The sequence below is a fragment of the Ascaphus truei genome, chromosome 7 (assembly GCF_040206685.1).
Source record: "Ascaphus truei isolate aAscTru1 chromosome 7, aAscTru1.hap1, whole genome shotgun sequence".
In the NCBI taxonomy this organism is placed as follows: domain Eukaryota; kingdom Metazoa; phylum Chordata; class Amphibia; order Anura; family Ascaphidae; genus Ascaphus; species Ascaphus truei.
In genome coordinates, this window is record NC_134489.1 from 89,997,904 (window position 1) to 90,142,082 (window position 144,179).

At 42.9% G+C, this 144,179-nt stretch overlaps 1 protein-coding gene across 3 annotated transcripts; it reads right to left on the reverse strand.

Annotated features, from left to right (window-relative positions):
* Nucleotides 1-275: 275 nt before the first annotated feature.
* ACVR2A (activin A receptor type 2A) lies at nucleotides 276-74,998 on the reverse strand. 3 transcript variants are annotated; one of them, XM_075609437.1, is made up of 12 exons: nucleotides 73,803-74,998; nucleotides 37,477-37,684; nucleotides 34,878-34,987; nucleotides 30,314-30,468; nucleotides 16,912-16,935; nucleotides 14,719-14,862; nucleotides 14,135-14,278; nucleotides 13,385-13,530; nucleotides 12,947-13,061; nucleotides 6,347-6,485; nucleotides 5,439-5,569; nucleotides 276-5,196 (listed from the first exon to the last, which is right to left on the reverse strand). In XM_075609437.1, the coding sequence occupies exons 1-12, from the start codon at nucleotides 73,855-73,857 to the stop codon at nucleotides 5,002-5,004; spliced, it is 1,566 nt and encodes a 521-aa protein (XP_075465552.1). In that variant the 5' UTR covers nucleotides 73,858-74,998; the 3' UTR covers nucleotides 276-5,001. The 3 variants fall into 3 exon arrangements, with proteins under 3 accessions (XP_075465552.1, XP_075465550.1, XP_075465551.1); XM_075609435.1 differs by lacking the exon at nucleotides 73,803-74,998 and adding an exon at nucleotides 69,307-69,430; XM_075609436.1 differs by lacking the exons at nucleotides 16,912-16,935; nucleotides 73,803-74,998 and adding an exon at nucleotides 69,307-69,424.
* Between the last annotated feature and the right edge of the window lie 69,181 nt (nucleotides 74,999-144,179).

Below are 144,179 nucleotides of genomic sequence, written 5' to 3' on the forward strand. Positions count from 1 at the left end.
GTTATTCACTTGATACAACTGTATGTGATATGCAAGTAACATGTTCCCCTTTTTGTGTTTTGTATCCCACTCCCCATTTTTCTTAACAAAACAAAAAAACAAATAAAGAATAAGTTGAAAAAAAAAAAAAACACAATAACACTTCCCAGAAAATATAAGTTTTGTAAAATGAATGTCGCATAAAAAAATGGTTTTATTAAATCAAATAAGTAGGATAGCCCTAAATGTTAGAATGTATTCTCCAAAGGAAATAAAAGGTTCAATGATGCACTTAATCATATGTTCACTTTTTTTATTTCTGTTTTTTTGGTGGGGATAGCATACATGTTTATTTGTACAATATTTAACAATCACTTTATCCAGGGCGTTTTTATAGGTACTTGCAGAAAAATCGCAAGTAGAAATAGACAGTAGTACAACAACCTGTGCCCAACACCGACAGAAATACAGAGTAAAGCTAAAATAATTGCTTACCAATATTTTGAGAGGTAACGTATATTATATGGACTGAGACTGCATAAAAACGTACTTGCTGGTTGAATATCTGAGGTAAATGATGTTCAATCAAAAGATGCTTCTTGCATCACTTTGCCAATAAACCATAAATAACTTTCTGCATATTTATACCAAATGCTTATAATAAAAAATTCATAAAAAGTTTTCAGAGATTGGAAAACATTGGTAATTGAAAAAATCCGTTAGCAAACTAAAATTGGCAGTTTATATTTTTGAGTTATTGTCACAGATACATGTGAAGAAAATACCTTTATTACATTCAGTACATGTCCCAAGGCATTTAAAAAATGAGGCTGCATACATTTCACTTTTTGTTTTAACAGTGTGACTAGTGATTTGTATTTTAAAAACACCAATGTATTAAATAGGCCAAAAGTAATGGGGCACAGTGTCTGCTCTGAAAAATACCTGTAAGGAAGTATTGGTTTTATAAAGATTGTATTTACCAAGATACTGCTTTGAATCTAACTAAAATGATATTTATATTGTCAGTAATACAGCAAATATTTACCCAGCCTAGGTAAAAGCCAGAACGTTTAAAGTCAAAAATGAGTCACATCTGAGCTTTACTTCTACGAGCCAAATAAGTCAAGCACTTGGAACAGACTATGTATATGTAAGAAATAAAATAGCTTGTCATAAACACTGCCAAGAATTAATGCCAGTATAATCTCACTCATTTGGCTCTGTTTACTTATCCTTATTCACAGGTAATGAACTAAATCAGGCTTCAACTATTCATAGTTTCTACCCAGCCTATATATTTATTTAAGATGTACAACAGTGTACTTCAGGGGTGGGCAACTCCAGTCCAGAAGGCATTTTCAGGATATCTCTGCTTTAGCGCAGGTGACCCACCTGTGCTGAAGCAGAGATATCCTGAACACCTGACCTGTTGGTGGCTCTTGAGCACTAGCATTGCCCACCCCTGGTGTACTAGCAGAAATGCACTAACAAAATAACTGCATATATCAGTGCAGCAGGACAGAGCGATAGATTTTCTTTTAATTCATTTCCTTTGTTGGAGACTAGTAACTGACAAAACAAAAAGGAAATGTATTTGTTATAAATAATCAGAATTAATTTAGTGTGATAATCAAACAGTAAGGTGTTTGAGAAAAGTATTTTGTTTCTGTCTTCATCCGTTTACAAACTGGTATGTGATGCCACAATATTAATGGTATCCACATTTTATCTTTGTAATACGATAACCCAAAGTATGTCAAATACATTAGTGTTTATACACAAGGCAGATAATTCACCAAGTACACAGGGTATACACTAGAATACAGGTTCTTACTTAAAGGAGCAATCCAAGCAATATCCTACATGATTGCTTCTTCAATAAATCAGTTCTGTAGTATTAGATATAGATAATACTACTTATTTTTTATTCAACTCTTAATTTCATTTTTAATGCGTTAATATACTGATAATCCTTTGACTTCTATAGCAAGTTTTCGCTCAGTTCCCAGTAGTACAAGATCTTTGTACCACTTTCCTGTTTGTGATCATTTGTTGCCAATATTCCCAGCAGTTTGAGCTGTAAACTTTAACAATAGATTGTAGCTGCTGAGTCACACGAACAAAAGGCAGCCATTTAGTGAATCCTGGGAAGCAGGATTTTGCTGATCGATCACGGGAGAACCTATTGATCTGCAGCTCAGGTAATTAGTTTGCAATAAAGGTAATCAAAGACTTCCATATATTAAAACAACAAAATATATACATATATTTTTAAGATGCTTGGATTGCCACTTTAAATGGGTAGTCTCATTAAATGCAAATTTCAAATCTGACACAGGTCTTCGAGGATTTCTAATACTTGGTACAATATATGAAAAGCAATCTCTTACTCCAATCTTCTCCAGTGCTGGAAGTGGCAACAACAATGCAGCGCAATGGGCTACGTCCTACAGCACGGAATAAATGAAACTGCTTCCTGGGTCCCTATGTGCAGGGATAATGTTTGCATTCTGCCGTTTACAGCGGCTTTGTAAAAACAGTTGCTATTTTTCATTAATCATAATTGCTTCCATTCTTAAATGTGAATTCCACAGTAAGCAGCAATTACATTGTAGCTGTGTGGACTGCAGAGAGTATCGCTGCCTATCATGGTTACTTACATTGTTACTTTTGTTTTGGGAAGATTAAAGACTTTGTTTAAAGAAAACAAAAAGGCCTTTAAATACTTCTCAAAGTAATTTCAGTAAAATATATACAAGATATCCAAATTGTTCGAACAACAAAATAAAGCAAATTGCACTCATGAGTACCAGTTAACCATTAATAGGGATTGCTATAGCTACTGTGAAACCTTAGGAAATAAGAGGGAAATTCAGGCAGAACTATTCTAAATGTTTTGCATGTTAATGTTAAAATTGCTGTTACCCTTTTACCCTCCCTGCTTAGAGTCTGTTGAATTATGAATTGTATTGTTCCCAGAGAATAAGTGCATATTGTATGTAAAACATGGTGCCATGTGGTTCTGACAACTGGAACATCGCACACTCACAGTGACCTCGTGATTGATAGATTATAAACGTCCTTAAAGTTTTTTCCTGCATCGAAGCTGAAAAATGCAATATAATACTGGCTAATGTAGGTTCAGCACTGTAAAGAAGTCAAGAGAAACATTTTACTTTTTACTTTGGCATGTACAAATTAATTAATTATTTTTCCATTTTGGAGATAGACGTTGGCACCTATTTCTACTTTCAACCAATTAAATAGCAGAAACTAACAGCAAAGTCATGTTTCAGTCAATTTTTAAAAGCAATTTTAAATGTTTGATTTATTCATTTTTATTTTTGTTTGGCTGTGCCAACAATGTCAGTATTGGTACCCCTCTAAATAGTAATTGCATATTTGAAGGTAATACATAACTAATTATCCCTGATTTGATTTTTTTGAAACCGCAACATCTGTAGTCTGTGGTGAAACTCAAGATAAAAATTTATGAGAAACATGGATACCTCACAGATATCAAATGTTACACTGACATGGTGGCACCGTGGTTGTGTGCTTTGCAGTTGACATTTTCAAAGCAGAGTGAGGAATTCTGGGTAATGAAGCTTCCTGAGGTGATCCTGAAACGGTTATGCAGATCGTTCTGCATTCTGTTTAGTGAAACAGAACATACAACTAAGAAGAACATACATAAATAGAGAAGTCATCTTTAACAAGAATCCATAAGAACTGAGTGTTCCAGTGTTCGAGCTCACAAAGAAATATTAAAAAAAAAAAAAAAACATGCTTTATGTTTTCAATTATTCCTCAGACACAGCAAACCTATATAGTACTTTAGTAAAAATAATTGTATGCAATAATTTGGGAATTGGATGTAAGAAAGCTTTAAACTAAAGAGGGAAAATAGAACTGAAGATGTTTCTTTGCGTGTTTAATAAACAGCACATTTTCTTTACACAACAAGCCATCACATAAAAAAGGTTAAAACACTGCTTTAGGAATGGCTATTTATTGTTGCCATTAACCCTTTCAGTGATGGAGCCAGAAGGCATTTTTCTTCAAGCACTAGTGCAGGAGTGGTCAACTCCAGTCTTCAAGGGCCACCAACAGGTCAGTTGTTAAGGATATCGCTGCTTCAGCACAGACTGTCAATGACTGAGCCACCTGTGCTGAAGCAGGGATATCATAAAAACCTGACCTGTTGGTGGCCTTTGAAGACTGGAGTTGCCCAGCCCTGGCGCTGGTGGCTCCGCCAATACTGAAAAGGTAGTATAGCTTACTTTTTTTTTTTTTTTTTTTAAATAACCATGAATTTTAAATACATCGTTAAAAAACATGGAACCCTTTATTATTCAAATTCCTTAGTGTTTTCCACTCCAATTTCTTAGTGTTATCTTCTGTATAATTTAATTTAGAGAATGTGGAACTGAGGTATACCTTGTTGAGGGAGGTTAAAGTATGCTTGGAAGCCTCTTTAATATGTCCCACTTTGATTATTTAAGTTTATATACATACAACAGCAGCACACTAAACATTCACAAGCTGTGTCATATTGGCATTACAATAGTCATTTATATAAACACAACAGCAAATGCAATAAAAACAGTTACCCTTTTTAGATCTGAAATGAAATGCTTTGATTTAAAAAAAAATAGCAGTAGTTCACTTAAGGTATTAGTCTTTTCTGACATGTTTACAAAAAAATAAAAACAAAAAAAATAAACTGGTGTCAGTTTATTAGCCAGAGAGAGGTCCATATTTCTTCATTTTTTTCATTCCTTAATCAACTTGTCACAAAACCATTATGTCACAGGTACTTCCATCATTTGCATGGAATGCAATACGCCTGGTGAATCCATGTTGAAGAGACTATCAACTCCAAACTGACATTCCAATAAAGACCTACCATTCCTTGTTGCACATGAAAAATTCAATATTTAAAAGAAAACCGTTCCTTTAGCTTAGCAGCTCCATGTTAGAGTCCAGTTGGTCAGTACACACATCCAAGTGCAACCATCATAGACTTGATTCCTTGGGAGGAAAGTCCACATTTGTCACCATGGTGACTACTGTTACAATGTCCTCGGTTGTAATAATGTTTGTAAGTCTTTGCATCTGAATAATTCGTTCCTCTACGCAGCCTGCTGACAACCTGGCTTCTGCGTCATGATCCCAGCATTCCTCTATAGTTTCACAGAGCATCGCCATTCCCTACAGGAGGGGAAAAAAAAATGTTAGAGATGATCGTGTTAAAGCACAAATAGAAATACACACGAAAAAAATAAGTAAATCAAACATGTTTTAGACCAGGGGTGGCCAACTCCACTACTCAAGAGCAACCAACAGGTCAGGTTTTTTGAGGCTATCCCTGCTTCAACACAATTGGTCAATCAGTGGCTGTCGTTGAGGCCTGGTGTTGGCCACCCCTGTTATAGACAAATGACGGTACTTACTGCGTGTTTCTGCCAGCATTCCCTTAAAATAGGTCTTTTCTTTTTGTGCACTACGACTTCCTGCATGTCTTCCAGTGATGGATGCTGGCCAATTTCTTCTTCAAAAGGTAACATATACTCATCCACCGGACCTGTGTAGATGTATTTTAAAAGGTTGTGCAAATATTGCCAGCTGGTATTTCAATAATAGAAAGATTTACTGGAAAGCCATACCCTTGCTTGGCAGTCATTAGCCTCTGTTTGAGTAGTGATAAATAAACTAAACTCCAGCTCAAAACATTGGGGGAAAGTGCATGTATTTGTGTCCAGATCAGACACATTGCGACATGTAAAGCTTTTATTTAGGTTTCTTCGTGCATAAAGATATAAATTCTACCACAAGGCGTTTTAAAAAGAAAATATTTAAAGATAAGTTTCTGAAACAGGTTTTACATTTTGTAATATACTGTGTGCTATGAATACAGGTTATCAATAAGGATTTGAAAGTGAAGTATAATGTAAAGTTGAGGCAATGTCCAAAATAAAGGTTTATTTTCGGAAGCACTGAAATGACTTGGCCTTCACAGAACCACTAGCACCAAAACTAAAATGAAGCCCCCCCCAATACTTTGTTTCTTTTTCTCTCTAAGAAATGTTTTTGAGAGTGCTTTGATTTAAGTTTTGCTGGCAGTGGTTCTGTGAAGGAGAAGTCACTTACAGTTATAGCACATTTCTCTGTGCTATTATGTTAATAACTTAGAAGTTGTTTATTTCAGCAAGAAAAAATATGACCAAAATCTTTAGTTTTCAATTAAGTAAAACAATATGTTCAACCATTTCATAAATACAGAGTGCTCATTATGCGTGGGATATTGTACAATGGCACTTCCCAGAAGTTTCTAAAAACAGAAAACCTGTAAGTTACTTACCATCTGAGGCAGTGCACCTTGATGCAAGTTCCCAAAGGACCAATCCAAATGCATACATATCTATCCTCAAAAATGCATCTCTTTGGAAATTGATAGCACCTTCTAACACTTCTGGAGCCATGTAGCGTCGGGTACCAACCTTAAATACAAAGATTGAAACATTTTACAAACTGAAGAATAAAAACATCTAAAATGTTTGATAGGATTTATATTTGACAATCAATGTTTGTATAGAGATCAATGAGAAGTCTTAAGCACCCAGTCTTCCTACGTTAAATACCAAAATATTATGGGTATTTAAGAAAACTCGCCCACTTTACATGCACTAACATTGTATTATACAAGGGCTTTTTTGTTTAGTTTGTCATTTTGCTTCAAGGATATTTACTTAACATGGTTATATTCCATAAGATACCAATTTTTTTTTTAAACTGCTTAATAGTCACTTACAAGGCTCTCACACACAGATATTATTTTCTTGGCAGTTCTGCCAAGGATACCAAGGATTATATAAACATAAGGCAAACCTAAACGAAACATGACTAAACGGTATATTCACAGCATCAAAATCAGCCATATAGTGGAAATTCAGTAACATCATATTTACACTTCAAGTCCATGTCATTGCATTACGGTAGAAATAGAACACACCCTGGTATCTATGTACAGGTCTTAAACAGTGGCAACACAATGGTGATACTGCATGAATTGAATATCTGGGTTGTGCCCCTTTTCCTGGTTACAGGAAGCACAATATACCTGATAGAAATATTAGTGTTTACAATTGCCAATGGAAAATGTTTCTTTGAAATCTACATACTGGCAGTATTGTTTTGCACACAGGTAAGGAGGACCCCCAGCTGGGGGGAAAAACGCCATGCACTGCTATCATGGGAACGCCGAGAATAAGCCGATGCTGCTGGGTCACTAAAAAATGTTTATTCAATCATCGACATTATTGGCAAGACCAATAACCAAAAACCTCAGCTGATATGACATGGATCTAATTGCATTCTCTTCACAGGTATGTTCCTGATGTTGAAACCCTCTGTATAAGACTGAATCTGGCCTTGTTGAATTGATATATAAGTTAGTATATTTGAATGTAAAAAGTTTTTTTTTTCCCCCCCTCTTAACTCTGTGCTGTTAATTGACCAAATGGAACAAGCTGACTGATTGGGGAGGGGGGGGGGTCATGTGATTTTTTTTTGTGTATAATACTAACACCTCTGCTGCATTGGGCAGGAACTGCATTAGGCAGTGAGGCATTTAAAGTGAGGTTTTTAAGTGATACAGTTAGACTACAGTTTGACTAGAGGTGACTGCATCTACTGCAAACTCTTTTTACTCTATACAACAAACGGTAAGCTATTCAGATCGCACTATGATCCCATGCTTGTTAGCCTGCATAGTTTAACCCCCCACCCCTTTACAACTTCTCTCACTGCAGCCTCTCCCAAAACTGACTGCACAAAACACTGAAACCCTGAATTGACCCTAGCATTGCAATGCAGCAAAACACTTGAAAAGGTACAGGCCCACCCCTGCTGTTTTGTCTGCACACACTCACTCTGCTCACAACAGCTCCTTGCAGCACTGCCTACCTCTGGCATCATGAACCTGCTATGTCTTCTAACTTTTTTCTTTCTCCTGGCCTCATGGAGATGTTACTCCCTCTATCCACTACAAACTCCTCCATCCTGGCCCACACCCAACATCACCATACACCCTGGACTATTGAAAAGCCTTGCACTATCTACTGAATGTTGGTGGAGAACTCTAAAAACCAGCACACCAACCACTGCTCACTCTAATGGAAAACACCACAAATTTACAACTTGCAAACAACTAACCAAATTTCTACTCATACTATTACTCTCTCTAGCAGGTGATGTTGAAACTAACCCAGGTCCTCCCATTTCTGCTCTGTCCCATGCCCCTGAGAATTCCACCTTTAAATTCCAAAAAGGGCTATCTGTCGCCCATATAAACATCCGGAGCCTGCTGCCCAAACTGGATGAACTAAGGGCATGGTGCCTTATGCATAAACCCAAAGCCATCGTTCTTACAGAAACATGGCTATCCTCTAAAACCCCTGATGCAAATATCGCCATTCAGGGAAACTCCATTTTTCGGAGAGATAGGTCAAAGAGAGGAGGAGGGGTGTTATTTTATATTGCAGACACCTTACAATTTACACTGTTACATGGCCCACCAAGTCCACCCTCTTTTGAAACTCTAGTTGGCAAAATCTGCCTCCCCTTTTCTAAGCCCATCTTGCTTGCTGGCATCTACCGCCCCCCTAAAGCCCCACTACAATCCTTGACTGATATCACCCAATTTCTTGGCTCCATTTCCTCTCTGAATGAGAAGAGCGAGCTGCTAGTTCTTGGGGATTTCAACTTAAATTGGCTTGACCCTAAAAACCACAAAATCCAGATACAACTCAAGTCACTTAACCTATCACAACTCATTTCCCAACCCACACGGATAAACTTGAAGTCGCATAACCATTCCTTGCTAGACTGGATTCTCTCCTCAAACCCCAGCAGAATCCAATCCCCTGGCATCCTTCCTGATATTTTCAGTGACCATGCAATAGTGTACTGTGTAAGGAAAATTAAACCGCCCCATTCAAGCCCTAAAGTTCTCCTCACTATAACATTTAAAAACTTTAACCCACAACAGTTTCTGGATGACCTTACCAACTGCCCATGGCACAGAATCGATTTAATTCCCGACCCTGATTCTGCGCTCGACTATTTCCAATCCGAGTTCTTAAAACTCTGCGATACCCATGCTCCACTACGCAAAATAAGGGTACGGGGGGCCCACCTTCCATGGGTTACACCTGACCTTATAGCACTCTACCAGTTCAGGGATGCCTTGTTGAAAAGCTACAAAGTAACTGGCACTACCAAGGATCTCAATCACTACAGATGCCTGCGGAACGTGTGCACAAGGCAAACAAGGTATGCAAAAGCACAATATTACTCTGACAATCTCCACCAAAATACATCAAACCCAGCTAACTTCTGGAAGGTTATCAACAATATATTCCAGCCTCCTAACCATCAACAACCAAGTAATATCACTAAGGGGGATATTACTCTGACAAACCCCACTGACATTGCAAATGCATTCAATGATTACTTTGTGGGGTGTGACACTAACTTATTAGCGAATCTCATCCTGGGAGTACCCCTATAGTCCCACCCCCTCCCAACACTGCCCACAATTTTCAATTTAGCCCAGTATCTGAAGAGGAGATTACACAAGCGCTCCTCAAACTAAAACTAAGCAGCCAATGTGGACCCGACTTACTACAATCTAGGTTCCTACGACTTGGTGCCCCAGCCATTGCCAAACCAATTGCGTCCATAGTCAACTCTATCCTGTCTGCAGGCCATATCCCTAAGACCTGGAAAACTGCCAGAGTTGTCCCAATCTTCAAAAGTGGGGACAAAAACACTGTCTCAAACTACAGGCCAATCTCACTTCTCCCAATTCTATCCAAAGTTATGGAAAAATGTGTCCACTCCCAATTAAGCGATTTCTACACCAAGACAAATTTCCCTAGCCAATTCCAGTCTGGGTTTCGTCCCAAACACTCCACCGTAACTACCCTGCTAAAAGTTTGCAATAAAATCCAGTGTGGAATGGAACGGGGACAACTCACTGGTGCAGTATTCCTAGATTTTGCAAAGGCTTTTGACACAGTTGATCATGTTATCCTGCTTAAACTCCAGAGCTCTGGAATAGGGAAACATGCTTTAAACTGGTTTCAGTCCTACCTATCAGGAAGATCCCAACATATGTCCATCTCAGGCTCTAACTCCAACCCCCTGGATATCACCTGTGGTGTCCCGCAAGGCTCTGTTCTGGGGCCCCTACTCTTCTCAGTGTTCATTAATGATCTTCCCACAGCTTGTAAGGAAGCCTCAATACACATGTATGCAGATGACACAATCCTGTATGCACACAGCCATAGCCTCTCTGACCTTCAACACATACGTCAGTCTGACTTTTTGAGACTCGAAAACTGGATTTCCCAAAACAAACTGTTTTTAAACACTGACAAGACTGTAACAATGGTATTTGGGACCAAGACTAAATTTGTAAAGCTTCCAGTGACTGAGCTCCTGATTAGAACCAACGCTAACACCACCCTAACACCTGTCACTAGTTTTAAATACCTGGGCTTATGGTTTGACTCCCACTTAACATTCGGGATGCACATTGATACCCTGACAACCAAGACCTATGCCAAACTAGGGGTACTTTACAGGAACAAATCCTCCCTAAGTCTCCTGGTCAGAAAGCGTATTGCACAGCAGATGCTAATGCCAATTATTGACTATGGAGACATAGTATATGGCTCGGCTCCTCAAACCCACCTTAGTAAACTTGACACCCTCTACAATTCAATTTGTCGTTTTGTTCTCCAATGCAACTACAACACACATCACTGCGAAATGCTCAAAGAACTAGATTGGTCATCACTAGAGTCTAGGCGCAAAGTTCACCTTTCCTGTCTCACCCTCAAATACTTTCTGGGCACATGCAGTACCTATCACCTGAGATCAGACTCCAAAAGACTATTCATGGTCCCAAGACTCAACAAAGTATCCGGACGTTCCTCCTTCTCCTTCCGTGCACCCCAAAACTGGAACAACCTACCAGAGACTCTCATATCCACCACCAGCTTAAGTTCTTTCAAATCTAAGGCTGTCTCACACTTTAATCTGGTCTGTAACTGTTTCATACGCTCATAATATATATTTTCTTTAACTGTGCATGCAATGTCTTGTATATAATGTATACCTTGTTCATTTATGTAACTGTATTTGTAACCATGTATTATTTTGTTTTACTCTGTGCCCAGGACATACTTGAAAACGAGAGGTAACTCTCAATGTATTACTTCCTGGTAAAATATTTTATAAATAAATAAATAAATCGGAGCATACAAAAATAGCAAGTCCCTCGCGGAGGAACACTGACGCGTTTCGTGCCCTTGAGGCACTTTGTCTAAGAGTAATATCCTCCCTGAAAGTGCCGGCATATATAGTTGCTGTAGTCTGGTACTCCGCCCCCGTGCGTCACCTGGTAACAGTCTCGCGATACAAGATTGTGAGGCACTCTCAGTATTGTGACAAGGTGGGAAACAAGGCTACCAAAGCATCTAAAACAATGACGGAACAGTTATAATCACAATACTTCAAAGCACAAACAGACGAAAATGTGAACTACTTCACCCTAAAAGTGAAATATGAATGTTTAAACCCAACATGAATTATAGAATCTAAACGGAAACCAATAAAAGCAAAATAAAGAAAAAATGGTGCGGGACAAGATGTATATATGTGTATAAAGATTACACATGTATATAATGTGCATTTGATTAAAACTTATTTAAAAACAAATAAGTACCTCCATATTTGTTTTTAAATAAGTTTTAATCAAATGCTTGTAATCTTTATACACATATATACATCTTGTCCTGCACCTTTGTTTCTTTATTTGCAAGACCTCTTCAATCAAGTTTCAGCGAGTACTATGGTTTATCCGTTATCTACTTTCATTGGGAGCCAGCTCCAGGGTTGGGGGTCGGGTTGATCTATATCACGGTCGTCCCTGGCTTACCCCATTTATATTTTTGGACAACACCCTTTATAGGAGATAACATAGGATCACATTCTGGATGGAATACTGTGGATTTGATACTCATACAGTTAAGTACTGACTGCCGTTTCTTTTTTCACTTTTCCGGAGCTCTACTACAGGAGGATCTCTTCCTTTGTCCTTTCTTTGTTTTGCACACAGGTTACCTTTCTGTTGTGATAACTTCTAATGGACGAGCAAGAGATCTTTATAGAAGTTCTGAGCAGTGTGCTATCATCTACAAACTGTGTACTGTTCTTGATGTGCGAGAACTTTAAAACAATGGTTTATCTACATAGTATTGCTAGTAGCTAGTAAAAAGAAATGAATAAAAAAACATGCAACATGGTAGTTTTTGACTTATTGGTTTTAACAATAATAGGATTCCCTACCAAATACAAAGTATGTGACACTTCTATCTCTAAAAGAAAAATGGGGCAGATGAGACAGCAACATATCTACTGCCATTCCCGAATAAAACATGCTGGGAACATGATCTAAACTTGTACAGATAGGAGTGTGTTTTCAATATCAAAATGGCTAGGGGCATTATGAATACACAACATTATCTTTCCATCCTCAAAAGAAAATCTATCCAAAATAAAAAACAATACTTTTCTATTTTTTTTTTTTAAATGAACGCATTACTTTCCAAAATATGCAGCCAATTAACACCTACAAATAATAAAGCACCGTGTTTTTTTTTTTAGGAATACCAGGAAAAATATGCTTTTTTGGCATATATAGAGTAGAATTGGTGTAAATTATTACAGCTGAAATTTATGAACAGCAGATGTGATTATAATAAATGTATACACCAAGTACCTGGAAGCAGTACTGGGATTTTCTGTTTAAATGCTATACAGCGTGCTTAGCAATATTTAACCCAACTACTGGTAGGACTGTAATTGAGCTCATAAGGATCAGAGCACTTACCTGGCCATGAGTGTCACCTGCAGACTTTCCAGCTTCAAACTTTAAAGCTAGACCAAAGTCAGCTATACAAGCAGTGATGTTGTTTTTCAGTAGCACATTCTTGCTTTTGATATCCCTTTATAATGAAAAGAAAGGTTATTATACCACTGCAGTTAGTTCTGTCCCGAAGTATCAGATGGTTGGTGAGGGAGACTGTTTTAGGACTGGTCATGATTTTATTTATATATCTACACACACAAATTGAGTCTCAACAGCACTTGGTTCTATGATCACGTGCTCGGTATTTTCCATTATTCTATTTTATTGGCTAAATCAAAAGATGAAAGTTTACATTGTGTGTGCAGCTTCATTAACACGTCGCAAAACAAAAACACAGACCATGAAAAACTCGAAAGTGCTGCAGAAACACTCCTTTTGAACCAGTTAAGGAAAACATACCTATGGGCGACAGCAGGTTTATGTCCATCTTTCAGACCTGGAATATCTTCATGAAGGTAGGCCAAGCCTCTGGCCATCGTTTCAGCAATATGACAAAGCTCATTCCAAGACACAACATTTGCCTTCAGAAAATCTGTGAGTGAGCCCTGTGGATGAAATGAAATTCACTCGTTCACAACAGTTGCTATTTGAAAAAAAAAAAAGGAAACATTTTTTTTTTATATAACGACTTGTTTTAACTGCTGAAACAGTTTATATTTATTTCACAGAACTGAGAAAATGTTTCTTTTTGATGGCCACAAAAACAGCTTAGAAGTCAAGCAAGAAATTATATTATTAAACTAAACTACAAAATACATCTACAGAATAGACCAGAAGGGGACATCAACAATAAAACGGACATATACTAGATCAAACATACATTTTATGTAGGTTTTTTTCCCTTATATATCTTGTAAACAGTTCACCAGGGGTGGGCAACTCCAGTCGTCAGGGGTCCACCAACAAGTCAGATTTTCAGGATATCCCTGCTTCAGCACAGGGGGCTCAATCAGCGGCTCAGTCGAAGATTGAGCCACCCGTGCTGAAGCAAGGATATCCTGAAAACCTGACCTGTTGGTGGACTCTTGAGGACTGGAGTTGCCCACCCTTAAGTTAGACACAAAACAAAAATGTTTGTAAAGTAGGCCTTGCATGAAATATCATGAAAAAGTTAAGTGAGGCAACATTGTTATTATCAAAGGCCCTCACCTTTTCATGGAAAGCAGTTATTAACCACAGGTCCGTGTCAAGATTAGTTCCTCGTTTTTCCGCACCAATGAACTGCAAGATATTTTCATGCTTCATCCCAGGCAGGTTGTAGACTTCATACTCATTTTGCCATGATAGCTTGTCCTTAATTATGGATATATGAACATTAGTCAGAACACACTGGCACATGAAACACATTCCATACACAGTTAAAAATGCACAGCTTCCAAATGGGAACCCCGATCTCTTCGGTAACACCCATTTCCCTTTGGTATACTGCCACAATAATATTGTTTCTTTACAACCCCATCACTGAAAAGTCCACTGCTTGGGGTTTTTCATTCAGTCGAAATGTAATTAGGATCTACTGCAGCCCCTTCCCAGAGATTTTCACAGTTACATAAAATACTTAAACTGCAAACTCATATTTGGTTTAACCAACCATAGTCTGCAGTGACTGCTGACTCTAAAGAAACCTCTCTCCACTGCTAGTTTTCAAATATGTACCTTGAATGAAGATAACATGTCTCTACAATTAGAAGAAAGTATTTGAAGGGTTATGTTTAAACATGCCAAAACAATACCTGTATTGGGAATATTTTAACAGCTACATTTTCATTTAATAACTGTGCTTTCCACACACAGCCGAATCTCCCTCTAGCTTTGACCTCCAATAACTGCAATGGCTTTAACCCCAGCAAAGGAGAAGGTGGTGGCGGGCCTGGGTCCTAAAAGAAACGTTGGGACAAACATATGTAAATTCATCTTCATTTTTAAATCTAGTAACAATTACCACAATAAGTTGTACATTTGCAATTAAATGATCTATTGGTGTTCTACAGAATACATTTGTTCAACACATTAATTTACACTAGATGTTTATGGTGCAACAAAATTAAAATTGAATAATGTAAAATGTGCCCGGAAAAAATTATTTGGGGAAGATCACAACCCCGTGTTTTTTTTTTTTTTTAAACACAATTCTTATAACAAATTTAGTCAAAGCCAAGAGACAACAAACCGACTGTTTTATATACAAAAAAGCGTATTTTATTCCAGGATGGATAAAAACTGGTAAGAGCATAAAACAAAAAGCTGGAAAGACTTGTGCAGTAACCCCTTTCTGTCTTATGTTTTTTACTAGCTGAGAGACCCGGCGTTGCCCGGGAGTACAATTTCCCACTCCCCCCTCCCCCTGTCTGTTTCTCCGCTCCCCCCTCTCTGTTTGTGTTACCCCTCCCCTGCGCAGCTCCTTTCCCCCCCCCCTACAGTGACACACACACACACACACACACACACACACACACACACACACACTGCCCCCCCCCCACACACTGTTCCCCCCCCCCCACACACTGCCCCCCCCACACACACACTGCCCCCCCCACACACACACACTGCCCCCCCCCACACACACACTGCCCCCCCCCACACACACACACACACACACACACACTGCCCCCCCACACACTGCCCCCCCCCCCCACACACACACACACAGTGAAACACACACAGTGACACACACACACACACACAGTGACACACACACACAGTGACACACACACACACACACACAGTGACACACACACACACACAGTGACACACACACACACACAGTGACACACACACACAGTGACACACACACACAGTGACACACACAGTGACACACACAGTGACACACACAGTGACACACACACAAAGCCCCCTCCCGTGTTACAGGACTCACAGCACCGCTCCTCTCTCCCGCGCGCCTAGCCCTTCTCTACTGTACCTCCTCCCGTCCGGGGAGTGCTGCGCACGCGCCCCCTCTCTGCACCTGTGAGCGCGAGCCACCGGGAAACGTGCAGCAGGGAAGGTGCGGGGCCTGTCCGGCTGAGAGGGGAGAGTGACGGCCACCGGGAGGGGGGAAGGTGCGGGGCCTGTCCGGCTGACGGGGAGAGTGACGGCCACCGGGAGGGGGGAAGGTGCGGGGCCTGTCCGGCTGAGGGGGGAGAGTGACGGCCACCGGGAGGGGGGAAGGTGCGGGGCCTGTCCGGCTGAGGGGGGAGAGTGACGGCCACCGGGAGGGGGGAAGGTGCGGGGCCTGTCCGGCTGACGGGGAGAGTGACGGCCACCGGGAGGGGGGAAGGTGCGGGGCCTGTCCGGTTGACGGGGAGAGTGACGGCCACCGGGAGGGGGGAAGGTGAGCTGCGTGCGTGCGCGTGTGTGTGTGGTGTTGGTCAGAGGCGCACGTGGTCACGGTGTGAGGAGAGTGTGCGTGTGTGTCTCTCCTCCCTGCCTGGCCAGCAGGCCAATGAGCTGTCCAGCAGACATACACACACAAACATTATTTGAGACTTATATATATATATATAGATTTAAATCTTAAAAACAAATGCAGCATGTTTTGTAATTGGATGAACACATGTAAATCATCTGTAAATAGCATACAAAAGTTATACTGTCGTCATTCTCTAACCAGGCTACTACAGATTATTGCTTTAAAATAAGCAAAGCATTTTATTAGAAGTTTGCATAACACTGAATGGGATAATGAAAAAGGTTAGCCGATAGGATATTGTCTCTACAGTATAGTGCAATCCTTATGGTATACAGCAACGTACATGTCATTTTAAAGCGTACACGCAGACTGCCATGTATTTGCATGTTACAGATTGTAAAAAATAAAATAAGTACCATGCAGAATACGAAGTAAAAAAAAATAAATCAATTCACGATGCATAAGATTACACAGGTACTGAAACAGTGTACAGGCGGCAGGCAACAGGGTATCTTACCTCTATCATAATGTGAAAGGCGTGCTTGTGAAGAAAAACATAGGCAAAAGTCATTACTATAGGTACCCACACGGAAGTGAAAATCATTCCTATAATAATTTAATGTGCTGCGGACACTGCCAGAACTACAAGAATTGCGGTACGGTGAACAAGCAATATTTACCCTTTAACGGATCTCTGATAAATCTGGTAATGCCAAAACTCTGGTAATGCCAAAGCAGTTTTGTAAACCAATTCCAAGGTTTTCTATTAATGTTTTGGGAACAACTAATAAAATTTCTTGGGAAAATTAAAAAAAAAACAAAAAAAAACATTGATTCATATTTAACATTTGTGTGTAAACAAAATAAAGATCTAAATGGCAGAATTTTTACAAGTCACGGTTACTAAAACTGTAATAGAATACATTTATCTTCAAGTTCAAATACTCCAATGTACATTTTTCTTTAGCACTTTGACACTAGATGTCACTGTTGTAATAAAATCAACAACACAGATATCTATGCACTGTACATACTGATTAAACCACTGTACATACTGGTTAATCATTTTAAATATAAATTGGGTGCTTTTTTTCTTAAAACAAATATACAAATTGAAATATCGTATCGAAGTATCGTTTTGTCCGTTAAAATCAAATGTAACTGGCTAACATGAGAACAACAGTAAAACCATAACCTACCAAAGCTGGAGTAGCAGTGTCTTTTGGTATGCTGCACCAATAATTTTGTTTTTACAACCCAAACGGACACACTGGCTGGCAGCAGCCTTATCCTCTTTGTTGCCGAAGGAGCACAATGGTGCCCAAATCACCAGGGGTATGAAAACAGGAAAAAGCTATGGCCACTGTGTGCATCAGGGGAGAAGTGCTAATGGAAATGAGATGCACATCTGCTCTGCAGCTTGTAGCTACAGTACTGGCATGTTACCAGTGACAAACTTAGCTTCCAAAACACCTATCTACACAATAAAATACCCATCTCGCCACTAACACCAGGGTTTAGTATTCTAGATGACAGCACTCCCCAGCTCTCGTTCGTGCCTCACACAGACGGGTTCATAACTGAAATAACACTGAAAATATATGGTTTGCGCCATTATTACTGATGGTGTTTTACAAATTGCATTTTCTCTTTGTAACTGTAAACAAAACTAATTTGAAAATGCCTCAAACAAATATAGGATAGGATGGGTTAAAAAATTTTTTAAAAGCGACAAAAACCTTCCCATGTACAAGGGAAATAAATAACAAGCCATGAGTGCATCTGCATGTCAACCAATAGCCTGCATTATCACGTCCTACAGTGGTTTAAGTCCAGACACGGACTATTGACAGGTCCTTTGCATGTCAGTTTAAGCTTTCTTCCTATATTAAACATGAATTCGCCACAACTTTCATCTGCTGTATTAAAACGCTTGTAAAGCAAGCACAAGGAAATACAGAACAAGAGAAACCAGCTGCTTCATCTGTTTGGACTCACAGTCAGACCATGTTTACTTATTCTTCATTGTGAAGCTGGCTGTGGTTGTAAATCAGACAATTAAGGACATGGTGAATAAAAGTGTGACAAAAACTCTCCACTACACAAAGTAAAAGAAAAGATAAATCACAAGTACATCTGCGATAGTTATAGAAGCAAACAATATAGGCAATATTTCCTAAGCTATTTACTATGCTATTCACAAGACAACTTTCAGAGCAGGAAGATCCCTTCCTCTTCACTTGAGGGGTCTTATGTAATACCACTGTTTAGTAAATATGGGCGTCAATCCCATGGAGGTAAAATGTTTACTTATTTGCTGCTTCTGGAAAAATTAGTCTATTTTTGGGGAGACGTGGGTTCTGCTTAATTAGAATGTTATTTGCCAATTATTGTTCTTTTCAGTCTCTAAACTAATTAAGCTGCCACCATTATTCAAACAATTTAAAGAGAAATACACCGTCTAGATGAACAATATCCCATCACATAGAACAATTTACAGTTAGTCGCAAAATAAGTTAGGTTATGGTTGTAAAAAAAATTAAAAATATAGGTGTTGAGGCATTAAAAAGGTGCAATCTCACCGGAACGCAAAAACAAACTTTGGCAATATAATGCAACAGGTATTGGCTTCTTCAAACAGATCGAACAATGCCAAGTTATGAGAAGGCCGCTTTTAGATTTTAATTTTATAATTATTTACCAATAGAATTTCTTATGTGCTTCCGATTATGGGAGTTTGTGTCATTCAAGTGTTTTCTGACCCTTTATGCCACCTGGTCCTCACAGCCCAAATTATTCTAGCTGTTGCACTGTGTAATAAACCCCCTCTCACATAAATAAAAAGGCAATTAAGATTGAATCCCTTAAATACAGGATATCTATTAGTACAGGAGGCTAGACTAGGACGCGTGACCATGACGTCACAAGGGTAGGCCTCACTGTGATTGGCTCACAGTGTCACGTAACATGGCAGTTGCTCGAAAATACACATTTCTTTGTATTTCCACCAAGCTGCCGCACCAACGCCGTCTGTGCGTTGGCAGTGGATACGCTGTCGTAGGAAGACAGGTAATTTTCATTGCCATGCACGCGCTTAGTATAATACAAGCCTAGCTCGTACTCCCTTTCTTTGAGAGACAGGAAGACGGGTGGTGTTGCAGGGAACAGGTTTCTTTCTATTAAAGTTTTAAATGACACCACAAACTCTGATTTGTGAAGCTATAAAATGTAAACAGTGCCTAGCAGAAAATGTCTTTATTAGGTATACAGAAATCTATTCATGCAAAGTATTAAATTATTGATAAAGCCTATAATGCGCTTTTAAAAGGTGTTGTCGCACTTGGTCAGGGTGGTGAGCTAAAATGGACACAAATGTGTATATATGCACACCAACGGCCAGAATAATTTAGTCTGCAGTGTACACTGTGTAAAAGTTACAGCCCCACATAGCAAAACATTCATGTGCAACAAAAATCAACGCATTCTGTCATGTTAAAACCTTCTTTGAAACATCTTTCATTCGTAAAAGGTACAGTGGCAAGAAAAAGTTTGCGAACTCTAATAATTACAGATAGTTTTTCCATAATAACCTTGAATCAAAAGCAGTCTTTTCTTAAATACATTAAATATTAACCAATTCCATGTCTTTTGAAACAAAATGATCTATGAATTTGACAAAGAGCAAGTCAGGGTATGTGAAAAAGTAAATGAAACATCTAAATTAAAAGGGATAATTAGAATCAGGTGTTTAAATAATTAGGGGGATCTTCAGGTGTGAGTTTGGGAGGCCCCACCCTAAAGATCAAAAACTTTGCGAGTTTTGTCTTCACACGTGTATGGAAACACGTCATGCCATGATCAAAAGAAATCTCTGAGGACCTCAGAAAAGCAGTTATTGAGGCTCATCAACCTAGAAAGGGTTACAAAACCATTTCTAATGATATGGGGCTCCATAATCCACTGTCAGACAAATGGAGAAAGTGTTCAAGACCACAGCCACTACCCAGGTTAAAGACCACAGTCACTCTATCCAGAAGTGGTCGTCCTACCAAAATCTCCAAGAATAAACCGTCAAATCATCCAGGAAGTCACAAAGAACCCCAGAGTAACATCTAAAGATCTGCAGACCATTCGCGTAAACTATCAGATAAAGACTGACCAAGAATGGTTAAGGATAGCCAGGAGTAAACCACTGCTCTCTAAAAACAACATTGCTACCGTTTGAAGTTCGCCCAAGAGCACATTGATGATTCACAAAACTTTTGGAACAATGTTCTCTGGACAGACAAGTCAAAGGTAGAATGTTTTGGCCTCAATGAGAAATATTATGTTTGCTGAAAACTAAAACTGCATTCGAACAGAAGAACCTCATCCCAGCTGTCAAGTATGGGGGACTGTGATGGTTTGGGGCTGCGTTGCTGCCTCAGGACATGGACGGCTTGCCATCATTCACACAACGATTAATTCTGCATTGTATCAGAAGATTTTAGAAGAGAATGTCAGGCCACCCGTCCGTGAGCTGAAGCGAATGCATTCAGCACGACAATGATCCTAAACATACAAGCAGATGTATAAAAGAAAAAAAATTCTGCGATTCAGAATGGCCTAGTCAAAGTCTGGATCTACATCCCATCGAAATGTGACAGATGCTGAAGCGAGCTGCCCATGCAAGGAAGCCCTCAAATGTCAACGAGTTGAAGCAGTTCTGTATGGAGGAATGGGCCAAAATTCCGCAAACCCGATGTGAGATACCGCCCAGCAGTTACAGGAAACGCTTAGTTGAAGTTATTTCTGCTCAAGGGGGTAATGAATCTAAAGGTTCACATACTTTTTCACACATGGATATTGAATGTTTAATCATTTGTGGATAAATAAATGTTGGAAAAGTGTCATTTGTTCAATCAGGTTATCTTTATCTATTAGGACTCCGATTAATATCCAACAACATTTTAGGTTTGAAATGTGACAATCCTCAAACTTTCTCACCACTGTATCTGTAATAATTTATTTTGGATGAAAATGTCAAAACCTATTCCTTATGCTCAGAGTTTTTCCCTCCGCACGATTGTCTTCAGTGATGCAAACTATTTTAAACTCTCTAATTTACGGTCAAGATAGCTGTACACGGGAAAGGTAAAATTCACACAAGGTAGCCCACTCGGCCAAAATAAAACTTTAGTAATAAAGAGGGGTAAACAGCGGACTACAAAATATACAATGAGTATGGTTACTTCAAAATCGAATTAAAAATCGGGAATATCGCAGATTTCACTAAAAACATCACAACATACCATGGAATATATTATACATCAATGAACACTTATGAATATAGAATGCTTCAGTAATATTTTGCATACAAATCTTTCTATAAAAATAGAGAAACAGGCAAAACTTTTTTTTTTGCAATTTATAGTGAAGGATGAAGTGAAACTATACTGCACTTGTTTAACCAGCTGGAACAGACTGAAATGGCTGTGTCTGTTAGCAATGTGTATAAACTCTGAATTCTTTGAACCTGTTCTTTGAATCTTTCATGTAATGGAAGGACCAACAAAAAGGCATATGAAGTGTAGCCGTACTTAAAGCAGCAATCCCTCCTGGTTCCAGAGATATTTACCAGTGAAGTTACTAGTGCAAAGGTAGCCAACTCCCAGTCCACAAGGGCTACCATGTTGTCAGGATGTCCCTGCTTCAGCACAGGTGGCTCAATCAACGTCTCAGTCTTTGACAGCCACCTGCGCTAAAGCAGGGATATCATGAAAACCTGACCTGTTGGTAACACTTGAGGACCGAGTTGGCCACTGCTGTACTAGGGCCTCTCCCATTCAAGGGAAACAAGATGATGTTCAAATCTCGTGGGACATTTAAACCCCCTGGAGAAACCAGGAAGTAATGTGAATAAATCGTTTGGAGTTGCTGCTTCATGCTATACTTAAAGTGTTAGCTATCCGACCGGCTACACGACCGTGATGTCAGCTGTTGCCATTGCGATTCCTGCACTCCGGTGCAGACCACCAAGGGAAGGCAACAGGGGACGTGGCGGAGGCGTGGCTGTGAGCGGTTCGCCCTCATTGGCTGAACCGCTGAGGTCACGCGGCGATCTCCAAGAAAGTAAAAATCCTTTGATTACCGGCGTTCGTGACCGCTCCAACGCTCTGCAGCGCAGTCGCGGTCACAACCACTATGGGCACACGTGACAGACTGCATGTACTTGCTACGACGCGTTGTGATGTCGCAGTCGCCAGCAGCCCTATAAGCGCAGCCTTACTAATCGTGTAGTTCCATGGCTTGTAGTCAACATGCTTTTGTGAATAAACAGAAATCCTGCAGATCTCAACCGGAACTAGGGAATGTGGTGTACTGCAGGTTAGATACGCAAATCACCTTCTCCTAAAGAAGTCCTAAAACAGACCAAAGTGAACTCATGGCAGCGGCATTTAAAAGTGGTCATCGGGCAACTTAAAACATATTTTTTGGCCTTTTAAATGTACGACAACTGAAAATTGTGGAATGTTTTTTCAAGTTGTTTCCATTGTTCTTAAAAGTTATATGTAATCATTGGAAGGGAAAAAAAATAATTAATGACCATAAACTATGTGATGTGCATTGTCCTGGAACAGGATTCTCTATTTCTGTTCCACCTGTTCCCTTCTTCCCCCCCCCCGTCTCTCCCCCTGCAGCTCTGCCTGCTAGCCCTTTATTTGGATGTAAGTTTTCACTGCAGCTTCACTCCTACTGCAGATGGGAATGGATACATTTGGATACTTCTCTATTCTCCAACCTGCTAGAATTGGTTGCCGTGACAACCCCTTTAATTCCCCTAGTCAAATGGACTTTTCCCATACTCCCCTGTCTGGAAGCGAGGTTGAAAAAAGACGTACGTCCATCAAGTTCAACCTATGCTAAATTTAGACAACAGATACTTTATCCTATATCTATACTTACTTATTGATCAAGAGGAAGGCAAAGAAAAAACCCCATTAAGGGGAAAAATAAATTCCTTCCTGACTCCAAGAATTGGCAATCAGATTAATCCCTGGATCAACATTCTTCCCATGTTTACTTAATTGGTATATCCCTGAATAACTTTCCTTTCTAAAAAGATGCCCAATCCTTTTTTTGAAAAAAATTATTGTATCTGCCCTCACAGTCTCCATGGGTAAAGAATTCCACATTTTAACTGCCCTTACTGTAAAGAACCCTTTTTTTTGTTGCTGTGAAATTTCCTTTCCTCCAACCTAAAGGGATGGCCCCGAATCCTTTGTACTGTCCTTGGGATGAATAGTTCAAAATAAGTAAAATGGTTACTTTAGGGGAATTAAATCTTTCCGATGAACTAAACTATATATTATATAATTGTTTGCATCTTTAAGAAATTTTTATTTTATGAAACATGTCTACTAATACTTTCTACAATTCTATAGTGCGGGGAAACAGCCTCCAGCGAGGAGAATCCAGCTTGTGCAGCCAACACAACAGACAAACAATTTCTTCAAAGTGCAGGTCTCCTCAAAGACAGAGATACAAAGTAAAGCTCTACTAACAAGTTCATAATGAAGATCGCCATTAAATGTGACAGCCAAGAACAGTGAAACCACAACATTATGGGCCCCATATGGACCTTTCATTAGGGGGAATCAAAATCTTTCCGATGAATTAAACTATAAATTATATCAATGTTTGCATCTTTAAGAAATGTTTCATAAAATAAAAATCTGTCTATTAATACTGTACTTTCTAAAATTCTGAATTCTATTTAAAAAGTGCTGAATTTTTACACAACGCCTATGTTATCTTGAAAACACACAGTAAAGCCAGGCTGGCAGTAAAATGATTTTTTATTTTTCTTTAAACCAGCCGCATTGTTCTCATTCTTCGAGCTAGCCCACTGACGGAAGCAGTTACCACACAGCCTTATCAACAGGAGTTACAGTGAACATAATTCCCACGCAAAAGCAGAGTGTGTTGAGTAAATGTATTGGCCAAGTACAAACCCTGAGAAAAGTAACATTATCTGCACTTTCCACTCCATGTTATTGTTGCGGATAGATTTACCTTGAACAAAGTTATGCAGCAATATTAAAAATATTTTTGATGTAGATAAATGTATTGTATTAAATTGAGATTCCCTACTGGTCGAGTACATTTTCTTTTATTAAATACCATTTACAAAAATAAATCCTCATGGCAATAATTCATCTTAGTGATACACTCCTCTGTGTTTTAGAGCAGCGGTGCGCAAAGTGGGGGGCGCGACCCCAAGGGAGGGCACGAGACTGACAGCGGAAGGGGCAGGGTTTACAGAGGCCTTGCACGCTTCCCTAAGGCACTTAAATTAAATGCCAGGGGAGCTGTAGGGCCTCTGTAAACCTGACTTACCTTGGACGCGTCGCCATGGCAACGTGATGTCATGCCGCCGGAACTGAGGTAAGCAGGGCGGGGGAGGGGGGGGGGAGCGGAGAGAGGGGAACCGCCTGCAGGGGGGCACAAAGAAAAAAAGTTTGCGCTCCCGTTTTAGAGGTTTGGGGCATAAATTAAATGTTTGTTTTTCAGTCCTGGTCGGTGACTACATACCACATTAAATATATATAGCGTATGACTATTTATTGTAAAAATGGGGTGTAGTTAAAGTTAGAGGTTCAATTCATTCCATGCCCATGACTGCAACACAACTGGTCTTTAAGAGGTACAATGATGAAACGACCCAGGTGGCCAAAACAACCGTATAGCAAAAAACACTTCCTCCACCCCCCCCCCCAATTTTATATTTGTGTGCACGCATGTATGTGTAGATGTGTAGAGATATATATCTATATACATGTGCCTCAATTTATCTAGCCAAAGTTGTACAACAATAAAAATATGTTTGCTTCTTCCAAGATTCCATTTTGGCAGCAAGTGCTTACACAAAACACCTTCCTGGATAAACAGTGTTTCATAAAACGTTATGTATGTTTATATGTTAAGCGCTTTATTTCTACTTTTAAGGCACCATCCCCCCCCCCCAAGCTTTGCAGTAGGAAGACAGATTAGTAAACCCCAATGTATTTAAGAAACTAACCCTTTAAGTAATGGTGTGGTGCAATTTTCCAAAAAATAGGTTTGCTTTCTGAAACAAGGGGTTTAAAGTGTGTGTATATATGTGTGTGTGTGTGTGTATGTGTATATATGTGTGTGTAAACTACACCATATCTTTGTGCATATGCACGCTAGAATCTACAAAAAAACAAAACAAAAAAAAAGGATACGAACTTGCACTCACCCTTGCATCCAATCAATATCTATCCATACATATATATATTGAATCAGTACTCCAAAAAAGTATCAAGAAAATTTTAAATTCACGTTTTCCTTTTGGTCTCACTGTGCCAATTTATGATATATTAAAGAAGAAACTTGGTGAGACCAAAAAGAAAATGCGAATTCGTAATTTTCTTATTGATATTTTTGAGTGCTGATCTAATATGTTTTGAAGTGAAACTTCTTTGCTGGCACTGGCACTGGCACTGGCACTGGCACTGGCACTGGCACCCACAAAAATCTGATAGGGGAAAAAAAACCTCAGAATGGTCACGAAAATAATGACGGAAGTGAGCGACTGCGCAGAACCAGAAGTGACGTCATTTTATTTTGGATGTCAAGCATCCAAAGGAAGTCAGAAGGGAAGGCCCCAGAGACTACAAGTCCCAGCAACCCGTGCTAACCCCCACCACACAGGTGACTGACACACACACACACACACACACACACACACACACACACACACACACACACACACACACACTAAGTCCTAATAATAGATATAAACATATCCTACACAAAATATGATACTTTTTCAACATTTATCAACAAATGATTCAACATTCAATATCCATGTGTGAAAAAGTATGTGAGCCTTTAGATTCAGTAGCTCTTGAGCAGCAATGGCTTCAACCAAGCGTTTCCTGTAGCTGCTGGCCATTCTCTCAACGGTTTTGAGGAACTTTGGTCCATTCCTTCTTAGAGAACTGCTACAACTCAGTAACATTTGAGGGCTTCCTTGCATGGACAGCTCACTTCAGGTCCTGTCACAACATTTCGATGGGGTTTAGATCGATACTTTTACTAGGCCATTCTAAAACGCAGAATTTCAACTTCTGCAATCATTCTCTTGTATATCTGCTTGTATGTTTATGATTGTCTTGCTGCATGACCCACTTTGGCTTCAGCTCACGGACGGATGGCCTGACATTCTCCTCTAAAATCTTCTGATACAATGCATAATTCATGGTTGTGTCAATGATGGTAAGACGTCCAGGTCCTGAGGCAGCAAAGCAGCCCCAAACCATCACACACCCACCACCATGCTTGACGGTTGGGATGAGCTTCTCCTGTTCGAACAGTGTTTGGTTTTTGCCAAACAACGTTTCTCATTGAGGCCAAAAAGTTCTACCTTTGACTCATCTGTCCAGAGAACATTATTCCAGTAGTCTTGTGGATGATCAATGTGCTCTTTGGCGGACTTCAGATGGGCAGCAATGTTCTTTTTAGAGAGCAGTGCTTTACTCCTAGCTATGCTTCCATGAATACAATTCTTGTTAAGTCTTTTTCTGATCAGTAGATCAGTCTTTTTCTGATCGTTTAGTCATGCACACTCACATTAGCCCATGCGAGAGTGGCCTGCAGATCTTTAGATGTTACTCTGGGGTGTTTTTGACTTCCCGTATGATTTGCCAGTTTATTCTTAGAGATTTTGGTAGGACGACCACTTCTGGATAGAGTGACTGTGGTCTTTAACTTTCTCCATTTGTAAATTGACAGTGAATTAGTGGAGCCCCAAATCTTGAGAAATTGTTTTGTAACACTATCTAGATTGATGAGCCTCACTAACTGCTTTTCTGTGGTCCTCAGATTTCTTTTGATCGTGGCATGACATGTTTCTATACAACCTGTATGGTGATGACCAAACTCACAAAGTTTGTAGTCTTTATACAGGGTGGGGCCTCCCAAACTCACACCTGAATATCTACCTAATAATTTAAACACCCGATTCTAATTATCCCCATGAATTTAGCTGATAAAAACAGGGTTTCACTTACCTTTTCACATACTCCGACTCTTAATTACTCATTGCTGTCTGTCTAATTCACAGATCATTTTGTTCCAAAAGACATGGAATTGGTTAATATAAACCCTAAGCATATTTTTTTTTTGAAAAGAAAGAAAAAAAACTCCTTTTGATTCAAGAAGGTTATCATGGAAAAACTATTTCCATAATTATCATTGGTGTTCACAAACGTTCTCACCACTGTATATTAGGCTATGACAAACACAAATATGGTAGAACAGACATGGCAGCAGTAACTATGTGTAATGTACCAAGAGAAAATGGACAAAATGTTTAAAAGATGGCGGCCGTCGAGCAGTCAGGCTTAAGTTGGCGCAGGTAAAGAGAAAGTGGGGGTGGGGCTTAGCTAAACCGCTAGCTTAGAAGACCTCACCCATATGGGCTGCTCCCACTTTAAGTGCCCCAGGGGCCACGGCCTCTGTTACATAGCAATTATGTGCCCGCTCGTCGAGAGTGATCACACGATCAGGACATCACTGAAAATGCAAACAGAAGAGGAATGGTGGCGAGATGCCCATGCCATCTACTCTAGCAAAAAGTCCATGACGTCGCCAGTATGTCATTATGCCTATGGCGTGACAGACCTCATGGTGATGTAGCCAAGTCATGGTGCACACAAAGGGTTAAAGCAGGGGTATATGGGAACGAAGAAAAAAAGGGGGAGCAAAGGATTAGAAGAAAACACACCTATAACAACAGTGCTGAGATGACCTAATAAAATACTGATCAATATCCTAAATAGAAGTGTGGTATATGAATTAACAATTGTTGGTAGTCAAATACTCACACGGCCCTGTGTGAGCAAATGTATATAGGGGTATCTTGCAGCTAGAACTTCTTCTTGTCCCAAGTGGTTGGTTAGATTCGGATGGGAATGGGGGGAGAGGTTAAAATGGTAACAACCATATATTACTTACACGGCCATGTGTAAGCTCAATCCCTTGAGAGGTTACTGTGGTGTGCCTCTGATAGACCCGTCCGCGGTGATGCCAGTGGTACCGTGTACTCAGCTGCTAGCAGGCAGGATGTTGAATGGGGGTTCCCCTTCACTCATTCACACGTTCTAATCCTCCTTCCCTCCCGGTTCAGCAAACGGGGATGGGTGAGGTAAGATGATAGCAGGGGGTCAGTGGTATTCTTTGTATCTGATTAATTCAATGATCACATTTGAAAGTAAAGTCGCAGTACAAATTGATAAACCAATTATTATAAGGAATTCATATTTTCGGATGCAGTCTCAGTAATAGAAAGAGTAATGTCCCAGTCTTCCGGAAAGCCAAAGGAGAGCAAGTAGAAGTCCCAGTGGAAATCCAGGCAGGACACAGCATGCGATGACAGGAACAGGAGGCATAGAGTACTGGAGTAGTACTTTGCAAGACACAGGGCAGATAGCAACTGCCTGCTAGCAGCTGGAGTACACGGTACCACTGGCATCACCGCGGACGGGTCTATCAGAGGCACACCACAGTAACCTCTCAAGGGATTGAGCTTACACATGGCCGTGTAAGTAATATATGGTTGTTACCATTTTAACCTCTCCCCCATTCCCATCCGAATCTAACCAACCACTTGGGAAAAGAAGAAGTTCTAGCTGCAAGATACCCCTATATACATTTGCTCACACAGGGCCGTGTGAGTATTTGACTAACAATTGTTAATTCATATACCACACTTCTATTTAGGATATTGATCAGTTTTTTATTAGGTCATCTCAGCACTGTTGTTATAGGTGTGTTTTCTTCTAATCCTTTGCTCCCCCTTTTTTTCTTCGTTCCCATATACTCTGAGGGTGTGGATACCCCTTCCTGGGTTTGAGCAGAGGAACTTACTGCAACTCACGGATTCCACTGTGAAAGCCCACATGTAATGGTTTGGAATAAGTATTATACTGTACCCTCCACCCTGTACTAACACCCTAAGGTAAGCGCCCGGTTTTTTGTTTGCACTTTAAAGCAGGGCTAGCCAACTGCAGTCCTGCAGAGCTAGTAACAGGTCAGGTTTTCACATCATCCCTGCTTCAGCACAGGTGGCTTAATCAGTGGCTCAGTCAAAGACAGGGCCACCTGTGCTGAAGTAGGGATATCCTGAAAACCTGACCTGTTAATAGCTCGAGCACTGGAGCTGGCAGCCCCTGGGTTAAAGGCTATCCGGCAGTTTGTCTGGATTTAGTTTTAATAAAGAAAACACGCATCCAAAACGTTTAAAGCTGGGCCAGATTTCAAAACAAACATTGTTGTTGATTAATTGAAAAGATACATCCGCCACAATTAATTGGGGGAAAGACCGGGCAATCAAATCTTTAGAGAAAACAATAAAACATGATGGTATTTAAACCTTTATCACATTTATTTTGCACCATAACAGAAGTAAGTAGTTTAAAGATCTGATGGAGAAATACTCACACATCTGCAAATCAGAGAATAAAGTTCTAAATGTCAAGTTAACGCATCTTGAAGAATATGTAATTATATATGTGCAATGTTATCTTTACGTGAGTAATGCCTTGTCTATTTGCATATATTGATCTGTAAATAGGACAGAACCATTTTTAAACAAAGAAGAACTCTTAAAATAAGACATTTAAATAGCTCATTGGCATGCCATCTCTCTCAGGTAGAGTAAATAAGGTATAAGGAGGCAATTAAGTTGCTTGTCACATTGTAAAAAAAAAAATATATATATCTTTAGATATTTATGACATTAAAGATATGCAACTTTAAATCTTAAACACGCACACACCTTTCCATTCAAGTATAAATAATCAAATTGCCAAACACAAACATTTTCATAAAACTGATCATTGAAAACATACCTGTGTTGGGACCAATACTGGTGGATATGCCAGCTTGTGATGTCTGTACATCCAAAACGAGAATAGCACTATCACTGCGAACCCCATTATAGGCACCAGCGAGTAAAGCAAAGTATTGAATAAAGGCGGCTTAGGCGTGACAGGATTTGAGGTGGCTGTTTAAAGACAAAAAAAATATATGAGCAATTAATAGAAATTCTCTGTACACGTCTGTTCGCATAGGTAACATACTCACAACAGCCATTCTATTCTGATCACAAATACCTCCACTTACATATAATACTGCCTTAATCTCGTCTTAGGAAAGTGAGAAAAAACAACTCTCCAATGAATCTTCACTGACTAGGTATGTGATCTCTATTTTACAATATGGAATTGTTGTGGGAGATATACTGTAAATACGCCACAACCATTTTCCTTCTCACAGGTTGAAAAAGAATGTTTGCCAGAAAAACAAATGTCAGGGGACCAAAAATGGTGACTTGTTGATTTAAAGAGAATTAAAGAATTACTGTTGGTAAAACAAAATCACATGAGGGTTAGTAGGGATGGGGGGGAGGAGAGAAAGCAGAACAGCGGAAAAAAGTATAGGCAGACAATGTAAACTGTGTTGGAGTATTCATTTTGGGTTTGACAAAAAAATTGGAGAAAATTCCAGTACCATGCGTTCTGCTCTATTTTTCAAATGCAAGTTTTTGGAACGGGAATTTTAGCTGAAAGTAAAATATTGTAAAGTACTAATGCACACTTATCATGAAAAGTATTGTTAGGGCCAGCCTTATGCTTTGCGGGGCCCAAGGCGGCATATTTGGCAGCAGTAAGTTATGGGGACTTACCTTGACGAGCGGCCCTCCTCGAGCAGCGTCATGACATCACGTGGCATGTGACATCATTTTGCCATGGCAACATGCCATACGACGTTGCAGCGTCATTTGACTTCGGTCGCCATGGCAATGCGGCGCTACAGGAGGCGGCCCACTGTGGAAAAGGTAAGCCCCCTCTCAGACACACACACAAACAGCTGGAGGGGGCACGGTCCCATCTCTAGCTCGCCCCGCAGGTCGGGTGGAAGTTGGATTACGGCGCCGACAGGAGGGAGCACGGGGTCCCAAAGCCAGCCCTTGTATAACTGGATTTCTCTACATGCTAGATTATTTCTCTACAGCATCGATGTTTCAGACACGCTTGTGTCCGTCATCAGGGTTACTAAATATAGAACAAAATGCACCTTTAAGCCTTTTGACACAATTAGACCACGGGAGAGGTAGGGGTCACGTGGTCAAGACCAGCCCCAAGTGCCGTGAACGGAACTGGAAGGGACTACACTTTAGTTATAAATCGCATTCACTGCTGCATCTCTCCCTAGAAAAGGAGCATTAATAGCATGATGTACCATGTACGTCATAAGACACCCTTGGCGTGCCAGACCACATTACCGACGGGGAACCTCCTATGGGCAATGTAAGGGTTTAGCCATAAACCAGTGATGTTATACAGCCGTTCTATACATTTGATTGGCGAATAAATGTTTTAGGGGTAGGAGGAAGGGAGAACACAGCATGGGGAAAGAAAAAGCCTTGAGTGTCAATATAAAGGTTAGGAAGACTGTGGGGAAAATGTAGCAAAATGTTGCCTCTGTGTGAGCCACTATAGTCAATGTTACAACCAGAAACAAGAAATAGAAAAGAAAACAAAGTATGATAAATAGTATGGTAAGTAAGAGAAATTACAAAAAAATGTGAAGGTCATAAAAAAAGGTGTGGGCAAATGACAAGATAAAACCTGCTGTGCTAAATAATAAAGGCACCGTTCCCCCCAATATGACCTTTTTTGAAAGTGAGCTCCATGTAATTAGCTAAGATTGATTATCAACCTAATTTTATATATTTTAATTTTATATTTAAGAGAGGCCAAAAGCCTGCAGAAGTGTTCACATGGCAACTCCTGTTGTGAATCATCACATTCTCCACTCCACCAGGTAGCACAGAGCCGTTTTCCATGCAAAGTACAAACTAAGATTCACCAAGCGCTGATAAGAGGTATTAAACTTTCATGGCAATGCTACACCATATCGAAGCTTCATAATACTTCGGCAGAAGGGCATCATCAGAAAAAATAGTTCCTGGCTTAATCTTCTCAGATAGCGTTCTGAGGTTTACTAAGGTCCCCTAGAGAGAGGGGCTGTGCAGCCATATTCATTTTAGGGGTTGGGCCCAAAATTGAGGAATAAAATAAAGACCGTAAAAAAATAAAAATAATCAGTGAGCAGATAAAAATAGATACCACATTATACAGTATCAAAGACAAATGTAACAAAATGTAATTGAACAAGCTGTAGGAATGCTTTTTAAAGGGAGTATGAAAAATACAAAAATCACAGAAACATTGTAGAAAAAAAGAAGGCTGAAAACTCAATTTAAAAATGTTAAAGAGGAACATAACCTACACTGGCACTAAAAGTATTCATGTTTCTGAACAGGGTTGTTATCAAACAGTTTGTTCAAAACTGTATTTGGGCATGTGGGCATGCTGGTTTGGGGTGACCACAGTAGCAAGAAGAAATATTTCATCTGACAAAAACAGACAAGGTTTGGATATCTAATAAATTACTTCTAAGTGGCAGCAAATCTTTACAGAAGTTGAAGGTCAGAATGCTTATCACCAAAAAAACAAGAACGAATTGTAAAAGCCAACGCGGGACTTTAGGCTGTGGCCATACTGCGCAAGCAGGTGCGCGCCTGTTGCCTGAGCAATCTGTAGACACAGATCACTTGTGTGGCGTCACAGGGCTGGTTTGCCCTGATTGGCTCAAACGCTGTCGCGTGGAAAAAAAAAAAGTCTGCTCAAAATCCTGCTGCGCCATCACGCGCTGCATGGCCGGACTGGTGCACTTCAGTGCATTTGTTCATGCCGTGCGTGCCGCCGCCTGCACTATGCCTTAACCTTGCGGAAACTCAAAAAAGGAAAAAACTAATTTAAATGCATAATTTCTTTTGTTATGTAATCAATAACTATTACTTTTGTTGTTTTTAATTTGTAATAATGTGAAACTTTGCAACACCATATTTTGGCAACACTTGCATACAGTGCATTGGAAGGGTTTTGCAATCTTATTAACATTCAATGGTTGTAAGCAAGTATTTCTGTCTAACAATTTGTTGGCTAAAATCATTGTTTTTTTATTCTAATGATAAAACACTTTTGCCAACATTTCCCCCCTTCTCTCTTTAGCTAGGATAAATGCAGATAGCAAATTCTCTGTTCTTTGTTTAATTAGCTTAATCACTAACGTCACATTTACTTTTGCTGTTTATATTTGGAAGGCAGTCGTTTGGTAAACAGGATTTACATATGTATGTGCTGGGATAATTTTTATGCACATAGAACAAACATAAAAACGAAGAACTTTAATGAAAACATGGCATATAGACGACAGCACCGTTCCTGCAAATTCTACTTCTCTGTATTACGGACAATTCTGCATACTAGCATTGTGAACAATGGAAAATAAATGCCTTCCTTATCTTATTAACATTAGCTTTACTTATTCTGTACCCTGCCTGTGTGACTAATACTGGTGATGAAATGCCCAACAGCAAACTTAATTTGAAGCCACATTCACAAAACATTTCCTGCTGTAGTGCTCATGGTTAGCAGATTCTCTTCTTCAATGGACTACTCAGTACTCCAGCGCTTCTCAACGTGCCACTTAAAAGGACATTTCCAACTAGCATCATACATTGGAATTGCAATGGAATGAATACATCAAGATTATGAAAATTAACAGTATCATATAAATATCCAATGCCATGTAAAAAACATTAAAACATCACAGCAACATCAGTTTTCTTAGGGGGCGAATGCCTTACCTTTCTATTGTCTCAACATACATATACCTGCACAGAATGTTATTGTCTTCCCTGCCACATTGTACTGCGTTGCAGAATGTCAGGCCATACAAGCAAGATAAATTATTCCAAAACGGCAATGATCAAGTATTACACACTTTTTAAAAATAACAATGGCCGCCATTTAGAACAGGTGTAATTGTAGTAAACATACAGGGTTTCGCAATGAACGGTGTGAACATTAAAAGGAAATAAAGGCAATTTGTCACCACGACCATCTTAGTTGGATTCAAAATACAGGAATTTGACCATTATTGCTACAAATCTCACTGCCTTCATCGCTTAGGAGACAAATATACAATTAGTGTGTAATGAAACAGCTCTTTGCTGCAAGAGGTGACACAATTTTAACCGATATTCCACAGCAATGTGCAGTAGATCATTCCAGGAATACATATGGTACAAATGAAACAGCAATACAAATTATCTGCAAAATAAATAAATATTAATATGATGCCAATGGTATTTTTACAGTAAAATAAAAATCCAAATATTTGGTTAAAAAAATGTTTTCAAACAGGAAACAGTCTTGCAGCAAGGGAGCCAAAAATAAATAAATTAAAAAGAACCCGTACCAGATTGCATATTTGACAATGTTATGCAATATTAGCATTTGGGAGTGAAACAAAAAACTTTACTGGTTTTAAATTACTTACGCTGTGTGACCTCCATCTCTGGCACATGGATAAACCTTTCATTGCAAGTGTTGCCTTCACAGCAACAGAAAAACACATCCGGACTCTCCTTCTTTTCTATGCACTCATTCCTGAAAAAAAATAAAAATGCAAACGATTATGAAAAAAAGGTTTCGCCAGACACGTTTTGTGCATCAATATGAAGTAGCAGGTGTAGGTGATCCTCTTAGGCATGTAAACCGGATTTGTAATAAATACATTTAGAAAAAGAGAGTACTACCTACTTACAATGTAAATAGAATGGAGAGCATAATATGAAGATGCATTTTTCATTAATATAATTTACCAATACACACATTTCTGACATCCCGAGCGCCAAGTGGGTGTGATGGGGCGAATAAAGGAGATAGTTAAGTACATCTGCTATATTTACCATAATCAAAACATTAAGGGACAATTTGGAAGGCGGAGATATAGATATTCGCTCATATTTTTCCGTGCATTTTCTATTTTTGTTATTTTTGGCAGTTGAATTCTCTATAACTACTTTTTTCTAAGCTGTTCCATTGGTTGACAAATACTGCAATGCAGGAGTGGCCAACTCCAGTCCTCAAGGGCCACCAACAGCCCAGGTTTTCAGGATATCTGCTTTAGCACAGGTAGCTCAAGCAGTGACTGAGCCATTGATTGAGTCCTCTGTGCTGAAGCAGGGATATCCTGAAAACCTGGGCTGTTGTTGGCCCTTGAAGACTAGAGTTGGCCACTCCTGCTGTAATGACCACCAATGTGATTGTTTTATTGGTTCTTTAAAATAAAGATAGTAATTATGAAAGTATCAAATTAAATACAAGTACACGTCAGTTCAGCTGCAATCATGCAAAATAAGGCCCGTCCTATACAGTACAGCACGCGGCCGTGCGTTCCTATGTGAACGCGCGTGCACGTGCCGCATGCTTTCCGTGTATATAGAGCCGGGAGCTGCAGGTAAGTGTATATGTGTGTATATGTTTTGTGAGTGAAATTAAGTCTTAAGTAAGATTTTTTTTAAATAAAAAAAAAAGTTTAATAATTTTTTTATTTTTATTTGTGCAATTATTTACACACTCACACTCACCCATACACATTTGAGCGCAGGCAGCAGCGCGAAAAGATTAATTTCTTCATCTTCGCCGTTGTCTGTCGGCTCCCCTCTCCCTGCGCGCGCGCAGCACTTCTATAGAAAGGCTGACTGACGTCAGCCAACTAAAATTCTGCACGCGCTCGCCACTATAAAACGGCCATAGAGTACTTCAGCATTGGAGAATATTTTTTTTTATTTGGACTATCAATTGATATTTTAGGACACGCTTTTTCTACTTCTACTCTCCTCAGGTAAACAGCGATTCCATGGAGTTTAACACAGATGTAAAATCCAAGATAAACGCAAGACAAAGGAGGTAGGATCAGAAACAATGGCAGAGGCGCAAAGGAATAGAAAATAAACAGAGTGGGAAATAAATGCATGAAAGGGATAGGGAGAAATGTGAAGTGCATGTAGGACAGAGGACTGCAAGGAGGGTGTTAAAATGTAAAATCTAGTCATGTGCAAGAAACCCCAGACCAGTATGAAGTTATTTTTTGTGTGTGAAAGAACATTATTATTGTTGAGTTCAAATGTTTTCCATTTTTGGGTTATTTGAAACATTTGACTATCTGAATTTTCTAAATAATGTATGGAATGATCCGGCTGTGAAGTGAGGTCCCCCCAGAGTGCAGAGGGTGTGTTTGGACGATTTCACCACTGTAGCATCCGTGGACACATTTGGTGCATTGAAACAGATGTACCGAATGGGTGGACAAAAATATAAAATACTTAGGAGCAGGCCAGAATTTTTAGTAAACAGCGTTTTGTTAGGGGAAGATGGAAATACAGCCCTCCCCTCCCGTTGGAGGCTGTGGCACAGGCATGCTGAGTACAAGCGCGACCAGGATGTTTCCATTCCTGTATGTATCCCTGGCTGTAGGGTTGGGATGGGCGTCCTCTCTAGGCTCCTACACATGCTCTAGTGCTGAGCTTCTCGGAATAAATAAATACCACATTCCTTGATGGGCAGCAGTATGATCCTGAATGTTGTATGTTTGCGACTGGTTGTGAGTTATTCGCATACGTTTCCAAAGTATGCAGAACATGATATGTTGCATAGTTTTGTACCATTCTCAGCATGCTTCAGTTCATTATCAAGTTTACTGCTGACCAACTTCTGTGGAAGGTATAGTATGAATTCATAGAAATACTAGGACACTTGTTTAAAATAAACAATAAACATGTGCATTCTAATATCCCCTTACTCAATCCATACTGGGTAAAGTACTGTGCAAACAGTACAACTTACAAGAATGCATAAAATGGGCTTTCAATTTCTGCAGAGGGCAATGCTAAAGTCAAAGCAGTTTTTTAGTGATTCATTGCATATGGTATTGTGTTTGTCTCACAACAGAGAATGACTGCATTTGTATTCCACCTATGAACTCAGCAGCAGAACTGCAAATTGGGGCCATATAGGTTTAGAATTCCAACATTTGAATGACTCTTTATGGTTGTTTGATTAACCCCACATAAATTATTAAATGTAATTCTAACCTGTCATAACAGTTGATATCATCCAACCAGCAACCCTGCTTAACAATTTCAATAGTCCCGGAAATGTTCTTCCACGTAGCAAAGCAGTGTCGTCTCTTATCTTTATCACCGAAGCAGGGTTCAATTCCACTGCGATTTTCCTTTTCTTTCTCCCAGTTTGCATTGTAGTAGATACATTCCCGTGTTTCTGATCTACCAAGTATGGCTCCTAAATGTAATAAAAAAATAAATAAATAAAAAAACATTGTCAGAACAATGATTTCACTTTGTTAAAATCAAAAGATCAGCATTCACATAAAATACTTATAGCAACAATTACGATGAAATGCATATAATCTGATAATGGCACCTCTAATTCTTCCTCAGTTGTACATTTTAGGCCTTAAAACAGTAACTATGGATTACAGTACAGTATATGGTGAACTTTTTATATTTATTTTACAATTCTCCAGCTTTCCTCTTCACTAAACCACATCATAATTAGTAGGCGGAGTTAGAGGTATGCTAGATAGGCCCCCTTGAAAAGGTTAGTTTCCAACGAGTTTTAAAAAAATAAGTCTGAAAGCTGGGGTAGAGTCTGATGGGAATTCCAGAGAAAGGGAATAAGTTGGCTCAATGCTAATAAAATAATGGTGATTTAAAAATACAATGTAAATCATTTAATACAAATGACAGTTCACAAGGAAAGTATAAAAAGGTCCTAGTCCTGCTATTTCTTACGTTTACAGCTTTTAACGTGACACACAACTCTAAGGCCACGTCCATAGGACAAGCCGCGCTGAGCCCCGGCATCCTCAATGAGAATGTCTTTAGAGGGGGCTCACGCGAGCGTCCGCAGGCGTGCTGAGGAGTTGGATATTTCAGTCGACAGCCAAGCTGGTTTTCAGCGTGCTGTCGGCTGAAAACATCCAATCAGCGCAAAGCAGCGTCAACGTCACGGCGCCGTGATGTTGACGTCAGTGCGTCGCGGGTGATTGGCCCAGCGCCATCACTGCCCCGCCTCCCCCCACCTCCCGATCGCGCCCACTGGCTCGCCTGCATGTGCATGAAAATTGCACAGCTTCAGCAGGCGAGCCTCAGCGTCAGCGCTGTTCAGCACTGCTCCCCCCCTCTATGGACGCAGCCTAAGGCTTTGTCCCCGCTGGTGCTGAGCGCGCTCATGCTTGGAGCTCTCCAAGCATGAGCGCCAGGTGTCCTTAAAATTTTCGCAAGCGCTCGCAGGGGGAGGGCACGCTGCAGGGGAAGCTGAACACGCTAGACAGTTTAAATAATTTGTTTACTTAAGCGCCGAGCCCACGCGTGAGCGGGGACAGACACATGCAGTGTCACCTCGCCAAGCGCCGGACGCAGCCTTATTCTCTAAATGCACCAAAAAACTGACATGAAGCAAATGACACATAATTACATAAATATTTCAAAACTACTTAATATAAACATCTTTTAATTATTAAAGGTATGTGGGGGGGGGGGGGCGAAAATGAAGGACGTGGGGGGGGACCCAGTCAGACGGTGAACTTACAGAACATAAATGACCTAATTCAGGGGTGCGCAAACTGGGGAACAGCCCCCCAGATTTCCAGGGGTGGGGGCCCGGCACTTAGAGGCCCTGCGTGCTTCCCCAAAACATTTAAATATTTAAATTAAAATCAATGCCTGTGTATACCCCTTACCTTGTCACCGGCAGCTTCTGGCAACACGTCGTCAAATGGCAACGAGACATCAGATGACGCCAGAGAAAATATATTGGGGGAAGGGGCTCCAAGCAGGGTTGGGGGTGGGGGAGGAACAGAAGAGAGCAGTTTGCACACCCCTGCCCTAATCCATAAAATCACCCAGACAGAAAATATGCTGCAAATCACTCTCCCACACCTTACGATGATCTTCCTCAACTAATAGGAGAAACACAGACAAAGGGGTTCTGCTCCTAAATTGACAAAATCCCTCAAATCTCAAGAAAAACAGAATACAATACAAGCAGGTTGCCACATTGGGTTTGGCAGCAATAAATTCTATTTTAACCTATGTGACAACCCGTGATGTGTTGAGTACCCGGAAATTACCCGGTACCTGGCGCTTTTTCAGCTACCCGGAGCCGGCAACTGAGAAGTGAGCCCAGCGCCGAGTAATGTCCGAGTAGCTGAAAATACATAATCACTTACCTGCAGCCGGCGACGGAAGGTGAGGAAGACCGCAGTGACATCCGGGAACAGTCCTGTGGCGGTGGCAGCAACAGAAGTCTGTGTCACCTGGCGCCATGGAACCATGTGCCTGGAGCAGGAGCGTTCATATTGGACAACAGGTCCACATGGTTCCCCGGCTCACACGCATTTGCTGTGTAATGGATTCCTGCTGCTCCCGTCGGATGAATACAGACTTCTGTTGCTGCCACCACCACAGGACCTCTGCTGTTCCTAGATGTCGCCGCGGTCTTCTTCCACCCGGCAGATGCCATCCGGGTAACCGGCCGGGTAGAACAATAGATTTTGCCTGGGTATCAGTTATACGTTTTTTGTTTTTTGTTTTTTTTAAAGTAGGTCCCGGCACAAAACTAGTGACAACCAAAAGGTTCCAAAAACATAATTAAAAATGAAATATTCTACAAACAGGTCATTTTTAGGGAGGTAGTACAAAGTTGCAATAAAAAAAACATCATCCACTTTAATCCCTCAACAAGAAACTCAGTTGTGGCAAGCGGTCATTTGAAAAAAATTAATCTGTCAGTCCCTCTGTTTGTCAGTAATTAATACACATTTCAGGAAATAGAGTACAAAGTTGAAAGGGTAAAAATCCCAACAAATAACCATAAATCTACATACTGTATATAAACAGATGAAACATATGACGTAATAAAAATGGCAGGGGGTATGAAGTATTTTAATCAATCTGGTACTTCAGGGGTTAATATTAGTTAGAAACAGTGCTAAAAATACAAGAATTATATTTATATATATAAAATATAAAGACCCTGTCAAGGTCAAGACACTTCCTGTGTTTGTAAATCAGCATAAAGAGGGCTTAATTGGGGGGCCATCATTGATGGCCCGCTAAAAATGAAATACATACAGTTTAGAAGGCTGTGGATGATAGCCAGATCCTGGGCTGTCAGCCTCAAAGCAAACCGTAACATTCTTGAAATACACCCTGTGCATCCCAGAGAAAGGTGACGCACAAACCACCACCACCAGGTCTGAGGCTAAATTAAATATAGAATATCATGTATGTATGTATGTACATAGCGCTTAACAGCAGTAATACACAAATAACAAATAGTACAAATAACATAATGGGAAGGAGTGCTTCAGACAAAAGTAACATTTGGGAAAAGGAGTCCCTGGTCCGAAGAGCTTACAATCTAATTGGTAGGTAAGAAGAACGTACAGAGACAGGAGGACTACGTTCTGGTAAGTGTGTCTGCAAAGGGCCAAGGTTTATGTATGAGGTGTAAAGTATCAGCCATGGAGCTACTCATATGCTTCATTAAGCAGATATATTTTAAGGTGGGTCTTAAAAGTGGATAGAGAGGATGCTAGTCGGATAATGAGGGGAAGGGCATTCCAGATGTGTGGTGCAGTCAGTGAGAAAGGTTTAAGGCGAGAGAGGGCATTAGATACAAAAGGGGTAGAGAGAAGACATCCTTGAGAAGAACGCAAGAGTCGGGATGGTGCATAGCGAGAAATTAGTGTGAGATGTAAGTAGGCGCAGAAGAGTCTAAAGCTTTAAAAGTGAGGAGTGTGTGAGATGTGGGATTTGATAGGAAGCCAGGAGAGTGATTTCAGCAGGGGAGACGCAGAGACAGATTTAGGAAAGAGTAGAGTGATTCTGGCAGCAACATTTAGGATAGATTGTAGGGGAGACAGGTGAGAGGCAGGAAGGCCGGAGAGCAGGAGGTTAGAGTGATTGAGATCATGGGATAACATCTATTCTGGAGAATAACATTTAGATATTTGTAATCTTTGCAAGGAGACGTATGCAATAAGGCCAAACACTTGATGCTTCGGAGATGGCAAGGGACAGATTTCCGTTTGTCGCTCGAATTTAGAGGCAAGCCAGTCAAAATTAGTATTGGTACATTCAGCAAACTCATCTGAATCTTATTGATATGATCTAAGCATTAGAGAAATTAAAGTTATGAGTGTGTTTCCACAGTTTATTTCCGTCAGACTTTTAAACGTCGCAAGAGGAGTTTTTAAGTTGCAAAATGATCAACTTATTGGCTGGTTGATGACAGGGGTTGGATTAGGTTGTTTCAATGAGGGGGGGGGAGTACATAAGTCTCACCAAGGTACAGTGATATAAAATCAGAATTCAACAAGGTATGTTTTGGGATCAGAACACGTGAATTCACTTCTACTTCAGTGACCTCTCTGGTAAAGGATCTATGACATATGGTAATGTACTGTATAGGGATTTCTGTTCATCTTTAATCCTTTTAAGATTGGTCTGCATTTATTATAACTGCATGTTTTTTGAATAATATTTTTCTGTAATCCAAGCACTGTATTCCTATATATATTAAAACAAACTTTTAATAAGTAATGCTTTGGGCTCTGAATGAACGGTTTGCATGTTTTCTAGAGCGCGTTTACATTTTCAGACACATTTTGCTACAACAGATGTGTGTTAAGTGCATTTAAAAAAAAATTAAATAAACAGGGACCTTTGACACTACAAATTACACATTTGATATTTCTTGGGTGGTTGCAGGAGATAGATTGAAATCGAGTAAGGGGTAAATATTAACCGATTTGAAGTACCTTGCGGAGGCAAAGGGTGAGTTGTTAGTTTAGCCGTGTGTATTAACCCATGTTGCATATACAAGTCACATGCTCACAAGTATGTTAGTGACAGATGGTATATTGGGACAGATTTGAGGGACCTTTGCAGAAGGCAAAAAGTGGGCCAGCTAGAGCGGTGTATTAACCCTTGTCCTGTATGCAGGTCACATGCTCACAGGTGTGTCGTATGTGACATGCATTTAATGAAATGTACTGTTTCAATTGTCATTTCTTAGCCTCTTTCCTGTTACATCACCCTGTAAACCATTTCACAAATAGCTGGGGGTGCTGGGGGAGGATGGGGTTAAGGGGTGAGATAACCAGCAGGATTGAAGTTGCAGCAGAGAGCCTCAGTCACGGAGATTCCAGTTCCGCCCCCACTCTGCCGTCTCCTCCCTTTGCCAGTACGAAAACTGAGTGGATTGCATGAAAAAGTGCAGCCTGCGGGCCGCGTGTTTGCCATGTCTGGTCTAAATGGTATAGTAGTGGTAAGAGCAAGTGCATTAGAGACATTGATCAGTACAAAACGACCAATGAGTGATCAAGAACCTAAGACCATAAGTGAAAACGACTTTGCAAGTAAAAAGGCATTAGAATGTGGATGCATGCGTGGCACCAGTGAGATCAGCTTCAAGGGGCAATCACTCCTAGGAATCAAGTGTAGTTATTCCAATGACATGTTTAAAGAGTAGCCTAAACCCCTTTTTAACCAAATTTGACATTAAAGTAATTACCAATTTTTTGAAGTTAGACTTGGGAGGGGTTTATTTTCGTCTGGCTACTTCTTGTTTTGATGTCAGTTTGTTCAGCAAGTGCAAAATCAGAGCCCCCTCTCTCCCCCTCAATTATTTTCTCTGATAAGGCCAAGGCAGCAGAAGGGTGAATTAAAAAACACTTGATTAACAAACACCTGCCTCTTACAGAGGCCCCTAAGAAATTCAACTGGCTGACTATGTGGTATTGCATCTCTTCGGGTTATCTAAGCCCCTCAGCAATGCCACATATAAATAAAAAATAAACTCCAACCACTCACATGCAGAATTGGAACATTGCCCTCAGACATACACATAGCATCTGGTACTGATTTGGAGTCAGATGACGAGACAGCTTATGGTTAAAGGGATTTAGATAAGCCATTTCTTAATATTAAATCTACACTCCAACAAAAGCTGCAAAAAGCTGAGCATGATATGAAGCAGGAAATGTCGCCCCCTGGGGACTTCTCCCATAGTCTAGAACAGGAGTGCGTAAACTGGGGGCGCAGTGGTTGCAGAGGCCCTGCGCTCTTCCCCACAGCATTTAAATTTAATGCCGGGGGATCGTGTGAGGCCTCTGCAACCTCAACATACCGAGATTCAGACGGCTGTGTTGACACGTCGTCAAATAAAGCGACGCCACATGACCCCGCAATGTCGTTTGATGCCCATCGCCATGGCGATGCCGCGGAGTCACGTCATTTTGACGCCAGGAACAGAGGTAAGGGGAGCACGAGCACCAGGCGGGGGGCGCACCCCTGGTCTAGAACACAGGCCTTTCATGATTTTATTCGGGACAAGAGCGCAAAGCAAGATCTCAATCATAAAATCTCAAACAGGATCCATGCAAGACACCCAGGAAGATAGAAATTTGTAATATTCGTGAAACCAATGACTGCGTTCCAAGAGGCATATTTTTTATTTTTTATACCTTACCCTCAGCTAATGTCTTGGAAACTGAGTGCATGCAGCGCATTCAGATTGTGAGTCAACATGTTGCAAAGACTGTTTAGATCTAAGGCTAAGGCCCCGCTCCCTCAGTCAGCGCGCCCGCACTGCAGACAGGCGGCGCACTGACAGGCAATTAACCGCGATATGCGGTCTGTAGGGAGCGGGAGGGGGGCGGGAGTGGGTGGTAAAACTTTGTGAAGATCGTGGTGCCGTGGTGCTGTCCACCCCCCACCACCACACAACCATATACACTCACTTTTCCCCCACAGCTTCTTCCCTGCTCCCCTTCCAAGGCAGAAAACAATGGCGGATTCGGCGCAACTGCGCATGTCTGGCTCAGAGACGCTGCTGGGATACTTCAAAAAACTTTATTGGAGAACACAGAAGGGCTAACACCGCATTCTCCCCCTCAACGCGTTTCACCCTTAGGAATAGGGCTTCGTCTTGGAGTGGGGAGAAGCGGAAGCCGCCCGTTTAAATACAGAAAAGCCCGCGAAAACGGGGACAAATGAATTAAAACATTAACCCCTGCAATGCTTATGCCTGTTTCACATGTTAACAATTAGGTAATATAAGCTAGATACTTGGGATACCTTACTATAATTATAACAGTGTGGTAGCGTTTTTAATAATAAAGAATATGCTAGTTGGACTCAGGTCATTCATTGGGGATATATAAGAGAAATAAGTTAAAAAGACTGCTGCAAACACTGCTAGTGCCTGGTTTAGGTCCCAAGGTCAAATGTTGATTGAATAAGTAACAATAGCAGCTTACACTCATACATTGTGTGCATACATTAAGTCAGCGGTGCGCAAACTGTGGGGCGCGACCCCCAGGGGGGGCGCGACACTGCCGACGGGGGGCGCGGGGTTTACAGAGGCCTCGCGCGCTTCCCGAAGGCACTTAAATTAAGTGCCGGGGGAGCTGCAGGGCCTCTGTAAACCTAACTTACCGTGGCTCCGGTGGCTTCCTCCCTGTGTCGCCATGGCAACGCGGCATCAAAATGACGCTGCGAGGTCATGCGACGTCACGTTGCTATGGCAACGCGACGTCATTACGCCGGAGCGCGGGTAAGTTGGGGTTGGGAGGGGGGCGCGGCAGTGAGGGGACAGCCGGCAGGGGGGCGCAGGGAAAAAAGTTTGCGCCCCCCTGCATTAAGTTATACCAAATCATATATAGCACACTGTAAGTATATACTGTGTAAATTATTAAGCTGTTTCAACATTATACAGTGGGCGCTACCAGGTGCTTGAAAAAAGAAAGAAGAAAAAGGGGGGGGAAACGGGGGGGGGGGAGGGAAGATGGGGGGGGGGAAGGGAAAGGGGGGGAAAGGGGGAAGGGGGGGGGAAAGGGGGGAGGAATGGTCAGTATGAAATAGTCACGGAGGCTAAATGAGTGAATAATTCATTGCATAAATTAAAAACAATCCTATTAGGGTATGTGCGCTCACCCTAAAAGCATCAGATCCTAATGATCATCAAAGGAAACAGCGTAGATCCCAGTCAATGTTGAGTCCGTTGGGCTGCAGAGAATTGAGTGTATGTATCCAGTGTGCCTCTCTCTGATGTAAAATCCTTAATCTGTCTCCTCCTCGAGGTGGTAACACAATATGTTCGATGGCACAACATTTGAAATTCTCTACAGAACCAAACGGACACACATTGAAATGCATTGGTACCGGGTGTGTGGTATCGTGATTTTTAATAAGCCTAAGATGTTCCATAATGCGGATTTTTAGGACTCTGCTTGTAAGTCCTACATATTGTTTATTACAACCGCATTTTAAAAGGTAAATCACGAAATTGGTCTGGCATGATATAAAGGTTTTGATGGGGAATCTACGTGTTTCATCATAGTTAGTGAAATGTTTAGTCTTAATCATATTTGGACATATTTTACAATGCCCACATTTGAACGAGCCAGTTAATTTTGGAAACATAGACATTCTAGTTCTCTTGCGGTTAGTTGGTTTTAGCATACTGGGTGACAAGAGGTTCCCTAGTGTAGCTGCCTTACGAAACACTACTTTGGGGCCCACGCTAACCAATTTACCCAAAAAAAGGGTCTAGAGACAGTGTGGCCCAGTGTTTGTGTATAATGGCTTTAATGCAATTGGCTTGCTCACTATAATTCGTTATAAAGAAAGGGGGTCCCGTGTCTTCCACCCGTGTGCCCTGTGGTTGACGACAGACATTCATATTTATGAGCTGTTCTCTGTCTGTGTCTGTGTCTAAAGCATTCTGATATGCCAGATCAAGATCTCTAGCATCATACCCCCTTGACAGGAATCTCTCCCTCATCTCGCACGCCCTCTGCTCAAAGGATCCCAAAGTGGAACAGTTCCTGCGTAACCGCAGGAACTGTCCCTTCGGAATACCTCTGACCAGAGGGCGCGCGTGACAGCTTTTTGCATGAAGCAGTGAATTTCTGGCATTTTCCTTCCTGAAGATGTCAGATTGGATTTTGTTCTCTAAATCAACATACAGATTCAAATCCAAAAATTTAATTTGGAATTGATCGTATGAGTAAATCTCAAATTCAGTGTATTATCAGCCAGATACTCAAAACTTCAGAAGCTCTGCCTCCCCAAAACTCCAGATCAAAATGAGGTCATCAATGTAGCGCTTATAGAACGCTACATGATGCCTAAATGGATTGGTATCTCCAAACACGTGGGACATCTCCCACCAACCCATAAATAAGTTGGCGTAGGAGGGGGCAAATGACGTCCCCATAGCTGTCCCACGTGTTTGGAGATAAAACTGGTGATTGAAAAGGAAAAAATTGTGTGTGAGTGAAAATGTAATACTGTCTAGAAGAAAAACTATGTGTGCTAGAGACAGAGTGGAGTGATTGCGCAGAAAAAATTCTGTGGCAGTGAGGCCGTGTTCATGCTTAATAATGTTGTATAAGGAAGTTACATCTAGGGTCACCCAGATGTAATGTGTGTGCCAGGTAATGGGGGTGAGAAGTGATAATATGTGTTTGGTGTCTATAATATGTGATGGTAGTGAATGAACCAATGGCTGTAAAAAATGATCTATGTATTGTGAAAGGTGTTCACCCAGTGAGCCTATACTAGAAATAATGGGTCTACCCGGGGGTGCAACCAGTGTCTTGTGAATGGAGCAGCTGAGGTGAGCAGGCCCCAGACCGGAGATGCAGGTGAGGTAAGTAACCAACAGCCCCCTGCACCGGTCAATTCTGTGGCCCAGCGGAGCTCCCTCATGCGCTGCCCCAGTGTCTGATACTGTTTCAGTTGGCCACTCTGCACACAGAAGCGCAGGACAGACCTCCACACCCTTCCCCTTCCAAGGCGCCCCCCATCCGTAGCTCCTTCCCTACCCTCCTTCCCTCATTGGCTGACTGCCGCACCACGTGACACGTCAAAGCTACAAATCACTAGGAGCTTGCAGCATCGGCCGGCTGACGCGTCACAGCACGCAGTCAGCCAAGTAGTAAGGAGCCAGCGGGGACCTCCACACTACAGAAAAGGGGCTGGTGGTCTGCTGCCGCGCGGCCGCACAGGCCGTCGGAAGCAGCGGGACCCAGGCCTAACCACTTTAACACGAAATAACACACTGCAAAGCAGGAAGATCACGATCTAAAATGACCATTGACAGATCTATCTTTAATGTGTCTACCAGTGACCAAGAGGTGCAAATTGAGAACCATAACATTCTTACACAAGTGCTGGATTAAACATAAATGGAGTTCTGTATTTAGACTATGGGCCTTGCACGACTGCTCAAACCTGATGACTTTGATGTTTCTTTAACACTTGGGTAATGTTTTCTGCATCTCATATGGCTGTTCTTTATGGTAAAATTACAGCTATTGCATCTCGAATTTTTTTTATCTGTACCGGGAAGTTTTATCCCATGATCTGACCACGTTTGAAAGAACACGCAATAGGTGTACTCCTATCAAAGGTAAATGAAATAAAAATAATAATAAATAAGTTCTTGTATAGCGCTGCTAGTTTTACGTAGCGCTTTACAGAGACATTTTGCAGGCACAGGTCCCTGTCCAGTGGAATTTACAATCTATGTTATTGGTCCCGGAGGCACAGGGAGATAAAGTGACTTGCCCAAGGTCACCAGGAACCGACACCAGGAATTGAACCAGGTTCCCCTACTCCAAACTCTGTGCCAGTCAGTGTCTTTACTCACTGAGCCACTCCTCCCATGAGCCACTCCTTCTCCCAGACTTAAATCTAAAGAGGCTCTAAACATACTATTAATTGAGGAAACAACCAAGTCCTGAGTAGAGTGTCCATACATCAATATTGAAATCAGGACCTCTAACCTCTTCTTTGTGTACAAGATTTGTTACAGTTCATGTAATATAGTTCTACCCTCATGATTGTTATTTAAAAAAAAAAATTCTATTTGTTGTATTGTACCAGCCAAAATGTTAAAAAAAAAAAAAAAAAAAAAGTCACAGAAGTGGCCAGTATAGAATTGTGGGAAGGGGGGAATGTGGAAAGAAGAGTAGAGTTGAGGAAGTGAAAAGGGGAACGTGCTTATGGCTAAAGTGGAATGTAGATGGAAGCAGAGCCATGGCTTAAAGGTGCAATCCCATAGGACCGTCCAGAAAGCAACTTTTTGTAAAGAATGTAATCATCTAATAGGCTTCCATAAACAAATATAACCAAGGTAATAGCAAAGATTTGGATGCTTTCCTCTTTTTTTTTTTTTTTGTAAATTGAAAACAAGTTTCTTAGGGGCCTCTGAATGAAGATGTGTTTGTCATTCAATTGTTTTTTTTGCTTTAGTACACCCTGCTCTGATCAGAGTCCCAAATAAATTACGGAGACAGGCAGAGCCCCTTTAATCTAAGTACTTGCTCAACACACAAAACACAGACAAAAAGGGAGCAGCCCAGGGAAATGAAACCCTCCCCAGGTTTACAAACCAACTGTGGGGGGAAAAAAATACTTCTAGGTGTCAGATTAGCATAAAAAGGCATCAGTTAACAAAATGTAACCGCAATGACATGTCACAGGCATTAGTATACTTTGGTCCTAGGAGGGAGTGCTCCTTTAAATCAAATACATATGGACTTAAATTTTGTAAATGGACATCGAGGTACATCTTTTGAAAAACTGCCGTAACCTCTGACCCTCATGGACACATACCAAGTCTTCTTTATTTCTCATTCTGTTGGAATGCATTAATTACTATGGGTGCCAGTTACATAATATAGGATATCTACTGGTTGAGATTCCCAGACCCTGGGGGAGGGGGGGAGAAGAAAGAGGAGAGGGGGGAGGGTGGAGGAGAAGAAAGAGGAGAGGGGGGAGGGAGGAGGAGAAGAAAGAGGAGAGGGGGGAGGGAGAAGAAAGAGGAGGGGGGGGGGAGGAGAAGAAAGAGATGGGGGAGAGGAGAAGAAAGAGGACGGGGGAAGAGGAGTAGAAAGAGGAGGGGGGGGGGAGAAGGAAGAGGAGGGGGGGGAGAGGAGAAGGAAGAGGAGGGGGGGGGAGGAGAAGGAAGAGGAGGGGGGGAGAGGAGAAGGAAGAGAGGGGGGGGAGAGGAGAAGGAAGAGGAGGGGGGGGAGGAGAAGGAAGAGGAGGGGGGGGGGAGGAGAAGGAAGAGGAGGGGGGAGAGGAGAAGGAAGAGGAGGGGGGAGAGGACAAGGAAGAGGAGGGGAGGGAGAGGAGAAGGAAGAGGAGGGGGGGACAGGAGAAGGAAGAGGAGGGGGGGAGGAGAAGAAAGATGGGGCAGAGGAGAAGAAAGAGGAGGGGGGGAGAGAAGGAAGAGGAGAAGAAGAGGAGGGGGGGAGAGAAGGAAGAGGAGGAAGAGGAGAAGGAAGAGGAGAGGGGAAAGAGAGAAAAGAGAAGTACTGCAATTCAAGCTTCCCTACGTGCACTACTGGATAAAATTAAAAAAACTATTCTTAAAGTATGGTTACAAGTCTGTATTTTATTTAGAAAAATGACAAAATTGTCAAATTACCAAAGCCCTAATATCTCAATTCTAAATCTCAATTATGTAAGGCAGACTGTACTCAGGCGAGTCGTTTGAACACCACATAAAAAACTGGTCTATACACTGCTTAACTTTAACAATTAAAATATTTTGCCACAAAAGGCAGTGTCATTCATTATTACAAAAATGTGGTTAAGGCGCTCCTCTATGAGGCAATAAATATACGTGATATGTGATTATAACCGAATACTTAATTCAAACAATAATGCTTATCTATTAAATGTGCAAATGTGTTCAAACAATATAAAGTATGGAAAACGCAGCTCAACCCTTTTGAGACGGTCCGAATCTCCTTCGCAGATATCCAAAGTCAGGTGTGGGGAGCGCAGATTTCAACATATGTGAAAAAAAAAAAATAAATTCATTGCCAGCAACACATTATTGAGCAGTATCAACGCTAATTCCATAATAATTGCCTTATAGCCATGTTCCAGAACCAAAACACAAAGTGTCAAATAAGGTGGATACACCTGGAACCAAGATATAATAGGGAGGTTTTAATGTGCATTCTCCTTGATGACTCATGTACACATTTCCAGGATACCTCTTCTACAGTACTTAACTCCATCCTGTTAATTATACCAAGATTACCAAAACATTTAGTTGTTCCCCCTCATCACATTAGAACCCAGTGTGAACCTTTCACAGTATCAGACTTCCAAAAGTACCTTCTCCAGTAGTCTGGTCTCCAATCCCTTTACAATGGAGATGTAGCTATAGATATGGTGTGTTCTCAAAAACAACGCAATTTGTACGTAGTCGAACTAGCAAACTTGAACCCACACTAACTGAACATGCCAAGTTTCAGCTGGGTCTAATTAGATAGTCAAATGTTAAGATTTCCTACATTTAAAAAGTGCTGGCAGGCAATGCAGAAATGATCCATGTGAAGCAGACTTACCTCTGTCACTAGTCCTGACTTGCATATCACAGAAAACCATACTGCTATACATTACTGTGTAGGTGGAGTACAGTGTATCAACTTGCTTCCTATGCCCATCGATTGCAACATACAAATTGTGCAATGACGACAGCTTCATATTACCCCCAGAAAACATTACACTGATATAGAATAGTTTTACCTAGTACAGTATTAAGTAGGAGTAATGGAGGTTAAATGTTTAATCCTTTAAATTTAGGAGATAGAGATAGATGGATATACAGTAATACACGCAGCATTTTTAAATAGATTTTGTAAGTGTAAATATTGTAACTTGTAATTAACCAACTTTTATTCTGCTTTTCTAGTGCATCCTCTGACAAGTATAGTATGTGTCATGAACTACACACCAGTGAGCACATGACTTGTGTGACAAGGGTTAATACACAGCTATACAGCAGACCCACTTTTCTGCCCTGCTGGGTCCCTCAAAGGAATAATATCTCCCCTCAATCCATCACAAATATAACCTTAAAATCGCTGTCACCAAAGTGTCTTTTCGCTAGAGATCCTTGGTTTCCATTAACCAAGAAAAATAGGGTGCGTTGACTAGGAAAATTCTGGGGGTGTCCCCAACACAGCCCTTTCATCAACCCCTCTGGATGAAATGTTTACAACAAAATAAACCTCAGGTTTAAAAATTGTCTGAACAGAAGACAAAACTGTGCCTGGTCAGTTGTGTGACCGGCCATGAAAACAATTCTTGTATTTTTAAAGACAATTTGCATTTACAATTAACCTCTGGTGTGACAGATTGATTAAAATACTTAATACTTTGTAATTTCCATTACAACATATATCCATTCATGTGTTCGGCTGATCAGAATGCACGTTTACATATCTATATTGATACTGTATGTGCAGGTCCATCATTGATGGATAAATGGATCTCACATATGTAGCTCAACAAGCCCAGCATCTTTGGACTCAATTGAAACAGCTGAACGTGGTGGTTAGAAATATGTAAAAAAAAAATTATTCTTATGCATCACATGAGATCCAAGATATTTTTTATTTTTAGTACAGACCTTAAAACTAAATGGTGACCAGTTTCGTCACCTTTCTCTGATTCGTACAGGGGAAGATTGAAAGAATTCGAGGTTCTCTTTGAGGATGACACCCAGGCCTCTGGTAGGTTTGGGTACTGTTACCAGACCTCCATGATCTACACATCATTTTAGTGGCACATCAATGATAAGCGCAGGTTTAGATCAGGTACTCTGAGTACTTTTATGTGTCGCCCTCATCTAAACATCTTATTTTACAGACCAATAAATACAATGTCAGTTTGGTTTACACAGACTAAAAATAGGTTTTAAAAATATCCATTAACTCTTGGTGTCCCAGATTATTACATTACTGAATATTTTCATGGTATCATGATAGCATGCATAAAGCCAATTATGTTTGGGGGTAAAGGGAACAACTATCCCACCGTCAAGGTCGCACTGGATAGCTGAAGAAAATTAAATCTCACAAAATAATTTAAATGTCCATTTTTAATCTTTGTAATGTTTTTTTAAAGCCATGTTTCTCAAATGTAATTGAATACAGCAGTTCTCAAACCTCTCCCTATTAGCAGTATTTTGTGACCAACAGGGAATTCTGGTAGAAAATATATAGAATAAGCCTCTTAATCAGAACGGGTCCAGAGTCACCGACATGGGACCAGAACCCCCTCCACCTCTATGCTCCTTAATGTGCAGAGATAGACTAATTATGTACATGGAGAAGAAAAATTGACTTTACTATGGTTTTAGTCCAGTTATTATAAAATATAGTTCATTTAAAAATCTATTTAATCTGTCAAATAAAATGATACTAAAAACATATGTTTTACATTTTGGAATTAAATGTATTTTTAAAAGAATTAACCTTGACACTGGAACAGTTTTTGATTTTTTTTTCTATTGAGAATTTATCGCGAAAAAAATTGGTATCGCCAGGGCTCGACAAATACGCTCGTCTGCGGCGAGTTGATATTACCAGCTGGTGAGTAGGGCAGGCAGACAGCTGCAGAAGAGGACAGAGGACCACGGGAGCGGAGCATGGCACCACAGGAGGAAGACAGCGAGCAGCTGGAGAACAGGACCATGGATCATGTCAGCGGAGCAGGGTGGCACAGGAGGAAGAACGGTCGGCGGCAAAGGAATGAGGATCATGGGAGGGGAGCAGGGCGGAACAGGACGACGGCCAGGGAAGAGCACGCCCCAGCCTACTGTGCCGCCCTGCTCCGCTCCCTTGGTCCTCAGCCACTGTTCACGGTCTTCCTCCTCTGCTCCACCGAAGTCAGGTAAGTGAGAGGAAGAGAAGGAAGGAAGGGGGATGAGAGGGGAAGAGTAGAAGGAGGGTGGTTGAGAGGTAGCACAAGTCCAGTTGCTTTTTCGTCATTGTACAGCGCCATTAAAAAAAGCCCTGGTTATCGTGATCAATTATTTCATATCGTTTCATATAGTTATCGTCCCCAACAGTACCCTAAATGTAGTTTTAATTATTCACAATGAATGTTTAATTGGATCGAAAAAAAAAAAAAACTTTCACAAACCTGTTTCAAGAAGTGTCACCATTCTAATTACCAAACAAAACAAACAATGCAATCTTATATTTCAGTCAAACATCTTCACTGTTTTAAAGCAGAATACGTAGAAACTATGCAATATGATCCCTTTGGGATATGAATACCAGAGAAAGCAATTGCAGTAAAAATAGGAGAAAGGAAAAAAAGTTAATAAAGCATTTGTACTCGTACTTGGAAACGTATTTTGTGTGTTGTAGGAATGCTGCTTAACCCAAGATAGAGAAGGAGAACATGATATAAACCATTTCAAATGTGTATGCTGGACAACTCCGTTTTCTAAATCTACATTTACTTTTAATATCAATTTGGATAGAATCCATTTACATATAAATGGACCTGTTTTTTTGTTATTTTTTTTTTTTTTAAATAAAATTGATACTGCCCCATGAGCTCCCAATACAACTAAACATTTTTACGGTTCAGCAGTTTTACAACACTGTTGAACTACTTACAAGGTAACTCAATTATAAGTAACTTTGTTATTATGCATGGTAATGGGCTGCCTAATATCTATAATGAAATGAAACTTAAATGAACATCTGTATCATCAGGATGCAGATAAATCTAGATGTGGTATCTAATAACTATGTTATTGTGCAAGATAAGACCACAAAGGCAAATATGCATTTTATATCAAACTAGCTGAGAGACCCGGCGTTGCCCGGGATGTAAATGCGTAATAGGTAGTATTATTTATAAATCGTGGAACAATAGGTGACTGTTTGTTGTAAAGGTTGGATAATAATATTGAAAAGAAAGATGGAAGAAAATGTAATACGATGTTGTATAAAAATGGTTTATTGTAACCACACCACAGTACAATGTATATTTTGGTGCCATAAGTGATGTAAAAATCTGAGTCGTGTGTCCTGCTAGGGTGTGAGGCGGCGGGTGGCGCGTGGGTTGTGAGTGCGAGTGGGGGTCCTGCTAGGGTGTGAGGCGGCGGGTGGTGCGTGGGTTGTGAGTGCTGTCTGTGAGTGGGGGTCCTGCTAGGGTGTGAGGCGGCGGGTGGCGCGTGGGTTGTGAGTGCTGTCTGTGAGTGGGGGTCCTGCAAGGGTGTGAGGCGGCGGCTGGCGCGTGGGTTGTGAGTGCTGTCTGTGAGTGGGGGGTCCTGCTAGGGTGTGAGGCGGTGGGTCAGTGATGTCGGTGCGTAGGGGCGGGAGGCAGCAGGTGTGTGTGGCGGCAGGTATGTGTCGAGTGTGGCGGGTGTCTGTTGAGTGCGTGCAGCGGCTGTGAGGCGGTGGGTGAAAGGCAGAGGCGGCCGGAGTAAGGGCGGGTGAAAGGCAGAGGCGGGGTGGGGAGGCGGTAAGGCGGGCATGAAGGCGAAGGGCGGCGGGAAGGGGAGGAGGGGGTGGAGGAGGGGGGCAAGGGGTGGAGGAGGGGGGCAAGGGGTGGAGGAGGGGGGCAAGGGGTGGAGGAGGGGGGAAGGGTTAGAGGAGGGGGGGAAGGGTTAGAGGAGGGGGGGAAGGGTTAGAGGAGGGGGGGGAAGGGTTAGAGGAGGGGGGGGAAGGGTTAGAGGAGGGGGGGAAGGGTTAGAGGAGGGGGGGAAGGGTTAGAGGAGGGGGGGGAAGGGTTAGAGGAGGGGGGGAAGGGTTAGAGGGGGGGGAAGGGTTAGAGGAGGGGGGGAAGGGTTAGAGGAGGGGGGGGAAGGGTTAGAGGAGGGGGGGGAAGGGTTAGAGGAGGGGGGGAAGTGTGGGAGGGGGTGGGAGGGGAAAGGGGAAAAAGAGGTGGAGGGGGGGGAAGAGGAGCGGAGGGGGGGGTGGAAAGGGGAGCGGAGGGGGGGTGAAGGGGAGCGGAGGGGGGGCAGGGGAGCGGGGGGGGAAGGGGAGCGGGGGGGGAAGGGGAGCGGGGGGGAAGGAGAGCGGGGGGGGAGGGGAGAAGTGGTGGGAAGGGGGAGGAGGGGGGAGGTGGTGGAAAGGGGGAGATGGGGGGAGGTGGTGGGAAGGAGGAGGAGGGGGAAGGTGGTGGAAAGGGAGAGAAGGGGGGATGTGGTGGGAAGGGGGAGGAGGGGGAAGGTGGTGGGAAGGGGGAGGAGGGGGAAGGTGGTGGGAAGGGGAAGGTGGTGGGAAGGGGGAGGAGGGGGGAGGTGGTGGGAAGGGGGGAGGGTGGAGGTGGTGGGAAGGGGGGGAGGTGGTGGAAAGGGGGGGGAGGTGGTGGGAAGGGGGGGAGGTGGGAGGCGGAGGGAAGGCGGGGGGTGGGAGGCGGTGGGAAGGCGGGGGGTGGGAGGAGGTGGGAAGGCGGGGGGTGGGAGGAGGTGGGAAGGCGGGGGGTGGGAGGCGGTGGGATGGCGGGGGGTGGGAGGCGGTGGGAAGGGGGGTGGGAGTCGGTGGGAAGGGGGGTGGGAGGCGGTGGGAAGGGGGGTGGGAGGCGGTGGGAAGGGGGGGGAGGTGGTGGGAAGGGGGGGAGGCGGTGTGAAGGGGGGGAGGCGGTGGGAAGGGGGGGAGGCGCTGGGAAGGGGGGGAGGCGGTGGGAAGGGGGGGGAGGCGGTGGGAAGGGGGGGAGGCGGTGGGAAGGGGGGGGAGGCGGTGGGAAGGGGTGGGGGGAGGCGGTGGGAAGGGGTGGGGGGAGGCGGTGGGAAGGGGGGCTGGGAGGCGGTGGGAAGGGGGGGGGAGGCGGTGGGAAGGGGGGGGGGGCGGTGGGAAGGGGGGGGAGGCGGTGGGAAGGGGGGGGGGGCGGTGGGAAGGGGGGGGAGGCGGTGGGAAGGTGGAGGGGAGGCGGTGGGAAGGGGGGGAGGCGGTGGGAAGGGGGGGGAGGCGGTGGGAAGGGGGGGGGGAGGCGGTGGGAAGGGGGGGGAGGCGGTGGGAAGGGGGGGTGGAGGGGTGGCGGTGGGAAGGGGGGGGAGGCGGTGGGAAGGGGGGGTGGAGGGGAGGTGGAGGGGAGGTGAAGGGGGGGGAGTGGAAGGGAGGTGAAGGGGGGGGGGTAGAAGGGAGGTGAAGGGGGGGGGTAGAAGGGAGGTGAAGGGGGGGGGGTGGAAGGGAGGTGAAGGGGGGGGGGGTGGAGGGGAGGTGAAGGGGGGGGGTGGAGGGGAGGTGGTGAAGGGGGGGGTGGAGGGGAGGTGAAGGGGGGGTGGAGGGGGGGAGGTAAATGGGGGTGGAAGGGAGAAGTGGAGTGAGGGGAGGTGAAAGGGGGTGAGGGGAGGTGATGGGGGGTGAGGTGTGGGTGAGGGGAGGTGAAGGCCGCTCACTCACCCGTCCGGCAGGTCCCACGTGGATCTGAGGCGGGAGGCAGCGTGTTGTGGCCGCTCTCCCGCTGTGTCCCGGGCGCTCGCTCGCTCCCCCGCTGACTGTAGCGGCGCCGGGGGGGGTATCGGGGAGACACTGACACTGGAGGGGAGGTGAAGGGGGGGTGGAGGGGAGGTGAAGGCCGCTCACTCACCCATCCGGCAGGTCCCACGTGGATCTGAGGCGGGAGGCAGCGTGTTGTGGCCGCTCCCCCGCTGTGTCCCGGGCGCCACCATCTTGGGCACTCGGCGCCGCGAGGCAGCCTGCCTGGCCACTGGCTGTTCCCCCGCCGGGGAGGGGGGGGCATGTATATGTGTGGGGGGGGGAGAGGTGGGAGATATAGAGGGGGGTTCTCGCACGGCCGCTGACACTGGGTGGGGGGGGGGGGGGCGCTGAAGGGCTAATAATAGTGTGTGTGTGTGTGTCCCGCTGACTGTAGCGGCGCCGGGGGAGGGGGGGGGGGTCGGTGTGAAAGCGCGGGAGACACGGGGAGAGGAGGAGGTGCGCGCGGGTGCTGCTAACACTGTGAGCCGTGTGTGTGTGTGTGTGTGTGTGTGTGTGTGTGTCCGTGTGTGTGTGTGCTGTGTGTCCCTGTGTGTGTGTGTGTGTGTGTGTCCCTGTGTGTGTGTGTGTGTCCCTGTGTGTGTGTGTGTGTGTGTGTGTGTGTCCCTGTGTGTGTGTGTGTGTGTCCCTGTGTGTCCTTTGGCCCGTCACTCCGCCTCAGGCCAATGAGAGGTGTGCGGGGGCGGGCCAAGGGACCAATGAGATTTCCCCTAGGGACACCGGACATCCAGGCAGGCAGGCAGGCATGCATGCATGCAGGCAGGCAGGCAAACATACAGTGCTTTCACTAATATAGTATAAGATACTTCTACATACACATCAATAATTAGATGCTCGTCTTGCCTGCGCCCCCTTTCAGCCATGTGACTCCATAAAAACACAGAAGCCACTAATGTGGCTCAGGTACAAATACACAAATGCAACTTAATACAAAACAAACTTGTTCCACTGTTACGAGAAAATATCTTTAGTTAATTTAACAAGTGTCAGATACACCCTGAATCCACTTTCATCTGTCAACTATTTAAACCTGTATATCCAGAATTGCTTCCTTGATCTAGTAACTCTTTCAGCTTCTCTAAAAATTGAGTAAGGCCGTGTCCATAGATGGACAGGCCGTGCTCAGGCGTGCGGACGCTCCGCGCTGAGCCCCTGCATCCTCAATGAGGATGCCTTGAGAGAGGGCTCACGCGAGCGTCCGCAGGCGTGCGGAGGAGTTGGAGGTTTCAGCCGAGCGCCAAGCTGTTTTTCAGCGCGCTGTCGGCTGAAACCCTCCAATGAGAGTGGGGCTGCGTCAACGTCACGGCGCCGTGACGTCGACGTCAGTGCGTCGCGGGCGATTGGCCCAGCGACGTCACTGCCCTGCCTCCCTACAGTCTCCCCCCACCTCCGATCGCGGACGCTGGCTCGCCTGTATGGGCATGAAATCGCCCAGCTTCTGCAGGCGAGCCTCAGCGTCCGCGCGACTCAGCACGGCTCCCCCCTCTATGGCCCGGGCCTAAGACTCTTCGGCACAGTTTCTAAACAAAAGAAAATGTTGCTTGAATCACATCTAATGCAGTACTTGAAAAAAGTACACAGGAAGATTTAAAATAGACAAGAAAAAGCAGCTTAAAGAGAGTCCATATGGAAGAAGATCTTGATTGATTGTCAAATACTGTACTTGTTTGTATACTTACAAGCTAGTATACAGTCAACCAGTCAACCAAACATCAAAAACGGAAGAAACTTGGGATGAGTGATACAGGTTTTAACATTTTATATATAATCACTTTAGATTACAATGAGATCACACAAAAAGGGAGCAGTGAAAGTCAGACAACTCCCAAATTTCAGCAAAGGAGCAATCCCATGTAGAAGACCAGAAAACAACCATTGGTCAAAAATCTAAGTCTTATAGGCTTTCCTAAAAATAAATATATAACCATGCTAGTATTTGGCCACTTTCATTTTTAGGAATTTAACTGCAAGTTGAATTTCTTAGGTGTCAATGAATGGGGAAAGGTTTGTCAATTAAGTGGTTATTATCCTTGTCCAACACTGTCCTTACCAGAAAGTCAATAAAACGTGACATCACACAAAAATACATCAATTAAACAAATGTAACCCCTAAACATGTCACAGGTTGTTGGTTGCCTTTGGTCTTAGGAGGGTTTGCCCTTTCAACACAAACTGTGAATACTTGTTCAGAATGGGCATCAGACACATTCTACCAGGAGCATTGACTTACTTTTGTCTTAGAAGTGATTGTACCTTATACCAACAGCTTTATTTATATAGTGCTTTTCTTCCAATGGGACTCAAAACACTTCACAGTTACAAAAATGGAAAAAGACATGTAAGGTTATAAAGAGACCAAACACAAGGAAAGATACAATACAGGATGGGATGATACTGTACCTATTAAATGCCAGACAGGTTGTGGTTCATTAACGAAATGCCTGGGTAAAAACGTAGGTCTTGAGCCTGTTTTTATAGATTTCCAGACAAGGGGCCCCTTGAACTGTACGAGGCAGACTGTTCCAAAGAGTGGGAGCAGTGTGGCTAAAAGCTTGGGTCCCAAAGGAAGACAAGGAGATTCTATGAACTTTTAGGAGTCCTTTATCTGCAGATCGAACTGAGAGAATGAAAGTGTCTTTCAGATAGCTGGGACACTGGTCATGTAGTGTTAAAATATCAACAAGCTAATCTTGAAATAGTGTCACCATTTTACATGCGAGTGCAGAGAGCAGAGAACAAGTGTCACGTGGCAAGAATGTGTCTGGTTAAACTGGTCCCAGCATTCTGCACAAGCTGCAGGTGGCATAACTAGTGTTTGTAGGACCAAGTCCTGAATTCGGTGCTTCAAAAAAAAAAAGGATTCGGAGTTAGACGATATGTATTTGTAAAGGCTGTTAAAAATCAAACCGTGGGGGCTATGTTCTTTAGGCGGAAGAATGAAGATTTGATCATTGCCGATACCTGTTTAAGAGTCAAGTCACTGTCAAGGACAACATCAAGATTTCCGACGTGTCACTTAACGGTGAACGGCAAATCCCAGGCAGTTTTCCCAACGCATATATCCAACCTGACACCATACAGACGTCCAAGTTCAATCGCCCAATCACAAAGACATATCCGGTGAAATCGCACAGCTCACCAGTCTGTGTGAATCCCCCTCAATATACCCCCCAATCACCTTTCTTCTTCCAATAATTTACAATACCCAATAACTGCTCAGGTCATACAAATCAACAAAAAAACGCACATATGACATTTCTGTGATATTTCATTTTAGACTTGCAGTTTTAAATTGGCAAAGCACTTCTATTTAAAATTTTAAACAAGAGTATAGATAGAGTATTCCATGGCTGGTTGCTATGGCTTTACTGCTCTTCCGCCATTTGTTTCTTAGTGAGATTGCACATGTGAATATACTAACTTCTGCTCTATTTGTAAACAACAGCAAAGATCACAACTCAAATATCCTGATGTGGTCAGCAGTACAAAGCAAAATGTATTCTCACAATAAAATGGCACATAAAAAATGCAATATTAGCAGTTTTAATCAAGGATCAAAGCTATAGGAGAATGCAGACACGCAGTCTAGACTTCAGAAAGCCTCTGAAGCATATAAAACAACATCTGCATATCACATTAATCACATTTAGGCCACCATCTTATCACCTCACAAACTAAGAGATGCTACTTTTATTTGAAACATCATGTGCACATTCACTAAAGGCTGATTTAAAGAGCAAAAATGGTTAAATTGAAACATGTTAATATCTTTCACAATTTTCCCAACATGTATTAAACCCTTATTTAAATTAAATTCTGGATATACGAGTGACCCATTGATTGAACATTGAAAGCTTTTTGATGGCAGACATTAAGGAGCCATTTCTGAAGCAGCAGACAGAAAGGGAAACCTAGGAACGGAAGGGAGAGTGAAGAGTAAGGCAAAGAAAGCGGTAAAAAGACTGCAGTGCAAATGAACAAAGGAGCAGTCAGAAGACAAGAACAGAATGGTCTTTGGATACCAGTTACATCAGAGATTTCAGGGGAAAAAGCAAAAAAGGAAGTGTAAATCCTGTCACTATTCTCCCACGACCTCAACTAAATGCACAAGTACAATTTTAGTCTTTAGGATTCATGAACAATGAAAATAGATAAATTGTTTGAATGGTATTACTACAAGCCTACCAAAATCTCAATTTACGTTGCCAATATTATTGCCTAAAATGATACAAAGTTATTGTAGGATTTAACCTTCAGGATCGCTCTATAACGGGGTTGAGCTGTACTAGGTTGATCATCCATTACCTGCTCTGATACAATTGTTTATTTTTACGCATTCTCTGGATATACCAATTTAATAACGCATACACCCATTGACTCTTCCTGCCTAGGGATCGTTTAAAGTGGGCGAGCACGTGAGGCGGCGCGCATGCGCCTATCTCTCGAGCCATCCCTGCACTGAGGTTTGAGGCGATGCAGGTGTGGCGGACGCGTCACAAGGCTGGTTCTCCCTCATTGGCGGAAAGTTCACATGATGCGCCTGTCGCGCGGAAAAAAGTTAAATAATTTGCCCTTCCAAAAATCTGCCGCACGGCAGCTTTGCACCGCTTGCACGCTCTATGGCCAGCCTCAGAGAAGCGGTCTGTTGTCGGCGCGTGCACGCTGTCGCCCCACTATAATCGCGGCCCAACTCACCGTCTCTTTCCTCCCGATTGCCTGCAAACGGTCTAAACACCTTCTTTGTTCATGAATTCTTCAATTCTATTTTGCTTACCTTTGCCTTTTGTAATGCTTATGATATTGTAGAGTCACACCAATCCTAATTATTCAGACTTCACGGTGGAGATTCATCAAGCACCGGTACCGATTTCTATCGATATAGCGTTAAGTACCATACAAGTGATGGATACTAAACACTGGATCGGGTGTGCACTGGCACTTTATTAATCTGCCTCTGTATCCGTAAACCCAGCAATGGTTTTTTTTTTAGCGTTTTCTTTGTTCTTACGGTTTGTCTTCTGCAAACACCTCATTCACCTTTTTTTACGGCTCTTTTCTGAGATCTCTCCTCTTAAATCTCTATACAAGCTTTATGGCAGGGATCTTCTTTATTTATAGCACTCTTCAGCTACTTTTTCAAAGGAACCAGATAGAAAACATTTTGAAGTAGGACACAAGCTTATTGTAATTAATTTTAGATACATTTAATAAAGAATTGGAAATTGTTATATTTCAATTGCAAGGATTCATAACATCTGTACCATCGAAATTTACATTACCATAACTCAGAGAATGTGTGAAAAATTGTACTTTGCTCCTGCTAATTTCATACTAGTTGCTCAAGCAGCCGAGTCTCCAAATGCCACATTGGACCACCAATTGAAAAGCCATGCTCTATGGCTTCAAGTATTCACTTTATGCAGACTGATATTTATGCCCCTTGAATTATTCAGTAGTTATCCACTGCAGGCATGGAAAAATCCCAGGGGCCAGAAGCCTAAAATATTACCTATGGCGCCTAAAGCTGTGCTGTATATGCAGTCCAACATTCCCTCCTTTCTGCCAATGCGGATATTATTGCTGCAGTGTGGTAGCTAGGGGAGTAATGTGTGCGTTTCACAGAACCGTCAGACACACCGGCCCCCCTGTCTTCTGATCACTGATGCAGACGGAAGAGAGTTAGGCAAGAAGGAGGGCAGCATCTGGCAGCTACGCAAAGCCATAGTACAAGCGAACAAAAGGTCGTAACTCAAAGAGGAAGGCAAAAGAGCGCGCAAAGCGCCTCCCCATCGTGCAAGTCATAGGAATCCTATAGGCCACGGATCGTTTCTCGTACAGGCACGCACGACACCTTGTGCTCCGTCGACTACTGCATCTGGGACCTAAGAGTCTGCATACAGATTTCTTCCTTGGAGTAAAGGACCAGAGGATCATGACCCCTGCACTTCAATTCCTACCTCCTTCTGGAACTGCTGCTTATCTTAACCCTTTCCCCACCCTAGGACTGCCTCTTAATCCTTTCAGTATACTCCATAGTGAACATATGATTCTAGAGAAGTAGTTGAAAAGACTTAATATACAGTACAAAGGAGCCAGAACAGAAAACATTGCAGTAGAAGGGCCACAAGCTTCTTGTAATGTCCTTTAAGTTAAATTAAAAGACAAATGCTTGCAAAAATGTTGCAATATAATGGTCAACAACCACATCATATACATTTACATCACCTTAAAGTAGTAACAAACATCAGTGTGGAAAATTTGCGCTTGGCTGCCTAAGCAACTAGTGTGAAATTAGCCACATCACGCTATCACGGGATGTTTGGCCGTGACAAAAACGCTAGTGGCATACCGCCGCGTTATGACCCAACAAGCCAGGTCTGCCACATCTGATAAATGCATGTTTAAATGTCTCGCACGGGACCGCTACACTACCTAGACTGGCTGCTCCATCTTTAAATGTGTAGCGGCCCCGTACGGATATTTAAACATGCACTTATCAGAGCGACCAGTCGGGCACGCGGTCGACATCACGGTGAAATGTCCCGGCAACGGGCTGCACTACGATGACATGTCCCAGCAGGGTTTTGGTCGAAGCCAAACGTTCTACACCGAACATTAAGGCCCCTCTAAGTTTGCATTTGGCCTTCTGCTGAAGAGTCCTACTGTATACAAATGAGGAGTATTTCTGAATACTCCAAAGAAGTTTCTTAGCTCAAGTCCATCGAATGCGACACTGCTGAAACATTTATTTTAGCATTATCTTACTGTGCAGGCTCCAACTTACAGATGGCCATCAAAACATGCATACCTCAGCAAGACTATCCACGCAAGATAGGTGCAAAGCTTTATTTGGCATTGTTCTTTAATTGCAATATATTTTAAAAAATATTTTGTAAAAGCAATAGAGGCGGTCCTCGCTTTGACGTTTCACTTCTTGGCGAACAGTATATCTGACCCTTTATAATACATACCAACGGGCAATTTTCCAGATGCCAAAACACCATAGGCTGCGTCCATAGAAGGACAAGCGGTGCTGAGCCGTGCGGATGCTCCGTGCTGAGCCCCTGCATCCTCAATGAGGATGTCATTAGAGGGGGCTCATGCGAGCGTCCGCAGGCGTGCTGAGGCGCTGGATTTTTCAGCTGACAGCCAAGCTGTTTTTCAGCGCACTGTCGGCTGAAAACATCCAATCAGCGCGAAGCAGCGTCAACGTCACGGCGCCGTGACGTTGTCAGTGCGTCGCGGGCGATTGGCCCAGCGACGTCACTGCCCCACCTCCCACCACCTCCCGATCGTGCCCACATGTGCATGGAATCGCACAGCTTTAGCAGGCGAGCCTCAGCACTGCTCCCCCACTCTATGGCCACAGCCTTAGCCAACGCTCATATACAAGTTCAATCGCCCAATCACAAAGGCGCAGTTCGGTGAAATCGCCCAGCTCATTAGTTTGTGTGACCCCTCCTCCCCCCAATCAATCACTTTCCTTCTACAATAGTTTATGATACCAAATAACTGCTCAGGTCATTCAAGCCCAGTAAGGAGGATATTTAAGACATGTAACATTTTGTATACTACCAGGGCTATTTGCATCCCACCCTTGCAATGGTATACTTTGGAGTACAGTATTGCAAGCTCATATATAATATTTAATACATGTTTATACATATATACATATTCCCAGAGTACAATATTATCTGTAATTGTGCTAAAAGGGGGGTTTTGGTTAGGAATGTAGCCTCAATTTATACAAGAAAATGGGTTTCTCTTTACGACCCCATTTGCAAGAACGCATGGTGTCTGAAAACCGATGACCGCCTGTATTACTAAACTCCCTCCTACTGTCTCTGTACGTTCTCCCTACCTACCAATTAGACTGTAAGCTCCTCGGAGCAGGGACTCCTCTTCCTTAATGTCTAAAGCACTTATTCCAATGATCTGTTATTTATATTATCTGTTATTTATTGGATTACCACATGTATTACTGCTGTGAAGCGCTATGTACATTAATGGCGCTATATAAATAAAGACATACAATACAACTCCATTCAATGTGCTAAATTAATGTGTTCACACTTTATCAGGTGCTCTGGAGTGAAAGTTTGGTTGGAGACAGAACAAAAAGTATGAACTGCATATTTTTAGAGATGTTAAACCTTTGCATATATTTGCAAACTTGGGAAATGTGCCACTTTCATTATAGTTGTTAAAATCATAAAAGTAATGGCGATCAATATTGCAAAACAGTTGCCAAAAAGCAATACCTTAGGTTGCGCGTATAGTGCCCGCGACGGATGACGTCACACGCGAAAGTTATAATTTAACTTTCGGCGACAGGGTGATTGATTGGTTCAGAGACTGTCACACGTGGCGACAGTCTCTAAAAAAATCAAATTTAACCCGCTACCAATTTTTACGCTCCGTCGCACTTACTATAAGCGCTGGTGACGGAGTCCATGGTTGTTTTCGAGCGACGTCGCAGGCACGATAAGCGCACCCTTATGGATCTCATGTTTTCCTCATTTTCTGAACATTCTTGCAAAATGTTGCAATTTAAAAACATGCAAAACATGTTTCGACCTCGATTCTATAAAGAGAGAGAGCGCTGATACAGCGCTACTGCACAGATATAGCTCCATTGAATTCAGTCGAGCTTTCCGTGTGATGGCACCATGATACTTTTATAGAATAAGGGTCTCTGTGTTAGAATTTAGATTACATGCAACGTGGCAAAAATTGAACCGAAATAAATTCTACTTTTACCCCAAAAGTAGTCATACTTTATTCAACATGTTTCCTTAGAAACCCCATAACATGCACTTGCATAACTATAGTCACAAGAATAACCAAAACGTTGTCAAAGTGTCACCTCAAACAAAGCACATGCAAGCTAGAAAAATACCAAGTAATGAATAGTTGTGTTAACCCTTTGAGTGCCTATGGGGCTTCAGCACCAGATAACGACTGGTCTGGCACTGATAACAAAACAGAAGGAACTACCCCCCTTCCACTCCTCAGTGTTAATCTTAACCCAATCTCCCCTATGACAATGAACAATTTTGGGGCGACGTAGCTGTTTCATGGGGTTTGTGGTGTGTGAGACACCATGACATAGTAGCTACATCTCAGAGCACTCAAAGGGTTAACATCACGCAATGAACAGACCACAAAGCATGACGACTCCTAGTCTCTAGGGACATAAGAATAAACTTTAAAACATACCTTTACTTGTTACTTCTTAAAGTACATAAAAAAACATTTCAAGGTATTGTGTAATTGGAACATTATTCAAGATGGGGAAAAGATTGATAAGTCTGTATACACCAGAGATATTTTCTGCACGAAACATTAGATCTTTGTAATATAAAAGCAGAATAAAAGGCAGCAACAACAATAGCCCAAGCACGTTATTAGATGACAATACTAGTCAAAGATTTTCAAAACATATTTCATAAAAAGTGTGTGTGTGTGATATATATATATATATATATATATATATATATATATATATATGAGTTAAGTTATGGTGAGTAAAAAAAGTGACAAAAATCCTCCACAGCAAAGCATGTCATTTCCCAGAATCCCTTGCTGCAGTGGAAGTGCTGTATGCTGGGTGATAATGGGGAAAGGCAGGGTTGCAGACCTGCCTAAGACATGTAGATTAGCATACAGTTGTATTTACATTTGTGTGTATATATATATACTGTATATATATATATATATATATATATATATATACTGTATATATATATATATATATATATATATATATATATATATATATATATATATATATATCTATATATATATATCTATATATATAGTTTAGAACTCCATTAACAGTGTTTTCTTTACACAAATATGAACGGTTTTAAAAAGGCACTAGTCTAGTGCTGACTATAATAAAACTAGCATGCCAAAGTGAATACTGCTCAGTGATGTCAGTGTCTATTCATCATAACGCTCATTGGTTTGCATCATATATCTAGAATAGGTCTGTGATAAAGTATTTTTGACAGCAATTTAAACAATACCACAATCTATTTAATTGTTAAACAAAAACAAAGTAAAGTATCAGAAAGCACTGTTAATTTAATTGACGCAATAACTAAAGTGAGTAATTTCCTTATACTGTATGTTTTTAAACATATTAATATTGCAGAATTTCACGGATATTGGAAATATTTTACTAAAACCATCTACAACAAATATTGCAAAGAAGAAAACCAGGTACTCCAATGGAGACCGTGAAATATAAAATATTTATTTAAATCAGGATCGATGTGTCGGTCCACCTCAGACCTTCGTCTTGACAAAGGTCCAAGGCGGGACAAAAACGTTGATCTCGATTTAAATAAACACATTTTATATTTCAAATACCACTGAAGTACCTGGTTTTCTTCCTGTTTACTGTACAGGTGTTCTCTATGCCTCCCTCGATTCAAGAGCACCCATGGCTCAACAATACTGTGAGTGCTCCTTTTCTAGTACATAAAACAAATATTGCAACAGACACAAAATAAAATGATAGAGATATAGACACACACACATCCAAAGAAAAAACTACTGCCAAACGGACTTATTTTGGGATGTTCTGTACAGTACTTTTCTTAGGACAATTATTAATTACAACTAAGGCCACGATTACACAGTGCACAATGGCGCTTGCGACAAATAAATGTCCTAATCCCTAGTGCGCACACACACACAGAAGATGGAGCGCAATGACGGGGTCGCGTTTTGAAAAGAAAACTTTGTCTGTTCAAGCGCGGTCGCATGACGTCAACAGTTCAGCCAATGAGGGCAAACCAGCTTCGTGACGCGTCCACAAAGCCTCCCAATCTCCTGCAGCTAAATTCAGACATTGCCAGGCGAGAGGCGCCCGCAATGCGATGAGTGCGCGCAGCCATGTGTCAACGTGGACTATAATCTTGGCTTAAAAGTTTTCAAACAAGATTTGTTTGATCCAACCTCATAACTGCTTGGGGGGTGGGGGGTGGGGGGGGGGGGGGGAGAAACACATCCAGACAGTGACATACAAGCCCTTCCAGAACGGAAGGGGGTAATCCATTTTCTTCTCTGTGCCTGTGAACACTGATTTTTATCAAAGTACTGTATGGTGTGCACATCAGAACTAGAATGTCATAAAAAGATTTTGTATTGTATTTCTATCAATGTCTGCACTTGATTTAAAGCCTACATAACGAGCATTTCAGTTTAGGTAAACTACTCAACAGCCCTCATCTGCAAAATCTAGCCTCAGGATTATGATAATTTTACAGGTAAATTTTAAATCTTGATAGCTTCATTAGACTTTGCAATAATTTATCACCATGAACTGGCACAGTGCAAAAAATAAGCATGTGCAATATCCCTAACTGTACGCTAAAGTTCACAAAGTTTAAGTCTTCAAAGACAGTAGAATCACAGAGCACCCAAACCTCTGTACATGATTTTGCAAAATAGGAGAAATGTATTTTATGGGCAGACGAGGAACCTTTGTAGACATCGTGAGATTGGATCTGCCTAGACCAGGGGTCTGCAACCTTTCAAGGCAGACCCATTTTATAAAAAATGTCATTGTCCAAAAAATTCAGAGAGCCGCAACACATGCATGAATATTACACCCCCTAAAAACATGCATATACTGTACACACACTAATAGGTATATACTTTATAAGTATCAACATAGGACATACACAAACACATACATTGGGCCTGTCTCTCCTCACGGTCCTGGGTTGCTGCTCCCCAGCTGCTGCCTCTCACCCTCATTGGGCTGCTCATCGCTGTGAGGGGAGGAAGGGCGGGGGGGAGAGACGGCTACCGCTTGTCGGGCCACTTTTGCCACCTGGCATCTCCCCAGCTGCTGGCACGCCTCCTGCACTATCCCACGTCAGGCCTCTCTGACGTACGTCGGCGCACACTTCCGGCATGCACCAGCTTGAGAGAGCCCGGCGTGGGACCAGGCAGGAGGTATACTAGCAGCTGGGGAGATGCCGGGAGGCAACAAGAGGCCCAACCAGCACAGCTTCCACCCTCTCCCGTCAAGAGCAGCAGAGTGAGGAGAGCCACATGTAGGTGCTGAAAAAGCCGAAGGACGCCTACCCACGGGACTAGACAGCATTGGTCAACAACCCTTTCATCAAGAAACCCCAGCCAGAACAGATTTTAGGAATATTTAATATATCACCAAGTGCACTTATTTTGTGTGTGATTAGTTGAAATTCCCCAAAACATGACCTGGCTGAGGTGTTCCATGAAGCATTGCCCAAGCCATGGTATGGGCAAAAACATAAAATACTTAGGAGACAGACAGGATTTTTATGAGTCAGCGTTTTATTACCAGCTATGGTGGACATTCCGGCTACCTCCCTTCCCCCATCCATTGGTGGCTCGTTATGTCAGCGACCCTGTGACAGACACCCTTCCTCCCCCCCCCCCATCCCCAGTGTGCACTTAGAGCAGGGCAGGCAGAGTACTAGATGCTCCGACTATCTCCGCTCCCAGTCCTCGTACGCCGCCGTCACTTCCTGCCCTCCACTCAGTGCCCCCTTACCTGCACTACTCATTAAGTGGCCAGCAGTGACCAACAGGTCAGTCATCACTGTGTGCAGCACAGGTGCAAGGGCGGAAATCGTAGGCGCCCAGGATTTTTCCATCCATGGTCCTCCACTAAAATCTGGAGGAAGCCATCTTTATTTTTGTTATGTCACCTATCCCTAGGAATTACAAGAGGTCAACCTAGAAGTAAATTGAAATTTAGTACAAACGCTTCAGATTAGTGTTTATTCTTGAAATTTCATAAAATCAAAGACTGACTTGCATGAAGTAATAGAATGTGTGTTAAGCATGTATTACTATAGCGCCAACCAGGTATGCCATGTGTTAAAAAAATTACAATACAAGGTAAGAATTACAAACAATGGGATGTGCAACAGGAAAATAACAACATAAGGCAAAATGAGAGCCTGCCCCAAAGAGCTTACAATCTAAGTGTTATGTTGGGAGGCTTACAGACATAGTAGGAAAAAAGTGCAGTATTAGAAGTGCAGTCAGAAAAGGTCCAATGCATCTGGAGTTCAAAAGAGAGGTATAGAAATTTTAATGGGATACTTTTAAGAGGCGGATTTTCCGCTGGGCTTTGAATGTGGAAAGTGATGGTGCTTGTTGAATATTGAGTGGAAGAGTGTTCCATAGGTCGGAAGAGATTAGTGAAAGGTTTAAGATGGAAGAGGGACTTAGAGGTAAAAGGTGCAAAGATGAGAAAACCTTGAGTGGGGTTGTAATGAGATCAGAGTGGAGACATATCGAGGGGCAGAGGATCCTTAAAAGAAATGAGGTCATAATACATACGGAAATTAATAGGAAGCCAGCAGAGTCTGAAAGGTCGGAAACAGATATGCACCTAGAAGAGCAGGAGATGATTCAAGCAGCATTTTTGAAAGAATTGTACGGCTACGCTTAAACTAAGGGCTACGGTGACACGACCGCGTGACGTAAGCCGTCGCAATAGCGATTACTGCACTCTGGTGCAGGAGACCAGAGGGCGACCGGGGGGCATGGCTTGAGGCGTGACTATGAGCAGTTCACCCTCATTGGCTTAACCGCTCAAATGCTGCAGTTGTCACACGGCGATTGCAAAAAAATCAAAATCATTTGACTACTGGCAATCGCTATGTCGCTCTGCAGCGCTGTCGTGGTCGCGCCCACTATGGGCCCCCGCCACGGACTGCATGTACTTGCTATGGCGCTATGCGACGTCGAAAGTACTAGAAGCACAGCCTTAAGGAGGTGTGACGGGCAGGAAGGTCAGATAAAAGAATGTTACAGTAATTAGTACGGGAGAGTGTAGGGGTCTGTTTTAATGTTTTAGTGGTAGTGGAACATAGGGGAATATCTTAGCAATGCTGTGAAGAAAAAAGCAGCAAGATTCAGTAACCACGTTTGTATGTGGGGTGAAGGAAAGGGAAGAATTGAATGTAACCCTTGGGCGGCGTTACCCTTGCGAGACTGGGTGGATAGTAGTGTTATTGACTGTAATAGAGAAGGGAACGGAACCTGGTTTGGTAGGGCCTAGAGCAGGGGAGCACGGAAGATTTGAAGGGGGGGGGAGGAGTTACAGAGGCACCGCACTATTCAGTGTGAGGCCTCTGTAAATTCACTTACCAGGCTTTGCGTCCACACGTCTCCATGACGATGGGCGTCAAATGATGCTGTGGGTCATGTGATGCGACATCGCCATGGCAACACGGCGTCAAATGACGTCACGTGACATGAACCCACGGCATTTGAAGCTGAATTCAAGGTAAGGGGAGGCACTACCCAGCGGCAGAGCAGGCGGGGGGCGCAGCCGAGGAAGTTTGTGCACCCCTAGCCTGAGGAAGCTCTATTTTAGCCATGTTAAGCTTGGAAGGCCCACCCAGGCCGAGATTGTTGATAAAACACACAAAAATAATAGTAGCTATGTTAATGACTAATGAAAATGTTACCTCGGAATCTTAGTGTAGATGTGGACAAAAACGTACTTTAAAAAAACAGTTACAAACTCTTCCAACTGTCAATTAATACATTTCAGCTAAACAAACATGAATACACATGAAAATAAATTAAATATCTGCAGAATAATAACCTGCAATGTTAAACTGCAGATATGCATCACTTTTAGAACTTTTACTTTGAAGCACAGGCTTGTGTGCCTTTAGCTTTACCCCTGTTTAATTTAACAAACCCTTAAAATAACTGCATACAAATGCAATAAAACACATTTTAATTTTCAATTTAAACAATACATTTGGCCTCCATTTGGTAATCTCTGGCTAATGATGAAGCGCTATAGGTGTGAAACGCGTTGTGTGTTTCCCCTACCTTTTCAGAGGTTCGTTTTTTGTATGACCAATAAAGTCTTTTATGAGGTAGCCCCCCTCTGGATCCTTATTTCATTGGATAGTGGTCCGGTATTTCTATTCTTGTTCCTGCTAATCTCTGGCTAAAACTGCAATTTCACAGTACAATCTGCCCACATTAAATCAATACCACTACAGACACAGGGCTAGACTGCATTTAACAACCACCAGGAAAATGATCCATTCAGCAAAGCCCCTTAAGATCTGAAGATATCTATATATCACACACACCTGAAAGCCTGACTTTGGTGAACTATACCAAACCATAAACTACTGAATGGTTAAATGAAACTTGAAAGGAATAGTGATAGCCCGACTCTAGTCACACTGCACTGGTCAAACAGCATGTTTCACTGGCTGTAAATAACAGATAATAAATGTCAGTGCTTACTGTCTGATTTCAGTTCCCAAACAACCTTTCAAACCCAAAACAGGACAATTCGGCAGCTTGTCCACACCACGCAAGAAAATGTGTTAGTTGGCTTGTACCCGGACAAGCGTGTAGCACAATCTGAAGCATTTCTAACAGTATAAATGATATGAACAGCTAAACTGTGAATCCAAGGTTGGAAACAAATTAATATACACCGATTCCAGACAGATTGGGCTGGTAAGAAACAAAAACAAGTCTGTCTAGCTTTGTAATGCAGATAAATCCAGGTGACAACCACTGAATTGTATCAACTTTACAACCAGCACTTTTATGAGAAATATGACACTCATCAGTAAGCCACAATTGTGCCAGTCTAATAAGCAGAAAACGAGCCTAATGCTATAAAAAGCAATATTATGACTGCATATTTCCAACTGACAAAGTTATTGGAGCAACGTTAAGTTTTATTTTAGGTTAGTAGATTGTCACACTATGTACCTCGTTCATCTGAAAACCCTTTCGCTGGCAAAGATTTAAAATATACATTTGCTTATCTTCTAAAAGATTTTGAATTGTAGGCTCGGTGGCAGAGAGAGCAGATGCAATCCAGATACCACATGGGACTTCTTTGGTGCCATTAGAGTAATAAGGCAGAAGTGAGGAAATGTGTAATAGTGACCACAGTTTATTGGGTTAATTATAATTTTACACATCTAAGCAACAAAATGAACACTGGATCTTCACCACAGGACGACCAAAGCAATGTACAGTAAATATCTTCCATATTAAAAGGGACTTGGATATGATTCTAGGGAAAGGCTTCCCAAAATATTGCCACTACAAAGGTTTGTAATGTACTTTAAACAGGGCACCTGTTTTAACTACTTCTTTTGCGCTAGGGCCTCCATAACATTGCAATTAATGTTCCTACGACAACCAAGAGTTAATGTCTCATGTGCCAGGGGGCCTGTTTACCAGCTGTTATTCCATGATTGGGGCACATCTGGATTGTTGGCATCTACTGCACAGGTTCCTTAGTTAACCCACCCCCCCTTCCAACTAACCAGTCAAGGTAAATATTGTACCACATCCTAAAGATACCAACAATGCAAACATGTCCACATTATTCACAGCAGTCTTTATTGCCACATTAATTGCCCAGGTTTAATTTGGATGGGCAGATTCCATCTTGCTGTAAAATATTTTTTGAAAACGAGATATGCCTCTCCATACATGTGTACTGGTAAAATAGCTTTCAGATGTGTAAGCTGATATTTAAACAGAAGGAACTAACAAAAGGTGAAAATTTAAGTAAAACGGTCAAAGCACATTTTGTACATAAATATGTTACCGTTTGTAATTTGTCTAACAAAAACTTTGCGCATGAAAAAAAAAATATATATATAAATGTTGGTGCAATATATATATATATATATATATATATATATATATATATATATATATATATATATATATATATATATATATATATATATATATATGAACAGTGGACCAACATTTCGGTCCTAATATGGACAGTGAAGACTATCCCAGAAACTTTGGTCCCCTTCCCACACACAATATATCGATTTAAATCTATTTTTTGGTGTCATTTATTTAATTTTACACCTATAACTGGAAGGGGTTTACCTTCACACACACAAACATTTAACTAGGTTCCCCCCCCCCCCTTTTTTTTAGTGTGGTTCTTACTCACTGATTAACCAATTCACCAGGTAAAGTATCAGCATGTGAGAGTATTTCAAGCATCCTTACCTGACGAACAGGAGATAAGAAACACTGCAAAGGCCAACTTGGTAGCAGCTCCCATGTTTATACTTGGGAGATAACCCAGGTGCAGACGCTTGGGGAGGTTTTTTTTTTTTGCCAAAAGAGCCACTTCCAGTGGGACCTTTAAATCCCTGTTAACGAGCCAGGAAAGGTAACACAACCAGGAAATGTATTTACAAAAATCCCGGGAGAGTATATGCAGTTTATTTCCACTAGCAGTGGCGCAAGGAGATGCCCAAATCAGGGTGGAATATACAAGTTATTTCACACCACGTGTGCCCAGCTATATCCTTGCAGGAAACACACTGGTATTGTGGTGTAAAGGTTATTCAAATAGCACGAGCACATCCAGGACGAACAATCCTATGCGGGGTAGGAAAGGATCACCAGTGACATTGCTGTATTCTTCATCCCCGCAGTGAGCACGCGAGTGGGGGGTGCGGAGGTTTGCTGGTCAGGGCGCAGTATGTCCCCCCCGCACCGTGGGCAGGAGCACCAGCAGCGGAGATACACTTAGTGCCGCTAAACTTTCCATGGATGGCGGGTGAAGATGGTGAAAGAAACAAACATGGGGGGGGGGGGGGCTTCTCGTCCAACGCAGGCAACACAGACCACCACCGACCTGGCCTCTCCGGTCCTACTAAAGCATCGGTGCGAGAGACGAGCAGAGCGGCTCTGTCACCGCACGGGCCTGAGTCCGGGGACCGAGGGAGGGGAGGGATCCGCCTGTGATCACACACCGACGTCCTCAAGCGAAGATAGCAACCTCGTCATGTCCACTTCCCCGGGAACATCACCGGATACAAACAAGCACCGGCGGCCCTGGCAGCACACCGTGCGAGGCTGGAGGTTTCTCGGGAATGGGGGAGGGAGGTTTGCTAGGGAATGGGGGGTGAGGGTTGCTCGGCTTCCACCGCTCGCTCTCACGCGTGTCGGGTGAGCTGCGGCCGGTCCCCGTCTCGGTATGTACTACACGGTGGCTGAGAAGGGAGCGGGGCGGCCTCACCCCCTCGGCGCAATGAGCCACAGCTTCCCAAACCCCCGCTGCCCGCCCCGCCGACACAGCAAACCTGGCTGAGCGTCCGCGTCCTCCCTGGAAATTTCATATCTACCCATTCAGCAACAAGGATCCCCGAGCCAAGATGGCGGCCCCCGGACGCTTGTTTTTGTTTTCTCACCTTCCCCCCTCCCCCCTGTCGCGCGACTACAGCACTCTGTGAAGCAACCCAACGCTTGCAAATGACTGGCGGGCGGCCGGACCAATCAGAGAGTGGCATGGGCGTTGTCTGAAGGGGGAGGGTTGAGCCATCCAATAGGGATGTAGGAATTGGAAGGCGGGTTTCCGGAAAGGGCGCGGGATGGCATAGTGATTGGCGTGTGATGTTTGGAAAGGGGGCGGGGACTCAGGTTGTGAGGGGGAGGGCCCTGCATTAGATGCAGTGACAGTGTGTGTATCAGTCTCGTGCTAGGCTGGGGCCAAGGAAGAGCTCAGCAGGGGCTCTGTGCCACACATTGGAGATTTCATAGTGCTAAAGAGCTTCAACTGTTTGGGGCCTTTGTATTGAGATCATATTAATTATCATGTTGGGCGCATCAACATTTAAGTAGCACAAACCTTTGTAAAATGCGCGTCGTACGCGAAGGCGTCATAGATATGACGTCGCAGTTTGTTGCTTGAACTGAATATTGATTAATTTCAATACCTGACTGATACAATTTAAACTAAAACCAAATTGCATTTTTTTTAAATTTGTAATCTAGTGTTGGTAAATATTATTTGTGTACCATTATTTATAATCGCCTTACTGTAAGAATAATATATTTGATTAACTTATGTAATGAAATATCCACACTGCATCAAATTTTTTTGGGGGTAATACATTGTAATTTGTAACTAACAATATAAACAGATTTTGAGGGTTTCGGATAAATTTGCTGCATGTTCTCCTTTTTGTGGGCGCGCAGAAAAATGATTCCCCCCCCCCAGTAGAAGCTAGTTTCATCGGTACATTTAGCAGATTCCATTTATGTGTGCCCCAAAGAAATGAAAACATGTTTTTGGTGCATGTTGAGCAATGCCAGATTCGTACCAATTTTGTACCCAAATATAAATTGTGAATATAAATGCTCGCAAAGTGATGCGATGAATCTTTAAAATCTGTGTTTGTTTGCAAAGACAAGTGGTACAGTGCCTGGTTTCAGAATCTGTTTTGTTTGGATGAGGGGACAATTTTTTAAAATATATAATTTGCAAAGGTTTACACTATCTCTTGTTTAAAATCCAAAGGATGAGATTTTAATGTAAATAGTTTTTGTACACAGTGCAGTGTATGTAAACAGAGTGCTACTTCCTATTTCCTCCCCTCCCTCAACTCGTAGGCCGCGTCCATGGTCGACGCACACTCGCCACCGTGCGAGTGACGTCACCCTCGGTTTCGCTGCAGTGATTTGTGGCCTGGGTAGATGTGTCGGGGGCGTGGCTGTGACATCACCGAGCTAGTTCGCACTCATTGGGTGAGCCGCTCACGTGACCTGGCTGTCGTGCCGCAGAATCAAATAAAACTGATTCTTCGCACGCCCCACTACGCTAGCACACATGTGGTCCATGGTCGCGATCATTGTGATCGCCCGGCAGGAATCCGCTGTCTCGCCGGCCATGGACGCGGCCTTACACTTTAGTTACTAATTTCATCAGTGGTTTAAGTGTTTTAAAGAAGTGTGGAGGCTGTGCCTGGTCTCCGGGCATTCTAAATCATACACCATTGCACATCTTTCATATCAGAGATCTTGGAGTTACAGCAAGTAAATATGAGCCTTCTGAATAAATTATTCAATCTTTTTGAAGTGCAATATTTCTATTTCCGTAAGATCAAGCAGTAGTCGTCATGCTAAAATAACTTTATGATTCAGTATACTACATACAGATTTGGTTGGTGTTTGGATAGTTGTAGGTGTATCAGATTCGTAAAACAAGGAATTTTTTATTTTTCAATACTTTTAGTAATATTTTGAGGCAATGCTGTTTGACCCTGTGATGTTGTTGAAGGAAACCCGCACAATATATGATTCTCTTACTGGTATGGCGCCAACATATTCCACAGCGTGGGAGGGCGAACAACAATAGTGTTTAACAAGAAGGGTACATATATTTCAGGTGAACTGAGACAATAGGAAGGATGCCTATGAGTTTGCATCTAAATGATGGATATCAATACCTCCAAAGTTTGGTAGTTTCATACCCTTTTATAACTGCTATGTCTACTCTTACCCATGCTCTGAGGACAGTCATATCTTTTGTCTAATGTGCAAAGGTAGCTCTTTGCTCTGTCATGTTTCCTAATCTAAATTTCATGTGTAACCCTTTGGCTTCTTGCCAGTGTTGGACTTCAGTCACCTGACAGGGTCAGAGACCACTGTCTATCTATGGCAGTGTTTCCCAACTCCAGTCCTGACCCCAACAGGTCAGGTCGAAAGGATATCCCTGCTCCAGCACAGATGGATCAATCAGCGGCTCAGTCATTTTGACTGAGCCACCTGTGCTGGAGCAGGGATATCCTTAAGACCTGACCGGTTGGGGATCCCTGAGGACTTGAGTTGGAAAACACTGATCTAAAGTAAAAACAACTTACTCTTTGCTATTTATTTAAAGACTGTAATGCAGGGATTGTGAAATAGTTCTCCAAAAGGGGCCGGATCTGAAAACATTTTGAAGTACAAGGGCCCCAATCTTATTGTAATGTAATTTTAAAGACTTAAATTATTATATTTTAAAATTTTGCAAAGATTTCAAACGTGTGTACCATATGAGCTGAAGCTGAATCAGGGGAACCTGGTTTAAATCCCGGTATCAGCTTCTTGTGACCTTGGGAAGTTGCTTTATCTCCCTGTGCCTCAGGCACCAAAAACATAGATTGTAAGCTCCTCTGGGCACGGTCTGTCTGTAAAACTCCTATGTGTTGCTTACACTGTACTGTACTGTAATTGTGAAGCGTTTTGAGTCCCATTGGGAGAAAAGCACCATATGAAATAAAATTATTATTATTACATATATTTACAAACTGATTTTGTGTGCAAATCTGCTCTTGGCTACTTAAGCAGCACATAGGATTTTTACAGACACAGCCCCTGCCCAGGTGAGTTTACAATCTATGTTTTTGGTTTCCGAGGCAAAGGGAGATAAAGTGACTTGCCCAAAGTCAGAAGGAGCTGATACTGGGATTTGAACCAGGTTCCCCATATTCCAACTGAGTGACATTGTCTTTAAGCAACTAGTATGCAATTAGTAGGACAGGTGGTCCAAGGGCCCCATCGCAGGCCCCTGCTGTTACTTATAGAGCTCTGCTGTAATGTCCCAATAGTTCAATTCCAAACCATGTTCAACATAAGCAGTCATATCTAAAACAGTAAGTAACTACTGCTTTGGCCACTGTCACAACTCAGTTAAGTTCTGACTAAAATTATTTTGGTAAATATCTACTTGTGATGGAGAAGTTTATGCAATTGGAGTACAAAAGAATAGAAATTATATTTTTTAGCAAGTGAAATCGGTTTTATTTCACGGTGTCACACCAGCACATCATATAGTTAGGTGTTTTCTTGATCCTAACCCATGAATAGATACAGAGTGCAAGAAAAAAAAAACAGAGTGCAAACGGAGCTCAAAGGGGGCACAGTGCAAGTGGTACGTGCAAATATACACAATATAAAATGAGTGTAAAAAACAGTGATCCAAAGTGAAAAAAAGAACGTAAAACCTACTCACAAGAAGTTGGTAAAATTCAAATAAACACTACATTTCATGAATCCCAATGGAGAATCTGGATAATGTCCGGCAGGTCTCATTCACAGACGACACATGTAAACTAAAAAGCAAGAAGAGACATAGTGTGAAACTGTATTGCATGAGACACCACATGCTATACAAGTAACACTCAAGATGAGCCCAAAGGCCAAGCGCAGATAGACCACATACAGTAGGTCTCACAAGAAGAGGATCCAAATATCTCCGCTCTGTGAAGACTCAGTTCTGGTTGTGACGTCTGTGCAGCAGTCAGATCTCGATCTTGTGACAGCTCCACCAGCTCCGTTATTCACCAGAGGATCAATAGATGTTCTCTTAGGCGTTGGGCTACTTTAAGATGCCCTACCGTATTTTGCTCCTCCAGAGCTTCAGCAGAGGCTGTATTCACTTGTATTAACTCATAAATGGATATTGATTAAAAGTTATCCTTTAGTATTCTATAGAAACAATTGCAAAATGTAGCATGTATTTGTTCCCTATGGCTTAGGTCGCGTTTATAGTGCCGGCATTGCGACCGATGATGACAGGGCCTGTGACGTCACGAAGGGGGAGGGCAGAGTGCAATAGGCGCTCTGTGATTGGTTTAGAGATCATCACATGTGGCGACTGTCTCTCCCAAAATCAAATTTCACTGTCTTCCAAATTTTTTGTTGCTCCGTTGCTCCGTCGCCATCGCACTTACTATAAGCGCATGCAACGGATTCAATGTATTTGTTTTGGCGCGGCATCGTGTCGACATCGGCCAGGCACTATAAGCGCAGCCTAAGAAGATCACAGAGAAAGAGCTCACAGTCAGTGATAATGTTTATAGTGCTGTTTACACCAATTTAAAATAGAACATGGGCAGGTTATGCATTCATTTGTTAATTATTTTACCTAGCTCAATCTCTTAATTTATCTATATATATTTTATACATTTATTAATATCTTCCTTGCCACAATAGGTTGCAATACAAACTTGTGTTTATTATTGTTTAGTAAGTGCCAACTCATTCATTTTTTGCTCATGTACTACATTCCTCAAGAAGATGCATTCCCAACATATGGTAAAAGCACCACTTATGATTAAGAAGGTCTTATCCTCCAAGTGCCTTCTGATTCCAATAGGAAGGGCAATGAGAAATTATATAAAACGTTTGTGACTATGGATGTCATGGAACGTCAGGCTGCTGGTACACAAAAACAGTGGGTCACAGGTACACTGAGTCTATCCAGACTCCACCCGTCAGTAAAGTGCCTTGGTCCTACTGACCATGAGGGATTCCCGCTCAGGCTAGGGAACAAAGGTGCCCAAAACCACATATTGATAATCCTAGACTACTCGGCTAGGATGGTAGTGTTACCAACTAAGACCATTAGGGGGACCCCACCCAAGAGCTGTGCTCTTATACCTCTTATACCTGGGGTACCTCCCTCCTAATTTCGGTGACCACAGGCTTTCACTGGGAGCCACAAACGTACTCATACCTTAGTGATCTCTTGTGGCCATGGAACCTCTGCTAACGCAGGGTGTCTCAGGGCTCCCAGAACACACACAGCAAAGCTAAACAATCACAGTGCATACAAAGTAACAATCCTAACCTAATTCACTACGAAGTAGCGTGACACCAACCAGGCTATGAGGGGACCCACCCAAAAGCACTGCTCTTACACAGGGTACACTCCCACCCCCTCCCAGTAATCCCTGACTCACACAAGTAGTCAGTCCCACTTCAATGACTATGCTGTTACTTAGGGATTACCGGGGATAATGGGGCCCAATTATTATTACAGAACATATTTTTAAACCTAAACGAGGAGATAGAGTTTAACAGTTACAGTATGGAGAAGCATACTGGATATATAGACTTCAAACTATGGCACCAAAAGGCATAGTTGTTTTCTGTAAAATAAATATCATGTTCTGTACAGGGGCGTAGCTACAGCCCGGGCAAAGCCAAGGGGGCCCGCTCCCCCCTGTAGAAACAGGCGGGGGGAGATTGTTTGTGGCGGCGGGCCCCCGGTGTTAAAGGATATGCCAGTAGAAGAATCATCACTTGAGACAGAGGCAGACGGCAGGGGAGGAGCGCCCTCTGGCAGTCTGACCCAGAAGTCTTTCGTACTGTCTGCTGCCACAGCTCCTCTGCCGGCTGCTCCTCTGATTATCTCCTCCCGCCAAAAGTAGGCATCTTTGATACATATACAGCATAATATTGGAAAACATCTCACTCATTCCAACACACACCACAACAATCTTACCTTGGGGTGAGGAGCAGTTCTACACCGGTCCAAGGACTCTGCAGTTCCCTCCTCCAATCGGGCAGAAGTTTGATCGCTGCGCCAACAGGCAAAGGGAGAGTATTGCAGATAGTGACCGCTGGACTGCTGCATGAGGAGCTGGGGAGCCGCTGGCCTCCGCTTCTGGGGAGCCACAGCACCAGCCCACCGCAGTAATCCCGATGGGGCAATTCACCCATGACCCACAATATACAACAAGTTGCTAAAAAGCACACGAGCTTAACACTCAGTCACGACAATACAGCTAATAAACAGGTTTAATAGTAGGGACGGGCACATAAACAAAACAGGTTTGTAGGAAATGTGTGCAGAGGTGTTTAAACCAGGAGGTGTTTTTAAGGGGCAAATCAACATAGGTTTTTATTAGCAGGAACCTTCAAAACAGACAGCTTTCACCAGCAAAAACAGGGTTAATGGGAAACAAAAACCAACCTAGCTCCTATGAGGAGCATTGACTAAACAGCATAGGCCATGTCTATGGGTTGGGGGGATAAGCAACCTTACCAACAACAAATATGTCCAGCAGAGTGGAGGTCCATTACCTTCGACGGGTAGGGATCCGAAAGTCCTTGTGCAGGCTTCTCTCTAAAGCGATCCAGTGTCCTGTATCCTCCTGGGCCAGAGCGTGCGTCACCGCAGCCTGCTCTCTATCGTGGCCCAGTCTGTGTGTCTGGATCAGAGAGAGACCCTGCAGTCACAACTGAACGGTTATTTTAAGGATTCCCTAACCAAGGGAGGCCGTCTGTCAGAGATCCAGGAAGTTTCAAAGCCTCATCTCAGCAGGGGTCATGCAGCACATGGCAAAAAGTACATGGGGCACAGCTCATGCAGACACACAATATAAACCTGGGACAGTTTGACACCTCACCCAGGCACAGGACAGAGGAACCACAGGGGGCCTCTGGTGGATGTGACTGGGGGGGGGGGGGGGGGAGGTATACACTATATCAAACAGCTGTACACTATTGACGTGGCGGCTTTAGGCTGGGCTTAACCTTAATTTAAGTCCTGCTGCCTTTTCCGTCACAGTTGTCATGAACATTCTAAATACTTTTTAAAACTCAGTCCAAATTACTGCTGCATTTTAACTGTTGTTACATTCTTACCCCATTGTGACAAACAGCTTACTCCGGGGCTCCGCTGCTTGTCCGGGACGGTTAGAACACGGTCTTTTGGGGTAGGTTAAATGAGGAGGCGTCACGTACTGTTCCTTTAAACAGGCTGTGCCTGGTTTATTCAGTCCCAGGCACTGAGACTGCCACAGTGCATACAACAAAACACATCAAAACAAAAGCTGCTCACCTGAGCGATAACTTAACTTAGATTTCCCTAACTCAGGGTGGAAGTGGCTTTTCCACTTTCCAACAACAAAACAAGGTACTTTTGCAGAGTTAGCCAAATGAATAGAACAATTGAACCTGTGTGGGGAAGGGGCTTCTCCCCACTGTGTTCAGCAGCCTTCCAGGCTCTGGAGAAGAGACAAGAGCAAACAGGAAATCAGTCTTACATACCTGATTTCTAATTAGCATGACAGGTGACAGAAATCCCTCAGTTCCAGCGCTTGCCCAAAACTGTGGGATGGAGTGCATGTATTATAAGGCTGCACTCCCAGGCCAGACAGGATAGAAACTGTTCAGTATCCTGGGAGCCCTATATATGGAATTTATTACCATCCCCTGGTTTCTGTCACATATCCTCCCCCCCAGCTCAGACCCTGAGGGATGAGCGACCATGGATATTAGGGAGTGCATCCTTGACAACCCGTCAGCATTGCCATGTTTGTGCCCTGACCTGTGTTCCACAGAAAATTTAAAGGGTTGTAGGCTTAGGAACCACCTGGTCACTCTAGCATTCTTTTCCCTGTTTTGACACATCCAGGTAAGGGGTGCATGATCTGTGACCAACCGGAATTTTCTCCCCAACAGGTAGTATTTGAGCGTCTCTACAGCCCACTTTATTGCGAGACACTCTTTCTCTACTATGGAGTAATTTTTCTCCTGGGGATTTAGTTTCCTACTTAAATAAAGGATGGGGTGTTCCTCACCTTGAGACTCCTGGGAGAGTACCGCCCCCAGCCCTACCTCAGATGCGTCGGTTTGGACTACGAACTCTTTGGAGAAGTCAGGTGTGACCAACACTGGTTGGGCACAGAGAGCTTCTTTCAGGCTTCTAAAGGCCTGTTCGGTTTCGGGGGACCACTTTACCATAAGTGGTCCTCTTGCTTTTGTGAGGTCGGTTAGTGGGGTTGCCTTAGTCGCAAAATTGGGAATAAACCTTCTATAGTACCCAATTAACCCCAAAAAGGTCCTTACTTGTTTTTTTGTAACTGGCCTTGGCCAACCTTGTATCGCCTACACTTTGAGTGTTTGGGGTTTGAGTAAACCTCTGCCAATAGAATACCCCAGATACTTGGCCTCCTCCAGACCAATGGTGCATTTAGCGGGGTTAGCAGTTAGTCCAGCAGACCGAACTGCGTCGAGCACAGCTTGGACCTTTGGAAGGTGGGATTGCCAATCTTCACTATGGATTACCACATCATCCAGGTAGGCAGCAGCATACCGAGCATGTGGTTTTAAAATTTTATCCATCATTCTTTGGAATGTGGCGGGAGCTCCATGTAAGCCAAAAGGCAGCACCCTATACTGAAAGAGGCCGTCTGGGGTTGAGAAGGCTGTCTTTTCTTTTGCCCTTTCTGTGAGGGGAACCTGCCAGTACCCTTTTGTTAGGTCTAGGGTTGTGAGATATCGGGCTTTGCCCAGTCTCTCTACAAGTTCATCTACCCTGGGCATAGGGTAAGTATCAAATTTTGACACCGCGTTTAGTTTCCGGTAGTCATTACAAAACCTTGTTGTACCATCTGGCTTTGGGACTAAGACTATAGGGCTGTTCCACCCACTTTGGGATTCCTCAATTACGCCTAGTTTTAGCATTTTTTTAACCTCTAAACTTATAGCCTCTCTTTTGGCCTCTGGGATTCGGTACGGTTTAAGGTTAACTCGGACCCCCGGTTCAGAGACTAGGTCATGTTCAATTACGCTAGTTCTACCTGGCTGTGTAGAGAAGATTTCTTTGTTTCTGCTCACTAAATTCTGAACCTCTTGTTTCTGATGAACGGACAGGGTTTCAGCTATGCTAACCTCTGGGTCAGTTTCTTGACTCTCTGACGGACCTGGGGTTACTAGGGTTGACAAGACTTCTCTATCTTTCCAGGGCTTGAGTAGGTTTATATGGTAAATTTGCTCAGGTTTCCTCCTACCTGGCTGTCTTACCTTATAATTTACTTCTCCCACTCTTTCCAAGACCTCATATGGCCCATGCCATTTAGCAAGGAATTTACTTTCCACGGTGGGAACCAGAACTAGTACCCTATCACCTGGAAAAAAAATTCTGACCCTAGCACCCTTATTATACGTATTCCTCTGTGCTTCTTGAGCTTTCTCCATGTGTTCCCTCACTATGGGTAGGACTGCAGCAATGCGGTCCTGCATCTGGGCAACATGCTCTATTACACTTCTGTAAGGGGTAACCTCGTGTTCCCAAGTCTCTTTGGCTATATCCAGTAAGCCCCTTGGGTGTCGGCCATACAATAGTTCAAACGGGGAGAAGCCTGTGGATGATTGGGGAACTTCCCTAATGGCAAATAACAGGTACGGTAACAAACAATCCCAGTTTTTCCCATCTTTATCGACCGCCCGCCGTAACATGCTCTTTAAGGTTTTATTGAACCTTTCCACTAAACCATCTGTTTGTGGATGATAGACTGAGGTTCTGAGGTGCTTGATTTTTAGGAGTTTACATAACTCTTTTGTTACTTGGGTTAAACGGTGTTCCCTGGTCAGATAGAATCTCTTTAGGAATTCCAACCCGGGAAAACAGAACTACTAACTCTTTTGCTATGTTTTTGGCAGAGGTGCTACGTAGGGGAACTGCCTCCGGATATCGGGTGGCATAATCTAATATTACCAATATATGCTGATGTCCCCTAGCAGACTTTATTAGGGGTCCTACTAGATCCATAGCAATCCGGTCAAATGGTACCTCTATTATGGGAAGGGGTACCAATGGGCTGCGGTACGCCTTGAACGGGGCGGTGATCTGACATGCTGGGCATGAGGAACAATAATTCGTAATTTCTGCCAGAACCCCAGGCCAATAGAAGCTTCGGAGAACCTTTTCTTTTGTCTTTTCCACCCCTAGGTGTCCCCCCAATGGATGACTATGTACGAGGTGTAACACTACATTACGGAATGTCCGTGGTACCAACAATTGTTTAGTTGTAACTGATTTTCTTTTATCAACCCGATATACTAGGTCGTTCTCTACCTCGAAGTAGGGGTAAGCAAGCGACCTATCTGGTTGGCCAAGAGTACTATTCAGGTCCCGTATATTTCCCCTTGCTACCTCTAATGTGGGGTCCTCCCACTGGGCCTTCTTAAAACTCCCAGGACTGACCTCTAGGTCAGCGAGGGTCTTATCCGGTTCTGGGGTGGTAAGTGTCTGATCAACATCCTGATTTGGGGTATTCCCTACCAAAGTAGTGATGGGGAAGGGAATTTTACAGCACTCCTCCTTTTCCCCCTTCTTATTTGGGCCCTCGTCAACCTCCATTTCTGAAAACGGGAAAGGATTTATTTCTTCTAATACTTCGTTATGGTCCGCTATTGAACTCTGGGCGCTATTCTGAGCGGGGGACCACATTTTTAGAAAATGGGGAAAGTCGGTCCCTATTAACACATCATGTGCCAGTTTGGGTACAATACCCACCTTGAAATCTAAAGAACCAAACTCTGTTTCAAAAAAAAATCAACAGTGGAATATTCATGATTATCCCCATGTATACAACAAATTGCCATTCTTTGTGAACTGTTTCCCTGTTTCTTCTTAATGGGCAAGAGGTATTCGGACACTAGTGTGACCATGCTCCCAGAGTCCAGAAGTGCCCGAACCCTCCTACCATTAACCTTTACAGATGCCCACAGATGGTTATTCAAGGGGTCCTCTGGGCTAGGGCGCATACATTGGGACAACAGCGAATAAGGTTCCACGCTGTTGCATTGCATGGGCTCATCATTTAGTGGGCAGATTTTTGCTGTGTGGCCCCTCTCATGACAATTTACACATTTAGGTACATAGTCTGTGTCCCACTTAGAGCCTTTTCCCGGCTCCCCATGTTGGCTATTGCCCTTAGTGTGCGAACCACTGTTGCTGGTGCTGCGTGAAGGTGGTCGCCGCTCTTCAGCTCCCCTTAACCCCGGTACCCTTTTACCGTCTCTGGAAGAGTCCTGGAACCTCGGGTAGTGGGGTTGCTCCACGACTGTGGGTTGCGGGTGCTCTCCTGCTGCATTGTACCTTTCTACGAGGGCCACAAGCTCATCCGCATTGTGGGGGTCACTCCGACTGACCCAATGGCGTAAGGCAGAGGGAAGTTTCCTCAAGAACTGGTCCATGATCAACCGTTCCACGATGTGGCTTGCTGAGTTGATCTCGGGTTGTAGCCACTTCCGGGCGAGGTGGATGAGGTCATACATCTGGCTTCGGGTGGCTTTATCCATCGTGAAGGACCATGCGTGAAACCTTTGGGCGCGAACAGCCGTGGTTACGCCGAGGCGGGCGAGGATCTCGAACTTCAATTTTGCATAGACGTTAGCTTCGGCTGGCTCTAGATCAAAGTAAGCCTTCTGGGGTTCGCCGCTTAGGAAGGGTGCGATTAGACCAGCCCACTCAGCTTCTGGCCATCCCTCTCTCTGTGCCGTGCGTTCAAACGTGAGAAGATAGGCTTCCACATCATCCGAGGGTCCCATCTTCTGAAGGTAGTGGCTTGCCCTGGTCATTTTCGGAACTGGGGCTGCCGCTGCCAGTGGAAGGTTACTGATAGTCCCCCTCAGGATCTCGAGTTCCTGCTGTAAGCCCTGAGCGAACCGCTGTTGCTCCTCTCTCAGCAAGCGGTTTGTCTCTTGCTGGTTTGCATTCGCCTGTTGCAGGGCTTCATTCGCGTCTTTCTGGACAGCGACATTGCGTACCAGCGCACTCACCACGTCTTCCATCTTGTTTGGAGAGAGAGAAAAAAAACTTTCTTTTTTTTTTTTTTTTTTAAAGTTCTTTAACCCCCAGACCTTTTAGTGTTCTGCCCGCATTCTCCACCATATGTGACAAACAGCTTACTCCGGGGCTCCGCTGCTTGTCCGGGACGGTTAGAACACGGTCTTTTGGGGTAGGTTAAATGAGGAGGCGTCACGTACTGTTCCTTTAAACAGGCTGTGCCTGGTTTATTCAGTCCCAGGCACTGAGACTGCCACAGTGCATACAACAAAACACATCAAAACAAAAGCTGCTCACCTGAGCGATAACTTAACTTAGATTTCCCTAACTCAGGGTGGAAGTGGCTTTTCCACTTTCCAACAACAAAACAAGGTACTTTTGCAGAGTTAGCCAAATGAATAGAACAATTGAACCTGTGTGGGGAAGGGGCTTCTCCCCACTGTGTTCAGCAGCCTTCCAGGCTCTGGAGAAGAGACAAGAGCAAACAGGAAATCAGTCTTACATACCTGATTTCTAATTAGCATGACAGGTGACAGAAATCCCTCAGTTCCAGCGCTTGCCCAAAACTGTGGGATGGAGTGCATGTATTATAAGGCTGCACTCCCAGGCCAGACAGGATAGAAACTGTTCAGTATCCTGGGAGCCCTATATATGGAATTTATTACCATACCCTGGTTTCTGTCACACCATGTAGACACGGTTTCCAGCCCATCACAAAATATTTTTTTTCCATGGCATCCTCATGTTTTTGGTCTTGACATTTTGGTCCTGGATTTACTATACTGTAGAAAACCTCTTAAATTGTCAAACAAACTTTAAAGTAGCGATTCCTTCCAATCAATGTATTTCTTTTTTAACGAACTGAACTCGGGGGTTACCCCGGTGCTTATCTGTGGTCCTCTGACCTCTGGGCGACTACTACAAATACACCCACTGGGTCACCAATAGAAAGTTGCAAAGTCAACACCTGCAATAATGTTGCAGTTTTTAATTGGCTGCACCAGATTGGGTATGACCAGGAGTTTATTTTCTGCCAGGGAATAAATATTCTCCCCCCCCCCCCTTTCCCCTCCAGAGGTCCCCAGCAGGCAGGGGAGAATGAATCAGTTTGGATCAGGTAATTAAAACTCTGTGTGTGTCCCCTTACTCCCTCCAAAAAAGCAAGATGTTTCATGCCTGAGTGCATGCTTTTAGATCCAGTTGCTAGGTAGAATTTAAGCTTTTTTGAGTGCACATACAGTAAGGCCGTGATTACACCAAAAAACGTGTGCAGCGCCAAAACAAAGAGTATACGTCCCCGCAAAGTGCTTATACCTACGGCGACTGTCGCAACGCTTGCTACTGCAATGCGCGACACAGTTCAGATTTCCAAATTTGTTTTCATGTTGCGACGGCCGCGTCACATGACGCATCCGTCCAATCAAAGAACAGATGTCAGCCTTGTCTCCCCTGCAGTCGCGCGTGCAGAAGATTGTGCTTGCGCACGTGACATCACAGACGCGCGCGCACATTGCAGTTCCTCTGTATAATCGCAGCCAAAGATTATTTTTTAAGTCAACGGAATTTCGTCTTTGAAATCACTTTGTTCATGGTACAGTCGTACAGCCGCGTACAGTATATAATAATTGATCATTTAACAGTAATGTTGATCTATGCATATTGTTTCCTGGGTTTCTGCAATAGCAATCATTTGTACATTTGTGCAGGCACTTACTGCCAATACCAAGACAAAAAGACCCCTTTTTGAGTTGGCCTCAATGACCTCTAAACAATGCTGTTGCTCAAGCCTTAAGGTTAAGCAGTTATTGTTTGTTAAAACATGTAAAATTCCATTCATTTTCCATGTGTTATTCTGAAACAATTAAAGCTTTTCACAGCGTTATAAAATTATAAATGTTGGATTGGTCAGAACTTCTTTAAATTCTTTGTAGGGCGTATAATGCTTTCTGAATTCTCATTCCATTATAGTGTGAATGCAGAATAAGCAATGCTCATCTTTACAGAAACACTGAGTGTTGCTTTGTTCCAGTTCAACAGCATTAATCAAAAGAATCACAATGCAGAAGGTCAGCACTGTATGTATTGCCATCTGTAAGGCCAATCTTGGCTGTGCAATTTGTGAGAATCTGAGTGTACATTTAACAATTCCAGAGATGTTTTTTTTTCCTCATCGTTCAGCAGTCTTTGTTTAGTATTTGTTGTAAATATCGAATGCCCTTCTTTTATGTCATTTTGCCATTCACTTTTATGTTTCTTACTAAGATAAATCGACCTGACAATAATTTTTGTTTTGTAATCCGGACATGGAGTATTGCCCATTTGATCTCTGGCTTCAATCTCTGTTTAACCATTAGGTTTCCCAAGAAAATATGTTTATTGATACACTATACATTTCAGTTAATGTTCTTATGCACAGGGAATTAAAGACTACGGCTAACCATTACAAATTCAATGCACTGTTCAGCATGCTTGATCATCGGATCCACCAGTCATGCAGACTTATCAAGCTCCATTCCTTCGAATACAAAACAACACATCTGATGTGGTGATCTTGCCATACTGAACCATACTTAATAATGCATAATAATGCGCTGGTTATGTTTTTGTGTATAGTTTTTGTAGGCAACACCCCAATGTCAACATTTTAGTCATACAAGCTATTACAATGAAGCTACTTTGATGTACATAAATAGTACCGAAAAGTAATTCATAACACTTTGATATAGTTGAAATAAGTGAGAATATGTTTCTTTTACAACTCTTTACAAGTAAAAAGTTTAGGTAAATATCTAGTTTGGGAATATGTCATAGGGAAAGATATAGACAATACATGTACAAAATGTTCAAGTTTCAATAGTTATAGACAGTGGTCGACAAATCACCAAAAAATCTACTCGCCGAACAAAAAAATCTACTCGCCACCTAGTACCATACGTGTGCTGCTTGGGCCAATAGGAGCTCGCCACAATGTTAAATCCACTCGCCCGGGGCGTGCAAATGTATAGGTTTGACGAACACTGGTTATAGACATAACTAAAGTAGAACAGTGAGGGTTTTCAATGTTCCAAGGTGTTGGAGGTTTGAGAGAATTGGTTGTTTTATGAAATCTGGAACCAGCAACAGGATTTCTGGTATTGGAATTATAGCCCTTTGTTGCTGAATTGGACACTAACGCATTGCATGCTCATCCCGCAGCAAATGTGTCATTCTTTTGTGGACCTGTGTTGACGCACCTCCAGTTTTTATCTTCTATTCAGAAGTTTTGATTTAGAGAAGTCCCCTCTATCAAAGTTTCTCTCTAAAAGTAATTTCCCAGAATCCCTTGCTGCAGTTGTAGCACTGTATGCTAAGGCCTCGTTCCCACTGCTTGCGGATGCGCGTGCTATGGCGTGCATGGCGCAAACAAGATACGGCCCTCATTGGGCCTGGTCCCAGTCACTGCCTGTGCGCGCCTGTAGAAAGCGAGATGTGCGACCACTTTTGCCAAAAGACCAGATTTTTGTGTTTTGGCGTGGCAGCCGAGCAATGGCCACGTCATGGTGGCAGTTCAGCTAATGAGGGCGAACCAGCCGCGTCCCTGCCACGCCTCACCGTAGCAAGTGATCTAAAGTCCTTCAGATCGCTCGGATGCAGGGAACGAGCGCCGCCAGGCACCCGGGCAATGCGCGCACTGGTGCCGTAGCCTAAGGCTGCGATAATACACAAAACCGCCCGTGGTGTCGCCCGTAGCGACACCGCGTGGCACAAAACACGTTTAATAACAACGTGAAAACTGCACATACCAAATGCAACTGTCTCCCCACTTGCTACTGCAATGTGGGTGACAGTTGAAACGTTTTCAAAATTTGTTTCCTGGGTGCGACTGCCGCGTCATACGACGTTGCCGTTCAATCAAAAAACAGATTTCAGCCTGCAGCCGTGAGCGCAGTGGCATGTGCTTGTGCACATGTTGCTCTGCGACGTCGCTATTGTGATGTCACAGATGCGCGCGCGCCCTGCAGTTCAGCGGTATAATCACTGCCTAAGAAAGGGGTGCACAAACTTTTCTTGCTGCACCCCCCGCTTGCTTTCCTCCATCCTCGCGCCCCCCCCTTACCTCAGTTCGGCGTCAAATGACATTGCAGGGCCATGTGACGTCACATAATGTAACCCGCGGAGTCATTTGACGTCACGTTCCCATGGGGACGTGTCTGAGCCGGCTAAATCTCGGTAAGTAGAGGTTGCAGAGGCCTCGCGCGGTGCCCCGACATTTAATTTAAATGCCTTGGGGAAGAGCGTGGGAGCTCTGTGCGTCCCCCAGTTTGCGCACCCGTGGGTCAGAGATAATGGTGAAAAGCAGGTTTGCAGACCTGTCTGGGAGGCGAATGTGCTAGCAAGTGATATCTTTAAAAGTGGTTACAGAACCTTTATAAGCTGTGTTTTATGGGGATAATACCTTAATGTTGAAATAATATAACAGTAATTTCAGATGTCAGATGGTTTTATAGCAATAATTTCACAGGACTTTTTTTTTTTTCATTTTCACACATTTAAATTTATAAACCTGAATGGAACCAGTGTTAAATATGCTTGGAGAAGACAGGAGAGATATTTGAGGCTTTGTAGATTATAATTCAATTTATGAAAAACTCTTTGATGCTCTAAAATAAATCACAACCCTATTTGAACTCACACTTTTCAAGGACCAACATGGTAACTAGTACTTTAAAGTACATACAGAAGGATTAAAAGGCGCTCATGGCAGTGATAGATTCAATGGGCTACATTTTCATTAGTGATTGATTGTAAATATCTCTTGAAAGTTTGACTCCCTTACCCTCCTGACTTTTGTTTCACAAGCACATGCACCTTCTGAATCACCGTTCATGGTTGGTTCTTTGAAAGTACAGTGGTGTAAAAACCACCACATCTGGGGGGAAGGGAGCCCTCCGGACTTGAGATGAACCCCATAAGCGGTTACAGAGGCCCCGCGCTCTTCCCCACAGCAATGAAACTGATTGGAGGGCCTCTGTAAGAGAGAAGCCCAGCTGCATCGAAGTCGCGGTGTCATATGATGCTGCATCGTCATGGTATCACGGTGTCACGTCATGCAGCAACGTCACATGGTGATGCGTTGCCATGACTAAAGCGCCATCACGTGACGCAGCAACATCATGACAACGAGGGACGACAGGTAAGTGAACTGCCCGGGGCCCCTTACACTGAAGTTACGCCACTGTGAGAGTAGTTATGTATGATATTTATAATATTATCATTGCTGTCGAAGCAACCAGATATACAGTTAACCAGCGGTGGGATTGAAAATGTTTAATAACCAGTTGTTACCTTGGCGGACGGCATCTACCAACATCTTTTCCCTGCATATCTTCTCAAAATAGCTGCGCAGCGTCACTTGGCGCCGTGTTGCCATGACAACGTTGTGACATCACTTAGCGTCTCGTTGCCATAGTGGTTATGTCACATGGCCTTCCTGTTGGCATGGCAACACAGTGCAATTTGACACCACGCAGCCATATCGAGAAGTTACTGTATGCAGGGAAAAGATGCTGGTAGACGCCGCCTGCCGCCACAGGTAAGAGAATTAAGCACCGGTTCGGCGAACTTGTGACATTTTAGTAACAGGTTCGCACGAACCAGTGCAGACCGGTGCGAACCGGCTGAGTCCCACCACTGCAGTTACACCCAGGGCCAGTTCAACCAGGCCAACTAGGCATGGCAGACGCCAGTTTGCTTAGTGAGGGGATTTCCCCATCTCCCAGAGCTGGGCCGCTGCTAGGGAGCTGGGCAGTTTCCTCCATCCTGATTGGCTGCTGCTGGGTAATGTGTGTGTGTTTTCTGTGGCTGACCTGTGTGTATTTGTTCTGTTTTGTGTGTGTGTCAGGGGGAGAGAGAATAACAGAGAGAGAGGGGAGAGATGGATGGGAGAATGACAGAGGGGTGGGTGAATGAAATAGAGGGGGGGGGAGAGAATGAGAGAGAGGAGTGAGGGAGAGGGGGTGGAGACAGAGGGGGAGAGAGAATGACAGGGAGAGGGGGGGAGAGAATGACAGAGAGAATGGGGAGAGAGAGTGAGAGGGGGGAGGCTGTGAGAGGGGGAGGAGAGAGAGGGGGGAGAGTATGACAGAGAAAGGGGTCAAATGATGGGGGCGGGGAAAGAATGACAGAGAGAAGGGGGCTTGGGGGAGTAATAGAGAGAGGGGGAAGAGAATGACAGAGAGGTGAGGGAGAATGACAGAGAGAGGAGGGAGATAGAATGGCAGGGAGAGAGGGGGAGTGTGTATGAATTTATCTATTAAGTATAACATTTACTTTTTTCAGTTAGATATAAAAAAAAATCTGAACGTTAATTGTGTGTGTGTGTGAGGGGGCGCAAGCTGGAGGTTCGCCTGGGGCACCAAATACCCTTGCACACGCCCTTGTTACCATCTCCCTGTGGAGTCCCCACTGTAAATGAGAACTATCCTAACTTCTCAGGAGGCAGGAGCGAGACATTGAAATGTATGAATTACAGGAGCTTAATGTGCAGGAGAAAGCATTATAGTCAATATGGGTGTCTTTAGCTGCCCTTCCTTGCCAGGGCATCACCCCAAATCACCTTTACTATGGCTGGTAAATATTTATGAAAAGAATTAAGTGATCACTAAGAGCCGAGTAGTACTACGTGTAAGTCACAGTTTCTGGAAGCACTTTTTTCACTGGATAAGAAGAATGGACAGCAAGTTGCACGTGAGGAAGCTTGCCGTTATATCTTTAATAACATCGCTTTCCAATACTTCATGTTTAATCCATTTTTCACTCGTATCATTTTATTATAATAAAACAGCATTTGAACAAGACAGCAAATCAACAAATAGGAGCAATAAACATGAAATAGTTTTTATGGGGAAAAAAATCAGTGCATAAGAACTCCATTATATAATATGGTTCTGCAGTCAGTGCCTACTAAGTGTTTACAAAATGTGTACAGTATGTCGGAGCCCCACTTTGCTTACAGTATATTTTACATCTTGTGTTAACACTGCTGACATGCATTCATGTGCTATTACAATAGGACTGTAACAGTGTGTAAACTGCACTGGCATTAGTTCAAGTTTTGAAATATACAGTAAGGAAAAATTATTTGCTTACACGGACTTTCAAACCATAAATCTGAGAACACCTGACATTTTCTTCTTACCGGCAACAGCAAAGTATTGTAAGTGTAACACTGTATGTAAATGACACAGGATTATCGCATCATGACTTTCTGATACGTGCTTTAGGTAGATAATGCAGAGCCAGTTGCTGTATGTACATGCATTCAAATAATGAATTCAACGTGTGTACATTTTGCAAGAATGCAAGTAAAATTGTTAGAGTAGATATATGTAAAGCATTCATGTTTACTATTTGTAATCTGTTTTTAAGGCAATCTACTTTGGGTTTCATTTCTACTTCATCAGTTTTTGATTCAGGGAGAATGTTCATGGCCACACAAACCTTACTGTTGTAAACTATATTTTTCTTACTATTTTACACCATTATTTACACCCTTATACATATAGCCCTTGGCCCCTTACCAGTGCGGGCCCCGGCTATGGGACGCTTCCCTGCGCTCTCCCTGGCGTAAGGGCAGGTGCCGCGCGGTTAGGGCGGTGCTGCGAGATAGCCAGCAGCAGGAGGCGCAGGGAGGCTCCGGCGGTTCTCCACTGGTTGTCGCCGCCATGTTGGAGTTGACCGCGCGTGCGTGAATGCTTGCGCAAGTGCGGACGGTTGCGGAGGCCATCTTAGAGGTGGCAGAGCAGGCGCAGGAGAAGGCAGAGAGACAGAAAGGCCCTCTAGAGGTTGCGCATGCGCAGGGAAGTGGCACGGCGGCCATTAGGTTAGCGCAGGTTCAGACAGGAAAAGGTAGGCAGCCATTACAGAGGAGGCCATGCGGTCTCCATAGGCAGGAGCCTTCTGGGGAACACACTTCCCAGGAGGCATAGCAGCAGGCAGTCAGGTGCTTGAGCCTAGCCAATAGGGCTGAGGGATTCTCCTGTAAAGGGGAGGATCTAGTTAGGGATATTAGCAAGCTGGCAGGAAGGAAGTCAGTCAGGGTGGGGAAGCAGACAGGGGAGGAGGTAGGTGTGCAGGGTCAGGGACCCATGCACTAGGCCAGAGACCCTCCCCAGGCCCCAGATAGCCCTGAGTCACCAGTGAGCTGCTGCAGATAGGGACAGACCCAGATAGGGAGGCTGTCACTTTAGCTGAGCAGGATAGCTAGTTGCAACAGGGTTGTGTGCAGTGCAGCCAGAGTAGTGGACTTTGACTGTGTCAGTGAAAGGCCCCTCATAGGAAGAAGGGGGGGGGGGGGTTGCTTTCTAAGTTATACAGTGTGTGTAATATCACCAGTGCCAGTTGCATGTGGTGAGCTTCCAGAGTCTGGGATCAGACAGAATCTACAGCAAGAGATCTTCTGCATGCAAGGACTAGGCTAGAGGTATATCCCCAGGGCCCAGTTAGTCCCCTGAGACACTGTAGAGGAATAACTGTATGTTATAGGGACTGCCTTAAGACAGGGACACCTTCACCATACTCAGAGAGAAAGAGGAATGCTTCATGACCGTGCCTGACTGTCAGTACAGCGTGTAGCAGGAAGAGTGTCTGACTCCATAGCAGAGAGTGTAGTAAAGGATCATTCCGGCTGGAGATCCCTCCCTGGAGGAGTCAGAGGGTGTAATCATTTCTGCAAGGAGCAGCGCACCGCAGCGTGGGACCAAGTTGAGGAGTTGCTGACTACAAAGGATTTTCCTGATCAGGACTGATCAGGGAGGTAGTATACAGTATATTAAGTGCACCACCGGGCCCCAACACAGGGAAGCACTATCCCTCACACTCACATTCTCTTTATTGTTGTGGACACTCAAGGGATAAGTGCCCAAGCACATTATTATCAAAGGGACTGAGGGTGATGTGATGACGGCCACATGGGCTGAGGGGATGGTATGCATTCAGGGTGATGCAATGTTATTCATATGATGTAATGATGTATTGATGTTATGCAAAGAGAGTTTCATTGAAGTTATCGTTCATGCTCAGTAAATAATGTTTATTCACATTGTGTGTATTTACTGTATGGTTGTTCTGGTGAGGGCACATTCCCACCACGTTGGGATCCCTCATCAGTGGAGGCGCTGCACCGAGTGTAAGTATATACCCCAGGTTCCCCGTGGCGGAAGCTCATCCCTCCTGGTTGCCAAACAGGTACAGCACCACACTAAGTAGTCAGCTACACCTACCCACCCCAATCTCACTTAGGGTGGGGGTGAGAGTGCTACATACATAATGGGGTTCACAAAGTCCAAACCAGCAATTTTGGTGTGTCAGCCTTTGGCATTAGCTGTTCTTTTCTCCCCTAAAGAAAATGAGTATAATGGAGAGGGAGTGGCTCAGTGAGTAAAATCACTGACTGGCTCTGAGAGTTTGAAGCAGGGGAACCTGGTTCAATTCCTGGTGTTAGCTCCTTGTGACATTGGGTAAGTCACTTTATCTCCCTGTGCCTCAGGCACCAAAAACAGATTGTAAGCTCCATGGGACAGGGACCCGCAACATGTCTCTATAAAGCGCTACGTAAAACTTGCAGCGCTATACAAGAACATGCTATTATTATTATTATTATTATTATTATTATTATTATTACTGTTGTTCTAATGGCATCACTGTCACAACAACAGTGGATCAGCGCAGATACTTTTGAATGAATGGCCCCAAGGTTAGAAAAGTACCCTTAATGATAGAGTTATTTTGTATTCAGTTATGATCTGTAGGTGAGTATAATATCCATTTCAAGCCCTGTACATTCTTGTCAGGAATGCACCTCGTATAAGTGCCACATAGTATGAGATTTTACATTGATTACGCAATGTTTGGTATTGCTGGGCATTTTTTATCCCTTTTTCAATGTATTGCCATAAGTATTGTTTTACCATGCATAAATAATAAAGCTTTATTGACTTGTCTCATTTTTAGAACGTCATGCAAAAGTATATTTAAGGACATACATCTGAAATGTGAAAATGTTTGCTCTATGTTTTTTGTATGCACCCTACCGGGGATATGTACTAACCCTCATACTAGAGGTCAGGGAATCTCCCCCAATTCAATGGCAGTTACCCCTCGACGGACATTAGTGAATGTCCCCCTTAATGTAATGCAGAAAAGTATATATGTATATAAATATCCTTACAAGCATAAATAAACAGTGAATGTGCGGCTTGGTCACTTTATTATGTACACTGTGTGTATTCACTTTTACCCGCAGTAGTTAGTGTCATAAAAAGTGGTGTAGTATGTTTTAATGCAGGAGTGTAGCAATATTTTAAAGGTACATCCCCCCCTGGGACTGTCAACCAAAGTTGACCCTACTGAATATAGAGGCAATGAGTATCACAAGAATTAAATTATATGAAACTCTATAAACATGACAACTGAATCTTTTAATGTGTTTGATTTTCTGAAGCTCTTCTTTTTTTTTTTTTTTTTTTTTTGTATTTGTATGAGTGCCTTTAGTGAGGTTTCTTTTAAGGAAAAGGGTGTCAGAACACCAAGCAAATAATTATTACGGTTTATATCCAAGCGACAATAAATAATTCAGCTTTAAAAAATGGAAACATGGCAGAAAAAGCATCTATCTCAGTGTTTTTCAACCAGGGTTCCCTGGGCATCCCTAAAGGGTTCCTGCGATTTTTAGGTTATTTGAAAATTGTACCAAATACAGAAGAAATGACAATGCATCAGATCTTAGCCACCCTATTAGGGAGGGTCTGGGGTGCCTCAGAATATCACATAGGCTTCCTTAATCAAAAAAAGGTTGGAAATCACTGATCTATCCAGTAAAAAAAAAAGCAGTTTTCAGAAGTGCTGCTTGAATAGCCCTGGCCAGTATCAGTTCCCTGGCTGACACTGTTCAGTCAGACAGGATTTCCTTTTCTTTCAAAGTTCCATTAAAAAATTACAAGCTAATGGTTGCCAATTATTTAACAGGCAGAAGATAGAAGAGATACTGTAGTGCATTCTAATACTTTCATGTCTGTGTATACAGTATGTATTTATTGCAAGTAAGCTGCTTAATTTGCCACATTTATCATCACTAGTTAATTGTATTTGAAATGGAAACACATAAGACTAGTTAAAATATGCTTTGCCAGAGTTTTGTTTTATATCCATGCATCGGTCCGTTAGTGGTGAACTCTGCCAATTTCCTCCTGTTGTGTGAGCTTCTTTACTTCTGCAGTACGGACTAAACGGAACTAAATCATTTCCAAGAATATGACTACATGCATCATTATTTGCCAACAGAAACTTTCCAGTCAAAGTAAGCAGCATTTCAACATCCCATGAATACAAGCATTTCATTTGCCGGCCAAGCAGATAAGAATGTGAGCTTAAAGTTCACTTTAAATAATGAAAGGATATGCTACTAAATGTAGATAAAGAAACAGTTGCTACAGTAAACCATATTGTGTTTGGACTCAAATCATGACATTTTATTGCTGCTCCTTTTCCTGTTACTGGGTGTTGATTGCAAAGGGGGCATATTTTATTCATTTTGCTTTATATTGAAAATGTATGCTTTTTAATATGTTTAAACCATGTTTTGAAAGTTTATTACGGAATATCATGGTCTTTTGACCATGTTTAACCATATATGATCTATATAGTGGAATGAGCTTTCAGGAAACCTTGGTTTTCCAGCTGATGGGCTTGAAAATACCTTAAAATCTCAGTTCCTCTTAGCGACATATACTGAAACTATTAGAATGAACAAATGGACGTAATCAGTAATATGCACATCATTTGCTATGAACTTTGCACTTAAGGCCTGAAAGCCTACCTATAAAAAAAAAGCAAAATGGCAAATAAAGTATGCTATGCAAGTATTGCGATTAAATGAGTAACATTTTGACAAGTTGAGTTATAGAGATAAGCAATTTTTTGGGACAGATTTGGATCTGCCTTAGATTGGCCGACAACCTAATGTCTGGAATAGGGTCGGATCCAGAACTAGAACCCACAACCACTGCTTTACTAGGCCAAAGCTCTAGCAGTGTGAGCTAAACCAGCTGATGGTTAGAATCACTGTCACATCCTACTTTTTAGCTGTTCACTCATCAGACGTAGCTAATCTAACTATTAGCGTATCTCACAGGTATCTCAGGCGTGCTCCACAAGGAACATTCAACTGTCAATCAGGAAATGGTCTGCTTTTAAAGGAAGCCATGGGGAGGGAGTTAGTACAGGTATATGCACTCATTTTGGTGTTACATAAATGATATGCATAAAAATGGCTTTAGTATAATAGTACATGGAAAAATATATTCACTGTGCCATCTGCCAGAGTGCCAGACACATACTGAATTGAAATACTTTATTTATAAATAAATAAATTAAAAAAACTCTACAAACGGCAGGAAGTGATTCCACTAACTTACTACAATGCACAAAGAGTTATTGGGTTGACAAATCTAAGGCACCTTAGAATGGGATATGGTGTCAGACCCAACAGGATCAGAATTTGAACCCACACAATCTCTGTTTTTCAGAACAACAGCTCTAGCAGTGTGAGCTAAAACCAGGATATCTATTTTGTTGATTATATTTGTAAATGTATAAATGTATAAAGTAGACACCCTCTACAACTCAATATGCTGCTTTGTCTACAATTTAACGACAAAACACACCACTGCTAAATGCACCCTTGAGTCCAGGCACAAGGTACATTTTTCCTGACTTGCTTTCAAAAACTTTTTGGGCAACTTATCCGGCTATATGAACAAGCTCTTCACCCCTACTACACACTGCACTTATCACCTTATCACCTTAGGACTGACTTCAAAAGACTGTTCATGGACACAAGGTTCATCAAAGAGTCCGACCGCTCCTCCTTCTCTTACCATGCATCTCACGACTGGAACAACCTACCACAGACTCTCAAAGCCACCACCAGTCTAATTTCTTTCACGACTTCAGTTGTCACACATTTTAATCTTGTCTGTAACTGTTACATACACCAATAATATATATTGTCTCTAACTGTCCATAAAATGCTTGTAAACATAACTTTTAACCTCTGTTCATTGAACTCAACCATGTATTGTCAAAATAAATCTGTGCCCAGGACATATTGAAAATGAGAAGTTACTCAATATATTATTTCCTGGTAATTTTTTCAAATAAATAAATAATTATCTTAGCTCTTGCTTTTTAATCGTTTAGGATGTAGTGACAGACTTCCATTTGGATAACCTGGGACGTTGTCTCAACCTTGCATCAGAAAGTCTGCATTGGAGGAGGCTCCTTCCCAGATGTCAGAATTTTTGTGGTTTCCTAGAGAAGAAGCATTAAAAGCACCTAAAAAGGTACTCTAGACAGGTAAGCAGTTTGAGTTTTGAATCCAACATTTCTCTAGATGTTTCAGATGCAGAGGAAGACTATACCTCTGACATTCACATGCCATTATTTTCTGAATCCTAATACTAATACAGTAGATAAGATCATTAAGCAAATTTCGACCACGTTGGGCCTAAAAGATGAAAGGGAATAGATAAATACCATGGATAAAAACCTTTTTAGGAGCCAAGAAGAAGTCCAGAAATTTCCCAGTACATGAGGTGGTCAAGGACATTATAATGTCAGAATGGAAGTTGGGACACTAAAAACAGAACACACAAAATTTAAATGCACACACCCTTTTAGAACTCAAGGGCTGTTGAGAAAAAGCAGAGACAGGATCCACCAGAAATACCTTTAGAAGATGTGGCGTCATTCAGAGACCTCAGAGACAAGAGATTAGGTCTGTTGAAACATCTTTATGCTAGAACGGGAGAAGCTTATAGACCAGCAGTAGCATCCACCTGTCTCACAAGAACTATGAAGATCTGGTTCACACAACTCTAGGAAGATATTGGAACAGGATTGTCAAGACAAAAGATACTTAAAGAATGTTCAGTTGTCAAACGCAAAAGAAAGAATATTGCTACGCATTTATGTGTATGTCTATTTTTGGTTAAGTTGCTGTCCTGTATTGTAATGTAAGGTCATGTATGTATGATATTTTAATGTAAAATCAATTAAGATTGTCTATGTTTACATTTTGTTTTTTAATGTAATGTTAAAATTTTATGTATGGCCTCTTGAAAAATAAAAAACTGTTATGGAAAAAATAAAAATGTTCAGTATTGTCTAATTCCATAATTTTGTTTTATGTGATGTATCACTAGACATGACTAAGTTTCTGGCAAGATCGCCAGCACTTTCTGTGCGGCCCTTACAGCTATGTGGCTGAAACCTTGGTCAGATTAATCAATCATCTTCAGAATTACGGAAGGTAAAGGGACATCTGTCTTGTGGCAAAAAAAGCTCAAGATACACTATTCTATTCAAAATGTATAAATGGCCTGTGATGTTCATGCCTTTTTTTCTGTGTAGTTGTGTTAAAAAAAAGGCACACAAAGGGTTAACTTGAGTTTTTTTTTTAAAATAACAATTTTTTTGTTTCTGTTACTAGTGAAATTATCTAAGAGTTGACTGGTCAGGTTTTATTGGGGTAATTGATCAATACAACAACCATGTTTACCATAAGTTGACACTCATATAGAATACAGACTCCCTTGGTTGGCCAGTCAAAATTGAATAAACCTCCTTTTCCAGAGACAAACGGTGAAAGAAGATACACCAGTTATATCCATACAGATTTACAAAATATAAAGATATATGGTGGGTGATGATCCTCACAAGAATGAGAAATATATATTTCTGATGAGTGGGTTTCAGCTGTTTAAATTAATATAAAAAATGCCAAGGATATTTATATGCACACCTCAAATACCTGTTTACTCATACCAAAGTAGAACTTGCATGAGTAACAATGGTATCTACACCTTGGGGAGAATAATGTGAACACATTAATGCAGGTAGCATTATTCCGGGGGTTACGGGGATAAAGTTATAGGGTGTTTCATACTTCCAGATGAATTTTCTCCTACAAGCCATACTTTTCACAGGAGATGGAAGAGTGGGAAAATAGGACACAACCACTAAGGTGGACTTATAATGGTCACATGGCAAAGTTTGAGGATAAAAACCACGCATTTGGGATATCAAATTAGAATGAAACACAGAGGGGTGTTTTATGCCAATAAACATGTGAAATTCTCTTATTTCAACTTCAAGCCCCCTTTGAAGGGTATGATAGTGTCATGTGGTAACGTAGTTTGATTTTCTGTTATATATCCTGTTATTTTCTATAACGGTCTGCATTTCTATATTGTATGTTCTTTGTAACGCTCTTTTCTGTAAACAAGCATTGTACCATTCTTTGTATATTTAATCTAAAATTTAATAATTATTCTCTTTGGGCTCTGATTGGACATTTTAGAAGAGATTAAAGCAGAAGTTCAAGCAATATCCTACACGTGTGTTTAAAAAAAATAAATAAATCAGTTCTGTACTGTACTATGAGAAAATACTTGTAGCATTAAAAAAATAAAAAAAAATGTTTTAAAGGCATTTTTAATGTTTCTAATGTAGGAAGCATTTCCAAAGTGACAGCCCTCTTCCCCTTCTGATAGGATCTGTCTCTGTAGCCCCGCCCTCTCTAGAAGTGCACCAATTGTATCTAGTAACTGCCCAGTCACATTATATTGCTGGACTACATTGCCCACAATGCTGCGCAAGAAGTGAATTAAATAACCCAAGCGATCGATTGTGAGGAATCGGGGAACGCGCCCCTTGCGGCGCGCTCCCTCCTCGCTTACCTATAGTACTGCAGCGGCAGCTGCCAAAGATCCGCCCCCGCTGATGTGCGCATCACCACTCCTGTTACAGAGCACGCGCGCACCCGCTCCTACGCACGGCCACCGAGCATAGCTCCGCCTCCTCGGACGCGCCGCACCTCCGTTGTGCGCGGTGCACGCGCATGACGACGCACAACGAGCCCCAGCTGCGTGGCAAGTTTAGCTATGAGCCCTTGTCTCCTGCAGCCTATCCTTGGCATCTGCGGAGGCCCCGCCTCCGCTCCGCCCCCTCTCCTACTGGTTTCTGTCTGCTATAAAGGACTGCCTCTTCCTGTCATACTTTGCTGAACATAACCTTGTGTAGCTTTTGTGTGTGCCTGCCTTGTCCAGCTCAGTCTTGTCCTCTGCATTTAACCTCTCGTGTACCGACCTGGCTTTGCATTTGGATTCTCTCTGGCTCTTTGACCCCTGGCTTACAGATAACGACGACGAGTACCTCTCCAACCCCAGACCACAGGCTTACGGACTCCAACTACGTGTACCTCTCCAACCCATGGACCCCGGCAAGTATTGGATTAACCCTTTCTACATACACAGACCCAGCAATGCTGCAAACCACCTTCTGGGCTCGCCCCCGCTACTGTGGGTGTGTGGCACAGCCCTTCCCACCTCAGTGCCGGGGTCAGGTCTTCATTGTGGGCTCGCGCAAGCGTTACATCGATTACAGGAGAACGGATCGATCTGCAACTTGGCTAATCACTTGTCAGTGTGCAGATTGTTTTGCTGCACATACTGAATGGGAAAATATATATATATATATTTTAAAACGGCAGCTTGAACTGCATTTTCCAACACATTTTGCTAGATTGGGGTTTTCTGTTAATTACACATTTTTTCCAGTAAACGGGACCGGGGACACCCTTAGCATGACCATAAATTATTTTTGGTGGTGGCTGTGTAATAGAGATATAATGTGAAGTTTTTTTGGGGAGATATTGCTCATTTTTAGGGCCCTGCAGGGAGTGGGGGGGGGGGGGGGATTGGCGAATGAGTCAGCAGGATAGCTAGAATTATTAACCCTTTGCACTAGTCACGTGCTCACAGGTGTGCAGTGCGTGACACGGCCCTTTGGGATAGATAATCCAGAAGTTCCCGTTTTCCCACACGTCCACAAGCTACATTCAGTAGATGCATTAGAGGAAGATCTAGAGCCAGACAATGACGTCCGTCTTCCAGGGGGATACAATTCTGACGATTATTAGGAATGAAGACCCTAGTACAACATGGACAGACGCTCTATCCATGAAATTAAATTTGTCCCTGGCTTACATTTTCCCCTATTCCCTCTAGTGCAGATAGTTCCACACAAAATCAGACTTCACAAATTAGATGCTATCCTCATTGTTCCAGCCTGGCCCAGAAGAGTGTGGATTACAGAACTTCTCAGGCTATCAATCAGGACACCTTGAAAAGGACTAATTTCTCCAGACCTGCTGAAACAGGGTCCCATTCAGCCAGGGCCGGCTGGGATTTTCACGGGGCTCAGTGCAGGGGCTTCCGCGGGGCCTCTTACCTTGTCTGATGTGGCATCTCCTCCTCTATCGCGATGTCACATGATATCACGTTGTTACGGTAATGTGATGTGTTGTCATGGCAACACACCATTTAATGTGGAGGCACCATGATAGCGGAGGGTCCCAGGGTCGCAGGAGGAAATGCCACCGGACAAGGTATGAGACAGTTACAGAGGCCCTGCACTCTACCCAGGCATTCAGTTTAATTGCTGTTGGGGAAGAGCGCAGGGCCTCTGTAGCTGTGGGGCTGGGTGTGATGGCATGATAGATCCGCCATTAAGCCGGACCTGCATTTGGCATCCCAACTTGAAGATGGTTCAGCAGACAACATGGCGGTTTTAAGGTCAATTCTAAGAAAAAAAAAGTAGAGATTGTAATAAGATAATTTTTTTTTTTTAATATGGTTACATCAAATATTTATTGTGGAGCAGGGGTGCGCAAAGTGAGGGGTGGGAGAATTTCCAGGGGGGGAGGCACGGTGGCTACAGAGGTCCCACGCATTCCCCCAAGGCACTTAAATTAAGTGCCGGGGGACCGCATAAGGCCTCTGCAGCTTCTACTACCTGATCTTTGGCGACGCGTCGCCCTGGTAACCAGCGTCAAATGGCAACGTGACATCATATGACCCAGCGACGCCATTTGACGTCGGAGCCTTGCAGGAGTGGAGTGGGGGGGGGGGGGCGCGAGGCTAGGTGAGAAGGCAGGGGGGTCAAAACTTTGTGCACCCCTGTTATAGACTATGAAACATATATCTTTCTTCTTGGTGCAGTAAGAACAGTGTAAATCTATTTATCACTAATATCTTGAATTTCTTACTGTATGAGAAGGCTGTGCGAAAAGGCTCAGTCAGAACACTCCAAAACTTCCAATAGTAGCGGTTGGCATACATTTCCAAAATCGTATTGCAAATAATCACTTTGTAAAAGCATTTATCAAGGCTACAGGCAAGATCAGGCGTATTGATACAGCGCCACCATGGCAACTGAGTCTAATTCTAGAAGCACTGAAAGGTGCGCCTATTGAACCATTATCCCTTAGATTGTAAGCTCATCGGGGCAGGGACTCTTTTTTTCCTAATGTTACTTTTATGTCTGAAGCACTTATTCCCATTATGTGGTATATTATTATGTCACGTGTATCACTGCTGTGACGCGCTATGTACATAAATGGCACTATATAAATAAAGATATACATACATTATCAGAGTTGTTCCTCAAAAGGTTGACTATCCAAATTGTGTTTTAACAACCATCACAGCAGCCAGAAGAATCTGTTAATCCAGTTCTTTATCATATTATCCACCTTACTGAATTTACATCAACACACACACATTCCCAGGAACACACACACACATTCCCCACCTTTTTTAACTTGGGAGGTTCTGGCATTTTGCTGAATGGACAAGACTCACTGCAGTTGCTTCCCCTCATACAGAGGTAACAGGAAGGGTTCACAGTTTTAGTGTTAGGACCTGCATTTTTGGTTTACCTTGACGTTTGGTATGCAGGCTTACGACCCTTTGGCCAAAGGGTTTAACTAAAAAAACAAGTAATTACTATTATTACTGAAGTATTTAAATTTTATACTTATTACCATATATGTTTTGTCAATTTGATGTACCATTGGGCACCCCTGTCTTTTGTTATATGAATTTACATCAAGACAAGCTGGCATTACATACGTACCCTACTATCCTGTATTTATAGTGTTTACCAACAGATCGGATGCTGCCTCTACTGCTTACAATAAATAGATGAACAAGGGCAGTGCGGATTTTCCAATAAAAATGTTTAATATGCCAAAAGCAAACACAATGTTCCAGCCAAATGGCCTTTCTCAAGTGAAGTGGCAATAGAAATCAACAAACAAACATGCTTTAAATAGTCCCAACAACCTAAACCACTCCGGTGTAGCTGCTTCATTGCTAATCCTATGTCCACACTGTTCTTTAACCATTCATTTGGCTCCTGCTTGCATTATAGGTGTGTCTCATGACCATCGTCATCGTGGGCATGTGTTGTAGCCAATCCGCTGTGAGGGGTGTGTCGAGTAGCCTATCCACTATCAGGGGTGTACCGGGGCCGTACTCAGTAGAATTCATCATCTCCAATCAGCTCCTCGGGGCATCTGTGAGGCGTCCTCCGGTATGTCCGATGTCATCGCATAGCGTCGTCCCATCCCGATCACGTGACACCTCCTGTCGTGTCCGACGTCATCACATCACGTCATCTGATCCGTGTCCCGCGGCGTGCGATATCCCTCCGTTGTTGCCAGACACTGTGGCATGTAAACAACCTCTTAATTGTCATTTATCTGTGGGGAGTATTCATGAAGCATAACAGGAGGGGACAAGTTGTTATAGCAATAGAAACAGCATTCCTCTATATCTCTGTTGCTTGGAGTGCAAAAAATGTGTGATTAAAAAGAAAATCTATAAATTCTCTGATTAAAAATAGTAATCTCCTCTTGGTACGCTTATCTATTAATTTGAAGAGAGATCCACATAATCATAATACCCACTGACCTTATATAGTAACATCCAGCACATTTGGGAACCAGCCTAGCAGCAGCAACAGCTGCAATGCACTGGCACCTAAAAGAATAACATTATAGGATCCACATATTTCCGCCACCTACACTCAAGGAGACAGCTGAGTGATAGGTTATCTTTTAATCTTTTGGGGAACATGGTATCTAAGGTGTAGATCCAGTAAGCCTCCCTCTGTAATAGGACCGTATCTTTTTCTACCCCTTATCTCACTCGCTGTATGTGTTCAATCCCCATGAGTTTAAGGGAAGAAATAGGATGTTTGTATGCTGCACAATGAGTTATACAGTAAGTGCAGTCTCTTCCGAAACATGATTAATCTTGCCCTTATGTGCAATAAAACTGGTTTTGAGCATGCAGTTAGTTTTGCCTATGTAACATAATCCACAGGGGCACTTTATCATATAAATCACATGTGTTGTAGTACATGTGATTCTGCTTTTAATTTGATAGTTTTGACCACTTCTGGGGTGACAAAAGTGATCCCCTGTGTTTAAGCTATTGCATACTGAACAGCTAAAGCATTTGATGCAACCTTCCTTTGGTACACCTAGGAAATGTGGGGTGATGTAGTGTTCTCTCCTATCCTCTCTGATTTACATATCCCTAAGGTGAACCTAACCTGTCATCCGTTTGTAATATCTTCCAGTGATTTTGAATGCACTTTTGTTTAGAAACTTGCTAGCTGTGGTAAACTTGGTGACAAACGTGACTCTTTCCGTGTCCTTTTTGTTGGTAGTAACATTTAGTTGTTTGTTTAATGCTTTATTGATGATAGCTTTTGTATGCCCTCTTTCAAGGAACCTATATTCTATATCCTCAATGGTTTTACCAAATATGTGTATCTATCAACAATCAGGACTGCTTTATACATTAGGCCGACTAGGCACAGTGCCTAGGGCCTAGGAACCTTTTAGGGCCTACAATATTTCACTTGAAAAAATACCTAAACAAAAAAAATCACAAAATAAAAGAAAACAGCAAATTTGAATTTAAAATGCCTTCGAAGTATCGATACCTTTAAATATCGAAACAAAAGTATCGATGCCAAATATCGCTAGTATCGAAAGAAACAAGCAAACGATGAAATTAGCATAAAAATGAGTAAAAATATCGGACACACAGGCCTCTAGAAATAAAAGTGCCTGGGGCCTACGATGGTCTTAAAACGGCCCTGTCAACAATATGTGTTGCCCTCATTTTTTGTGAAAAGGGCAAAATCTCCTTTAGCGCTTCTGGATTGAAACTAGTGCCAAACAATGTGGCATTTCTGTCCGTGGGCTTACGATATAGGTCACTGCTCACCCCATCTCCTTTGATAATGTGATCCGCGGTGTCAGAGGAGTCGGATCCAATAGGAGCCTCTGGTCTGCAGTCAAACCCTACGGATCCTACAGCTGCACTGCTGGAGGTAGAGATGTGCAAAGGGGAAGGGGTTATTTTTGAAGTGTTGGGAGGGAAGACCCTCGGATTTGGGTCTATAGATTCATACCACTTTCAGTTTGATTCAGATCTATGTCGATCTGGGGCTTGGATTTTGCGCCCTCCCAGAACCACCCATTCTGAAAAATAATTGAGTAGTGTAGTTTTGACATTTTTAGTGTTTGGTGAACTATGGACAGGATTGAGAGCGAAATAAGCTTTTATTTTTATGGCGTAAACTGCACTTTCGTGACACTTCTGTTCTATGAATTGTTATGTCACGTTTTAAAGTTTAAGTTTGTCTGATGCTCTAATTCAGCAGGAGACAGCTTGTATAGTCAGTGTTGTCAAGATAAAAAAAAATTCTCTCTCTCTATATCTATATAAACTCAATAGGCACAACCTCTAGCATACTCAATGTATTGGGGTGTGCATGTATCATAAATCAAAAATAAACCATAATACATAGAAGAAGGATGTGGCACTCCAGGTAAGAACTGAAGAAAGTATATTTATACCATAAATATACTTTCTTCAATATTTACCTGGAGTGCTGTATCCTTCTGAACTGCTGGTTTGGGTGATGTATAATGATTATATGTATGTATATTAAGTGTTTTGTTTGTTTAATCATAGCAAATACGCTTCTTGCACTTGCTTTAGAAACATAGATTAATATAAATGTGCAATGTGCGATGTACACGTTGCATCTCTCAAAACAATATATCATACGCTTTCCTACTGTCAACCAATTACATCGTTCCAGGAAACTTTTTTTCCTCTTATTTAATAAAATGTTCTAGCTTAATTATAGTTGACTACGGTATTGTGCTGAAAAAGGCTGAGCACATGGCTCAGCATGAAGGGCTGGGGGCAGGTAACATTAATTATTTATTGAATAGGCATAGCAGCCAAAAAATCACCAAACAAACAGGATAGGTCCTCTGACGCGTTTCTCGCCGTGGAGGCACTTTATCAAAGAGTGACCTGTGCTCTGACAAAACAAACCTTAAATAGCACTCTCACGATTGGAAGGTAGTTCGCGCCACCCTCACCTGATCCTTCTGATTGTCTAGGATCAGGTGAATGACGACGGAAGCCCACAGCTCAGAACTACTTGATCCGCCCGGAAGCTGCCATATTAAGGGTTAACAATTTCACATACCTGTTTAAAACACAAGTTGGACACAGTACTAGTGCCACAACAGTAACTATGTATAAAAATATGTGAAAACAATGTGACAACAAAGTCTCTATACTACAAACCATTGGGTTAATCCTGAACGGAGCAGCGGGAGGCGACCTACGCACCCTACGGGGGGGAGGGGCTCCGTTATTGCGGGTGCCATTCTCGGGCAGCAGAGGTCATGATCATCCTCCGCACGGAACACCAGGTCAGGTGGCTATCGCATATCCCACATACAAACTGGGCTCCATAGACGGACTATAGATTTATCTCATTATCATTTATTGTTCATGGTTCCGAACACTTTCCATATAAGAACTATATTTTGCCTTTGTCATGAACTTTGCCATTCATGTATTTCAACCACTTTGTTTTGGAAGGGATTTATTTCCCAGGTTTTGCTTACCTATAATTGGCTAAATTATATAGCATGTACTGGAGCAGGGACCATTGGTTCTCTTATGAATTTGTTTTCTTGTGAATTGGCAATTATGTGGAATGTTTGATTGTAGTGAATAATTAACTTCCACTTACTATTTTCTTGTATTGAAAAAATATCCACTTTGTGCTTATTTGTGATTGAGAAAAGCAGGTTACTGGATTGGCAGCCTTGTCTTATATTTGCTTGTTTCTATTGCACTTATCTTTGCTTCTGGAACATCTCATCAGTACACCCACATACAAGGAGGGCCTCATTGCACATTATGTCAAATGCCTTCTCATTGCAGCTGTTCTCTAGTTCACGGAGTTTTGTGTTTTAGTTCTCACCTGTCTTGTGGTCCACTGCTCTACTGCTTCCACACACCTGACAATTGGCTATAAGGCAGGGGTGGCCAACTCCAGGCCTCAAGGGCCACCAACAGGTCAGGTTTTAAAGATATCCCTGCTTCAGCACAGGTGGCTCAATGAAAGACTGAGCCACTGAGTGAGACACCAAAACAGCAAATCTCGATACTTCTGTTTTCACCAATCCCACCATAATCATATTCCCTTCCTTTATTCTTCGACTGAGACACCTGTGCTGAAGCAGAGGTATCCTGAAAACCGGATCTGTCAGTGGCCCTTGAGGTCTGGACTTGGCCAACCCTGCTGGAAGGGGATTTTCGTTAAAAAATTCTAGAGGAAAAAAACCCCTCAAACATGATCAGGTTTTTTTCATTTAAACTTCTCCCCCTCCACGTGAAATGCTTATTGATTCAGGAATAGTTTGTCTTCAGCACTTACACGCCACATGAACTCAAACATATGCTTATTGTTGATTGTCAATTAAAATGAACACTTATCAAGGTAATCATTGAGTTTAATTGAATGCACATTGAAGCACAAGTGCTGTTTGAGCCGAGCTGTTAGACTAACTTTTTACTCCGTAGTCCATAGTTACATGTATATTTATTCTGTAGCAGCAGGATGAGTGGGAGCAGGATTGAGAAGGGAACTCCATGTACTATGGGCGGGTGGGGGAGAAACATTCACTAATCTCCATTAAATCAGGCCACCTAATGTGACTTTCCTTAAAAGAGCAATGGGCGTTACGTTCTCGAAGGTAACATAAAATAAAAATATCACTTGTGAGCATATTCACATGTCTCGGACAGGTCTGCAACCCTGCTTTTCACCATTATTATATCTTAGCATTCAATGCTTACACTGCAGCCAGGGATTCTGGGAAACGACATGCACAGTGTCACCTTTTACTTCAAGTCCATTTTAACATGGGGCCTTGTAAAAGCATGTGCCTGCCGCATTTTACAGCTTTTCAGCACAACCTGGGTTAACAAATTGCATAGCCAGTAAAACCCACTCACGGTCAGCTTTTTCAATCTTTTGTGTCTCAGTGTGAGGATGGTTACACTGGCTTTGCAATGTGAAGGGCAGCAAATTAATACATTATCTCCTAGCATACACTGCTTCCACTGCAGTTAGGGATTCTGGGAAAGGGCATGCAAATGAGCACACATTTTGTTTTAAATCCATTTTGACATATAAGCTTATGCATGCCGCATTACACAGCTTTTCAGCAGAGCCTTGGTTAAAGAAGCGCAGAGCCAGTAAACCCATTCACATAAAGCTTTTTTTTAACCTTTTGGGTCTCATCAGTACAAAGTTGGTTTTACTGGCTTTGCAATTTGAAGCTGTGATAGGTTTCAACCACACATTACTTAAGTTATGGTGGGTAAAAAATGGGACAAAAACATCCACCATATAGTGTACAGTAAATAAAAATATCACTTGTGAGTTGTGATGTACAGAGTACCCGGAAATTACCTGGTACCCAGCATACCCGGCACTATTTTAAGTACCCGGACCTGGCACCAGGGGGCTGGAACTTATTTTCCGCTCTGCTCCCTCGGTCCTCCTCTTGGAGAACGGCAGGAGCAGAGAAGCAGAAGACTTACCTGCAGCCGGCTGCAGAGGGTGAGGAGTACAGCGGCGACATTGTGGGAGCAGCGGCAGACTTCCTGTGGCGGTGGCAGCAGAGGACGTCATTGTTGAGCTGGTGGGAGCATCGGAATGCATCCTATCACAGCCTGTGCCGGTAGGAGCAGGGGAGCAGCTCTCCCTGGCTGTCCAATAGTAATGCTCCTGCTCCAGTCACATTCTCCCCTGCTCCCACCGGCACAGGCTGTGATAGGATGTGTTCCTCTGCTCCCACCGGCTCAATAATTACGTCCTCTGCTGCCACCGCCATCAGGATGTCTGCCGCTGCTCCCACTATGTCGCCGCTGTCCTCCTCACCCTTCGCCGCTGGCTGCAGGTACTTGAAAGCTACCCGGACAGGTACCCGGTATCCTTTCCCTAACATCCATTCTTTATAATGCTTTTAACGTGACATTTAACGTTACTCTTCTTTCTTTAGTTAGTACAGCTTGACCATTACCTTTACGTGAACTGGTCTGACAACGTTTAGTGCGTTTGGGCCAATATGCAAGAGGCAAATTGAAAATATATCAAATTGAATATCAAAAGCTGCGGCATTGATCAAAGAAACTACCACTATTCAGTGATGTTTCTGTTAGTCCTGTGTACTTTTGCAAAATGTATGAACAGCAAGTTATTTGCCTCAAACCTGTTCTGCATTTTTACTCTACCTTCAATAAAGCTCAATCAATTAATTTTATTTTCTTGAGTAATTTGTGACATATACAATAGTAAAATAAATAACTCACTATAATAATAATATGTCCTGGTATAGTGCTGATAGTTTTATGTAGCGCTTTACACAGACATTTTGCAGGCACAGTCCCTGCCCTGTTTAGCAATCTATCTTTGGTGCATGAGGCACAGGGAGATAAAGTGACTTGCCCAAGGTCACAAGGAGCCGACACCAGGAATTGAACCAGGTTCTGCTGCTTCAATCTCAGTGCCAGTGTCTTTACTCACTGAGCCACTCCTTCTCACTTAGGGTATGCCTAATAACCTTATCCCATAATTAATCACTGAAGTGTTATTTATGTTCGCAAATACAGCACCATATACCTGCTTGGTGTGATTAAAATAATAAACAAGAATTGTTCAACTTCATCCTTGCATCTGAAAATCTGTAACCTCTAGTAGTACAGACAAATATGTTCATAGAAACCATAAAGTAATGCTTTCATCATTGCTAATATTACTGCAGGTTCAACAAAAGGTGAGGAACATGTTATGAACTTTGTTTACATTATTGGTCATTACCAGTAGAATAATGGACTTGTAACACAATCATTGTGCTGGATATAGGCCAGTTTGAATAGGCTTAACTTGCAAAGGAAACTATTCACAGTACCGAAATATTTTTAGGAAGCAGGAGGTTATAATGACTACTAAAAATGTTGTACCTTAGGTGCCTTTTGTTACCCATGGAATTCTTTTTACTGACCTACTGTACCCTTTCCTCTTGTGGTGAAACACTATCTCCTCTTTCTATGGTTTTTAAAGCCAGAGAAGCAGGTAAAGTGGATGACTGGCACCCTTCTCTGTAAGAAATAAGAAATTATGTTTCTTACAAGTTGCTTATAGTTTACAATGTTGAAATAAGTAAGGGAATTAATTTGCTAATATTACAACTATGTTACGGGAATATTTCATTAGAAAGTACTTTAGGAATTCATATTTATTATGGGAGTTCTTGAAATAGATTATGATATTAAAAGTTTCAAAGCAATTATTTTAGATAATGAAAAAATATTTGAATGACTTGCTTCATTAAAACAGGGGGCATACTTTTATTGGAACTATCGATAAAAAAAGTTGCCTTTTTGAACTCCATAAGTTTTACATTTCTTTAATTATTTCCCTAATGGGAAATTCTTCTCCTTCCTGATACTAGAAGTTTCATATAATATACTATAGCAAACGACATACAAATAATGAATTAGACTGTAAGCTCTTCGGGGCAGGGACTCCTTTTCCTAAATGTTACTTTTATGTCTTAAGCACTTCTTCCCTTTGTGTTATTTGTTATTTATATGAGTATGTCACATGTATTACTGCTGTGAAGCGCTATGTATATTAATGGCGCATTATAAATAAAGATATCCATACATACATATAGCACATTTTTTTTTAACTTATATTTTTATTGAAATTTTCAACAGTGAAATAGGAGGGGGTGAGGTACAAAAAAAAAAAAAAGAGGGGAATGACGACAACCATCTTGTACTATACAGAATTAGCACACTTTTAATGCATACACATTGTGGCCTACTGCACTCTTAAAGCTACAAGCTAAAAGGTATCACAACGTTCATGGTTTTTAGAATCATATGTCAATATTTGTTGCAAGCCCACCAAAATACTATAATAACTACATATTGATAAGTGAGTTAATGTTGATATCACACATACCGAGTATTAGAACAGTAGGTTACAGGCAGAACTCCTAGATTGACATGTAAAACAATGGCAGCTACAGGGACACATTGTTTATGGAGTATTCTGGGAACAATCCTTGCAGAAAGCATGGGGTGAATTTGCATCTCGGGGATACTGAACATTCCCTCTCATTATTATGCTGAGAAACCTTGAGATTAGGGTTCCAGCAGAAGAAGATACATCTTATAGTTCCAGTGGACAGTCCTATCTCATGCACTTTAGGAGTAACAAGTGGAGGCAGAAAACTGGGTTTCACACCAATGTGAGCCTCGGATTAAATGATGCTCGGATTGATGATGTTTGGGGGGGGGTGGTGGTTCAGATTTGACTACTTGTGACCATATAGTGGCAGTGGGGAAGTACCTGGGGGGATAGGCCCTAACGTCACATCGTGTTCCTGTGACATTGCGGAAGTCAGTTTAGCCAGTAGAGGGCAGGAGGCAGTGGCGTGTGTTGGAATCTCAAATACAGGCATACCCTGCTTTAAGTACACTCACTTTAAGTACACTCGCGAGTAAGTACATATCGCCCAATAGGCTAACGGCAGCTCACGCATGCGCCTGTCAGCACGTCATGAACAGCAATACCGGCTCCCTACCTGTACCGAAGCTGTGCGCAAGAGGGGAGACTATAGAGCCTGTTACAAATGTGTTATTTACATCAGTTATGCACGTATATGACGATTGCAGTACAGTACATGCATCGATAAGTGGGAAAAAAGGTAGTGCTTCACTTTAAGTACATTTTCGCTTTGCATACATGCTCCGGTCCCATTGCGTACGTTAATGCGGGGTATGCCTGTATAGGGCTCGTAAAGTACAATGGAAAAATGAAACTCTAGTAAAATAATTCTGCTTATTTTTTCTGTGCAATTCTGTGAACATATGCGTACTTTATTTATAAAATGTTTTACCAGGAAGTAATACATTGAGAGTTACCGCTCGTTTTCAAGTATGTCCTGGGCACAGAGTTATGATGACAGGTACATGGTTACAAATATATAGTTACATTAAGTGAGCAGGGTTGTATATTATACACAAGACATTGCATGCACAGTAAGAGATAATATATGTTATAGGCGTATATAACAGTTACAAACCAGATTAAAATGTGAGACAGCTTTAGTTTGGAAAGAACTTAGACTGGTGGCCACTGTGAGAGTCTCCATTAGATTGCTACAGTTTTTGGGTGCACGGTAAGAGGAGGAGCGGCCGGATACTTTGTGGAACCATGAACAGTCTTTTGGAGTCAGATCTGAGATGATAAGTGCTTTATTTGGTAGGGGTGAGGAGCTTGTTGAGGTAGACGGGTACTAGAGATGTATGAAATTGGTTTAAATCGGACATTTTGCTGGTAGCAAACATTTAGCATCTTACCATAGCCATCATACTTTATGTCACAAACAGGCCACTTTTGTCATTGAAACTGCATGCAGATTTCCCCCCACCCATATATATTTATTATTTGAATACATAACATAACATAAGTTGTGTAGTTAACTAGTTTTAGTGTTAAATATGCAGATGCTGGGATGATTTTAATACGAAGCCTCTCTATTTTCCAACCATGCAACAATCTTACACGTGTGAAAAACACAGACTGGTAGTTTGGTGAAAGCTGACATGATTCATTTGATTCATCCAAGTTTTCCAGAGTTGGTTTGTTATGACTTGTCATAAGTTGGTTTCAAAATGAATTTTACAATGATTAACGTTACAAATAAGTGCTGAAAAGTCTTTCACTTAGCTGTAACTGTGTCAGTATGTTACTTCTAAGCCCTAAGTTTATGCAGCTCACTCAATTACGTTGTTCTGATGTTGATGAAAAACAGATTATTATGATATTAATGAAACAGTATGAAATGCCACACAAACTACATGGAGTTTTTTTTTTTTGTTGCTTACCATGATGTGATCCTAAACATATAATTAAAATTAGCACTACAGAAACAGTTTTATTATAGCTTATTTAATAACTAGCCAATCATCTGCATGCATCTGTGCCCAAAATAACTCAAATATTCCATTTTACTACCACGAATGTATCATTTATAAATGCATGATCTCATTGCAGTATTTTGGGTATTACTTGAGTTTCCTATTACTTCCCAGATCTTTTTTTAAAGTTCACACTATCCTTGCAGAATGACCTCCCAGCTTAATGCTCAGAATCATGTGACCAGCTGTTTACTTTTATAGCCATGTCCCGCTTAATAAAAAAAAAAACCCCATGTAAACATGCCTCAGAGCAGCTTTTATAATGTGTTCGGTGCTTGAACTTGAACGGTGCATGTTTGGTAAAGTTATTTATTGTTTGTGCAGCATAAGATTTTGTGCATTAATACATTTATGTGACACCATAGCATTTACTGTACTTCCAAATAATCATATTTTGTAGCCTACATTGTGTTCCAAAATTTGATTATAAGCTTAAAATTAGCACGTGTTTCTAAAAATATAGGTCCATACTGTAAACAGTTTTATTAGCCCCTATAAGGCTCCCTGTTCTCCTGCTCACAGCAATAACAAATTCTTTGGCCAGTGGAAAGCAAATGTGCTTACCCATTGGTCCCAGCCATTGTCCTAAAATATGCCCCTGTATTCGTGGCATTCCACGGAAATGCTATTCCCTAGTGCTTAACTGAAAATGATTTCACTGCTGTCTTATAATCTTACGCCTATCTGGAGTGTAAGGGCCATGAGTATGGAAACAGGTTGCACCAGTGCGTTTAGGTTGGAGCACCAGTGCGTCTCTTCGATGGAGAGTTCTTATTCTTTAAGTTGAAGCAGATTTTGATGAGATGTTGGGTTCGGCAGAAAGAGTTTTGTACTTTTTCTGGCCTTAGCTCTTGTTGTTCTGACCTTGGGTGTGGCCACCTACTGTTACATGAGACTCTCCTGTTTCGGCTAATTAGCCAATTATCTCAGAATGACCATTTGGGCCTCCACCCTGGTAGGTACAGTAGCTAGGCGAAGCTGTCCACGGTTGTCTAGAGTCTGCAGCTGCCCAAATGGTTTAGAAGCTGTTATCTCCACAGAGACGTTGCTTACGTACAACTGTTTTATGTTATTGATTTTTCTGTGGGATATAATTTCTTGCTACAACTTTAGCGCATTTGGCAGCTGCTTATAGGATATGGATACCTACTCATATATGTCGCTACTATATAAAGGAGAATATTTACCTAGAGATGAAAAGCTTTCAGAGTGGCAAGGATGTTACTATATACTTCCCTAAGCATATGCTTTAACAGAAATTGGTGGGTGCCAAGTTTGTCTGGTTCTTTATGGCATTTTAAAGGAGCCTAAAACTTCTCTCCCAACCTAGTCATTTTTTGGGGGGGACATCAGATATGGGATGTATGAGAGAGTTTGAAATCTTTTACCTTGCAATATGATGTTTTCTTTCAGACTCCATGGCAGTCTTCCTACCTTTCCAGTTTGGATTCTGCATAGCTGTAATAAGATCATTCTCAGATTGCGGGTGTTTGAAAATGTATACTGAGTATTTTCTTACAGCTTTGCAAGCAGTCAAAATGAGTCTCCAGGGGATTACCTGGATGAAATACCTGCTTATTTGAAGTGTTATCCTACCCTCAGCTGAGAGGAGAAGCTTACCCCATATGTAATGGCTGTCATAGAGAAAGAAAACATACTGTATATACACATTTCTTTACTATTTCTTAACAATTTGAAGGTAGTACTATCAGATGGTTGGGTTTTCCATCCATGGGCGGAATAGCCTAAGGCTATTTTATACTTGCATGACAGGTTAGAAAATCATGCTAAATAGAAGTTTTTTTTTAACGTATATATTTTTTTATTTTTTCAGAAATCATATTAACATATAAAGGGGGGAAGGGAGTCGGGGGGAGGGGGGTACAGAAAATAAAAGGCTTATGGGGTGGGGGGGGGGGTAGGGCGGTGGGGTAGCTTATAAGCCTTATTTTGTTAACTTTATGGCTGATAGATTATTCTTGTTTCTGTTCGATGCAACATTGAGTACTTTCAGATAAGAATAGCTGTTAAAATGCTGTCTGTTACATGCAAGTATTCTTTAATCAAACAAATATTCTTTAAACTGATCCCCTGAGACATTCCCTAATTTGTATTCAGATCCCATCACTGTATATCTATATTCTGTATTATTCTCCAATGTGAACTGAGTTGCAATTTTCAGTGCTAAATGGCGCTAACATTTGGACTCCACTCCACTGCAGTCTTTGAGACACTTTCTGGACCCTTTTCAATTATGCATATTAATGGAAGTTCATTCTACATTAACCTGCTTCTCACCATGATTATTCTCATCATTGCGGTTATTTAACTTTGGTGCTTTGGCTCCTCCGTAAAGTAGATAGGTTTTAGGTCCTAGATCCAAGGACAGAGAAATAAATGGATTAATGTTGTTCATAGAAATTCCATTATACAATTAGATCTAATTCTACTGCTCGTGCTCTACACGAAATAAATCAGCATTTGCTAGTTGCTTCTAAAATCTGGGGTCCTCCGATCTTTCCATTTGGATATCTGCTGTATTTCAGTATTGAAGCACATGCGTAAAATGTCTGTGTGACCAAAGTATTTTAAGCAGAGGTTGGTGAATTCTTAATTTCTAGACTTTGCTAAATTTGAAGGACGTTACCTAGAGAATGCTACAGTCTCTCTCTGTCTCTCTCTCTGTCTCTCTCTCGTGCTAAATTAACCTAACGTTAACCCTATGCTATTGAGTTAGATGACAGCCATTGTTTTTGCATACAATTAGCTTAGTCAAGTGGATACACGTTAAACTCCGTTACATATGTAGGTAACCTGGCGTTAGTTGCTACAATATTCTACATCTGTGCGTGTTTTTTTAACCAGTTCTGTAGTATTATATAATACTTGCTGCATTTGTGATAATTTGTTGCCAATGTTCCCAGCAGTTTGGGCTGTAAACTGTAACAATAGATAATATTGCAGTAGCAATATCAGGATACATTGTAGCTGCTGAGTTATACTGCCTGAAGGATTGCGACTGAAAAGGCGGCCATTTATTGAACCCGGGGAAGCAGGATCTTTGCTGATCAATTACGAAAGAACTAATCAATCGGCAGCTTAGGTAATTCGTTTTTAACAAAGGTAATCAAAGGCTGTATATATTAAAACAAAATATGTATATTTTTATAGTGCCATGCGGAGTGCCTCTTTAAATGCTATTTGGGATGTAACCCTTTCACTGCATGAGTGTACTGGAATGCATTACTCTGCAAATGGGTTCATAGAAAGTCAAAGCTGGGAAGTTCTGGACCTCAACTGTTTGAACTTTTTTCTAAACATATCTTCTCAAAACAATCCTGCACATTCAAAACATCTCACAATTCTTCTAGGAGACGGGACACAGCTGTCCCTGTTTCAGCTTTAGATGTTTCTTAAAGCAGCACAAGAAGTTTCAGTATTTTTTAGTTAAAGGATTGAAGTGGGGGGGTCTCGTGAGCAGAACTGTTTCAATGTGAGCTCCCGGGACCCCCTGCTTCCTGAGATACTTACCTCCTTAGGGGGTGTCAGTGACTGAATATGCACCAGCATGTTCCAAAACTGGAGCACAGCACAGAAATGCAGTTACAACCATCAAAACAAGAGTAACAAAGGCGCACCACCTACATTTAAGCTTAACTTTCTAGACACATCATTTAAACTATTTGCCATCAGTGCTACAGATGATGTAATCACAAGGTTGGTTGCTAATTAGAATTTAAAATCCAGGTGGATAGATACCCTGTATGCAACAATTTTCTATTGATACACATAGTAGAAGTTAAACACTATGTAAATGTTTAACATAATAGGCAGCCAAACTATTGCTAAGGTATGTACTGTATACCCCAGTGCAAGGGTGCGCAAACTGGGGGGCATGCCTGGGAGGGCATGAGATTTTATGGGGGTGGCTTGGCGGTTACAGAGACCCGGCTCTTCCCTGAAGGCATTTAAATTAAATGGTGAGGATCATAACTTTACTTACCTTAAATTTCCAGTGATGTGTCACCATGGCAACCAGGCGTCAGGGGTGACATCGAGTTGCCATGGCAACATGACATTCCATGACCCCGCGGTGTTATTTAACACCTGAGCAGGGGGGGGGGGGGGCGAGTGCAGGCAGGGAGGCACAGGGAGAAGAGATTGCGCACCCCTCCCCAGGTGTAACTATGCGCTCTCTCTCTTTCTTTCTCGTTATTTGAAACATTGTGCTCAGAGTTTATTATTACTAAGGCGTTCTATCCAAACATATTCTATCTCAGAAACAAGAAAATACAATAAGAGGCAAATTAAATGTTTTACTTGCCATACATGTATTTGTGGTTCCATAACATGCACTTGTAAATGCATTCTGTTATTGGGGGGCACAAAAGCTTATTATTTGATGAGTTCTGTTTGAATCTAAGCAGCAACAAATGGTTACAAATCGCACGGTCCAGCGATGGACAAGCATGCACTTTCTAACTATAATTGTATGCAAAAATACAGCAACATAATTATAACATGTTCACAATAATATTTAAAAATATATATTAATTAGTTCTGTAGTATTAGATAAGAGTAGCTGTTTCCCCCCCCTTTCTTGTTATTCAATGCCTTGTGACATTTTTAATGAGTTTAAATGCATCCTTTGATTTCTACAGCAGGTTTTAGCCCACCTCCCAAGCAGTGCAAGATATTTGCAACACTTTCCAGTTTGGGATAATTTGTTGCAAATGTTCCCAGCAGTTTGAGCTGCAAACTGTAACAATAGATAATGTTACCTTTGTAATATCAGGATGCCGAGTCAGACTGACTGAAGAGGCCATTATGTGAGGCACACAATCAGGAGTTTGACAGATTTATAACAGGAGCACCAAATGATTTACAGCTTAGGTAAGGCTACGGTCCCGTTGCATGCGCGTCTGCGAGGCTGGCGCCGCGTGCAGCTGAGTCCCCCGGTCTGCAGGGGGGGGCGTGACGGGGTGCGGCCGTGATGTCACCCGGCAGGTTTGCCCTCATTGGCTGAACCGCCGGGGGGCGTGGCCTAGCGCTCCGTCGCGAGTCCTGATCTCAATTATCTTGATTGCAGGAGAAGCTGTCGGCGCAGCGCGGCGGCCCCCCCTCGCAGCGGGCCCCGCCCCATTGTGGGACGGCTCTTGTCCCTGCAGCGTCCGCCGCAGCGGGCGCTGCAGTAGCCAGCGGGGACCTGGCCTAAGAAACATTGTCACATGCTTTACATACCACAAATCACAAAAAGAAAAAGTGGTATAAGATGAGTTATAACAACTATTGTATATGAAATGGTAACATTACTATTTCAGCATGTTTTTCCAAGTATACCTGCATCCAATCAGCTTTCACACTTATTTTGTCAAAATAGCAATATTAACCCTTGGTACATTTACGAATTCTGTCCGGCATGGCTTAAATTTAAGCCGAATTGTGTAGAAAAAGAAAATCCAGGCATTGAAATGAAACGCATGTTTGAGTCGTTCGTGGCGCCGGGGACAGTGAGTGTTGCTACATCTGTATTGTATTTCTTAAACGTGTGCTGAAGAAAATAATATAGTATTATAAAGGTTCTGAGTTCACCATATTACTATTGGTTAATGTTTATTGTGCAGCATTGCTGGCATATTCACAGGTGCATATACTTGGTTCTCTTAACAGGAAGTAATAGCCATAGAAAGTATTTAGTACTTTAAATCCATGGAGCACTGGGATAATGGCTTTGGTGATGGAGTTGTCAGGCGCTTGGCTTTGCTTATGTGAAGTGTTATTTTTTTCCATTGCGTACAGCTTTTATTCTCTTCCTTCTGTGAGCAGCTCCGTGATTAACCCTTTCCTAAACAATTCCTCTCCTTCATTTTTAAAGTCCAGTCCGCATCTATCAAACCCGTGGACAAATGTCTTTCATTTCCTCATTTTTAAACTTCAGCTGGCTTTCTGCAGGTCTGGGCTGCACCAAGATAGCAATTCCTGTGAAAAGGAGGCAGTGGAGGAGGTGGGTAGGAATTTGGGAAGAGCGGAGGAGGGACCTCTGGTCCTCAGTCACAGTGGGAGAATAGATATGTTTTGGTGGTTGGCATGCCTATAGGAACTAATGATGATGATTGCACACATAGGGCATTTAGAACAGGGGTGCTCAACCATTCCTCAAGCCCCTTAAGTATCTTTTAATTATCTTATTATTAAGTATTTTTAATACAAAGTTGAATTCCATTATCCCAAGTATACACAGTTTAAAACACTATAACCAGCACAGTATTAGATTGCCAATGCAGGTGCCTGGTGGATTAAAACAGGGGTGCTCAACTCCTGTCCTCAAGCCCCCCCCAACAGGTCAGGTTTTCAGGATATCCCAACTTCCTTATAAGTGGCTCAATCAGAAGCTGGGAGTGGGGCTTGAGGACTGAAGTTAAGCACCCCTGGTTTAGAATACTACACTGCATAACACCACATATCCCAGTTCTCTAATGAAATCATACAATATTTATCATTTTTTTGTGATCACTTTTTTTATTCATTTATTTTTTTTATATCATATTGTCATCTTAAAAGCACTGATTTTCTTAAATGACTGAAAAAAAAGTTAATGTATATATGGAACAATCAATGAGGTTCCAAAAGTTACTCTATTTTAATATGTGCTGTTAATAAACTTGCTTATTAGAATTCACAATGGTTTTCCATGTAAAATTAGCTTTTTGCTGTAGTGGAATAGTGACTTAAATCCAAATTCTTCCCTTTTCAGTCTTGGTTGTAATGTTTTATGACCTTTTTAGTGTTAAAGTTTCAACTGTTAATGTATTAATATTCCGCAACTGTGTTATATTTGCTGCACATAATCTTACTGTTATGTATTCAAGTTTTAAGCATGCGGCAACATTTACTTTTCAGAAACGACATGAGATTGCCTTACTGTAATTATGCAAAATCATAATTTCCTGGTATCAGACACAGGTCATAACCTTTCTTCTCTATCACTAAAACTACAAACACAGCACAATGAAAAAGATTAACATGTTAGTGATTACAGACGTTTATCAGGCACTAAGTAGCCCTTTCTGGGTTACATTGCTGTGCTTCAGGTGCTACTAATTGTAAACATCCCCTGTCTTAAATTCCCTGCCTGTCTGATCCCATTAGGAAAATATCAGACATTAAAATCTCTTAAGTGGCATTATAGGTGTTCATCCATAACATATGATGATGCTTGCTCGTTCTCATCACTCAGTATTTATAAACCCTTGCATAGTAACTAAAGTATTTTTGTATCAGCAAAGTGTTATTTTGAATTCTTACTGCTAGTGGCTATTTAAAAAAAAAATGTTTTTAATTTTTTTGGATCATTTTGACGTTTCATCATAAGACTGGACATTATCATTTACTAGTAGGGGTTAGATGGGGATTAGATAATGCAAATAATCCTTCGTGTGGCTAATTTGATATCACGCACAGGGTAAAGGATATTGTTAGTTATACAAATACTTAGTCTAATTATGGCGCAGATATGTCGACGGCAGCATTTGTTCTTAAATGGACATAACAGTTATCATTCCTGCAGAACTTAAAATAGGAAAGCATTTACTCGAAAGAAGAGGTCTTTTTTTATTATAAAATAGTTTTATTATATATTTTAAACAGCTTTCCATAGATGGATAATCCTGGGATATTGAGATTGCTGAGATGTCTGCAGACAGAACCATGAAACCTTGTTTAAAGACTTAGGATCTGTTTAATCCCTTCCTTATGAGACACCCTTTCCTGGAAAAAGGGTCCATCTGTTTAACGCCATACGTATATGAAGCATAGCAGTGTAAACACAGCAGCTGGTTCTAGTGGTTTGAGATCCTGTCAGTTTTCAAATGGGCAATACTTGTGGCTCTTTTTTCTTTTTATAATAGGTTTGAAATCGGGGGTCTTCGGAGCGGAACCGCATTCATTTCAGCTCCGGGACCCCCTGCTTCCCGAGGTAATTACCTCCCTATGGGGTTGCCGGTCTCTTCAGTTTTAATGTCACGAACATGCCGACCAATAGAAAGCCGCAAGGGATGATGTCACGGCTTCCTATTGGCCCACACGACGGAGGACATTTAAAGCCTCCATATTGTGAACCTAGCCAGGGCTGCTAAGAGTGAAATCGGCACCCCATACAGAGTTACAAATTTCAGGAAGCAGGGGGTCCCAGGAGCTGAAATCAATGCGGTTCAGCTCAGGAGACTCCCCTGCTTGAAACCTATTAAAAAAATATTAATTAAAAAAAGGACTGCAGCTTTAAAGCAGAAATTGTCCTGCTCAACTCACAATAAATGTTCTCTTTTGACTCCTTTTCTGAACCTGCAGTTCCAACTATATTGTACTCTTATTCTGTATTTGTGTGGCATTTTCTGGTATCTAGAAAGCAGGCTTCTATGTATGTATGGATTCAGATGCCAGGGATTGCCACAGAAGCCAAACAATAGGAAAAAGATGAATAATTGTTTAAACTATGCCCATGGGAACTACGCGGGCGACTACGCTTTCTGCTGTACCTGTTGCTCACCACTAGGCCTAAGTCTCCGCCTCTGGGAGCCTGGGGTGAGCTCTTCTTACGCGCAGTGCCTCCACCTATGAGGGATCCTAGCATTGGTGGGATAATCCCTCACAGGAACCGTATACACAGTAGTAATCAATATACCACACAAAGTATATAACTAATATTTTCTGTACACAATACTAAAAACACATAACACACAATACATATGTACCAGCCATATAGTACAATAACCGCAAACACGAAGTGGTTCCCTCAAAGTACTGAGGGTGCCGTGGCACCAATAACCCTGCTGTCCTGTCCCAGCAAGTTCCACCCAAATGTGAGGTAGCGCTACGCCCTGTGGAAGTAGGCGCACATAGGGTACCTGCCTGGGTACTACAGTACCCAGGTGCTGCTTGGTGTTGTGAGCTGGAGCAGGTCCCACGTAGCAGGGCCTCCAACACAAATCCCCTCTCTCCTAAGGGTCCTGATCCACCTCGTGGAATGAGCTCCAGCTAGAGGGTCTCACCTGAATGACCTGGGGATACAGTGGCCTGATCCCAGGTCACAGAGCACCTCGTGGCTGTCCGGTCACCGGTGCAGAACTATCAGTAAGGGGAAGAGTCCCTATCTGGGGCCTTCCCTTTAAACGCTTAACTGGTGGTGACTCAGGGCCTAGCTGGGGCCTATGGGGCAAGGCCTAGTCCAGGAGGCACTGCTCCCTGGACACTGACTGTCTTGTCGCCTGTAAGGATCCTGGAGACACACCGCCCTCGGCGCGCTCCCGCCTTACCTCGGACTGCAATCAGGGCTTCCGCTCCCTGCGACTCACTGTCAGTACCTGTGTCTGCCGTCAGCGGCAATGCGCGCAGGCGCGCATCCAACACGCCGCCTAGTACTGAAGGATGTGACGCGCACAATGCACGCAAGATCCGCCTCCACTGAACTCATCTGCTGTTCTGCCAGCAGCTGTCTCCTGCACCACTACCCAACCTCCGCTTGTTCTGAGTACGCACCTCCGCTCCGCCTCTCCTCTCATTGGTGCCTCTCCCTCATATATGCTCAGCTGTGCCACTGGCATATTGGCTAAGCATAATCATAGTTGCTTTGTGTTTAACTCTTCTCTGCCTCCACAATCTTGCCTTGTCTTGCTGTTCCTCGCTCTGTGTACCGACCCGGCTTCGCTTTTTGACTCCGCTCTTCTGTACTCCTCACCCCGGCTATCTACGACAATCCGCACCTCTCCAACCCTGACCTCAGCACTCGGACAATGACCATTCTCACCTCTCCAACCCAGACCATGGCTAATAGTACCTGCAATGATCCGTACCTCTCCAACCCAGACCCTGGCAAGTATATCGACTATCCATACCTCTCCAACCCCGACCCGGCTACCTCGACCAACCTACACTCCAGACGCACACTTGTGGCTGTGGGTGGCGTTTCTATCCATTCTCACCTCGGTCCCGTGATCCCGTCTTGTTTCTGGTGAGCACGCCGAGAAACACCGCCCCCTCTAGCACTGAGCATGCTGGCTCCGTGTCCAAGGAGCTCCTCCTCTCCTTTAGCACCCTCCTTTCTGGCGCAACCTCCTCAAAGCCCCGGCCTGTTTTCCCAGGCATTCTGGGACTTGTAGTCTATAAAACAATACCTGTGGAGCCATCCAAAATGGCCACCACTCTAATCGCAACTGTGCATGCGCACCTCATCGTACTGCACATGCGCAATAAACAAAATGGCTGCCCCCACACTCCCGATCTTGCGGAGCACCGGCCAAACCAGCAGAGTTCACCCTTCCCTTGTGGTAAGGAGGGGGCTCTGCTACATGCAGATTAAGGCTGCGCTGCATTGAAGCGCTGTTTACGCTCCGTCCCCACGCCGGGCGCCCGTGATACGGTGCTGACTGGGACCGCAGCCTCAGAGTAAATGAAGATTATTCCATCATAACATCATTTTTCGCTTTCGATATATCACTTTATTAGACTATAGAGAGAAAGAATGTGATCCGTTTGACAGACCCGTTGCTGACAGCTGTGATGTTCCAAAATGGCCCAGTGCCCTCCCCTGAAAACTTTCTGATAAATTCAACATAATATGAAAACCTCATATAATCTCAAGAAAATACCAAAGCCAAATGTACAGTTCTGTGATTTCAGCAAAAAGAACACAAGGCGCCTTTTTCAGATGAATCTATGGGACTTGCCAGGAGATTGGTGCAGTAAAACAAATAACACACTTACCTAGGAAGAACGGCCAGTTTCATTGGGTAAAAGTAGGGATTTGATATAGATTTACTTGTATTTTCCACCCCAGCAATAAGTAATCTGATTTATGCACATGCACTAGATCCGGGGGTCTCAAACCCATATTTGGAGAATATGGCAACCCCAGGTTTTAGGAATAACTAAAGCACTTATTTGGGGGGGGGGGGGGCTTACCCCAAGGTACTGCTTTTATTAATTGCTGCAAAGCGCACTTGTGAATAAGTTAGCTGCAGTCTGACAAGTATAAGAAAAATAAAACGTTTTATGTCTCATGTACAGCAGAAATCTATTGTTTCTTTCTCCGCTCTAGTAATGCTTTCTATTCCCTGCTTCAGAGAAAATAATTATACCGGGGGCTCAACTCCAGTCCTCAAGCCTCCCCCAACAGGTCCGATTTTCAGGATATACCAGCTTCAGCACAGGGGGTTCAATTAGAGGCAGAAACAGATTGAGACACCTGTGCTGAGGCAGGGACTTATTGACACACCTGTGCTGACACAGGGACTGATTGAGCCACCTCGGCTGAAGCAGAAATATCCTGAAAACCTGACTTGTTGGGGGGTGGGGGGAGCTTGTAGACTGGAGTTGAGCATTATGGAGCAAGAGATTCTTGCCTACGCAGCTGTCTTATTCAGTATCTGCTTTATACATTTTAAATTGAATGTGAAAACATGTCTGCATTGAAAGCAGAGAACAAGAACATTCTGCACAAACAAGATAACTTGGCTTGTGAGTAAAAGACTGAGGACTCAGCCAAATAAATGCTTGTTACCAAGAGTAATCAAAGCATATATGTGCAAATTTGTTTTTTTTTTTTAATATAGAGTTAAACCGAACAGCCAAATAAAAACAAGCGGTTTGTTCAAGATTTATTTGTTTTATTTAAAAACCTATATATTTGAAGGATGTAAGATGACAAATTTATAAAGAAGAAAACTTTTTTTTTATTGCCAGAGTAGTAGGAACACACATCCCACTTGGTGAAAGTAACATTGTCAATTATTTGTAGTCAAAATGCCTACTTTAAGCGAATATTGGTGAAATCGCTTTTACAAAGTGTCTATTTGTCAGGTAAGATTTGCATTGATGGTTTGTGGCGAGGTTTCATATCTTTGGGACATATTTTGTTTTCCTCTCTTTCCCATGAAACAAAGCCACTTCAGTGGCAGGGTGCTTCCCCTTGAGACTGTCCTCCTGAAGTCGAACATACTTTTCCCAAAAAATCTTCAGCCATTAGGCCTAGGTCTTCCTAAAATGAGCATGCTGGGGTTCTGTGTGTTGTTTGTTAACTTATTTTCAGCTGGTCTCAGCTGTTGGAGGTTATGGCGCCTCCTTCCCAGGGTTTAAGCCCATCCCTCCACACTTCAGAAGTCATCAGGTCTTTTTCATTCTACTGGCTGTAGGTCCAATGTTGATCTTTCTCCCTCCTAATAGAGGTACACGAGAATTTTAATTCTAATAGAGGTATATTAGTATTTTATTTGGTAGTGTTAGGACCTGCAAACTGTGTCTGCCTTGACGTGGCTCACAGGCTTACGATGCTTTGGCCAAAGGGTTAAACTAAATGAGCCTTTTGCAAGAGAATATATAAGTAGTTTATTGTGTATTTTTGTCATATTGGATGTAGCATTGGGCTTCTCTGTTGCTTGATGTATACATTTGCCACGCTCAATAACTCTCCTTTTTGACACATACAGTATACATATATTTTGGGGGCCTCTGGGGTTCCTGAAATGAGCTTGCTGGGGTTCTGTGTGTTGTTTATTATTATACTGTGCAGCAGGGGGAGACAATGTAATAGGGGATCATAATAAGATGCATACTCCCTAATTAAGCTAACTGCATTTTTGGACACATTTTGATACATTGTTTTTTTGTGTTAATTACATCTTTTTGTCTAGTAAGCAGGATCAACGACTCCTGAGTAGAGATGGACGCCTTATTTCCCCGGATCAGTCTCAAAAAGGGCAATTTGTCTTTTCCAGATTCTTTTTAATCACTGACAATCCGCATGGCTGATTAATAATCCGTGGGCGGATTTATAACAATCCTACAACAGATTGCGGAATCCGCGGATTGGATTCTTAAAACTCCGTCGTATTGTATCCAATGGCGGTTTTGCATTCATCCGTACGGATTGAAACAGGAACAATCTGTCGACGAACTTTAGACCGCGGAACAGATTTTGCTGGGGAAATGCTGCGTAATGGATTTTGACAGTTTCGCCTATCCCTGCTCCTGAGGATTAGACTTTAAATCAGGGGTCTCAAACTCAGTCCTCAAGGGCCACCACCAGGCCAGCTTTTATGGATATCCCTGCTTCAGCACAGGTGGCTGTCGAAGATTGAGCGACTGATTGAGCCACCTGTGCTGAAGCAGGGATATCCATAAAACCTGGCCTGTTGGTGGCTGTTGAGGGCTGAGTTGGAGACCCTGCTTTAAATTATTCTCGGTGGTGGTCGTGTAATTGAGGTGTAGTATGACGATTTTTTGGGGGGGCGATATTGCCCAATATCAGTGGCCTGCGGGTAGGTAGGTAAGTGACTCAACTGGATAGCTGGATGTTTTAACCCCTTTCCCATGCACACAGGTCTGGCGTTCGTTACATTATTCATGGGAACTCTAGCAAGCTGTGCACCAGGGATAAGATGAGTTATTGTTTTGTGATGCTGGAGAATAGATAGTATCACTGTTGTAACACTGTCATTTGCTTTATATTTATAATTTTAGGAAACCAGAAAGCAATTTAAAATATAAATGAATAAGAAAAATTGGCCGTATTATATATCAATTAGAAGCGTCAAACTAGTAAATTATTCAACATTCAAAATTTGCTTTGGTATGCATTGCATTGTTCACATTATTAGCTCAGCAGCAATGAAAATATCAGCCCATTGTTATTAAAGCTGCAGATAAAGTAATATCCTGCAAGTGTTATTTTTTAAAAATAAATCAGTTCTATACTATGAGAAAATACTTGTACCATTTTTTTTTAAACCCTTGTGAATTACATTTTTTATGTATTATAATGTAACAAGCATTTTTTGTTTTTATGGCAACCATTTACAAAATCAAATCCCCTTCCTCTTCTGAAACAGGATCTGGCACACCCCTTTTTGAGCCCTGCCCTCTTTCTAGCAGTGCACCTATTGTATCTTGTGACTGCCTGGTCACACGCTCTTCCCAACACAACTTTGCATCTTTGGTCCTCTTCAGCCATTTAGTGAACCAACAATCCGAATCTTTGCCGATCGATCGGCAACTTAGCTAATTACTTATCATTGTGTGGATTGTATTGATGCACATATTAAAGGGAAAAAATAATAAAATTAAAAACAAAACCAGCAGCTTGGACAGCTGCTTTAAAGATAATGCTGGTGACATGGAGTTATATTTCCGGAGGCAGACAATCTTTAGGAGCCTTCCCAGTTCACACACAGTTTTTGTGTATGAATGTGCCCTGGTATACAGAGGTTTAGGCTTCCTCAATCTCCCGTGTCACTGTTTAAAACATGTAGAACTAGGGTGTAACTTTATTTAATGCTACAAGAGTAACCATGTCGAACAAACGCTGAGTTACTGGCTGTTTCTGGGACTTAACAAAATATTTCTTCAGACATGTTTAGAAGTCTGGTAGAATTGCATACCAACATAATCTCTGCACAGATGTCCCCATAGAACTGCATTAGCTGTGTAATATAGAAAATGTTGTTTGTATATTGGACCCTGTCAATGTATTAAAAAAAGGTCGTATTTCCAATAAATGTACATAAAACATGTGTTTTTACTTGACAGCTGATGGGGCACAGCAACATTTACCAGGCAGGTGGTTTAAACTATGTGCACTTAGTTAAAACACATGGTTTTACATATAGGGTCTTTGCTGGATATATTCCTTTTAAATTAAAACCTTTAGAAGTAATTTACTTTGCACACACAACTTCTGTTAACCCCTTCTCTAAGGTAGCACATTGTATAGCATCTACTGATCTGCGCTTAAATCTTATAATAAACACAGCAAGGGATTCCGAATCTGCACTCCCAATAAGAAAATAAAACATACATCTACATAGTGAGGCCAGTGATAAATAAATATACTAATAAGTACCGTATATAAAGGATATTCATTCATATATCACTACTATGTGCAATACATTTCCAATATTAAAATGCTACCTACTGTACAATAATGACAACCGAAATAGAACTAAATAAAAGTTAATTAAGTGACAAAATATTTTATTTACTTTAGACAAGGTGAGCGCTAGTTAATTCTATTTTTATATAACCATGTACTGTATTAGCATCATAACTCTGTGCCCAGGGCATACATGACAACGAGAGGTAACTCTCAATGTATTACTTCCTGGTAAAACATTTAAGTATAAATAAAATAAATAAATAAAATGACTGAATCATAATTAAAAATACATAAAAAAATATCAAATGTGACTTTTTACAAGCGTGAAATGTGCGCAGACTTCTTCTGCGCACACCCTGATGATGAACTGTTTCTCAAGTTCTTCCAAATGACGATGTTCTCCAGAGTAGGGGAGTGCGAGTTGACACCGGAAATAGACAATAAATAGACACAAAATAGTGTAATATGTTCCCAAGGATTATACTACTCACATATTCCCCACTGAAATTCAGACCCCCCCAGGGCCTCTAATATTGCGTCGGAGTGGATGGCGTCGCGAGCCCCTACTGTAGAGGCAAACCGTGGCCTGGGGATCTGGAGGAGGAGGCGTGTTGGAGGTATGCCGGAGGCGTGCCCATGATGTCACGAGAGCGGTTTGCCGTCATTGTCCTGGCCGCCGCGCGGCAAAATAAAAAATGTCGTCGCGTGAAAATGCGCGTCTGTTCTGTGGCCGGCCTCATAGAGGTTTGGCTTTTTGTTCTCGTGCGCGCGACGTCGCACTAAGTATGGCTGTGACCTAATATCCTTGAGAACATATTATACAATTTTGTGTCTCTTTCTATTCTATTTCTGGTGCCAATTCCCGTTCCCCTACTCTGGAGAATGTTGTTGCTTTAACCTTATAATGCCTGATTATTGCAAGAGTTGTAGGGATATAAAGAAAGCAGAAATGCCTATTTAGTTTTCACCTTGTATCCAAAAATTGCTTCCTTTTGTGGTGACCGCCTATCTAACACATATTAAGTCACTCTAATATTTAACTGCGCCTTCCTTCACAGCGCTAGCCACACATCTCCCAGCTTTATCCAAGGCTTGAATGGGAGCCGAATATTTCAGGGAGACTTGGCTATACCATCGAAAGCAGAAGTGGCTACACTACCTTTGCAAGAATGGGCTACCTTAAGTGATATAAACACTTAATTTGAATTATGTGTCTTTTTTTTAACTCTAGAGCAGGGGTTCTAATCTTCAGTTCTCAAGACCCCCCAACATGTCAGGCTTTAAGGATATCCCAGCTTCAGCACAGGTGGCTCAGGTCAAGCTTTAAGGATATCCCAGCTTCAGCACAGGTGGCTCAGGTCAAGCTTTAAGGATATCCCAGCTTCAGCACAGGTGGCTCAGGTCAAGCTTTAAGGATATCCCAGCTTCAGCGCAGGTGGCTCAGGTCAGGCTTAAGGATATCCCAGCTTCAGCACAGATGGCTCAGGTCAGGCTTTAAGGATATCCCTGCTTCAGCACAGGTGGCTCAATCAGTGGCTCAGTCTTCAAAGCTGGGATATCCTTAAAGCCTGAGCTGTTGGAGGGTCTTGAAAACTGGAATTGAGCCCCCCTGCTCGAAAGCATCTTTACAGAGACTATGTGAGCAGTGCTGCATAATAAATCTCCGGATTCATTGCTTTTAATAATATCAAATAATCCTAAACATGATGAACAGAACTAGGCGTTCCTGTTCATTTCTCGCATCCCAACAGACTTTCTCTTGGGAAACTTCCTGAGCCTAATTATTCGTATTGTCATTTATTTATAACACGCCGACATATTACGCGGCGCAATACAATGGGATCGGGAGACAACAACAATAAAATATCAACATTAACACACAGCGGGTAGGGAGGAGGGCACTGTTCCATGCAGCTTACAATCTAGAAGGAATGTGGAAAGTAGGGAGTGGTAAACTAAGGATACGGGCAGGGTGCGGGCGCGCTGGCGCTAGTGTGCTGCGCCCTGCTCGGCCGGGCGACTCGTGGCCGGCTAAGTGCTCGCGCGTCTGGGGGTGCGGCCACGACGTCACGGAGCTGGTTTGCCCTCATTGGGCGAACCGCTCACGTGACGCACGTGTGAGCTGGCAAAATAAAGTTTGCTTGCTCTGCAAGCATCTAAGTGCCGAGCAGGCGCTCGCTCACGCAGGCCACACACATTGCCGCAATGTGTTTCATCGCAGCCAGCGTGAGCGCGCCCGCTCAGCGCCACCCTGGCCTAGGCCTTGGGTACAGAGAGGGAAGTAGGCTGGTGGGTTTATGGGAAGTGTTTGCTTTATGAGAAATGAGATCTGCAAAACGAAAAAAGCTGATCATAACCTTGGAAAACAAGATGAAGTGTGTGAAGTGGTCACTATTATCTGTTCCACTTACTAGAGAAAGAACATTGTTATACTGTATCTGCTGTTATTTCAAAGTAGATTTAAATTTAGTGCTGATTCCTCGCCTGTCTGAGTGGGAATAAGCTGTGGATGGGGTGTTTGTCCTCCTTTCTGCTGCTGGGCAGCATATTTTATTTTCTTCCCTTCAACTTTTATTTGAAGTTTGCCATGGCAACGTGTTGTCACGTGACCCCGCGGCGCAATTTGATGCCGGAGGCAAGGTAAGGAGGGGGGCGCAGGCTGAAAAGTTTGCGCACTCCTGCTTTACGTTACTCATGCACACAGCAGAAGAGCTGATAATTAATGCATTAAAATCTGAACTTGACTGCATTTAAACAATATGATTTGGACCAGTTTTCCCCAACTGGCATTTATCTACAGGTCCTAAAGCGCTAACATATTTAGAAACAATCATTACCAAGTGCACACTAGAGCGTTGGTTTTTGCCAGTTGCAGATGTAAAGTGCGCCTTAAGTCTGTGTGTCATATAGTATTGTTTTGGTATAGAAACAGTCAAAGGGAATCCATGTTTATATTCAGGCTCCAGATTATGAAAGCCAGATCTCATTGACTACACATACAGACCATGTTCTACTTGAGTACTTTCATTACAAAATGTAAATCAAAATGGTATCATCAAGAGGACAGACAGAGGGTGATGCAAGGATGGACACGTGGGCTGGTGGGATGGTATGCAATGTTATGCAATGTTATGTGATGCTGTGCTATTGATATGCCATGGATAGTATGCTGATAAGTAAATACTGTTTTATACTGCTGTGTGTGTATTTACTATATGGTTGTCTGGTGGGGGCACACTCCCACCACGTTGGGATCCCTCATCAGTGGAGGCGCTGCACCGAGTGTAAGTACACCCCAGGCTCCCTGTGGCGGAGGCTCAGGCCTCTTGTTAGCCTCACAGGTGACAGCAGTACCAGTAGCTATAGTACCCTAGGGGTACACCTGCTACATTTGGAGGCGCTGCTGAGATTCAGACCTGGGGTGCCTAATAAAATTGTGTATAATTATCCAAACTGTTCATCATGTTCCCTCCGTCTAGTCCGGAGGTCCACGCCTGAACCGTCAAGGTCAGAGAACCACCCAGTCATGTCGTCGCTGTAGGGAACGTTCTGGCATTAGTGCCCGAGTGTGAAGTACGAGACTCATTAGGGAAACTCCTGGGTCTTGACACTTTGAGGCCCAGAGGACGGGAATATGATGCCACTTATAAGTGGAGTACCATGCTATTTACGGCAGGGCGGGAAATATGCCGGGAAACTGCTCCCCAGACCTTACAAGCTCCCGAGGGCTATCCGTTGGTATTCTCAGACCTACCCGAAATCAGGGAGGTATTTACCTCCCCAAGATCTCCAACCACTGAACCGGTCTCGGATGGGCCCTCTACAGTGACTGGCATCTCAAGTACCCCTGCCAGTACTTCCCGCCCACCCCGAGTGACCTTTTCTCCAAGTGCATTAGAGGGAGCCACTACCTGGGCCAGAAGCCAATCCCAGTCCCCTGGCCCTGATAGGCTATCGACAAGTCTCCCGCCAACCCCTACTTCCAATCCCGGGACTGATAGTGGCCACCTCAATGGAGGGTTCCCGGTGAATATGACTGTGCCTCAATTTATGGAAACAATAACTCTCGCCTCTCAATCTCAAAGTTACAGGAAGCTAAAGCCCTTCTCTGGGACTCTACCGTTGCCTACCGGAGAAGAAGGTTTTGAAACATGGGGAGAACATACCATCCATATATTAGCTGAATGGTCGTTTCCAGAGTCAGTCAAGCGGCAAAGACTAGTGGAGAGTCTCCGACCCCCAGCTGCACAACTAGTTCGAATACATCGTGAAGTAGAAGGAGATGTGACGGCTTATGAGTTGTTAGAAATGCTCACCCAGTCCTACGCGTATGAAGACGATGAGGATGAGCTGATGGCAAAATTCAAGGCTCTCCGACAAAAAGAAGGAGAAGACTTGTCAGCGTTCGTCCGCAAGCTCCAGCTGTCCTTAGGGAATCTCCTGTCAAAGAAGATTGAGGTGGCCGCTGAAGTGGACCGGCATCAGTTCAAACAGCTACTGAAAGGTTTGTTGCCTAGTCACCCTATAGCTATAGTGATGCGGCCACCCCAATCACTGCAGCACCACCCGGCTACATGGAATTAATGCAGCATATCCAGAGGCATGAGGTACAGCTGCATTTTCACACCCCTAAGAAGGGAAAAGAGGGCTGCAAACAGGATGCCAAGGAAGCACCAATACCTAAAGGAAAAGGGAACAAGAAGAAGAAAGAGGCAGATTCTACTGAAGTGCCCAGGTCGCCGCCCCAGTCCCCAGGCCGGGCAAGATCTCGCACGGACTTACGCTGTTACAACTGTGGTAAACTAGGACATATCGCAAGGGTCTGCCTAAACCCTGGAAAACCCCATACAGTGGCCAAGTCCTACATGGTACAGGCACAGCAAGCACTCACTTCCTTCCCGGCACTACCGGAGGAGGTAGAAGAAGAATCAAGGGCTTCTGCTTCAAGAGAGAATCCGCAACTAGACGCCTACTTTCGAGTAGGGCCCACCGCCATAATAAGAATCGTCGTGGAGGGGATCTATTCTTCAGCAATGATGGATACTGGGTCACAGGTGACCATCATCTACCGTCCATTCTATGACAAGAACCTCAGCCATCTTCCTTTGCAGTCAGCCGAAAAGATGACATTGTGGGGGCTGAGTAAAGATGATTACCCCATAGACGGAATAGTGGCGGTCAAACTAGACATCCTGCAGTTGAACACCAACAAGTCAAACCCCATGTTGGTGGAAGCCCTGGTCTGTTCGGAGGCTCGAGAACATCCCAGTGCCCCCATTATATTGGACACGAATGCAGATATAGTAAGGTCGGTGATTCGCTCATTCCTGCAAGAAGCCGGTGAGCTACCGTTGGCCTCCCTGAAAATAGCCCCTGGCCTACGGGAGGAATGCAATAGAGTGGCGTATGAAGAAGAGTATGGCGATATCTTTAATCTAGTGCAAGAGTTATTGGAGATTCCGCCAGGGGGAGTGCAGTGTGTGACGGCGCTGATCGCGTACCCCAAGCGGTATGAACAGGACAGATATTTTTCACTAGAGACCCTTCCCGAGTCTGAGCTCCATTGGGGATATCGGATGATACCTGAAATACGAGCGTGGACATCCAAAGTCCCCAGGAAGGTGTCCATATGGTGTCGCTTGAACGAGGACAACGGCTGGGTAGAGTTTACTCGGTGGATCCTGTAGACAACACAGCAACAGTCCATGCCGCCCGTGTGGGAGGAGAGCCCGAAGACCTACAATTTGACTTCGGAGTGTCTCCCCTGGAGGAAGAATGGAAGGAGAGGCTACGCGGTCAGTTGAGAGAGCGATGGGAAGTGTTCTCCACTAGTGAGATGGATGTGGGATGCAGTTGAAGCGCCCAGCACACCATTCATATGAATGATGAGACTCCGTTTAGAGAAAGGTCTCGGCGTATAGCCCCCCGAGATGTGGAAGATGTGCGAGGTGTCTTGAGCGAGATGGAAACGGCCGGTATAGTGAATCTCAAAGTCCTTATACCTCACCAATTGTGGTGGTTCGCAAGAAGAATGGGTCCGTGCGATTATGCGTGGACTACAGAACTTTGAACAGACGTACTGTGCCTGATCAATACACGCTACCCCGAGTAGAGGAGATCCTCAGCGCACTGTCCATAAGCCAGTGGTTTAGCGTGCTGGATCTTCGATCTGGGTATTATCAGGTTCCTATGAGCCCAGCTGTCCTCTGGGATTTTATCAATTTACCCGGATGCCTCAAGGTATCTGCGGTGCTCCGGCCACTTTCCAACGGCTTATGGAGAAGACGATTGGAGATATGTGTCCTCGTGAGTGTCTAGTCTACCTAGATGACATAATTGTATTCGGAACCACACTCGAAGAACATGAGACTAGGCTGATGAAAGTGCTGGTTCGCTTAGGGAAAGAGGGCCTGAACCTATCCCTGGATAAGTGCCGCTTCTGTCGAACATCGGTCACTTATGTGGGCTGTATAGTGTCTGCCGATGGAGTGGCCACTGACCCGGCTAAGGTAGAGGCGGTGGTGAATTGGCCCAGACCGGAGAATGTGATGGAGCTGAGGTCCTTTCTCTGGTTCTGTGGATACTACAGGCGGTTTGTGGATGGGTACTCCAAGAAGGCGGCGGTGCTGAACCATCTGATGAGAATCTATCCTGAGGACCCCAAGCAGAAGAAGACCACACCAAAAACACCCTTTGGGGATCGGTGGACGTCCGCTTGTGAAGAAACGTTTAAGGGGCTGAAAAAGAGTCTGACAGAGGCTCCCGTCTTAGCCTATGCTGATCCGGAGAAACCTTACATCCTGCACATGGATGCGAGCCTCAACGGATTGGGAGCAGTGCTACACCAGAAGTACCCAACTGGACTTCGTCCTGTGGCCTATGCAAGTAGAAGTTTGACTCCTAGTGAAAAGAACTATCCCGTCCACAAATTGGAGTTTCTTGCCCTCTAAATGGGCCATATCTGAAAAACTACATGACTACCTCTACGGTGTCACCTTCGAAGTCTGAACGGACAACAATCTGCTGACCTATGTACAAACCACTGCCAAATTAGATGCGACTGGTCATAGACGGTTGGCCACCCTTGCCAATTACCAGTTCTCCCTGAAATATAAGCCGGGACCTCTCAATATAGGAGCTTATGCTTTATCTAGAAGATCGGGGCTGAGTGAGACATCCGATGATGGGTCTTGGGAAGAAATCCCTTGACCAGGGATGAGAGCCATGTGTTCCACTGCTGCTATTGTAAATGATAGAGTGGCATTCTCCGAGCTGAGAGTCGTGGATTCTTTAGGGTGTCGACCTCAAGCCCTCCCAGATGCTTACTGTCACCCCGATGGCATGGGCCTAACCCAAAACGTTATCTTCACTTGAAAAGAACTAGTAATAGCACAGACACATGACCGTGCGGCTAAGGCTGTTCGAGAGGCTCTACACAAAAATGATTCTTCCCTAGTGAAACAGGCTCCTCCCGATGATGTAAGCCTCCTCATGCGATAATGGGACAAGTTTAAGTTGGATAACGGACTACTCTATAGGGTCGTCCAATTCCATAATCATCCTGACCGTCGACAACTATTTCTAACCCGGCGTATGCAAGGTCTCGTTTTAAGATCACTACATGATGATCATGGACATTTGGGGGTGGATAAGACCTTGGGTTTAGTGCGAGACCGGTTCTTCTGGCCTAGAATGCGGGAGTCAATTGAACAACACTGCAGGAAATGTCTAAGGTGCATTCATAGGAAGACACTTCCCACCCGTGCTGCCCCAATGGGCCATCTCAAAAGCTCTGGGCCTATAGATTTAGTATGTATGGACTTTTTGTGCATTGAGCCAGATTCAAAGGGCATAGGGAATGTTCTAGTTGTGATAGATCATTACACTCGATACGCTCAAGCCTTTCCCACAAAAGATCAGAAAGCTACCACTGTGGCTAAAGTGCTGTGGGAGAAGTATTTTGTGCATTATAATCTGCCCAACAGAATGCATTTGGACCAAGGACGAGATTTTGAGCGCAAGCTGATCAAAGAGTTGCTAACATTGTTGAATATCCAGAAATCAAGAACTACTCCGTACCATCCCGAGGGAGATGCGCTCCCTGAAAGGTTTAATCGGACATTGCTGGATATGCTAGGTACCCTAAAAGATTTCCAAAAAGGAGAATGGAGCAGACATGTGGAGGCCTTGGTGCATGCCTACAATTGCACCAGGCACGAGTCCACAGGGTACACGCCATACTTCATGATGTTCGGAAGAGAAGCCCGATTGCCGATCGACATCCGCCTGCGGGTATCTACCGATGAGGTACCTAACATGGCTCATTATCGATATGTGAAGAGACTCCAGGATAGTCTGCATCGTGCCTATCAGTTAGCCAAAAGAGCTACCGCTAGACTGAATGCCAATAACAAAAGGAGGTACGACCACAAAGTACGATATCGAGAGCTCCAGCCGGGAGATGCAGTTCTACTACGCAACTTAGGGATTCCCGGCAAGCACAAGTTAGCTGATCGCTGGAGAGAGGGACCTTTCCAAGTAGAGTCCGAAATGCCGGGCCTCCCTGTCCATTGCATACGTGACGTGAATGGCAGGGTGAAGGTCTGGCACCGAAACCACTTGTTACCTATCCCACAACTGGGAGAGAGAGATCCAGAAACAGACACAGTAGTAAACGACAGTGAGCCGGAAGAGTCTACCGAGAATTCAGGGTCCACAGATGAAACGATTCAAGAGCCTTTGGAGGGAACATCCAACAATGATTGGTGGGCACCTCCCGAAGGAGCAACGGGTAATGGGCCTGCGATTCCGGCACCATCATCAGGAAATTCATCCAGTAACCAACCATTAGATCCTAACAGTCCGAGTTTTGTGCCACAGAGAGACAATGTTCAGCCACAAAGAGACATTTCCCATACTGGGTCACCCTATGATAGAGAGTCTAGGCCCCAAGCCTACGATGATTTCTCCCAAAATGAAGAAATGGAGACTGAGACTCGCAGGAGCCAGCGAGTGAGACGCCCTCCCACTAGAGTGGCTTACGATTCACTAGGGGCACCCCACTATGAGTCTCAGCAGCAAGCTAAAGCCAAGCTAGCCTCTGTGATCAATATGTTTGTTGAGATGTACAATCTTGTTTAAAGTGATCGTAAGTTGTACCCTGAAACCTGCATTTTTATTATATAACGTTGTATACCTGTTTTGGTTCAAGCGGGGAAATTGATGTTTTCACCAGGGGGAGGATGTAGCCAGGTACCTTCCGGTGTCCCCATGCTCCCGGTTTCCCCCCCTCCTTACCCTTAGTGTAACACAGGGCAAATAGAGTTGCCGTTGGTTTTCGCCCCAGGGCGCCGCCATGTTAGGTGCGCGCACGAGCGCAGAGTCAGGGCATGCGCAGAAGCGGAAAAGGCCGGGAAGAGCCCTGGAAGGTTGCGCATCAGCGGGGCAAGGTCGCGGCGGTCATTAGAATTGCACAGGCGCAGTGCCCTATGCGCACGCGGTCGCAATGTTAATCAGGCAGCTCAAGGACTACAACTCCCATGATGCTCTGGGAGGAAGCTGCGTGGTGACTTATGAGAGCCAATAGGATGGCTGGATTGCTTTTGGAGGAAGGAAAAGACTATTGCCTGCTGGGACAGGAAGTGTCAGTGAAGACCAGGAGCCTGAAGTTGCAGGTTGGTCCACGAAGCAGTGCTTCGGGGACTAGGCTAGAGGTAAAACCCCAGGGCCCAGTTAGTCCCCTGAGTCACTGTAGAGGTGCTGAGAGTGCTTGCTATAGGGAAGGCCTTAATGCAGGGATCTTTCACATAGCTTGAGACAGATCATGCTGCAGGACATTGCCTGAGAGTGGTGCAGCCTGAGTGTTGAAACAGACGCTGATTTCTTAAAGCGACAGTCAGTCAAGGATCATCCGGCTGGAGATCCCTCCACCCGGGAGACAGACAAGGGATTCATCTCTGCCAGAGCAGCGCATTGTGGCGTGGGATCACTGTGCGGTGTTTGTTGCTGATTCACCAAGGATTCTCCTGGTTAGGACCATAACCATGGAGGTAGTATATCAAAGTGCACCAACGTGCCCCAACACAGGGAAGCGCTGTCCCTTACACACATGCCCTGACTTCATAGCTGGTGGACACTAAGAGGTTAAGTGCCCTGGCACATTGGTACACTAAGGACAGAGGGTGATGCAAGGATGGACACGTGGGCTGGTGGGATGGTATGCAATGTTATGCAATGTTATGCAATGTTATGTGATGCTGTGCTAATGATATGCCATGGATAATATGCTGATAAGTAAATACTGTTTCATACAGCTGTGTGTGTATTTACTTTGTGAGGGCACACTCCCACCACATTCGGATCCCTCATCAGTGGAGGCGCTGCACCCAGTGTAAGTACACCCCAGGCTCCCAGTGGCGGAGGCTCAGGCCTCTTGTTAGTCTCACAGGTGACAGCAGTACCAGTAGCTATAGTACCCTAAGGGTACACCCGCTACACACATAAACAATTGATATATATTTTAAATTATTATTATTTTTTTACATTTTCTCGCTCTCTCGACCAAGACGACAACCAAAAATAAGATGGGAGGATGAAATCAGACAATTTGAGCACCGTGGAGAATAGAGGCTTGCAATCGTAAAAAAGTGAGATACAGTCTCACCATGTGCAATACAAATGGGTTAAAACTTGCATGGCATGGAATAAAGATCTATTACTTCAGCTGTATTACTTCCAAACAGTAATCTATAACCTCAGTGTGTTGTGTTTTAACAAAACATTTACACTTAAATGCACATAAAAAGTTTAATGTTAACATATGGAAATCACTTTTTTTTTACACATTTTCCATCACTTTTAATGAAGCCCCATAGCCCTTAATTTAGCAAAGCCATTTATTGGAAAAAGAATATACAATTTAGTAATTCACATCTGTTTCCAAGCAAATTAGTTTCCTAATGGATTACATTATGCACGGTAATTTAATATCTGTCAAGTAAAACTCTGGTATCTTATTTGCAGAAGAATATAAATCCCTTTGAAACCATGAATCTATTTTAGTGTGGGAGGGATCTAAAGTAAATGAAGTTATATATATTTCCAATCCTCTCTCGTGGTAGCTCAAATGCAACGAGTACCCATTCCACTCCACCCAGCTGACCACCTAGTCGAGACTGGAGGATGCCTGTTAAGACATTTCCTCTGTCCAAGAGACCCGACAATCCACATTGTTCACAAGAGAAGTTCTCATTAGAATTTTATAAGACCGGGTTTGTCATGTTGATAATTTACTTGGCAGACAGAACATGAACTACAGTACCTCACTTTTGTTTCTGGTAACTGTACGACAACTGACTTTTAACCGCTTTATTTCTGGATGTTCCTTTATTTCTTAAATTGTTAAATATTGATTATCATAAAATGAAATTACCATAAGCCAAAACATCATGAACTGACTTTTTTTTCCCCCATTAGCAATACGATCATTAATTAATGTCTTAAATTATTTTAGCTAGAGCACTTTCATCCTTCTAGACCAGGAGTGGCCAACTCCCATCCTCAAGTGCCACCAATAGGTCCAGTTTTAAGGATATCCCTGCTTCAACACAGGTGGCCCAATCAGTGGCTAAGGGATATCTTTAACCTAACCTGTTGGTGGCACTTGAGGATTGGAGTTGGCCACCCTGTCCTATCTAGACCATATTACAAGACAGGTGTTTTAAAGTGTAGCTTCATTTTGAGGTGCCGGGGACCAGAGGGGGGAGGGGGGAGGGGGGGGGGGGGATGAGCGCCAGGGACCAGGGGGGGGGGAGGTTCTGCAGGGGAAGGAATTTCCCCTCTGTCATTCCTGCTGCATCTCAGGGCCCCCAAGTGCCGCCAACAGGGGGGCGGAGACCAGGCACCCCAAGAGTGCGGGCCCCCAGGCTTTGCCCGGGCTATAGCTACGCCCCTGATCCAAGGGCTAAATTGTTGATAGCCAAATATATTTGACCCCAAAGAGTACCAGGGATAGATTACCAATAGCGGGAAAAAAAACTTGTAATATTTATATATGAATAACAACGCTGGTGATATTATATACACTGAACAACGATAAAATATACTAAAATCGATTCCCCCTAGACCGGGGCGGCTATGTTCAGACACGTGTCTGTGGAAGGTTAATACCTTCTGTTATAGGAAGTAATCACTTAAGGCTAACACTGTAAGTATGGTGTCAGTTGGATATAACCTTATGATAGTGATACACTATAGTAGTGGCCTGGCATAGATGTGGCCAAACCCGCATTGATATGTCAATGTTGCTAATTACAGAACGTGGTCTAACCATACTGTGACACACCAATATATACATATATGTACACGCCAATGAAAAATAGGGTCAGAATATCTCAATAAAACACATGTCCATATACTGTATACACATCCTCATAGGGTAGAGCTATAGTAAATGTGTTTGCTGCAGTAGGTATCATACATCAAGCTGCACAGTTAGCATCTGCTAGGTATCTCTAGCTACCATATGGGTGTATACCAGATGTATATCTAGGGGGAATCAATTTTAGTATATTTTATCGTTGTTCACTGTATATAATATCACCAGCGTCGTTAATCATATATTAATATTAAAACCTTTATTTTTTTATTTTTCGCTATTGGTTATCCATCCCTTTGGCTATGAACTATATATATATATATATATATATATATATATATATATATATATATATATATATATAGTCATGGTATGGAGATTTGCACTCACGGTTTGGTTAAGAAGGCAGATGCTTGTCCCATATGCTGCATATAGTAGTATGGTGACCAGGGGATCCTGATAACCAAGAAAGACAGCACACCGCACAGATGATATCCAAAAAAAGTGTATTGTGAAACACAGGGCCGCACTGCCCTGAGGAAGGTCCCGTTACGAGGATCGAAACGTTGGCGGCCCTGTGTTTCACAATACACTTTTTTTGGATATCATC

What these genes read in the sequence shown, in the direction of transcription:
- ACVR2A (XM_075609435.1), bottom strand. Translation starts at nt 69,409, where the DNA reads ATGGAAAAATCCTGGGCGCCTACGATTTCCGCCCTTGCACCTGTGCTG. An exon ending in TAACTGCTTTCCATGAAAAG is followed by an intron (nt 13,531 to 14,134) that starts GTGAGGGCCTTT and finishes TTTCATCCACAG; the next exon opens with GGCTCACTCACAGATTTTCT. An exon ending in AAGGTGCACTGCCTCAGATG is followed by an intron (nt 5,570 to 6,346) that starts GTAAGTAACTTA and finishes ACATCTACACAG; the next exon opens with GTCCGGTGGATGAGTATATG.